This window comes from Colletotrichum navitas, assembly GCF_030913465.1.
Source record: "Colletotrichum navitas strain CBS 125086 chromosome Unknown LY79scaffold_65, whole genome shotgun sequence".
Taxonomy (NCBI): Eukaryota; Fungi; Ascomycota; class Sordariomycetes; order Glomerellales; family Glomerellaceae; genus Colletotrichum; species Colletotrichum navitas.
In genome coordinates, this window is record NW_026850611.1 from 85,460 (window position 1) to 221,014 (window position 135,555).

Consider the following 135,555-nt stretch of genomic DNA (forward strand, 5'->3'; position numbering starts at 1 on the left):
GCTGTGGTTTGGTTTCGAGGTCGAGCGTCAATGGTAAGTAGGTAGGTACATTAGGTAACTGAGGTAACGGTGAGAGCTGAAAGCGGGGAGAAGAGGGCGCACCCCTGTGGCCTAAGGCAACATCCAATCAGGAGACGTACCGTATCTACTTGGGGTAACCGTAATACCACCCACCTAGGTACCTAGGTACCCAAGATAGGCATGTACGTACATCCGTCCATGTTCCCTACCGCAGGAGGAACAAACGCCGGGGAATCGCCTTACCTTGAAGAAAATTCCATCGTCAGCGCTAGAACAACTCTCCGGGGGGGGGGGCTGCTTAGGTACGTTGGCCGCCACGAATGCACACCATTTATTTTCTATCATTCAGCGATGCTGTAGGTTTGAGGCACGCTGGTTTCCACACGCTCATGACACACTACACCGACTTGCGATGGATGTGGAGTGAGCGAGCCAACCTCCTCGGCCCCTTCCTTCACCTTGTTGCGGTACACATCCGTGTTTTGCTGAGCGGAGCAGCGCACTGGGAAAAGGTGCACACCTCTATCCATCGTCGGGGGCGCTCCTCGTCGACTCCATCGAACCAACCCATTCATCTATCCTTGATCATCATTACCCTGGCATCTCGAGCGTCTGCGGTCTGCTCAGCCCTTGTGCACATCCAGATCGACCGGTACAGCTTTGACGCTTCGCACTTTGTCCAGAATCAAACAACCCCCCCCCCCCCCCCCCCCTTCCCCTTCTCCCTCGCTCTACCAAGTGTTCAAGGAAACGGAAGGCCTGGCCTTACAAGGCCAGCAGCGCCATGGGGGAGAGGCACCAGGGGAGGGTAGGGAACTGTCAGTCTGTCACAGACCCCTGTAAGCGCATAACCGACCCCTTTCAAGCCCGGCCCAATTTCAACGGGCTCGCCCAATCCTTTTTTTCCTTCTTTTTTTCTTTATTTTCCATCGCAGGAGGAAACATGACGCTTAGCAAGGCAAAGCACGGGTGAAGAAGTCGGCCGATCGGTGACTTTGTAACTGGACCCCATGGTACTCATTTCCCCCCATGAAGTATGTGGAACACTGATCTCTAACCCACTGGCAGTTGCTCGGCACTTTCCGGCCCATCGCTCGGTCTCGTACTCTTCGGCGCAGTCAAGTCCGGCGATTTTGCACCATTGCAGAAACGTCGGATGCTAAAAGCCTCCGGCGCAGACAGTGCAGAGTGAGACATCCGGGCCGGGGACTTGTCCATAACCTGGCTGGTCCTGGTCCCTTGCAGTCCCAGCTGCTGGTCTGCAGAAGACCAGGCCCAAGTCGCCCAGCGGGGCAGCAAGACGTTGCGCTGGGACTCGATTGGATTGGTTGCCTGCTCCTCCGACCCTCAATCCACGCACCAAAAAACAACAACAGTTCAGGCTAAAAGTGCGCAGCACTGATCGGTAGCACTCTAGCCGAGACGGGCGGACCATAGTTGAAAGATAGATGCCTTCTCTTTCCGTGATCGATTGCAATGACCTAGGGTGCTTGACTAAGATGAGCCAAAGGCAGACGGCCTATTGAGGAGAAGCGTCCATCTGCGTAAACTTACTTTCTGTACCACCTTCTCTCGGCAGACAGATTCTACAGTAGACGGGGCCGGGGTTTATGACGGAAAGAATGCCAGTCTCCAGCAGTGCTCCAAAGGGGAAAGCTCACCTGAAGCTGTGCAACCTTTCGCTTCACCCATATTACACGTCACCCTGAGAGCAACCACAGTCACACTGTTACTACTAGGTTATCTTAAGTACGAAGTAGTATAGTGTACAGGTATGTATGTGCTTTGCAGTGGTCTCCGTTTTATCCACAGATCCGGACACAGAAACTCCCTTCCATGCCCATGTTCCTTATCCGTCACCGGCAACACCGCTGGGTCAACCCCCCCGAGTTTTGAGCGTTGCATTTCGCCCATCTCCTGCTGTGGGATGAAGTGGGCGACGCGCCAACCCTCTGGCAATATCCTCAACTCGCACCCCATCATGCCTCAGGGACCCCTGGATCATGTGGATGGACCGGTGAAGGGGTCCGGAAAACCCCAATAACCCAGCTGCCCGCAGGGGAGGGGAGGGGCTGTTACTACCTAGTGCGTAAACAAGACGCCAGAATGAAACCTTGGCCTTCTGGTAGGGAAACAGGCGAATGGTCCACCCGCGTTGGGCGTCCACTCTTCCCGAGCCCACGGGGCGTCCTGGTGCCGTTGAACTCTCTGATGCATCGGTGCGTCCCCGGCTCGGAGTACACATGGGCATGGCCAGGCCTAGTGACGTCGGGCCTGTCCTGGCCTTGTCGTGATCGCCTGCGGACACCGTTGTATCTTGCCCCCAGTTCACGGGCCGTCACTGACCACGACTGCCTGGCGGCTTGCGGCCGCTGAAGCAGCTTCCAGCCATACGTATTCTTAAAGCTTTGGTGATCTTATCCCAGCGCGAGAGAAGGGGGAGAGGGAAAGAGGGAAAGAGGGAAAGAGAGAGAGAGAGAGAGAGAGAGAGAGAGAAAGCAGCTCATTCATGCCTGAGGTTGCCATTATCGTCAGGCACAAAGCAGAGCACATACTTCCAGGTGACCTTAGCTCTCCCGAGCGGGAAAAGTCCGCAAGCCGGGGCCCACAAAGCAGGACAAGGTCCCTTTCACTTGAAGAAGACGAAACGGTACGTACTATACATCCCCCGGCAGGCCATCTCGCCATTTTGCCCGTCTCCGTGCCGCTGACAGTTCACAGCTGATTTAATCTATCCTTGGCGCGTCCGTGTACATCACTTACGTATTCGCAAAAGTGTGCCTTGGAACATGCCAAACTCCAACCGATTTTCGTCATGTTTTCGATCATCTGATGCATCCCGTACGGATATCGATGCAAAAGCTACAGGTACACCATTGTGTCTAAAGAGAGGGGTCGACCGACAATGTGAGTCTTTGAAGGATAGTTGGCGGCATACCGCCCAGCCAGCTTGCGAGACCATCCAAGACACCGGATCTCGACTGTGCCCCTCGAACGATAGATCGGCCAAGGCCTCGATGTCCCAACGATCTCTGGGGCAGAAGCTGGGGAGAGGTGGATCGCAGCCCCGAGCCCGTTCATTGCCAGACGCTTATCAGCCAGTCGATCACACTTCACTCGACCAAATTCGTCTCGCCTCTCCAGAGTCCGGGTCTCTGCTCTGCGGACACCAAAAGACCCAGATCCCCAGAGAGAGGCCGAGATGTCCAAAGGACTGGTAATTGGGCTCCTGCTCAGATGGATCCCGCCCACAGCCTGTCGCCATGCCCCTCCCTCCTCATTCTCCCGCTGTCTCCGCCTCCATCTCGTTTTGGAGGCATCTCGAGGCTTAACAATGGCTCGTGGCCCCAGAATACAGGCCCCAAGGGGTCGACGATGGAGCCTGCCTGAATGGAAGGGTATCTACGCCAGTCCAAGAATGGCGGTCAATTCGTCGTCGTTACCACCTTGGATTTGATTGATTGCTCAAAGGCTCCGCAGCATCGCAACCACCTGCTGGGACAGTCCACCTTTTGCAAGTTACAATACGGAAAACACTGGAGCACGCACGGGTGCAAGGCCTGACCAGGATGTGGTGCGAAGGAGGCTTAATTCGTCAAGAGCGGAGGTACCAATTTTTTCTTATACGTTTCCCACGTCGTACCCACACAGCATCACTGCATATCCCATGTCATTCCTCTCCTGAGCATTTGCGTCCAAAACACCCTTACCTCGCACCTCGCTCTTTTTTTTGTGTTCCAGTTCCCGCTATACAAGGGCGGAACCCGTCAAGGGGCAGAGCGAGGGGGGGGGGGGGGGTATGGGGCGTGAGTGGGATGACCCTGATTCGGATCGCCGTCAATGAGGCTGTCCTGGGTCAGTATCACGTTGCTGTGCGGGCGTATGCAGCATTCGGCAGCTGTTCGCGCGCGCGCGCTCTCTCTCTCTCTCTCTCTCTCTCTCTCTCTCTCTCTCTCTCTCTCTCTCTCTCTCTCTCTCTCTCTTTCTGTGTTCCCCGCAGTGATTACTCCGTACATGCAACAACAATAGCTGCTCCTCTTCATACCCCAGTCTCCATTTTCTTGTCCCATTTACACGGGAAGGGGAAGGGGGTTCAAGTGACATCGGCGGTGGCGGCAGGCGGTGGTGTGTGGATACTGCAGCCTACCATTCCCAGCTGCTCGACACAGCGCATCCGTTTGGGACTGTGTGACCATTAGCCCGTCTTGGGCCATTGCTGTTGTGTAGGCGAGCGGAAACATCCGAGTTCCTTGCACATTGTCCTCAGACGCCGAACATAGGGAGATTGCGGTAGGGAGGTTAGTAGGTTGAACATGAGGCAACCAGGCAAGCAAATTTGAGGAACTGTGAGCAGAGACGGGGAAAGACAGAGATACGGACAGGGTTGGTCGTTTTTACGCGGTATGTGCGTCTACAAGCGGCAAGGGCGCCTCCCCTTGCCTTGACCTCATGTCTCATGTCTCACGTCTCTCTCTTTCTCGCGCGCGCGCGCGCTCCGTCCCCAGCGACTGTCCCAGCCCCAGTCTGTCTCTTTGTTCTTATTTTTGGCATTTTTCTTTCTTCCTATTTTGCTTTGTCTAGTCAGAATGACTATGAGCCTGCGCCACATTCCCTGCCAAACTGCCCTTTACCTTGCTGTCCGTTGTGGTTTCTCATCTGTTGTGGTCATGCCTGTCTGTCCTAGACCCATGCTCTGCCGTCGTGTGTTCGGTCCGGTTCGGCTAAGTCAACTGAAGGTACTAGGGGAAACATATGTATGGATGTGCGAGTGTGCCTGTGCCTCTCTATCTGAGGTGGTTGTCCCATCTACTGGACGACACGCGGGCAGAAGACGGTTAGCACAGCTTCCGTGATTGGACCATCTCGTCTCTTCCCCCTGGTCGTGCCGGACCCAGAAAAGACACTTCCCGTCGTTTCCTCATCACACCTGTGTCATGGTTTATCTCTCTCTCTCTCTCTCTCTCTCTCTCTCTCTCTCTCTCTCTCTCTCTCTACCACTCCCCCCTTCGGGTTTTCCTTGTTCACTGCATCTCGATTCTTTTGCGTTTGAAAGTCTGGCCGGGAACTCGCCGCACACAGATAGATACTCATTGACCAGGTTCCACATACAACGTCATATCGAGTGGAAGAAACTCGAGGGGTGCAGCTGCGGCCTGCATACCTATCTCCCTGTATGATGGAGGGTGTTGGAGTGGGTGTTTGTCTGAGGTTTTTTGGAACCCCGTCAACGCCAACAACAGGGTGTAGAATACATAGAGTTTACAACAGTCCTGTCATGCCGCCTCTTCCAAAGTTGCCTTGGTAGGGCTTGGTAAGCGTGGTATGGGAACCTCGACTGTTGTATCTGTCTGTTTCCTGTTAAAAGTGAGAAGCATGACTCGACACAATTGATCGGCGGAGCCTATGCTGTCCAAAGACTGTCCTTCCCAAATTCTTTGGAGTCTCATATCAACCTCTCTCATACAACTCACCTCGAGTGGCACCTTGTTTGCGTAATATGCAAGAACCGAATCTCTGCATCGTGGTCCGCGAGCCAACTAAAAAGACTTGTTTTGAAATGTTCATCAAATTCTTGGTTTCTGCGTGCCTGGATAGGATTCTCCCTTCGTCGGCTGCGTAACTATGGTTAAACATGAAAAGTCCATATTTACATTCGTTTTAATTCCATCCCGAATGTGTTGTGTTGTGTATCATCCCCCATCCCCAAAAGAGTCTAAAACCGCCCAATGGTTTGTGTCCGGAACAAATAACAAAACGTAAGAAAAGAACAGGAAATAAGTTAAAAAATGCCATCCTAAATTCCCATATAGCGCCTCTCTTTCTCCAGGTTTTCCAGTAAACAGAACGTTAAAAAGATAATAAACAGCTATAGTTGGGTTGATAGTGCAAGAATTCACCAACCTGGTTCCCATGCACCACCCAGTATATGTTTGTTGAATCAGAGTCCAGAGAAGGGAAAAAGGGAAGGGAAAAAAAAAAGACGTGAAAAACAAGAATACAGAGGGCCTAAAAAGACGTGCTCCCCGCCCACCTGTGAAATGCCACGACGATGAACCAACCCCGTTTTGCGTTTAATCTACTACAAAGACCATCCAGGCAAAGTGTGAGTATGTTTGGATTTTTCTGAAGAGGGCCCATCCCATTCCAGCTAGAATGAAACTCCAGTTCCGAACACGGAGGGAATGTAAGGACGACAAGAGCCTAGAAACAAAACCCAGGGTCCGGGGCTTGAAGGATGTGAACAAGTGAGAGCATGACTGCCTCTCTCAAGATCCTTCGACAGCAACAAAGCCACGAAATTCAGGGTAACGTCGAACAAAGTTTTCATCGAGACGCCAGTTTTCGATGCGCATTGCGTGGGTGGTGAACGTGTCGCTCAGCCACATCTCTCCAGATTGCGGGTCGACTACCAAAGCGTCAATTGGTCGGCACGGCCAGTTGACAAGCCTTAGGCTGGCCGAGTAGACGGATATAAACTCTTCGTTGGCGTACACCTCCTGCCGCTCAATAAGTGCTTTGCGCAGAGGGGCCCAAAGTACAAGGTCGATCCACTGGGGGTGCGGGATGCTGGTTTGACAAGGCTTTGGCGTGAGTTCCGGTACAATGGCAGCATAAGCGTCGCGCGTTGGGTGTACCAACCAGGCAACGGCCCTTTGAGTGATGGCGAAAACTGCGAGACGCTCAATGACATTGGTAACGCCTGCCGTGTTGACAAAAGCTGTGATTAGCTCGGCAATAGGGTGGTTGACGCCTGGCCCCGTAACTGCTGTGGAGGCGGCTCGGTCAAGGTCGGCTAGCTGGCACCGTGGAGGTTCCGAGGTGGGCGAGGCCGGGTGATACTCAAGAAAGTTCTTCACGTTGACCCTGGTAGGCCGTAGAATGTTATCGAGGGGTTTCAGTTGAGCCAGTCGGCGGCAGTCCTGAATAAAGCCGACAATCAACTGGTCGATTCGGCATGTGGGTGGAACAATGAGCGTCGGAACCTCCCATAGGATGGTGCCAGGCCGGCGGATCAATGAGCCGACGGTTGTTGATAGTACACTGGAGTTGGGTACGAGTTCCACGACTGCTGGTGATGAAGATACGATTGATGATGATGAGACATGGGCACCTGTTGGTGATGGCCCATTGAGTGGTTGTGAGGATATCCAGCGTCTAGGAGCTGAGTGGTTAGCGTCTCAGAATTGCGTTGCAACCCAGCCACCGCATACAGGGGAGGTCACCCACCAGAGTCAACTTCGTCATAATCCAGCTTGGAGGGGATGCTTCGGGCGTCCATCATTGGCGCAGGAACACTCGTGGGGATGTAGCCAGCGCCGTACTCGTCTGTGTTGGCAGAAGATGACGGACTCGAGACGGTAGAGGGCACGGAAACGGGGATGCCTGGGCCCCATGACTCTGAAGCATCCGGCATGGGCACGTAGGAGGGGCCGAGTTCTTGCATCACGTTGTAGTCACCGTTGGAAGGATACGGTGAAGACCTTGGGCTTGGGACGGCCCCGCTGATGGAGCTGAGGTTGTCGTCGTACACTGGAGCCGAGTCAGCACGAACAAGAGGCAACCACGCAGAAGACGAGGCGACTGAGGAGGCAGCCATACCTGAGTTTGGGTAGGACTGCCCGTTGGGAACGCCCATGCTCTCGCGGAGCTTGAACAGTTCCTCTTCGAGGGCCTTGTTCTTGCGCAACAGCTCCTGGACGGTCTGACTCTGGTCGCGCCCACGTTCGCTCTTGAGCTCCTCAAGCTCGCGCTCGAGTCTCTCAATATGCTCCTTTGTCCTGGCTCTGATAGCCCGCTGAGCTTCTCTGTCGTTGGCACGCTTGCGCGCCAGCTGGGAGGGCGTCAAGGTTGAGACGCTTCTGGTGCCTGTTTAGGTGGCCAAGTCAACATAGTGTCCGTACACGAAGCAACGAAGGGGAAGGGAGGTGTTGAGGGGAGTGGAGAAGGGTCGAAGAAGGAACGGTCGAGGCGGCAACAACAGAGGTGTGGTGTGGTATACGACCTCGTCGTCGTCGTCTCCGTCCCTTGAGAAATCAAGTTGATTATGCGTACCCTTGCGCTTGGTGGGCTTCGTAGGCTCTGCGGAGGCTGATCGCGTCATGTTGTCGACGGGGTACTTGTCGTGTTGTGCAACAACGGTAGTGGTGACAGATCTTGTTCGAGTGTTGGCAACAGCAGTATGGGCCATGCTCTGAATAAGAAGACGGGGGGAGAGTGAAGATATATATTGAGCGGCAAGTTGTAGTTGCTGTTTGTTTGTGGTACGAAGCCAAAGATCGAATCCAGAGGGTCAACCGGCAGCGCATCTGGAGTTATAAGATCTATTAACGACAGAGCAGACGCAAGAGCAGGGCTCTCAATGCCGGCGGCAAAGTAGTTTCAGGGCAGCTGGGAGCGAAGGATGGGGGGAGGGGGGGTAGCAGTACGGCGGTACGTACATTCGAGGGGGAGCATGGGTCTAGGGGAATGAGTGTGTACTACTGTACTATGTATACGTACACTAGGTATACCAGGGTGAAGAGAAGGGCCAGTGACTTCTGCAAAGTCAGGATGAAGAGGCGGGAAGAGTGTGGTGGTGGGGGGAAGGAGAAGGAGGAAGGAGGGAGACGCAACGAGACCAAATGGGTACGTACCGGACGGCCAGACCCAAGGGACTGACTTGCACATAAGGTAGGCAAGTCTGGAGCAGGGGTTCGAGGGATGGCTGCATTCGGGCTAGCATGTGTAGCGAAGGCAGCCCAGTTATGAGGGTAAGGACGTGGACCACAGGAGCTGCGAATGGTAGGTGTGTAGTTTGGAGGTAGTGCAGGGTAGCAAGGATTCGAGGGTAGAGAGCAACAGAACAGGGCAGATAGATGTGTACAAGTACACTCTGTGCTCGAGTACTGTTGATTATTATTGATGTTTTTATTTTTTTCTTGTTTTTTATTCCTTGGAGAAGGGTCAAGTATCGGTGAAGAGGCAGAGAAAGCGAGCGAGGGTGTGTGTGTGTGAGTGTGAGAAATAGTGCGAGAGTGCGAGAGTGCGAGAGGGAAAGAGGGAAAGAGGGAGAGGGAGAGGGAGAGAGAGAGAGAGAGAGAGAGAGAGACACACACACAGAGAGAGAGGTAACTTGGCACATGACAGTTGATGTTAGGTGCAGACACGGCGTAAATTGCTAACCCACTTCAAGAACAACTTACAGATCTCTCAAGGATGGGGCTCGATGGGTGTGAGCAAGGGTCTGCGCAGAACAGAACAGGACAGACGGCGCAAGGAACATGGAAGAAGGCAGGTCGGACAGGGGGTATGGAAGACGAGGGTACGTACCGTGCGCTAGAGAGAGGCAGCGGACAAGTACGTACCGAGTCGGGGGTGGCAGGCAATGTACCTCACCAAGGCTAGATACAAGTACTACCCTCGCCCTGGACGGGGGTGAGGTGGGAGGTAAAGTGATGTGGGGGTGGTGTGCCATGATAGGAGGGGAGGGGCGTGTTTGACTGTTCACTCTGAGGTACCTACCTTGCGTTTAGAAGATGGAGACGATGTATGAGATGCCTTACCTTAGGTAATGGGATGGGCCACCACACGCACGTTTGCCCCAAGTTATGGTGCGTCACCATTTCTGCGCTACACCCTTCTACCGAATGGCAAGAAGCAGCAGCAGCAGCTGCTGCTGCAGTCGTGGAATATTTGTGGGATCAACTCGGACTAAGGAGAACCGCATGCGAGCCTGAGGCGTGCAGCCGCTGCTCCTCGGAAATCGTCTTGTGTCTTGTCTTGTAACCGTATCTCAGTTACGCCGCGTCGCGCACAAAGATGTCGGGGGAAATGGGTCACACGTCTCGTAGCTGGTAGCAGTTGAGGTGGGCGAGCAACATCCCTTGGTCTGGTGCGAGCCCGATTTGGACGAAGGGTTCCCGGCGGAGAGTTGCTTATCCGTAAAGAAAGGCGATTACATGGTTAGTCAAGTCGTAGGGCAGGCATATGGTTGGGAATATAGATGCGCTGATCAAAAGTGACCGAACGGAGGGCGACTGGGCTAATGGTAAGGCGAAGGAGAAACGCAAGACAGGGCAAAGCAAGCTATAGTCCCTGCAATGGAAAAGGTACCCAGATGCCTGCCTGCCTGCCTGCCTGCCTTGTCGAATCTGTTGCAGAATGGCACCGCCAAATTACAGCGCGACTCCTCATGCTGCACTGGATCGTGCGTGCCCTCGTCGATGGCCAAGCCTATCTATCTCTGCCCTCCCATGCCATACCCTGTCCGCGTCTTCCAAGAAAGTGTGCAACGTGGTGAAAATATACAGAGGCTTGTCTCACTGGAGCTCGCTCATCGCGCCGGCCTTTGGTTGCTTGGGAAAATGGAGGTGTGGGAGAGGCGACTTATACTTTCACTGCAAGTCGACAAGCAGCGGCGAACTGTAACGAGCGGTGGCAGCACCACCACCAACACCAGCAGTGGTAATAACGTCGGGCCCCGTTTTTGCTCGGAATAGCCATACCCATGCCATGGCCTGTGTGTCCCTTGAGACGCCCAAGCCTAACGGTAACGTAAGGAAGACAGGGTACCGGTAACCTCCACTGCCCATCTCTTCTCACAATCGTACAGATATTACGCTGATGGGGGGCGGCGGTTTTGGTCCGACACCAACAACACTTTGCTGCAAGTCCGCGCCATGCCTTCCCGTACTGAGCCTTGCCTAGCAGGGCAAAGACCCATGGGCATCAACTTTCTTCGAGGCTCAGCACTTCTTCCGTACCGGTTGCTGCATGCCCAGAAGGTTTCGGCCACACTCCGATGACCGGGGTGGGATATAACATGACGAAATGAAGCTGTGGCTATCAATCAATCCCTTGCGGGGTCTGAAGAAGACGAAGAAGGACGAGGATACCAGCGCCAAACGCCACGCCACAAACGGTCAGCATTTCGCAGGCGTGCGGCCGTGGTCGTGTAGTGCGCGCGCGTGGCCAGGGATGTTGGCCCATAGCAGATACCGTCTGGTGTGGGTGTGAGTGAGCGAGCGGTGGTGGTAAGAGTGAGGAGAATGGGAGAGAGAGATGCATTGGGACGTCCGAGTGGATATGGGCGCCTGCGCGATCTCCATATCCCTCTGTTTCTCTCTCTCTCCCTCTCTCTCCCTCTCTCTCTCTCTCTCCCACCCTCTCTCTCTCCCTCTCTCTCTTTTTCTTTTTGTTTATTTATTTCTCTCCCAATTTCTCACATGCGTGCACACACGTACACTCAATTGATAAGCAGAGACAGTTCGGCCTCTCTTACAGGGTGAGTATGAATGTGAAATAATGTGAGGCGATGAGGTCAGTCGGGGCCTTGGAGGAAACCGTGGGAAAATAACATAGGTGGAGAAAGACATAGCGGACATCCCCCCCCCCCCCCCTTGCGAGAAATAAACTTTGCGCTAAGTCACAAAATGGCCTAGTTTCGTGGGTGGCCATACGCGGCCCACCAGCAGCAGGAAGCAAAAGTGTACATCGTAGAGAGGGAAGGGAAGGAGGGGGTGGGTGAAAAGTGGGTATGTATCAACCAGCCGAGAAGGGAGAAAAGAAGCGGGTAAAAAAAAAAAAAAAAAAAGGGTCGAGGCAGGCAATGCCTCCCACTCTTCCTTCCGCCTGTTGTCTACCACCGGTACGTATCTAACTGCCGTGAACCATCGTCTTAGCACCATGCGAGATGCCCAGAAACCTGCTCCCACATCTATCTGTTCCTGCTCCTGCTCCGGCCCCGGCGGCCAGCCCGATTGCTACTATTTCTTCCTCCCCACCACCCCCTCCACCCACCCCCGGCCGTAACACGCTTATCCGTATCTAGAGGGACGAAGTTGAGCATGCGCATGGTTGGATGGCTGCAAAGCTGTGTGTGTATGTATGCGTCTGTGTGTGTGTGTGTATGTGCGTCAACAGTACGTAGTGGTTGGCGCACAACGGCTTCTTCCTTTGCACTTGACGTTGATGAGCCTAAGATCGGAAGTATACAAACGTAGGAACCACCTTGGGGAGAGGAGAGACGGCGACTTCAATCCATTGTCTGGCGTCATATAGCGTCGGCAACCAAGGTGGCGCCGCCCGTTGCCGCCGGCTCTTCTTCGCAAGACCGAGTAGAGTGGCAATGTTTCTTCTTCCTACTACCACCTCCGCTGAGATGGCCGACGAGGTTGGCTACAAGGTATATCAACTACTGGTGAGCTTTGTCGTCCCCTGTTCTAAGGCCTTCCAGCGCGACGAGGAGGATAGTGACTTGACGCCGGCGGTTTCATTGGCATGCTCGGCCTACCGTGAGCCAGCCCGCCCTTCTAGCCGGCCGGCCAGGAATAAGGCTAGCAGTAGCACTTGAGTTGCTAGTCGCCCTATGCCTCGAGTGCCAACTACGGAGCCAATGCTAAAACTCCTTGGCACATCCGCTCACTCGTCCGACTGCTCAAACTCCTAGTTGAAGTAGCAAGGCCGCAATGACAATTCATCAACGCTCGAAGACCCATCGTCTTTGCAATTAGAAATGCTGAAGTGCCGGTGCCAAGCCGCGCATGGCGTAAGCTTCCCGGCGGCTCGACCGCCTTGTCAGTTCGACCGCTCTGCCGGCGAATGCCTCGGTGTCTCGCTCCGTCGAAGGGTAGGGGAATTCTGGTTCAGTAGCAGATGGGACGGCGTCCTTGGGATTCCGTTGACTGTCGCTACACACCAATTATTTTCTCCGTTTTCCGCAATTGGCGACACCGCTTGCAATGGCCGGTATGGAAACGGCCGTGATGTGCGCTGCCTGGGCGACCAGATGGCGTGTCTGTCATTCCTAATGGTCCGGGCTTGAATCCGGTTGTCCAATCATGTAGAAAGTCGCTACTGAGCTACCATTGCAAATCTTTTCCCTTTGGTTTCTTTTTTCGCTAGATGGAATGCAGGCTGATGACGGGCGATGCATAGCGGACCCTGGTATGTCTCTCTCTTCCTGCCTCCTTTGGCCGTCAATAGGAAAATCAGCGGCATCGTTTTGTTCTCCCTGCTGTGGGATGGGACTCGGCATCATGGATCAATTCCAGCTTCACGACCCCGCCTGTCCGCCCTTCAGATTAGCAAGTTCCAGTTAAGCTCTAGTTTGGCGCAGCAAGCGGTCAGCGGTCAGCGGTCAGCGGTCAGCGGCTCGCATAAACATTCGCTCGAGATGCGGTTGGTAGATCCCCGCAACATAGGTGTATGCATGCTCGCGGCCAGATGAAGGCCTGCCTTATTAGCAATCGCGAGCTCGCTGCCATTAGATTTGTACGTGGGCTGCGTTGTCTGCGTCCCCGCTTACCATTTCGTTTAAGTTTTTTTTTCCGTCCGATTATTTCAATTGAATTCTTTTGATAGGGGTTTCTCCGAGAACCCGGCGTGGTGTGAGTTTCGCATATGGACTCGAGGGCGATGCGTCAGCATGTCTCCGTCAGCATGGAGGGCTTTTCGGAATACTTTGGCTCTTCTCCGGGTTCTGCAGCGCATCGTGTGGTCGGATTTATCCTGAGATCGTCTCATGTTACTTCACGTCGGAGAAAGGAGGAGTACTATCCATGAAGCATCCTTGCCAACGAGTAGGCAAGTTGCCACGGTAGAATACTGTCATGGCCTCGAGGAGGCGAGAAAGGGGGCGTGTCGCCGAGTTGGAAGTATGCTTCACCAAAGTTTCCAAACAGGCGGGATTGTGGTGTCCGGAGGCTCCCTCCTTCAATGTTTCTGTCTGTCGATGGTTGTCCTCGCCAAGCAAGGTCTCACTTGAATGTCAGTACGCGTAGACCCCCAACCCGTCAGCAGCGGTGCTCGCTCCAATGGTGGGGATATTTTCCGATCGGTGGCTCCTCCTTCCTCCCTCCTTCCTTTTCTCTTCTCCTTTTGCTAATGTCGTTTGCTTTGCATCCTTCCGCCGCCTGGTCATCGCGCATTCCAATCGGTTTAGTCGTGCAAGGCGTCGTGCCGATGAACCGTGGCTGCAGGCATGTAATCTCATGGAGTCGTTTTTTGGTTCGTGGTATGTCATTGGCATTCGGTTTTGGCTGGCGAGGGTTCGGACACGGCGAAAGGCGTCGAGGGTATCAACAAAGAGAGCTTCCGGAATCAGCGATTTTAAGTTATTTCGGGGTGGGCTTAGAACCATCGAGCCCGGGGTATATGAACCCCTGATCAATGCTGTCTCATCGGAGCAATACACAGTTCTGGATTTTAGTCAAAATTGGTCAGTTCTGACTCAGAGAGCTGATTATTGTATGTTTCGTTTCCTCCCGCACTTCCGCTCGTGGGGATACAACAAGACGGCGGTTGAGAGGCCCCATTCGAGTAGGACCTGCAGGGCTTGGCACTGCGCTGGCCTTCGCACCTGGCCTGTGACGGAAGAACCCATCCATCCTTGGCCTCAAGGCTGGCCAGCTGAGGAGAAGGTCTGGCAGTGCCGTGAGGTACTGTGGACCCTACGAGTACACGAGCAGAAGCTAGGTGCGCCTCGTCCCGCTCAGACAGCCACCTACCTATGTACCAGGACAGGCCACGCTAGCGGCCCAGCACCAACCACTTTTTCCATGAAGACTGGCCAATCATTAATCGTTCCGACCGGAGCGCATCTCGCTCTGGAAGAGGGAAAAGGTGTGTAGGTAGCTTGGCATATCCGCGTCTATGGTGTTGGCACCGGCAGTGGCTGATCCCTACAAGTACACTAGAACACATGGGACGTAGTGGGCGGGCTTTTCTTCTTCTTTTTTTCTCCGTCGTGCAAGGTCCCTCTCGTACTTGGATACAAATACAAGGTGGTCCGGTCCCTCTTAATGCCGCAGATACGCGACAATAGTGTAAACCTCACGTACATCTACTATGTATATGCGTTTGTGTAGTCCTGCATGTCTGTCGCAATCGGTATCCATGTCTTTTGAAAGAAAGGAGGGGGGGAACGGCCCTCCTATCCAATGCAGCGTGATCAAAATCTTGTTTATTGTTGCGAGTATGAAAATATCGCAAATACCGCCGGGGTATCACTTCGTCCCAAACCCAATAGGAGTTGAATTGGTGGGGTCAATCGGTCCGTCCGGGACCGTTGTTAGTCAAGGTACGTAGTTTATCGCTCCAGCCAATAGATAACCCTCAGGATATTTCTAGGTTCTCTTCTTTGACAGCCTCGACGAGCTCCTCCAGCCCACCGACCTCCGTTGGTCCGTTCATGCCATCCGGGGGGAGGGCCCATTCGGGCATCGGGCTAGTGTACCCCCATGCGCCTCCGGCGTCTTCGTATCGGAGGCTGTGAAGCCAAAGTGAAAGTTCATGTGCGCCGGGATCCGTGTAGAGTGGCGTGTCGCACACCTCGCAGTTTTCGCCTGACAGCTTCTCGGCCCGTCTCTTTGCATACAAATCCACCATTTCATCGTGATATGCTACCGCGTCAGCAATATCCTGCTTGCCCATCCGTTCCAGGCGTGACATGATATCTTCGTCCGTGTTCTCAACTGCATCAGAGTCGTTGCATCCCAAATTGATGCCCCAGACACGCTGGTTTGCATACAAAGGATCATTCTGAATCGGATGCCCAAGAAATTGCAGGTGCACGCGAATTTGATGCGTTCTCCCCGTCAAAGGCAAGCAGCGGACAATCGAGTACCCCTCCTTCTTGATCCAAGGCCGACGTTCCTCCTCTGCGAGTTGTTCCGGGGTTTTGGGCTGCTCCAGTGGCAGGGCATCCTGTTTGTCCGGCGGGTAGTATGCCAAACGCTTGAAGACCGTGCGGGCCGATTTTCCGTTGGCGCGCACTCTATTGAGTCCTAGCCGTGGGGATATTTGCAGGATGGGTTGGTCGCAAACAACTTCACCATCAGGAAATTTTCCAGCAACACGAGCCAGATACTCCTTGCGTACCGTGTGAGCTCTGATTTGCGCAGTGAGCTTTACGGCGGCCTGCGGCGTCTTGCCTATGAAAAGGATGCCGCTTGTGAGGCGGTCCAGGCGATGGCACGGGTACGGCAGAAAGTGCTCACCCCTCTCAGCTTTCATGATTTCGATGAGTGAGTTGTACTTGTATCTGCCAGCAGGATGCACAGGCACGCCAGACGGCTTGTCCACAACAATCATCTCATCGTCTTCGTGGATGATACGGATAGGTTCCCCGGTGACAGGAGGCTCATGGCGATGAATGGTGTGGTTTACCAGATCCCCGTTCTTGACAACATGGTCCGGGCCTACCGCCTTCCCGTTGACGACAATGGCTCCGGTTTCCATGGCATGGCGATAGTACTCTAGGGTGCGGTCCCGAAACTCGTCCTCGAAGATGTCGATTAGCTTCCGACCCCGCCATCGCTCCTTGGCCCAGGTGTGGTAGGTAAAGTGATAGGGAGCGACTCTACGCAGACCGTCCTCGAAATAGTATGGGCGTGGCCACATGTCGCCAGTGGGAGTCGTCAGCACGTCAGGCAGCTTCTCAGCGGCTTCAGGTGGCACGGTATCCGACAGCTTGGACGTAGCAACGCGGGAAGCAGCAGGCAGTGGGACCAGATCTGTCATCGACGCTGTTTTTTCGGAAGCCATGGTAGATGAAAGGGAATCCGGTCGAAGTGATAGTCTTGCCAGAAGCGTGACTGCGCGCCGAAGGGTAGCCAGGGTTGAGGGACAGGGTGAGGAGCAGAGACGGGTGGATAGCTGAGGTGAAGGAAATTTGTCTATCGGTAGGGCTGCCACGTCTTGGTAGGTCGCTTGCAGATCGTCCCCTCATACCTGAGATTTTCCAAGAGTTTACATAGATCCGCGAGGTTGGTGGTGATAGGTCCGAGAAGGAGGCACAAAAATTGATGGCGGTCAGACCTGGCAGAACTTTGCTGAGGTTGGGTTTTGGCAGGCACAAGCTCAGGCAGATTGGGTTGGCGATAGCGTGATTGGTTCGTGGACTCCCCAGACTTCCCCCATCTCGTAATTACATAAGCTGGGCAATACGACCATCCGTCTTATGTAAGGCATTGATCTGGCACGGGCCCAATCGGGTCTACCAACGCACTCGACCCATTCAGCGTCTCCCTGTGCCTCGGTTTGGGTAGGAGATTTGCGTTGCCCAGCCCTGTCCGCGGCCGATTTCTCCGCACGCTTTAGTGCAAAAGCTATGAGAGCTTCTTGTGTTTGGGGCGTCGCTCCGAAGGGTTTAAAGGAATGTGATGAACCGTAATTCAAAAGAGAAGTACCGGCGACCGCAACATACCTTGTTGCTGTTAAGAACATTATCTCTTACCTTCTACTCTACCGTACCGTTGCAGATCAATACATTGTCGACTGTGACAAGCTTCAGGGCATCGGACGCCTCTTTTTCGTTCGTCGATTACATCAAGACGCCATCATGACGAGTTATGCCGAGCTAAAGCAGCGTCGGAGGGAGGATTATCGCTACATGCTGGACTACCGGACGCGGTGGTAAGTAACCCTTTGGGGGGGAGGGGGAGTGTGCCAATGTATCCATCATCTTCACATTATCACACTTCAGTCTATCCGTGTTTTCATTCGCATTCCTCTCGGGGTTTGGTGCTTGAGCAGTCGATAACAAGGTTTTTTAGGGCCGATAATGATATGTACCAGCACATGAACAACAGCATCTACAATTTTCTGTATGCTTTCCCTCGAACCAGCTAATGTGCTTGCGCGGCGTCCGGCTAAGGGGTGTTCTGCAGATACGATTCGGTCGTCAACACATACTTGATTGAGCATTGTCGTCTATCGCCTGCAGGGTCTAAGCAGCACGGCGTTGTGGTGCACTCGCACAGCGACTACTTTGCATCCATCTCCTTCCCTGCAGTTGCCGAGTTGGCGCTCCGGGTGAACAAATTGGGCAAGTCCAGCGTGACATATGAGATTGCTCTGTTCGAAAAGGGAGTCGAGCAGGTGAGAGCAGTTGGGGAGTTTGTGCAAGTCTTTGTCGAGAGATCTACTGGCCGCCCAACCGCATCTGGCATGACGGACGAAATGCGGAGGGGGCTGGAGCGAATTCAGGTGGTGGAGGCCAGGGAAAACAAGCTCTGAAGTTTGAACTCTATTACCCACCCACAGGGCAGACTGGAGCTTATCTCTTAGCTATCAATGTCTCGTCCACTATTGTAACTGCAGCTTCTGGACCGCACCATCCTTTTCACCACTCTTGAAAATCTTCTCAAGGAGCTCGAGGTCGGCCAAGGCCTCCTCGGGAGACTGCAACGGGTTCGGCCTCCCGGCTACCAAACCTTCCGCCCATGCCTTGACCTCTTCCTTGACACCACTCGTCTGCTCGAACTGGATTGTCCGTGCTTCGCCATCGAAAGGCTTGACAGTGAGGTCATGGCCCGACAGGGTGACACTGCCTTTCTCTCCCGCCACCTGGAAATCGAAAGCGCTCAAGGATGAGCCGACGCTGACAGCAAAGGAGCCTGTGGCGCCCGATCTGGTCCTAATGACAGCATTGATGGTGTCGATGGGGGGCAAGTGCTCCTGGGTCAGGTCCGAGAAGGCGGCAACCGAGTCCGGCGCCGCCTCCTTGCCGAGTAGCAGCCGGAGCGCGGCTGCAAAGTGGACGCCACCGTCGAGGAGGAAGCCACCCTGGTAGTCTGGCTTTTTACGCCACGCTGTCTCGATGTATTTGCCACCCAGTTGCACGTAGAAGAAAACCCTTACGTTGAAGCCGGTGATTTTGCCCAGTGCCTGTACCTCATCCCGTGCCGCAGTGTAGCGGGGCTGAAAACGGTAGTTCTCGGCGACAGCGAAGGTGACGCCCTTTTCAGCAGAGACCTTGTTGTAGTAGTCGATCAGCTTCTGAGCCCGAGCGACGTCGGGGGCGATGGGCTTCTCGGCCAAGACGTGCTTGCCGGCAGCGAGTGCTTGCTCAATATATTCGGGCTGATTGACAATGGGCAGGGCTAGGATAAGGGCCTGGATATCGTCGCGGGCAAGGAGGTCCTTGAACGACTTGCCGTCGCCCGAGTCGTCGGAGTACAGGTCGGGCGACGCGGAATTGGTGGCGAGCTTCGCCGTATCCTCGGCGGACTTGCGGGACCGCGAATAAATGGCCTTGAGTGTGAGTTGGTCGCTCGCTTCCACGGCCGGCTATTCGGGTTGCCGTCAGTGTCACCTTGAAGGTTCCAGACACCGCTTTTTACTTGACCGGGACAAGGTCTGTGGGATGCTTTACCAGATGCTGTTCCTTGGCAAAGATGCCACCGCCAACAATAGCCACTCCGATAGGGGCCATGATGCTCGACTCTCCGTTATGCTGCCGGATTTGTGAAGTATGATGGTGGATTATTCTCTGCGTTGGATGAGAGACTCTCGCGAGGCGTTGGTTTCTTTGTAAGTGATTTGCAATATCCAGGTTGGTGCTGGATCGACCATGGTATCTCGAGCCAGGCGTGCACACAATATGCCATCATAGTGGGGTTTGCGGGCGGGGTTTAGCATTCAGTGACACAACTGCAACTGATCGGATGGTTTTGTGTCGCACTAACTCGACGTAGCCTCGAAAAGCAGAATGTTTGTTAGTGCCCCGTGATGTCAAATCTGCTCTGAGAGATCGGTAGGTACCTACCTAGACAAGGCGACTAGCTACTTGGGTAAGAGCTGTCAACAAACAGATGCCTACATTCCTTCCTCAGGGTGTGGTCGGCCGCTGCTCATGAGGAGTGATTAGTGGCCAAGGGGTATTTCCGGCGTGCATAGCCCCTCCGGAGGGGTATCCGAGCCCGGATGCTTACTGCAGCTAGAAAGTTAGATTTATGCAATGTATCTTTCTGAATCCATCGCGACTTACCACCAAAAGAGGGAAAGCGTTATAAAAAAATAGGCTTTTCTGCTATTAATCTTGGCATTGTGAATCGGTGGCCAGCGTGATTAGTGGCCAGCCTGCCTAGATGATTAAAGTGATGCTGAGTAAGACCAGGGTTAGGGTTACTGAAGACTAGTTGAGTAAGCGGTGAGCTGGTTATAGACTATACCCACTTTGGCGGTACAACGAGCATAAAGCTGGGGTAGCACAAGTAACAAAAAGTTCCCCCTGGCCACTAATCACTCCTCATGAGCAGCGGCCGACCGCACCCTCAGCACGCTGTCTATGTAGGTTGTTCGGGAACCACCATACGTATCTCGGCATCATGTCATCCTTCATAGCAGTCTTGACTGTGGTTTCTGATACGCCAACGTCATGTCTGTATACCTCCTCTACCCCTCTATGGCTTGTAAACCAAGAGACAAAAATCTAGCAGCTACCACCAACTAGTTACATAGGTAGCTCACCACATACCGAGATACAACGACTGACTGCCTTTGCAGCCGCGAGCTACCTTTCCTTTTTACTAGACCAAGCTACCGGCCGTCCTAACTGCCTCTTCACTTTCACCATCGCTGGTGGTGTCGTCCAGCCGATCCAGAGCCCGCTGGCACTCATTGTCCCATTTGCTGAACCCAACTATAACCCATTCCAGCGCTCCGACCAAGTACAGGGCGACGCATTGTCCAATCCACAACCCTGCGAGGCCCCATCCGTTGAAGGCGAGGTAGATTCCGGCCGGGAGAGCTCCGCCGTAATAGCTGATAAGATTCACAACAGCCCCAACCCACTGGCGGCCCATACCTCGAAGCGCCCCACCACACGATCCGTTTAATCCGTCTGCTATCTGGAACAAAGCAACGTACGGCATCACTTCGCCCACGAGCCGGATCACGCGCTCATCGTCGTTGAAGATCTTTCCAAACACATCCTTCGTTGCCATGAGAACCGTGAGAACGATGGTTCCAAGCAACACTGAGAGAATCGCCGCCGAATGGGCTGCTATCGCTGCGTCCCGCGGTCGTTGCGCACCCAGCAAGTTCCCTAGTCTTGCCGACGCTGCCACGCCGAGACCAAAGGGGATGGTGTTGATGATTTGATCCGCAGTCATGATGACTGACTGCGCTGCCAGTGGGATCGTACCAAGTCTTCCAGCCGCCAGCGCGACGATTTCGAAAGCCCACCATTCAGTGCCGACGTGGATGACGCCCATAACCGCCAATTTGGCGAAGGGCCCAATATTTCTTGCAGCTTTACGCAACTCCAATCCGCCCCAACACTCCTTACCTTGGACGAAGACGGCGTACGCCACGAGGAGCATGAAAGAAACCCAGTACGAGATGCCCGTGGCGATGGGAGCCCCGTACAAGCCGAGGCCGAAGGTGTGGATGAAAAGATAATTGAGCCCTGCATTCAATGGCGACGTAATGAGGAGCACGTAGGTGCCCGGACGATAGATGGCTGCCACAGCCCGACGTCAGCTTCGACTTCGTCTCTATCCCTTATTTTCGCGTTGTTAAATCTCCGGGGCCCTTGACTTACCCTGCGCCTGCAAGTACTTCTTCATTGCTTCAAACCACACATACCCCAACCCGCCCGGGATCAGCCATCGCAAGAATACCGAGCTCTGCACACAAATGAATTCCTCTTGACCCAATGCTCGGAACACCGGCTCAGAGAACCACCACAGCACTGCCACAACGGCGTAGAATGCCGATAAGACGATCATGCCTCTCTGCAACAGTATGCCCAGGTCGTGCTTGTTCGAAGATCCAGTAAAGCTACTTGATGCAAGTGTGTCGAGGGCCGTTGTTCCGCCAAGAGCTATGAGCCAGGCTGTTGCCATGGCGAACATGTAACTGAACGCGGCAGTCGCAAGGGCCTCAGGGCTCAGTCTACCAACAATGAGCACGCTGAGGGTTTGCAGGCTGTTCTGCAGCGTGTACGCGAGGATGACGGGAACAGCGGCTTTGCCGAGGAGCAGAATTTCGGCCAGCCATCGCCAGATAGGGTAGGATTCATCAGGGGCGGACGCCGGAGGCTTCGGTAGCAACGCCGTGGTCTCGGACTGAGGCTGCACGGCCAACGGGCCCAATGTATCGGATGACGACGATTCCGCCATTCTTGGTGGCTGCCGAGGGTTACAGGCGCTTCGTCTTGTTCCTCAGTTTTGACGCGGAACTAATATCTCTGCGAAACTTCCCGTTGTCGAATATTTCCCGGGGAAATGGTTGAGTCGGCCGAAAGCACGAGCCAAGGGAGCTTGCTTTTGCACGGAATGGATGAGACACTGAAGTCGTTTACCGTGTCCAAGCTCTAAATGTGTTGCTGACGAATCCCGGATGCCGTTCGGAAAATGTGTTGGTGGACAATGAAGGGTCAGACGGTCAATCACGGACGAAGAGCTGCGAGACGCGAAGCAGCAATGTCTAGGGCTTTCTTCGTCTTCTTCTACGAAACCGTCATTCTCCAGGACCCGGTTCTCCAGCCTTGAGATAGCTGACAAGAGTCGGTTGCCACATGCAAATTGTCAATTCAATGGCTAAGAACTGACTTTAGCCACGGCTTGCGAAGCTTGCCCGACACTTCCTGCGCGGGGAGATCCCCTCAATTGACGACACAACATTGGACAGCGATAAGCGTGCAGTTCGATCTACATGATTTTTATTTTTCACGCTTGCGAGGGCTAGACGTGTGAAAAAGACGTTGGAGAACAGAACGGGGTCTCTGAGTGGCTGCATTATGTGGTGCGCGGCAAGCGGCCCATCCAAACTGACGCAATACATGAGGTCGAACTTCTCGAACAAGCAAGCGCTTGACATCCTGCGCAGCCGCTGCTACTCTAACTGCTCTGGTATGATGTTGGAATCGCGGCGGCAGTTTTCAAGATAAGAAAAGTTGCGCTCAAGAGTCTCGGAAACACCATTCAGTGTTGGATATTGTAGGTAATATTTAGCGCTAAACCAAAGATAGGAGCCGATGGACAACCGTTGCAGATTTCTTATCTCGCATCCGTTTCCATGGGCAGCGGCGGACACTCCTTTGGTGACAGAGCGGTCAAAGGCCGACACCGGCTTCGGCTTTAGGTGGCCGGCGGAGTAGAGAGCCGGAGGGTTCAGACGTTAGGAGGGGGCGGCAGAGGGGGGGATATGAGGTCGCGTTTTCTCATCGGCCATTCGCTGGTTGTGAAGGTATGTAGGCCCTCCTCCGCCGGGGACTTGTAAGGGGGGTTCCAGCGCACAAGTATCGACCGACCCCGCCCGCTTTGAACTCATCCGAAGATGACGAGAAGGGTGACAGAGAGGCTAAACAGGATGTCAGGTTGCATTGAACTAGGTTACAAGAGAGGGAATGGAACATTTGGAACGAATGGAACAACATCAGAAGCCCCTCTGGAAGAACCTTGGTCGTCCTGATGAGGACAAACGCAAGCCCATCGCTGCAGCGTCAAAGCGCAATGACGGTACTCGCTTGCTACCCTCGACTCACCATTTCAGAAGGGAATATCTGAGCTAAAGACGACAGTGCAATAGTCACTGAAGCTTCTCGAAAATCACCAGAACTGTCCTAGTCGCTGGCGAGCATCCGAGGCGGCCAATTGGAAGGGAGGAGCACGACTAAGGCAAGGAAAATGCCATGCGTTCTCATGAGTCGGAACTCGGGTAGAGATGCTGGGAACAATGGCCTCATGCCATGCGGGACGAGGCGAGTTGGGTTGAGTTCAGCCCACTCACTGGATCTGGTAGAATCACAGCCGGGTACGCGAGTCGAGTTGAATAGAGGCCTGGCCATGGACTTGTGAAGATGTGGCAAGGAAGGCAAAGAGTATCGTTGGAGAAGATGCAAGGCAGCATCATTTGGATCTCATGTTTGCGGTGTAAAAGAAAAGTCTAAAGCTAACCACTTCTGCAGGACAAAAGCCAAAGTTTAGATTGACAACCCCTGCCGTGCCTGCGCCCGCCATGCATCAGTCCGCCAAGGGGCCAATCAGGAGAATACGATATACCAGTCTCATCACATCTCAAAGGTATCACAGGGACCATTCCTGGCCACAACGCAAGGTACAAGCCAAATTCAAGAGATAAACTATCTAGAGCCGGTCCTGACACAGTACGTGGCAAGTCACTACTTTCCTCGCGTACCCGTCTTTCACGGCCGTGGGGAAGAAAATCGTTCGAAACATGATGTGGAACGTGGCTTCAAACTCTAAATCTTCATCTGGGAACCCTCGCGTACCTACTTGGGACTGGACCTTGGCCAAGGGAACTACACTGCTAGTCTAATTCCAACACTTTGCCTGGTGTTACAGTAGTAGTACCGTGTATGGCGAACATCGGGCCCTGCAGGTACTATGTGTGTCTGCACAAGTGTTGCTTGCGTGTAGACACCCCCTACGATACATTCATTACCTTGCTTGTTCTCATCGACTTCCCCGCCCTCGAGCTCGACCCGCCATATGGTAGTATACACACAGAACGATGTCTGCAGGGTATTCTCTCTCTCTCTCTCTCTCTCTTTTTATTGCACTCACGTCCTCTCATGCATTCCCCATCCTGCCTCCTACTTTGTCTGCCATAGAGCGCGACCCATTCGGACCTCGTGTTGTGTATAGGCTTTCTTGGCAGAGGGATTTGGCAGACGTTCGGGATGAACACCGCTATAGGTCTCGACTACATGGCTGCATAAGCTATTGAGCAGACCGACATTACTGCGGCCTGCGGAAGGAAGTTGGTTAACCGGAGGCGGAAGCCCCACAATATGGTTACAGGTTAGCCCGTTGAAGGTTCGCAATATGTCCGCATCCGTACGGATACGGTGTGCCAAACGGCGAGGACGCTAGATGAATACACCTTTCCACCTCCCTCCCTACTGTCCGCTGTTGCAGCACATGGCCCACAGCTGCCCGTCACAACGTATGCGACGACTTGTGTGCTTCCGGGCGAGCGGATATGGAAACGGTGAAACGGTTTAGGGTTCTTTGGCATACCCACGTGGCCGTGGCTGCTGTAGGCAACGGACGACAACCGAACACACCCCTTCAGCAAGGTCGCCCGTTTCACAAGGCCCCGATCCTCCCCATCTCCGCAGCCATGGCGAGTATTTGTGTACATCAACATCTTGCCGTGAAAAACGTGGATAGCGTTGCATCGTCCTGAGATGTCACGGAAGGAAACCGTCTGCTGGGTACCCCCGCTCCTGGGACGCTGGGACACCTTGTTGACCCAGCCAGGGGTGGGGGAAGAGGCGTAGCCAAAGACACAAAATAGAGGGAGAGGGGAGAGGGGGGAGGAGAGAGCATTCCATCGTCTCCCACTCTTTAGAGTTCAGCATTGCAGCAGAGCCATGGGCCAGCCTTTCTGGGTTTCCCTTCGCATCCTAGCCGACCCCCACCCCCCCCCCTCCCTCATCCACACACCCTTATACATTGTTGAACTTGACCGTCGGAAGGTGCAAGCGCTTTCCCCAGGAGTAATTTCGGAGGTCGGATCGTAGAAATATATCCCAAGGGGGGGGGTGTGGAAATGACGACGTTATGGCAAGGGGCCATTTCTTGAACCACAACATCGCGATCCCCTCCCAAGATGAAGGGTGGGGGGACCATCTTCCTTGTCCCCTGCCTGCAGTATTTGTACATCGTACAATACCATAGCTCCCCTTCCCCAGCCCCTGCTCTGCCCTGCCCTTTATCCCTAGTCCTTGTTTGTGCTTTCCTTCCAATGCCACCTTTATGCAGGAGCTCTCAGTAGCAAGCCACCCCCTGTGGACGGAACCGTTACACTACCTGCGGCGTTGCCGCCGGCAGTGTCTCTTATTCAACGCCTCGTGGAAGAACGAACTGCTGCCATCCCGGAATGACCGACCTAGGTAGTGAAAAAATATTGTAGACAGAAAGGGTCGGGGAATCCGTATGCTCATGGACGTCATGCCAGTCCCATTTCCTTGGTTGAGGGGGGGCGGAGGCCATCGGTTTTGCCTCATTAGGGCGAGAGACTGTTGATGGTCGGTCATCGTCGGGTTTTGTAGCCTGCGGATACATACGCGGTTGTGTGGACTGATAGCCTTGACCTGGCCACATAACCCCCCATGACGCTGCAGAATGGAGACAACATCCGCACTGAGCGAGGGCGCGGGTTTCTCGTTAGGAAGTCGAATCCTTGGTCACACGCTCCGCTCACCGCTCTTCGAGGCCGGAGCATTGTCCTCCCGCCGCTGATCCTGCTGCTCCTCTTGCAATTATCGATGCAGAAGCGGCTGCCCCCGCCCCAGCCCCATCCCTCTCGTCCGCTCCTTTGGTGTCTTGCTGGCCTCCGAGCCAGTGCTGCAATCTCATGGCGGCCCTAGCAGCATTCATGGCCATGGCCCAATTCTCTACGCCAAGTGTCAGCATGCTGATGGTCGTCATGTTCTTGACGAAGCGCGCGTGCGGCGTGCGGTGGCACGCCGGCGCGATGGCCATCATGATCCAATGGAAGACGCCCACAGCGCCGTTCCACGTCGAAAGGGGCACCCGCCACGTCGTCGTCCAGATCTGTAGGAAATCCGATTCCGTGCATGCGCCACTCAAGGGTGTACCGGTCGCGATGGCCCGCGTGTAGACGATGGCCGTCATCCGGACGACCTGGTACATGAAGTCTGGGCTCTGTTGCAAATGCTGTCGGTGATGGCCGTATTGCGTCGATCCAGGTCTCGCTGGAGAATCGCTAACGTCTCGCCTCTGTAGCCATTCGGAATCGTACGCTGGTCCCGATGGCGACCGGCTCGCGCCAACGGAGCCGCGTCCCGCCGTGCCTGTGATGGAGACTTTTCCACTTCCCTCGGATGCCTCTTCGACAGCGGGGTGGTCGCTGCTATCCGGCGGTGGTCTCGCCCTGATATGTATCTCTTCCGGCGACGAAGTTTGTCTAGACCCTGGGATCGTCGAGTGGAGGCCGGAAATGTGCTCGTGCATGTACCTCCCCGTGAGTTGGGCCTTTCTGGAAGCCTGTATCGCCTTCGTCGTCGTTGCCGCCATGTTCGTGATCGTATTGGTTGTATTCGTTTCGTTCGCCGCAGTGTAAATCGCCTCCACGGCGCCAATAAGGTACCTCACATTGTCGAGGATAGAGGCCGTCGCCGAGTGCATGCCAAGGCTCGCAGCGCAGTCGGCGAAGGACGGGAGCACGCCAACGGACCAGGGCAGGTGGCTGACGAAAGGCGACATGTGTGCCATCCTAAGGGCCACGTCTTTTATAGGGTCATCGAAAGCATATCCCGTAGAACCCCATGGGTCTGCCGTCGTTGCCAGTGCGTCTGGGGGCGGCGGGGTCAGTAGCAGTGGAATATTTTCGTGAGCCAGAGATATGGAGACATCGTGACTACGTGTAAGCATATGAGTCAGTGATTTGTAAGGTCTATACGAGCGGACAAATGCCGAAGGGGCATATCGCGTGGACGCCCATAAAGCGAGACCCATTTACGAGTCAAGGCTGGGGGCCGAAAACCAACAAAAACAACGAACAGACGGTTGAGCGGACAAATGGAAACATGGAATGACTGGCATTATATACTCCGCGGCCAAGACAACATGGGGTAAAAGGGGTTCGACTGAGAGGCTGAAAGAATCGGGGGAAGGACAATGAGAGGAATCATATGAAGAATCGTGGATACGTTGAAGGTATTCCCATCCTCGATAGGAGCAAAAAAAAAGATGAGAATACTGAAAAATAAAGAATAGAAAAATTCGCTGGAAAAAGGGCGGAGCCTCCAGTTCAACATACTGATTCTGGGTCGATGAGACAAAAGAGCTGAGCCTACGTACACGATTGCATTCTTCGCCAATAGGCCGTTCATACCGAGCTGGTCGAAGCCGCCGCGTAACCGGATCATGCCTCGCAAGCCCTTGAGATGGTACCGTAGATCGTCCTCCGTCTCGCCCCAGTACCACTCGGTAATGGTGAGCTGGATGACGCCTGCGATGGCGGCGTCGCTAGGGTGTTTAGATCTCTCGCTGCTGCCGGTAGTCGTCGTCGTGGCGAGAGCGGTCTCAGCGGTCCCTCGATCCTTAGAATGTCGCCTACCGTCGGCACCATGAGACCTTAGGCTCTCGTTGAGCATGTGGATGGCACGACCCTTGAGGGTCCGCAGGGCCGTGGTCCGGATGTGGCCCGTCTCGTGGAGGAAGCAAGCCGAGGTGTAGAGGATGATTTGGACGACGAGAGGGTCTTGGAGGCAGAAGGGCGAATAGTGGCGCATGAAGGGATTGTTGGGGTCCGGGTCACCATTGAGGGAAGCCTTGAAGCGGGAGAGGACTGTGACGTCTAAGACCAGTACATCAGGTTCAGCACTTCCTTCTCCTCACGCCAAGCGGACAGATCAAGGGCAGCTGCTTACATATTCGAAGGAGTTTCTTGTTCAATACCGACTGGGCTACTGGGAGATGCACGATCTCATCGTCCACCGCGCTGATGGGCCTTTCTAGACGTTGAACTCCGGGCTTTTCTGCATGATGCCAGCCTCGGGGTATCGATTCACCAGCGACGAGTAGTTTGTTGTCGTAATTATTTTCGTCGTTGTCGTCATCACCAACGTGCTCGCCGACGCCGTTTTTGTCAGCGAGGTTAAGGACAAGGCCTGGCACCGCGAGACGGTATGCGAGCATCTGCCGTGACGCCTGGGATACATCCGAGTCCAGTCTGCAGCGTTGCGGGTCGGCTAGCGGAAACCATCGCGCTGGTGCCGTTACTGCCGCCGCTGCTCTCTTGCTTTCGTCAAGGGAATCCAACTGAGGCCACGGCGCGTCGCTGACAGCCGGATCTGTCGAACAATCTGTCTTGGAATCCGAGTTTGATGTCGTGTTCTCAGATGCAGCCCAGCCGGCGACGCTGATGGGCGAATGCCCGGCCGTCCTTAGAGACCGAGATGCTTGTACAAGGGCAGAGTCTTCCCCTAGGAGAGAGGGATGGATGGAAACCCGGCCTCCTGCTCGTGCTGGTGCCAAGAATGTTGATGTGCCTGGTATCCGGCTAGGAGGGCAGTCAGATCACGGGCCACATAAAAATAAGAGAGAACGCCAATCACATAAGTGGCAGGAGTAACTGTGTAACAGCTAACGAGACTTACTTTCCTGCCCGATATTCGCATATCGGTACGGGGAACCGACGGAGGCAGTTGCTGCAGGGCTGCTCCTGATCGCACTGCATCCGGGTTAGTCACCCGATGCGCTTGAAAACGTCTTGAAATGTGCCCGTATAGTCGATATATCGTTCTATGCCCTTCGGTATATCTGACATGTCCGAAAGTATTGAGAAACCGAACGATATGGGGATTGTGGGCGGTCATTAAGACACAAGGTGTGTACATGCCTTCTGCTTCCTCCTCCTACACTCTCCGCAAGACGTCGTCGTCCTTTCGGCGCGGGCCATGTTGCGCGCTGTCCGCTGCTGTTGCTGCGAACCTTCGGACATGATATCGAAGCGGAAGCGGCGATGTCGGCCCTCTTCGTCGTTGTCTCCGGAGCATTCGTTCCTGCGGTTCTTGTTGTCCTACGGTGGATTGAGCCACGGCATCAAGTATGACGTGTGGCGCGGGAGTCTGGTTTCGGGAGTTGTAGTTTTGGTAGGGCTGAACTTATAAGCAAACCAAGATAAACAGAAAGCAAAGGTCAAACTCGTATCAGGGGAGGAAATGATTGGGGGTGGGAAAGGTGGCATTGTAGTTTCTTTGAGCCTGCATGTCGTCGGTTTCGACATGTTTGGTTTAGCGTCGAGAATTTGCCTGGCCTGGCTAGGCCAAGGAGCGAGAAGCGAGACGGGGAGCCCCTCGAGAAAGCCACAAGGCAGCCTTCTTTTTTCGGGGTTTTGTGGTGATCTGCATTAGCTGCGTCGCTAGTGCCTAGGTCTGAACCTTTTGGTGAACAAGGTTTGGATGCCTGGATCGCCGTATTCGCCGTGAGAGGTAGTTATTTCGGCGGAAAGTTGCGTGAAAAACGTCGTCAACGCATGGACAAGGCTATTGTAACAGGAAATAGATCAAAGATGCTGGAGAGTCTCGGATAGTGGCTGGTGTACGAAACGTGGACGGTGTAGCCTTTCATCGCGTTTCTCAGAATCGACTATTCGCGGAGACGGGCCCCAAGTCCGACAGGGCCCGGTATGTAGCAGTATACAGGCAAATCACCACTTGGTAAAAGGGTTCTAGCCTCCAAGCCCTTTGCTGTACAGGGTAAAAGCATCATCGGCCTCAGGCCAATTGCGAAGCGCTGTAGCCCTTGTAGCGCAAGCCGCATCACTCAATTGTGTAGCTATAGTGAAACCTCCCTGCGGGAGAAGACCAAATAATTGTCGCGGTGCATTGCCCCGAGAACGGTTCTTTAACTGACCGTCCGTTTCAGTCTCATAACACAGTTAATGCTCCCGTGGTCGGTGTTGCGGGTATAGTCTGCGGGCTCAAGATAGTGGTCCCGGCTGACCTGATTAGACTGTCCGTCACGGCAGCTGAAGGCCAACGGGTTTCCTCGAACACAAATATGAAGAGTGAGAGCCAACGATGATTGGTCCATGTGCGAGCGACGACGAGCACCACGTTGGCGTCCTGGGATAAGAATGGAGCTTGAAGAAGATGCTGTCCCAGAATGCAAATGCCTTTCAAGTCGACAAGGCAGACTGAGAAGTGCACTAGCACATACAGCTGTCTAGATCCAGAGACTTTTAGGCGAATGTGCGATCCTTGGCCGCGACGCGATGTCGTATGCCTCAGTACTCAATGGACATCGGTTGGACAGAAAGACCAAGAAAGATAAGATGAGATCAAACCCTTCCACCAAGACAAGTTTCGTGTAGGTAATGTGTCTGCATACTGGACTGGCGCACCATCATCTCCTGTTGAATTGGTCAGCCATCTCTGGTGGCGCTCTGAGGGGGGGGGATTAGAAACCAGCAAAGACACCGGGACTGACCTCCGTAAAACGCCCCTGTATAAGCCCTCAAAGACCCAAGATGTTTGGGGGCCGCTGAAACACAGTGTGCATTCCGGGGGAGCCCAGCCCATTGGATAATTCTCTTGCTGAATGGGGATGCGCTGTTTGATTGCAACCACGAAAGGAGAAGCAAACAGATGCAAAGCGTTGAGACATTGCCATGCCCTCTTGAGCGCGGCTATGGTTTGCGGTGGTTATATGTGCTGCTGCGAAAGAGGCTATATATCAGTAGCTTCAAGGCCACGGTGGCCAGCTGGATGTCTCGATGCTGCTGTCCTTGGATAGACGCCGTGTCAACGGTTGAGGGGCTTTGTGGAATGTCATGAGTTAACTTGGGCGTCCTGGAAAGGGAACAATGCAAAAGACAAACGGAACTGTTGTTTATTCGGGGACAAACGAAGTAAATAGATCAGACAGCCTAGCCGGGAATATCATGGAGGTAGCAGACTTTGAGCAGTTCGGAGATTCCCGTGATTAAGCTCAAGCCCCGAGTCGCGATCAGCAGGGACGGGTCGCCGTGACGTAGTGCCCCACTAGCCGACCGAATTATCGGGTCCTTGCCACCGGCCGCAAAACGGGAGTGCCCCGAACGATGAAGTCACAGCTCACGGGAATTACCAGGAGATATAAGTAATCGTGTCATACCAAGACGAAGAAAAAAATGTCGTCATTTCATTAAGGCGGCAAGCTTCTGAGTCGCCACAGCACGTCTTCTACACTAAGTGAGGCACATGTGCTAAGAATGGTATCTTTGTGGAATCACCAAATCCGAAATCGCCTTCCGATAGAAACTCCTGTGGTCGTGTCGCTGTCCAATCATGATTCCAATTGGATCTTGATACCTCGCTCATCGTGGAGGCAAGTGGTCTTGTGGTGGTCCAGCTGCTTGCAAGGAAACGGGGTATCTCAATTTGCCCAAATTGTATCACCTTCCGCGGTAGTCTGGCTTTCTAGCCATGTTCACTGGTGGAGGCTCGTCGTCAACGGGGTAAGGAAGGGGCGATGAGCTGATAGGGCGACGGCCGCCTGCCACTTGATGTTCCGGTAATGGTGTCTTGGGAGGCAGCGGCGGTGGAATCCGCTGCGGCTGCTGCACAAAACCATTGTTGTATTGTTGGTTCTGCCATCGCGGGTGCTCGTCGGGGCTCGTGATGGCAATCTTGTCGGCGCCGGCCGCATACCGGTACTGAGAAGGTGTGGGCGCAGTAACAACCAGCCGGTCGGCTTCATCATCCTTTGGAAGAGGCGGGGGGCGTTGCTCAGCTCTTGGAGCCGGCGATGGTTGGAGTCGCTCGCCAGAGCTTCTGGGGGAAGGGCTCATTGGCGAAGGTATGTGTAGGTGTTCCGTTCCAGACTCGTATGACTGGCGACTTGGTGGTGTATTGTGCGGTGGCCAGGATGTGGGCACGTCGCCTGGCAACTCCACGGCAAACGATAGCGGCTCGGTGACCTGGGAGTTCGATTTGACTAGTTCGGGAACATCGGGCAGGCGTGAGAACCTAATGTTTGCTTTGTGGATCTTGGCCATCTTCGCGGAAGCCCCTTGTATCATCTTTTGCTCGACGTCACGCCTTAGATATTGCCTCGTGCTCGTGCTGATCTCGGCCAGGCGGTGCCATTCGTTCATACCAAACTCACCGACACCAACCTCCACATTAAAGCGATAGTAGTTCTCGATGTTGACGTTTCGCTTGAGAAGGTGCTCCTTCTTCATCTGCTCATGGATAACCTCACAGCCCTCAATCTTGGAGATGAGCTTGCGGCGGGCCTCTGCAAACTCTCCCAGAAAGCCTTCATACCAAATGTGCGAATTCGCATCGCTCCCTTTGGGCCGTCTGCCAGTGCCGACGCTGAGGAACACTCCAACATCACGGCCAGGCCACTCGTTCAACACCGCCTCGTCCAGAGCTTCGGGTGCAGGGTTGAATGTGCCGCCACCGTCATCGTGGAAGACAGACTGTCCAATTTGGATTGGCTTGAAAGCAAGGCCAATCGCACACGTGGCGCGGCCAGCTTGCCATATCTTGCAGTCGAACTCTGGCGGAGGTTCTCTCCTCGAGTCGTAGGATCGCAAGATGGCGGCAGGAGCGCCCTTACGGGAACCCTTGTACATTGCTAAAACCGCGCTTCATAATTGTCACTAAATGAACTTCTCGACAGGGGTCTTTGGAATAAACGGTGCTTACGTTTTGGTCCTGTTCTCCCGGGCATCATAGAGCCGTGCATTGGGGTCGCCGTATCGCGAGTTGAGAACGGGCCGTGCCATCTGGGCTTGAGGGCTGCGTGCGCTGAAGCTGACGGTGCTGGCGTTGCTTGCATGCCTCCTAGGGTTCGAGTTGTTGTATCCGCTGAGAGGGCTCATCATGTCGTTCTCGGCACCGTCATTGCCCTCCTTCTGGTAAACGGTGTGTTCACGGACAGCCTCCTTGATAGCCTCCTCAAGCTTGGAGGCTTTGAAGAGTGTTGATCGGTAAGGGATGCCAGCGATGGTCTTGTCGGTCTCGAAAACCATGCGCGTCAACCTTACGTAGAGTTCCTTGCATTGTTCCAGGTCTAGGCGCAATCTGCCGAGCATCAAGGCGATGAGGCCGCCGGTACCGGTGCCAACAATGAGATCGAAGTGGTCGCATGGCCTGGGGATTTCGTTTCGGCGAGGGGCTCTACCCTCGATCTCGACGAAGGTGCGGTGCATGAGTTCTTGGAGAATGATGAACATGGAGTAACCACGGACTCCTCCACCATCTGTCGCAAATCATGGTCAGTCAAGAGTGTCGCCGGTTGGAGCCTGCTTGGCTGTGTTCTGCGGTATGAAAGATTGAGCTCGCTGTATGTCGAGGTTTCACGTACCTAGCGATAGGATGCGAAGAGGAGGGCCCTTGGTAGTGTCCCTCCTCTTGACCCCATTAAGGTCCATGAGTGGCGTGCGTTCCCGAGGGTAAGCCAGCTTGGTGGTTGCGATCTACCCGGATTCTTGGTTTCCGTCTATGGTCTTTTATGTTGAGAAGGGAGGTTAGTTCGCGCGATCGCAGAACGTCGCTTCACAGGCAGGTGATATCAATCCGATTTTTTGATTCTGCGATCGCAAGAGGTGGGAAAATAAAAAGGTAGTGGGAAAAAAAAAAAGACAGACTAGTAGGTGTGCCAGTAGGGGATGTACGGGCAAGGCAAAAGTGCAGCTGGTCATAATCTAAGGCCTGATCACGAGTGACGCAAGAAAACAGCTTGCGTCCTGGGCCGCCCACTCAGATGGAGCCCGGTTCCCCCCACCTCGGCCCTGTCACTTGCGCCGATTTTGCGGAGGGGACTCACTTGTTAGCAAGGTACCTAGGCTCGATATCTTCGATGGGGCTCATCACCCAGCGAGAAGCGAGGTTCTAGTGCAGGTCCCCGGAGGATACTGGGGCAAGGTTGGCAATGAACATGCATGGGCTCAAGGCCGACAGGCTCGCTGTTCTCCGAACCGTCCTACTACCTACTATGTATGTAAACAGTTTCATAGGCCATGATTGGGCAGAGTTGCGAGGGGTTTGCGTGGAGTGGGAAACACTGTTGCGTCCCTGCGGACCAGTTTTCGGCCAAGTTGCTGCGAGATTGCCGTCTGGACGTGCAGCTTACCTACCTAAGGCAGGTGTTAACAGTAAGCGGGCTGTCTGTCTACTAGTATATGCCTTGCAGCATGCTTCGGGTTATCTCATCTGTAGTGCTGATTCCATGTGGATGAGAGAGGAGGCCTGCGAACAAGGTAGGTGCTCAATAACGATGCATGAAGCACACGCACGGGAGCAGTGTGCCTTGACATGACAATATGACGGGAAAGGGTCGTGCAGATAGGGAGGGTCCTGTCACGGTGCCTCGCTCTTGCTCTTGCCCGCCCATCCATCCATCCATCCATCCCATCGACGCTTTCTTGTCGTGCCTGCCTGAGCTACTGCTCGTATCTTGGACAAAATACCTAACTTCCTACCTAGGTAGATATCTAGGTAGGTACTTGCCTTGGAGATGTGGTAAGAAGGTCATTCGCTCCTCCCTGATTACATGGTTAAATATTGTATCCGTAAAACTACAGGCAACTTCAGGTGAGTGGGCACCCAAAGTAGGCAGATAGGTAGATCGGCGTCAGCTGCTAGGGCAAACCTCAATCTCTTGCCTGTCCAGTCAGTCACAGTCAACCACTCGGTCGCTCGCCCAGGCACGCGGTACACCCTCAAGTTTATCCAGCATCTTCCCTTGCCTTCTCCTCCTCCCCCCCCCCCCCCCCCCCCCCCTCCTCCCGGCCCCTTGATTAAGAAACTCCCAGCGACGCCGTCAGCAACAGGGCGCCAACCCTCTTTTCGCCATCACCCGCCTAGATACAACACACCCTCCGCCGGACTTCTGCCCCTCGACGTCTTCGCCGCCCGAGAGAAGATCTTGCCCCGGTTCAGATACCTTTCCCGCCTGGCACTCGCTCCAAAGACACCAAAGAGGGAGCCAAGACATTGGGTCTGGTAGAAAAGGCCGCCTGCCATTCGTGCTCATTCGCAAGTCGCTTAACAACCCCAGGCTATTCGGCCGCCATTGCTTGATTGGCTACTGTGGCGTCACTGCCAGTTCCTCCGTTTCTGTCGGTGCACACTCTTTGTCCCCGTCGCCGACACTGGCAGTCTGATATACAAGGTGGCAGGGGCAACTTCGTACGAGCCCGAATCCACTTTTGCGGCTTGGTTGAATTCAAAAGACTTGCATTCTCGTGTTCCGACGCGGAGGCATCCGCTCGCACCATTTGCTAATCTCTGTTCATCCACAGAGGGGAACGCTTACGGGATACCCCGCCAGATTCTTGTGACATAGCCCCCGCAGCACGGCCATGGCCTGTGTCTGGTTTCTGACCTTGGCAAGCCCAAAGCCAGAGCGCCTGCATTGTGTTTTGCCGCACCGGGAAATCACAAAACCCCGCGCCTTATGTCTGGAGTTCCATCCCATAGCCTATATTTTCATTCAATGCGTCAGTGAGCTTTGTGTTGCCCGTTGGGGCTGACTACATGTACTTTCTGCGGCCTCCCAAGATGCAGCAGCCTTCCACCTGCGGGTAGGATATTAGCCAGGGTGCCCTTTCTGGTGATCACATCCGCATGTCAGCAGTGCCTTCATCCTTCAGCTCGACTTGCTTGTCCCCCGCCTTGGACGTGAGAAAAGCCGCTGAACCGGGTCCTTGATTGGCTGCGATGGCTTCTTCGGACTGATCCAGAAGGCTCAAAAACTCTTGTTCCGCGTGGCTGTGCAAGGCTTGGGCGGCTCAATGGCGCTCACTCCCCATCCCTCTTCGCTCGGTTCTCGAAGCTTTACTACTATCGATCGATCGTACTGTCGCCACTAACAAGCGCTCGCGTGACAGCGACGCGGTCCCCTGTGCTCTCGGGTGAAGCTTCGCGTCGTCCTTCATAACCCTTCTTGGCAAAAGACGTGTAACACCGTCAAGTTGGCATGTTATACAGGTACTATCCCAATCACTGGGCCAAAAAGACTGAGTCGGCCAGTGGCCCCATTTGTGTCTCGCGAATTGTCGAGCCTGGCTGGGACGCCCCCGCACGTCGGACTTCGCGAAGCCATTCCTCCCCCTCTTTTCTTTGGGCCTTCGCGCCACAACACTAGGCACTCACTCATTCGGCCCGTATCCTTCATCAAGGAATATCCCAGACAGTTCAACGCTGTCTTGGATTAGCAGCTTTGACAAGATGTTTCTCTGCATTCTGGAATTTAGGAATTGACCGAACAAGTGGCTTAGCGCTATGAGACGCGTGGGACGAACAGAGCTGCCTTGGAATCAATGAGGGGCTGTTGCGACCTGACATACATACATGTATTGAGGACTGCGACCCAGGACATCGCCGTGCCGTCGTTTGCTGGGATACAAGCTCAAGGTGGCGCACGGGAATCCATCATGTCGAGTGCTCTACATTCCGGCACGTTGGCCACCGGATCGGTGCCCAAGACCCAGCGTAGGGTGGGAAACAGTTGGAAAGCTCGGAGGCGAATGATCAACGGGTGCCGGCTGCCTCCCTGCCCGGCGACCCACCCTCCCGACTGGCGGCATGCCACTATCGGGAGTTCCCAGAACTCCTGATCCCGGATCTATTTTTGCCCCGACCAAAGGTTGAATGGACGGAACGGAGGCGACCTGCATGCAGCCCTGGATTTACAATGCACAGTGATCGCCGGTTCGCACATCGTCGAGCCACCGAGCAATAGTGGCCTTTTTGCAAGCGATACGGAGTACTCTTGGTCAATCAGAGCGCCGGAAGGTGGTGTTGCCCTCTCGAGGCAGTCGGAATTCTGAAATTCTGAATATTTTTCAAGATAGCTCGCTCGCCTTTTTTTTTTTCCTTTCCTTTTTCCTCTCTCGCTCTCTCTCTCTCTCTCTCTCTTATTTTTTTTTTTTTTTTATAGATAGAGAGAGAGAGGGGGGGGGGAGCGGGGGGGAGCGGGGGGCACATCACAACATCGTCAATCTGACTTATTTGGGCGACCACGCACCTATTACTAAGGGACCCCTACTTTGTTCCGCAGCTAAAGAGCATTGTGCTTCTGACAACGCAGGATGGCTGGAATCGGCTGTGCGCACCAACAGCACTCAGGGCGCCCAAGCTCCTAGAGCTGTGTCTGCTACTGGGAAGAACCCTTCATCCGAGGCAAACGTACATACACTACAGGTATACCGTATCCTCTCAGCAGATTCGTACACCGCACAGGGCACCCACTAGGCCAATCTCGAAAGGCGGTCAGCCAGCCTAGCCACCCACCTAGCCATCTAACCCTAACCCTTGCCACCAAACTTGCTGCTGACGTTGACTAACCCTTGCATTTGCCACTTCTAGATCCCTGTTTCTGCCAGCCTGCTAGCCCCTATCCAGCAGCCCGTGGTCAGTGCGGTGTACGAATCTACTGAGAGGATACGGTAGAGTGAGACGAGGCCGGCTTTTTTTTTTTTTTTAAGGGTAGTGGTTTCCCAGCGCGGGCACCAATTCTCAAACATTGCTGAAGCTGTCAATGACTTGTCGGATGTCTAGCTTCTTGGACTCACGCCGCAACGAGCCAGCCTCCCCTCCCTCCCCTGAGATGACAACGATTGGTAGCATATCGCCAATAGGGGGCGTAGACAATAACGTAGCTAGCGCAACACGCCGCTTTAGAGGCTGCGATTGATGCAGCAAAATCCGACAGGAAGGCGGACGTAGTGCACTGCACTGGAAGCTGATGAGACCGGATCGTGTAGCCTTGATTGGCCAGAAGCGGCAGAAAAGATGGAGTGTGAAAGATGTCGGTCGTGGAGTTGGATGGTGTGTGAGACCACACATCTGCAGCCGTGCCTTGCCCGACGTGGGCAGGAAGTCAGCCAAGCAGGAGGTCGTCTTCTCACCAGTGTTATGCCTCCTCCAATCGGTTAACAAGAGATGATTATCTCACCTCGCAGTGCCGTTACCGGTCCAGCGTCAGACTGCAAGCCCCTTGCGCTTCCCGGCTGCGCCGCCACGTCTCGTGTGTCCCGGATGAGGCGGATGGGTTGAGACTGCACAGCACTAGGCTGCACTACCCTCATTGTACACTGCCTTGGAGCAAAAGGCGCTCATCTCCCGATGGATGGCCTGTGGTTAATGAGTGATGATTCACAGATGACAGGCGCCGTCCAGTGTTACAAACACGTCAAACTCGAGTCGGAGAGCTTACCCGTATCGATACTTCTGCCATCTAGGGCGAGGGGCGGGCGAGTACGCATTCCCTGGTGCATCACTGTAGGACTGACGGAACACTGGCATGGACTTATGATGTCCGAAGTATGCCCAATGGAGCTAAGAGATGCTGCCTTGCAGCAAGACTTGGACAAAGGTCGTACATGTGGCACCAGTGGGAGCTAGAGAAAAAGGCAGCTGGCTGCATGACGGCCGGCCAGTCGTCAGGCTCCAGACGCCCCATGCCAGACGGCAAGGTCTGGGACTCGGCGGTCGAGGCAAAGGCGGAGGAGGGGCAAGGTCTCGAGCTGCATGAGAAGGGCGAGGGGTGCCCGCCCAAAGGATGAGCGGGAAAGGGAAGAGAAGAGAGAGAGAGTAACTGCTCCGAGATTGGCAGTGGAAGTTGACACTTGTTGTATGGGCCTGGCAGAGCCTTCAAAAAGAAGAGAGAGAAAGAAAGACTGGTGAAGGGCATGGGCAAAAAGATACACTTCAGAGTAAGATACCTTGAGTAAGATAACCTTGACTAATACCTAATGTACCTACAGACAGGTACGGATAGAGATGGGGAGAAAGCAAGGACCAACCCTTTCCCACCTTGAGAGGCGAATGCTCTCCCGCCTTCCCCATTTCTCAGGCTTGGACCCACAAAACCACTATCACCAGGGCCCCCATCGTCCAATGAAAGCTTAACCCAGGTGAGTAGAGTCCAAATCCCCCCAAAGGGCAACCACAGCCTCGCAGCCTCACTGTGCTCCCGCCATTCCTCCTGTGCTGTGCTGCTCCTCGGTTCCTCACCATCCTTCATCTCATCGCCCTCGTCCCCAATTCCTCGTACGATTGTCTTCTCCCCCTGTAAATTGGTGCTTCCATGACCGCAACGCAACCCGATCTCAACCTGCGATATCACACGTTGTCTTCTCATTGACCCAAACCGCAGATGGAAGAGTCTCAACCAGCGAAACGGCGAAAGCTTCTCCCGCGCCAACCCTCAACCAGCACCACACAATCGGCCCCATTCCCACATGAATTGGTGAGCATGACGGATCAATGCAGCTGTGCCGATGTCTGAACTGACAGTTGGGGTCTCCAGCCTCAGCAACACCCGGTCCAAGAGACCCCTCCGGCCGAACGGCATGACTTCGAGTCCTTCGCGAGGCATCTGCAAGATGCCGCCATGTTGATACAACGCCAGACGGAGCGCACCCCGTACGACAACGTCTCTGTTCTCCTTCTGCGTTGGGAAGAGGATACCTCTGTCGAAGCTGATCTCACAGCCATGGAGAATATACTCCGATCAACCTACAATTTCCGGACCGACCGATGGGCCATTCCGACAGTGCCCAATCCCAGCATCAAGCTTGGTGTGCAGATGGCTTCCTTCCTCGAGAAAGCCAGAGCTAACCACTTGCTGATCATCTACTACGCCGGCTACGGTTTCGTTGGATCCGACAACCAACTTTACTGGGCTTGGTGAGTTGAGGATCTGCCTCGAAAAGAACCCCCGCACCGTTCTGACCGCTCTTCCATAGCAATACCCGAGATGACGCCGCAAAGCTCAAGTGGGATGGCGTGCGCTGCTTATTCGAAGATGCTCAGTCCGATATTCTCTTGCTTCTCGACTCCTGCTCGGTTCGAGATGTTCCTGTCTCTGGGAGCCACGGCGTCAAACAAGTCATCGCGGCGTGCGGCCCTGAGCAGAACCCCCGTGATGCCACGGGCAAATCCTTCACCTACCACTTGATCGAAGCGCTACACAAACTTAGCACAGCGGGTAGGCCTTTCAGCGTGCCAAGACTGCACGAGGAGGTTGTTCAGTTGAGGCAACAAGAAAGCGCCCAAGCGGTCAAGCTCACAAATGGTGCCAGCAAAACTCCGCCACCATCAGCCCAGCTTCCCATATGCTTCACTCTCACGCCCGGTAAGGGAAAGATTCTGAGCTTGGGCCCATTATCTGCTTGGTCACTTCCACAGCAGTCACCACGCAACGGCGCTGATGGGGACGCCCAAGCGAGGACATCGCGAGAGGATCAGCTTATCGATCCCGAATCTGTTACTGACCTTCGGTTTGATGAAGCGAGAGTCCTCGTTTGCACAACATTCGTTGGGGATGCCAGTCCAGACATGTCGTTCTTTAATAGCTGGCTCCACAACACACCGCCCTTGGCTGCTAAGATTGAAGTCGAGGGCATGTTTCTCGGCCCTCCAACCATGCTCCTCATATCGATGCCTCACTCGATCTGGAATGTTGTACAGCATGATAAGGTCTGTTGTTTCCTGGGATACATCACGTCGCATAACATGATTCAATTGTATCAGAAGCTCAAGGGCTCCACGGGTATCCCCAAAGTCACGGCAAAGGAGGTTGAGGACGGGCGAATCTTGTTGGAGGCGCGGGAGCTAGCAGCAAGCACGCCGGCTTTGCATCGACGCTCAATAGACAGCAAAGACGCCTCGTACCTTGAGGCGGCCAGCCGTGTAGATACCAATCCTTCCGGCGTATCATTCGCCGCCGCCGCTGCAGCGGTGGATGGCAAAGATGATGTTGAAGATTCGGCCGAGATGCAGGAAGCGGCGGAACAGCTAAAGGCACTAAGCCATGTGCGCCATCTGAGCGACGAGGCCCCACCAGCCGTAGAACGACAACGCACAATCCTCCCAGATGGTGCAATGCCCGTCAATAACGAAGACACAGGTTCGTCTCATGAAGCGAATGAATCAGGTGCAGACGACACCATGCATTCCGCCGACCTGAGTACCCCCAACGTCAAAACCAAACAGCGACGGTCCCTACAAAAGGCGACTCCCAAGCAAGAGACTAGATGTACGTTATGTAGTCATGCTCCCTTCAAGGACTCTTCATCGTTGCGCAAACATATCGCAGCTGCACACACCAGGCCATTCCCTTGCGCCTTTTCGTTCGCGGGGTGCACCAGCACATTTGGTTCAAAGAACGAGTGGAAGCGGCACATTGCCTCTCAACACCTCTGCCTACAGTATTACCGATGCTCGTCTTGCCCGCAGAGTACTGTAGAAGGCAAGGGGAACGAGTTCAACCGGAAAGATCTCTTCACCCAGCACCTGCGGCGCATGCACGCACCATTCGCCATCAAGAAGGCCATTGCTAAGGGTGACAGCAAATTGCAAGTGGAATGGGAGGGCCACGTCAAGGAGATGCAGACAACATGTCTTGTCACGCGCCGGTCACCGCCTCAAAAATCGGCTTGCCCAAAGCCGGATTGCCAGAGCGTGTTTGAGGGTCCCGGCTCCTGGGACGAGTGGACGGAGCACGTTGGAAGGCATATGGAGAAAGGTGAGGGCCAGCGACTTGGGGTCGATCGACTGTTGGCCAAGTGGGCTCTTGACGAAGGTATCATCGAGCGAAAGGAAGATGGCGAATATCGTCTCTGTGCCGGCAATGGCCCTGGCACTGGCCTTACCGGCGGCGGTTCGGTCGGCGGAGAAGCAAAAGAATCAATATCCGTGCTTTACCCAGAGCCAAAGCAGGAAATCGAGGCGGAAATCGAGGCAGAGGTTGAGACAGAAATCGAAGCAAGCAACACCAACGACAAGATGGAAGTAGACGGTTAGTCTGTCGGCATCATTTTCGTTACTTTCTTTGTCGAGAGAAGAGAGGACGACAAAGGGCAAGGGCAAGAGAGGAGCCAAGGGCGAAGGGGAAAGGGCGAAATCAAAAACGAGATCCCAGGGCGGCTCACTCTTTGCGGAGGTTGGCGCGGCGCTGCGGATTTCCTGTCAACCTATATACTACGACGGCACCATTGATCGGGAGGAACCATTTGGGTACGATTGACATGATGTACATGAACGACTATCACTCTCTTTGGCAAAATTCGCTTCTTGCTGGCGAGCTCGAAAACCCCGAGCAGCTAGCTACCTACCTGTCTGGTTCAAGTCGTTGAGCGCGAGGCCCAAGACTACGCAATAGGGAGTGGAAAGGAAAAAGAAAGAAGAAAAAAGGGAAGATGAACTGGAAAGCCCAAAAAGCACACAGTAGTCAAGACCAAATCAGAGACCACCTTCAAGTCCTCGCATGACGCAGATTTCGCCTGCGTGGATACCAAGCTTTTGACGATGCCGGACCGGGTTCGGCAGTCAACCCCCGGAATCGATTTATTCAGCTGCCGCCCCCTGCAGATCGCCAGGTGCGCCCCACAAAACCAGGGTGGTTAAACTTGATATCGGCCCTCCCCCTAGCCCCTTAGGGACGTTGTATAGGTTGCAGGGAAGATGAAATTGGTCAGCCGCCGTTGTGCTTCCAACTTCCTAAGTGGCCGTCTCAGTTTCATTTCAGCATGGCTTTATGGTGGTTGTGGTCGGTTGCAACCTCGGCTTGAGACCTAAAAGGGTCGTTGATGGTTGGCCACGTGAGCGCATGACGCGAATACATCCATACAGCATCCCACCTCCTCTCCGGGCGGGGTCGACGAGCCATTGAGGATGTTTGGACGGTGACGAAACGCTAACAGTCGATTGAAGGGACTAATTACTTGACCCCTCCCTCCTCCCTGGACGACTAGACCGGTCGTTCCCCGTGCACTAAGCCGTAGTAGGCTGGAGGAAAGCTCAACGTGCGGATCACGAGATGAGCTTTACGGAGAAATAGGGACCTGGGGATCCCGGGGCCGAAAGGAAGAGGGGCCGTCGCAATATGGATAATTGGTGATGGAACATAGGAGCTGGCGGTCGTTTTGATGGCCGTGCTTTCTGGGAGAACATTATATAACGGCCTATGCCTTCACAATGTTGTGTTTACAAGAACACTTGACCGGGCAGGGCGTGTCTCAGTTCGCTGCCTCGGTGCGATTGCCTAATCAAATCTCCCTTTGTGGTTGCGATACAACGTTGACTTACACGACAATCCGCCAGCCAGCATGCGCCTATTCAACGGCCTGGCTTCCCTCCTGGCGGGAGCGCGCCTCGCGCAGGCCACCCTCCAAATCATACCCGGCGGAACATGGACGGCGGTAAGCGGCTACTTCTCCCTCCTTCGCGTTCCTTCTTCCCCCCTCTCTCCCCCATCCACTCTAGCCGTTGCCTCGCGGCTCAGAACAACGCTTTGCGAAAGCAAGAAATCTGACATGGCCCGCAGACCAACACGGGCCGGCACATCCAAGCCCACGGCGCCGGCGTCACCAAGGTCGGCTCGACGTACTACCTCATCGGCGAGGACAAGACCCAGGGCAGCGCCTTCCAGAACGTCAACTGCTACGCCTCGACCGACCTCGTCGAATGGAGATACGTCGGCGCCCTGCTCTCGCGGACTTCGGCGGCGGGCGACCTCGGCCCGAACAGGGTTGTCGAGCGGCCCAAGGTTGTCTACAACAGCGGCACCGGCAAGTACGTCATGTACATGCACATTGACGACAGCAACTACGCCGAGGCCAAGGTCGGCGTGGCGACGTCCGACACTGTGTGCGGCAACTACACGTATCTGGGCAGCTGGAGGCCGTTGGGGTTCCAGAGCCGGGACATGGGGCTGTTCCAGGACGACGATGGCTCTGTGTATCTTCTGACCGAGGATGTGAGTTTTCGTCTTCTTCTTCTTCTTCTCCTCCCCTCCCTACCCTTCTCCTCCTTCCTTCCGCTTTCTCTTTGCATCGTCGCTCAAAGAAACACGGCGGCGATACGTTGCTGACGGGGAGGGTTGACGAACAGCGGGCCAATGGCTTGCGTATCGATGCGCTATCACCAGACTACCTCAACGTCACGCAAAGCGTCTACCTCTGGGATGAGAGCATCGAGGCGCCCGCCATCCTGAAGAAGAACGGGTACTACTTCATGTTCGGAAGCAGGCTGACCGGCTGGAACCCGAACGACAACGTACGTTCTCTCTCCCCTTCCTTTGCACCCTTTACTTCTCTGACGCCCGCCAGGTCTACTCTTACGCGACCTCCCTCTCCGGTCCCTGGTCCGCCTGGCAAACCTTCGCCCCCGTCGGCTCCAATACCTTCACCTCCCAGACGACCTACATCCTCCCCCTGGGCGACACGGCAATCTACATGGGCGACCGTTGGGTCAGCACGAATCTCATGCGGAGCACCTACATCTGGCTGCCCCTCACGATATCCGGCACCACCATCACCCTCACGGACCGCGTCAACTGGGTCCCCAACGTCGGCACGGGCACCTGGGCCGTGGCTCCGACCGAGACGTCTTACGAGGGCGAGGCGGCCGCGCTCTCGGGCGGCGCGAGGGTGATATCGTGTACGGGCTGCAGCGGGTCGGCGGCGGCCGGGTACATCGGCGGGTCGGCAGGCGGCAGGGCGCAGTTCTCGAACGTTAGCGTCCAGGCCTCCGGGCGGACGACGGTGAGGGTGAAGCACCTGAACGGGGACACGAGCCAGCGGTGGGGGACGGTGACGTGCAACGGCGTCTCGCAGACGGTCGGGTTCCTGCCCACCGCAGACGGGAACACGCCCGGGAGCAGCTCCGTCTTCTGTAACCTGGAAGCCGGGTCGGGGAACACAATCTCCTTCGTGAGCACCGATTCCTCGTGGGTTGCTGATATTGACAGGATTTTTGTTCCTGTCAATTAGGGATGGGGAAGCGGGGGCATCATTCACGAAGATCGTGCAGTGCACGAGCAGGGAAGGGGGGGCACAATGACGAAAGAGGCTTTTTTGTGTTGTTCATTGTATATATATACATTAAAAATAAACATAAGGGGGAAAGGAAAGCCCGGGCGAGGCGTATAAACTTAATTGATCTCGATGACGAAGGGTCCAGTCAGGGGCTCATCGACTTCGACCGTCTTGACAGCCTCCTGCCTCTTTCCACTCTGCCCTCCGCTCAGAAGCGTGACTTTGGAAACCTTGAGCGGTGTCTTGTAGCCGAACTCGCCATCCACGGAAACCTTACCGTCCTTGTAGTCAAATGTGACGAGCGTGACGCCGGCCTGTTCCAGGCTGACGCCGTCGTCCAGGTACAGCGTGCCCTTGGCAGTGCCATCCCGTCCCACGGCGATCAAAAGCTCAAAGTTCTCCTCGCGGAGCTTCTTCGTCGTCATGGCGCTGTTGGCGCGCAGAGGCAGCACGGAGCCGCCACGGATGAAGAGCGGAATTGTGGTGTAGTCCTGTTCTGTCAGGGTGATGGTTGCGCCGGCGCCCTGAATCGTCTCGTGGGTATACCAGTCGTAGAAGACGTCGTCAGGAAGGTAGACATTGACCGAGGTCGAGTTCTCCTCAGTGACGGGGGCGACGAGAATGGCGTCACCGTAAAAGTACTGCAGGTCGAGACCAAAAGTCTTCTCGTCCTCAGGGTACAGGTAGAAGACTGGATTGATGAGCGGGGTGCCATCGACAGTCTGCCGATGTAACGCCGTATAGATGTAGTCGAGGAGGCGGTAGCGGATAGCAATTGCCTTGCGGGCGCTGTCCGCAACGGTGTCCCAGAGATAGAATTCCTGCGATATACTATCAAGGGAGTTGTGGTTGCGGTAGAACGACGAGAAGGCGGCGAGGGCGGCCCAGCGCGCGCATAGCTGCTCGGTAGTGTTGTCGCCGAAGCCGCAGGCATCGGAGCCGACCATGGGCACCTGGTACAGGGAGGCGAACTGCAACAACTGGGAGATGGAGACACGGTACTGCTGCCAGTTGGAAAGGTTGTCACCGAGCCAGTGGCCGACGGACGTCCCGGCGCCAGCGAAGGTCGAGCGCGTGATGATGAGAGGTCGGAGGCTGGGGCGGCGGGCCAGCATCGCGATCCTGGAGGCCGTCGACATCATCGACCCGTAGAGGTTATGGGTGTCGTACATGGCGAGCCCATTCTGGTGGATGACGTCCGTGTTGACCGTCTTGTTGGAGATACCACCGCCGGCAGCGTTCGAGGCCGTGTCCCATGCGGCCTTGTTGTGGATGGCGTACTTGGGGAAAAGGAGATCGCGGTCTGGAAGGCCCTTTTGGTCGCCGGATACTTGCCTGTCGGCAATGATCAGACTATCAAATTTCTGACCGGCGGGGATCGTCCTGGGAGAGATGTCCTTGCGAACGAAGACGTCAGACCTCTTGGTTTGGTTGTTGCCACAGTCGGTTCCAGGAGGTTGGAAGTCGCAAGGCCAGCCAGGGAGGAGGCGGGGGTTCTCCCGGACCGGGGGCGGCTCGGGGGGGAAACCAACAGCGGAGCCGTAGGGATCGTCGCAGGGGAAGTTGCAGGGAAAGTTGGAGGGCTCATTCATGTCAATCCACAAGGCGTCAATGTCGACACCGTCGTCGGCCGAGAAGAACCCGGCGAACTCGTTGTTCCAGTACTTTGTAATGTTCTCGGCGAACCAGTCGGGGAAGACGGTCACACCGGGCCAGACGACACCGACCCAGACGGAGCCGTTGCTGCGAAGAAGCCAAATGTTGTCGTCGATGCCGCGTTGCAAAGAGGGGGACTCGACATAGGCCACCGCAGGGTCTACCATGACGATGTAGTGCTGGTCGTCTTCATGGAGCTTGTCAACGAGCTGGCGCATCTTTGCGAGGGGGTAGCGCTCCGGGTCGAGAGAGAAGACTCTGTATAGTATTAGTGTGTGCACACAATTATGGAATTTTCGGGATGGGTGTGGCAAACCTTCGTCTGTCCATGTAGTCAATGTCTGTCCACATGGTCTCGAGGGGGATCTCGGCGATGCTGTAGTTGTAAACAACCTCGGCAACATCGAAGACGTCACGGTATCCGTAGCGGCACTGATGGAAGCCCAGGCCCCAGTACGGCATCATCGCAGGCAGCCCGGTAATCTGAGCATATTGCTGAGCCACCTCGATGGGAGAGGGGCCAGCCACAAAATAGAAGTCCAAAACTCCGCCGAGCGTGTTGTACTGGAGGTACTGGCCAGACTCCTCCGTCTTGTTGATGAAGACGTCCATACCGTTGGAGTTGAGGAAGAAGACTCCGTGAGTGCTGTTCTTGCGGTGCTCGTAGTAGACAGGGTGGTTGCCGTACAGATTTGCACCGGAGGGAATGCCATATGAATCCTGGGACCACAGCGTGCGGATGTAATCTGTGGTGTTGAGACGGAAAGAGTCGGAGTGCTCTCCCAGGCCGTAGAGGTTGGGGTCTTCGGGCAGCTTGGTGCGGAGGCGCAGGTACTGGCTCTCGAAGACGATGTTGGCGCCCGAGGTGTCGAAGAGGACCTCACCCGTGTCGGGCCGAGTCACGGTGAAGGAGAAAGGGCTCTCGGTGTAGTTGAATTGGAGCTTGGATTTCTCCGAGCTCACGCCGCCGGCATCGGGGCGGGGGAACACCGACTCGGGGACCTGGTAGACCTGGTTCCCGGCATCCTGGATTTTGACATGGAGGCGAGTGTCTGTTGTGTCTCAGTATTTTCCCATACCGAAGCGTCCCAAGGGACGAGGGAGGTATTAGATTGCTCACCGGTCTGGTACTCAACAGTCAAAGTCAGGTCAGTCAAGTCAGTGCCGTACGCGTCACAAGCCTTGCCGGCTAGGGATAGGTCTGCGGTAAGGCCTGAAGAGGAGGTCTGGACGTTTGAAGCCCGGTAGCCCGGGCATTTGGCGAGAACGTCGTCACTGGGATAGTCTCTAGGGATGACGGCAGCCGAAGCCACAGCCGTGAGCAGTCCGAGAACAGAAAGGGTTCTCGCCATGGCTGACGACAAGACCTTTCGTTTCTGACCTGTGTTGGCGAGGATAGCTAAGTTGGTGAAAAGACGAGAGAGGTCCGACTACTGGGATAGACATCGAGCATGACTCCATGGCAGGCTTTATACTTGACTGCGGGTTGTTTCTTTTGTTTTGCAGATTCGGGGGAGCACGGTTACATCGGCCGGAAGGCGCCAAGGTCAATTCGAACCCCGCTGGCACTGGGGGAGGGAGGGGAAGGGATGGGTAACGATCGCCCTCCAACCGTTCACCCGGGACGTCAAGAAATTTAATTGGCATGGGGTTGTTTGTTTTACGTACGGCTGGCGCTTGCTGTGCAGGAGACGATGGTAGCGAATGGGCTCGCTGTCCATCGGGTTGCAGGGCCTCGGCGCCAAACGTCATTCGGTGCTGTCGTAGTGTATTCCCCTGGCGCCTGACTCGCCAAGGACTTAGTGTTTAATTAGGGTGGAATGCTTCTGACGTCTACTACTATTTGATTGAGCGGCTCGAGCGAGCAATGGAGCGAGGTAGGTAGTGTAAAGAAGGCCGTTCGAGGTTTCCGTCTTCTAAAAAAACAATGTCTCGGCGTACCTAGGTACGGTACCGGTAGTGTGTTCGAGGAGAGGGGTAGCCGTCTTTCTTCTTTCTCATTTTTTTTTTTTTTTTTTTGGCTTCCCCGCACCCGCCCTTTCGAAGCCAAGGTTAATGCAGTAGCGCGACGATGATGATGATGATGCGCAGCTGTGCGGCGGGGGGAAGACAGAGATGGGATGGGGAAGAGCCCGCATAATGCTGCTAAAGATGCAGCTACAGTACCTTAGGGGCAGGTCAGCTGTATTGCAAGTGGGATATCATTGGTTGGCGAATGCTCTGTCGAGGAGGCGGAAAGAAGCATGGGAACTGTGCTTTAATTACCTGTCAGCCAACGGCCCGACTGGTGGCTTGACCGGATGGCGGGGAAGTTTCTCAAAGTCAAAGAGGCACCCCCCGCATACCCCATCACCCAACGGCGGAGTCTCCGCAAGCGCACTACTACTAGGTAATACTCACTCACTGTAACTTTTTTTGTCAATGCTTCGAATGCTTAATGCCTGTCACTTCCTACTTTGTACCACCCTGTCGTGTACCACATGCAGCCTGCACCCCAGCCGCTCCGCGGTACCATCGAGGCTGTATTCCGCGAGGAATCAGACAAGCTGATATTGTCCCCCCCCTGTCAACCCAAGAGTACTGTGCACACTAGTCTATGCAGAGTCCAGCAGACAGTGGATTCAGGTGATAACACAACTATCTTAGAGGCAAAAGGGATAGTCTTGGCCCATCCCGACCCGGAGCGCAGCGTAGGAAGCAGGGTGGGTTAGACTATTCTAACCCTCCCTGGCGGAGCCGTTTTGGAATTAAAAAAATCTAAGAAAACTGGACTTGAACTGGATTTAAACCTGCAGCCTTTAGGATATGAGGTTTATTGCTGTTATCGCTGGTATCGTGCACGGTACTCTCGGGTTGACAGGGGGGGGGGACAATATCAGCTTGTCTGTAAACTCGTATTCCGCCGAGGCATGGATGGTCTCGGCCAAACCATCGGGACGGTTTCCTGCATTCAACTAAAGTGTTTCTCCCAGAGGGTTAGGGTGGAGAAGATGGAGCGCCAGGAAAGCTGTCACTTTGGCCTGCCCGGACCATCGTCACTCCATCCCAACATGTGAAGAACAATGTTTTGGACGCCTGTCTGTCTGTTCATGGCCAGAGTGGGCTTTAATACGGCCAACCCATCGAAGCACACAGTTGAGCTTCTCTTTTGTACAGGAATTGCATCCGTTCTAGACGACCGACTCCGAGGTCAAGGAGGAGGCTTCAGAACCAAGACGTTGAGAGAACTAAGCATTAGGGGCTGGATCAGGTAGACTGACGAGACTTGCTACACCCTGAGAATCATTACCACCAAGGGTCATTCCTCTCATTTCTGTATCCAGGGGACCTCGCTGACTCGGAGATATGCAAATCCATCAACGCAATGGAAACATGCTTTCCATCATAGCTTTTTACATATCCAAGCCGCTTACATCCGCTGTCAAGCCATTGAACCTTGGGGAACGAGGCACCCAAAACCTCAAATACGTGACTCTCAACACGCACAATGAGCTTGGGCTGTCGAGCACCCGGAATCCCTCGGGAGTCTCATGGGCCCTCGATGAGGACAGCAGCTTCACGCTCAAATGAGAAAACACAACCCTTTGTATTTCTTGCCTTGACCCCCTCTTTCTTCTTCTATCCATCTCAGTTCAAGGAGATCAGAGACTGGCAAAGCTCGATGCCCGACAAACCTCGCTTTCAATCACTGAAAGAAGCCCCTTTCTTGCTCACTTGAGCTTCCCTAATCACTGACAGTCTTTCTTCTGGATTCTCTCGACTCTTGGAGGAAAACAAGTCACTCTCGATTCGAGCTTTTGGTTGCCAGACTTTGTTCATCCTTGGCTTTTTCTGGCCACTCACCTCCACCAGCCCCGGCTTCCGCTGCTTTAAGGCAGACAACCAGATACTCACTTGAGCTGTCCTTTCTGCCAAAACGATTTTTCCTCCCTGCCTCTATCATACTACGCAGAGGGCGTCTACCAAGAGGTAAGCTTCGCGCTCCACGGCTCCCTTGGTCTCGTTAACCCTTGACCTAGGCAGAAGCAGAAAAGCAAGCATAACACTTTTCCGTCAACTTCTCGGATGAACCAGAAAAATGGCTTCCGACGACATCAACAAGGGCCAGGAGAGTATCCAACGAACCCTTTGGCCTGAGTTCCAGCCTATGACGCAGAGTAACGAGAAGCACAGCAGGCAGAAGAATCTCGCCGGCGACATCCACCAGAAGCAGCATCAGACCAATACTTCTTCCCCCATTAAAGACGAGCGCGAAGATGTTTTCTCCCCTAGCATCATGCAGACCATCGATGAGATGAAGCCCGTCGACGGCCTTCGGAACCAGGACTACGTTGATTGGGGCCGTACTGACGAGGAGCGCCGCGAGGCCTTCCTCGCTGATCTCTACGAAGGGCCCTATGTCAACATTGGCCGACCCATTCTTGTGCCTGTCTCCCGTTTGAGTCGTACCAAGCTTCGCGGCACCAGCGCTCGCACTCTTGATGACTCGCCTGTCGATCTACCTTTTCCTCGTGGCTTTCGCAGAGAATCGCTTGACGCCTTCCTTGGCCCTGCAGCTCCCAACAACGCCACTGCTCCGTCGGCCCCTATTCACCTCGGCTCCTCGCCTGTTGGCGAAGCCCGCAGATCCAGGAAGGCTATTCGCCTCGAAAAGAACGAGAACACTGGCACGAACAGTGACCTCAATAAGCCCAGTCCCGGTGCTGGCAACCACCTCATCTTCGACCCGAGCCCTAAGAACCTCTTAGCTCTCGGTATGAAAGGCAAGACCATCAACGGTGCCCAGAGCCGCTCAACCATGGATATCAACAAGATCCAAGGCGAGACTGCTCCCTCTACCCCGCCCCATCCCCCTCCTGGCTTCCAACAGGAGGATGGTCCATACGGTGCTACACCTGACCGCCCTCGTACTGTCAAAACGACCCCGGCCACAATGTGCCCCTGCAACGATACGAAGCCAGAAGAGTCGCCTACCCTCCGCCTTCAGATGGGGCGTCTCCGCATCACCTCAGCTGATGGTTTGAACTCGGGCGCGGCCGTTGGCTCTGGTTCTTTCGACCGTTACAGCGGCCGTGCTCATAGTCCTCACCCGTACTACTTCGGCTACCCAGTTCCACGTACGCCAACAAAGACCAAGAGAGCTCGCGGCGAGTTTGAAAAGACTACTACCCTCTCGGGCAGAGACGTCGCGCGCGAGCGCGAGATTCTGGCTCGCTTCGCCGCTGCCGCCAAAGACGAGGACGGGGACGGGGACGAGGAAGAGGAGGGTGAGGAGGGTGAGGAGGACGAGGAGGATGAGGAGCTCACGCCGAAGGCTTCGGTCCTCAACCGCCATATGGATATTGACGAGGAGTAAGCGACCGCACGGCCAAGGACTAGAATACCAATCTTTGACAGGACCTCTGTGTGCTGTCCGTTTCTGCTTTCCCTTGGGTCGTCCCGTGCCCTCTGTCGACATTCAGGTCACTGCAGAAGAGCGCTTGCCACTTCAAAAATCAAAACATCGTTAGAGGTGGTTTGAATCTCAGCGAGAGATATGGAGGGTTTTGGGCTGGTCGAAAGGTAGTTGGTTCAAGGGTGGTTGGTCGTCGCTTTCTTAGCGCTTTATGCAATTATCATATGCACGAACGATTGACACTAGCGCCCCGGTCATGTATGCTGGATACAGTGATATCACATCCACAAAGTGTGTCTTATAGCAATCACACCCCCTTCTGCCCCTTCCACTCTTCCACCACCCACTCCAAGCCCGAAACGGTAGTGCCAGAGTAATCAAAGTACCTTCGACGAGGCCTTTCACACACCCAGATAAGCTCCACACCAGTCCCTCCCCAGTTGCTAGTCGCTCGCTCAGTCGCTTCTCTTTTCCGGCGGCACCCATCTTGTCTTGCCCCCCCGGTTCACCTCGGGAAAAAAGACACATCCGTCTTTCACAGCTGCCAGCCAGTTGCTGCAACCCGTCCACCCAAGAGCGGGTAGAACTTCAAGGGCCATGAACGTTCCCACTTCATCCACCAACGACTTCGCCTTCAACTCCAACCCCAGCTCCAGCTCCAACTTCCAGCCGCAGCAACAGTACCAACAGCAGCAAAGCCACCACCCCCAACAGCAGGCCCATTTCTCCTCTCGCCAGGTGCAGCTGCAACAGCAACAGCAACAACACCATCAACAGCAGCAGTACTCACTGCCGCCACCGCCGTCTCCCCCACCCGCGTCGTCTGCCACCGCGCAATCCCTCTCCGCCGCCCAGCAAGCCTTCGCACACGCTCAGTACCAACAGTTTGTCCTCATGAACGGAATGAACGGTGGCAACGTGCCCAACGGCATGGGCGGCGTGCCAACCCCCGCTGGCCAACAGGCCGAGCTCAACTACATCTATAGCATGGTCGAGGAGCTCAGCCGACAGCTTGCCGAGAACCGTCGTGTGACCGAAGACATTGTGTCCGGTCTTGGGAGAGTGCGCAGCCGCGCGAGGACGCAGGGGATGAGCAATGATGACCTCATCCACAACGCTGCCGATGATATTCACGGTATGGAGCATCACCTTATCCAATTGCTTCGCATCGATATGCTGACCCAGTCTTAGCACAAGAACAGAACCTCGACACCCTCATCTCCATCCTCTCAGAGTCCCTCGAGAAGGCAAAATACAGCCGCGACGCCAATGCGACCCTCCTGACCCAATACGCGACAGTCCTCGCTGCGATGCTGAAGCAATTCCACGAGTACAAGGCGAAGCACGTCACGGATGTCGCTGCGTGGCATCGCTCCTACCGCTCTCAGCTTGCCGAAGCGCGCGCCGAGAATAGCAGGCTCCGGGATCAGATCTGGGAGATGCAGGAGCGCGCGGGAAAAGCCAACGAGGCTTTGCGGAAGTTCCGCCGCAAGTACGACGAGAACGAGACGAGATGGGACCGGCGCGTCGAAGAGGTTGCCGCGCGTCAGGAGCTGCGTTTCTGGAAGCGAATGGCCATGCCCGAAGTCAGCGACGACGATCCCTGCTGGAGCGACGACGATGACCTCATCGACCCTGCGGAGAAGGAGCGGCAGAAGGAGCTGGAAAAGAGGGCCGCTCAGGAGCAACTTGCTGGGAGCCAGCAGATGGGCGATGAATACTCGCGTTCACAGTCGCCGGAATCTAGCATGATGGGCGGCGTTCCCATGCAGCGAGATCTGGGCATTCCTATGGGTATGCCTGTACCTCCACCACGGCCCTCAAGCGCGACATCCAGTACCGGCTCTTCTGGTCAATGATATCGAAAAATAGCGTTTGGAATTTCAGAAGCATGCTATCGGGAATCACGGGCGCAACGGGTATTTCGGCTAAAAGAAATGTGTGGCGTTGGGTATAGGGTCTGGGACGGGAGGAACGCTTGAAGTCGAGCGATTGCATTATACCTCATGTTACACTTGCCAAGCAGCTTGCCTGTGGCCACCGTTGTCACGAATACCCCAATGGTTTGTTGGAACGGACGACTTGATGATATCCTGTTTCAAATATATACCGCGGTTGCCGCGCTCGGGGAACACTATAACACGAACTGACACTTTCTCACCGGAACGCCTTATGTTATCAGGCGCATAAAACCCCCCCACCCCCCCTCCGACCTCGTACCTTTGGTCCTTCTCCGCCCTTTCACCCCCGCCGTGCATACGACGACAGTAACGAGGGAAATCACTATGTCTTGACAGCTACAACAACAGGTGCCTCTAGGCTGTCCGAGCTGGCGCTGTCCATATGGAGGCGGATGCCCGTCCGCACGTCGACCTGATCCAGGGGAATCAGGACGGGCTGCTTGAGCTTCTTAATCATGAATTGCCAGAGCCGGTAGCCAGAGTAGAGAAGGATTGGTATCGCGGTGCCTATGTTGTCACGAACGATGGCCTGAGCATCATGGTTCTTAACGGGCCAAATCGCCGTCAGGACGTTGGCGAACAGTCCTACGACACAAATTGCGACTCCAAGCCAGGCACCCCAAACCCCAAAGGGGCTGTTCCAAAGGAGCGTTTTATGGTCATGTCCTTGGGCAGCCCACGCCTTGCGGAAGCGAATGTGACTCACGCAGATGGAGGCCCACGTGTAGTAGTTGCTGGCCCCCGAGAGGCTCAATAACCAGTCAAAGATTGCACCACCGCCGGGCGCCAGGTTGACAAACGCAAGCAGGCCAAAGACGAAGGTGACGAAGAAGGCATACACCGGGACACCCCATTTGACCGTGGCGCCCCAGCGGGGACCCATGCCCCTCTCGCAGAGAGCTTGGAATGCACGGCTGGCGGCGAAGATGCTGGTGTTGGCCATGGAGACAATGGCGATGACGATTAGGGCGTTGAAGAAGCTTGGCAGGTGCTGAATGTTGGCTAGCTCGGCTGCCAGCGTGAAGGGGCTGTACTTTGCGCCGTGGCCGGTCGAAGCCAGGCCCGGGTGGTTCGAGGGCACGACGAAGCCAAGAAGAAGGAGCGATACGATGTAGAAGAAGAAGATACGGGCGAAAACGACCTTGGTGGCGAGGGGGAGGGCTTTTTGCGGGTTTTTGCACTCGGCTGCCGTCATCCCCAGGAGCTCCGTGCCCCCGTACGACATGCCGGCGACGCGAAATACCATGAGAAAGCCCGAAAAGCCGTTGCTCACCGCGCCGGGGTCGTGCCAGAACTTGGCTCCCGTTCCGTGTCTGCGAGAAGTTAGCCATGTTTGACCGAATGGCCGCGGGAGGGAAGGTAAGAGACGTACCGAGGGTCCGATGGCACGGCGCCAGTGATGATGAAGATGGCCACAAAGATGAAGACTGTGACAGCAAGGGCCTTGCAGATGCCGAAGGCGTGCTCGAACTCGCCGAACCACTTGGATCCGAGAAACGAGGTGCCCGTCAAAGTGATAAGGATGGGCGTTATAATGTAGGCCGGCTGCAGGTCCGGGACCCAGTACCTCATCTGCGCGGCTATGACGGTGAGCTCGAATGGGAAGACGATGAGCCAGTTAAAGACAAAGTTCCAACCCATGGCGAAACCCCAGGGCTCGGATATCATGCGTCTAGAATATTCGTAAAAGGCGCCGGCCACTGGGAATGCAGCTACACACACATTGTGAGCAATGTAATCCGCCATTGGTGTCTGTCAAGGTAGGTCTGAGAGAATGTGCATGGGAATTCGTGAGGTATGCCGCAAACGGTGACAGAGTAAAGAAGCGACTCACCTGCTAGCTCTCCCAGACATCCCATCGTGCAAGTAACACCGAGACCGACAATCGCGAAGTTGGCGACCAGAGACAGCGGTCCGCCGGCGCTAAGGGCTGCGCCGGATCCAACAAACAAGCCAGCGCCGATGGAGCCTCCTAAAGCCATGAATATCATCTGTCGAATGCTGATGTTTCGCTTCAACTTGTCGCCCTCGGTGGTAGGGGCAATTTCAACAGTGGCAGACCCGCTGGGCATCCTTGACCCCATGGCCATGGACTCGATTGCTGTTGTCGTCACCTCCTCTGACTTATCCCCATTGGTTTTTGGGAGCGACATATCGATAGGACGAAGATGGACAATATAGAGAAAGAGAGTACGGCTATCGGGGCAGAAACAGAAGCCAAAGTACTGATGATGGAAGACGGATGGATTGAAGGGAGTAGGAGAGCTTTTGCTGGATGAGGAAAGGATGGCTTCTATATATTTTTATGGGTGGAAGTGCATGCAATGGCTCTGGAGAAGAATGGAGGAGGCGCAATGAGAACAAGACCGCAGTAGAACCCTTTTTGGCTGCGACAGAAGAGATAGCAATAGGGGACGTGGGACTGGAGTACCTGGTCAAGAAGTGGAAGGCGTCTCCGAGCATGTAAGGTTCCGAAGGCGTGTGTTCTTGGCCGTTGCCGTTATCATGTTCAAGCGGCAACCATAGGGTTGCTGCTTCTTGTTTTGAGATCTCTCTACGGTAGGTTACGCCCCCCGCTCCCTACCCGATTGGCCTGATTTTGTCCCCCGTAATGATGATTTCGGAGAGAGGTATCCTGACTTCCAGGTCCTCAGCCTAGCCTAGCTACGGATATCGCTCTGTCGGCGCTGATAAAGGTAAAGATGAGTCGGGACCTCCTCACCTGATCATGACGAAAAGGGAGGCGGAGACGGTGTCCCTCGGATGTTCTGACAAGTACACACCGACTTTCCGGCTACGATTTGGAAAGCATTCCCTTAGGAAAATATAGATTCTGGATTGATGGCAAAGCTGAAGACAATTATTCCTCCTTACGGCGTATTTATGTTCGCAGATTCACTGAACTGCAGAGCGGTCCCGGTGAGGCCATTCGAACTTGCAATCACGTCAGCAAAGTGTACCCAGGGTGCTAAACTCAGATCACCATCGCGATCCTATCAAGGTTGATGCGCTCTGAATAGTTTGGTACGAACTGCCCCCCCGTGAACTCAAAGAAACCCTTGCAACAGGTTCGGTTCCTCTTCAGCTGTGGAATTGGCGCCACCCTGGGACGCTTCCACGGCACCTGGACGGCTCTGACTGGAACAAGATTGCGAGGTAGACTAGAACCAGGATGTCTAGCCGTGGATGGCGCAGTTATGGATGGAGGGTATGGGTGCTTCAATGTGGATTTGCCTGCTCAGACGTCCAAACTTTTGTGCACAAATTCGAGTTGAGTTGGTCTTGGGCCTGGATCTCCACGTCATAGTGGACTTCAATGTCTTGAGACCAAAGAATCATCAATTTGTAGGGGCGTCGAACCCCAACCTTACTATCCCAACCTGACCAGCCGTAATATTGTACAGGCGCGTAAATCAATAGAGCATGCCCCAGGTTCTTGAGAAACAGGACTCCGTCCAGGTCTAGTATCCACTCTGCTCCCGGCGTTGGTCATCCTCATCATCCTTCGGACCATTGGCTGCCTCTCCAGCGTCCTTGATGGCCTGCTCGTCGCCTCTGAGCTTGGCAAAGTAAGACTTAATATCCTCTGCGCCGATCGCTTGGCCGCTCTCTGCAAATTGTTGGAAGAATGGCTTCAGCTGCTCCTTGAGGTGGTTGTACGCCATGACACCCTCGATTGCACGAACACGGTCAACGTTTCGTAGAGCACTCTCACCACGCTCAAGAAGACTGCCGCTGCCATTGGTCGACCCACCGTGCTCTGAGTTTGCGCCATCTGAAAGTGGTGGCTCGTACGTCTCCTCCTCCTCCAGCAGTTGCGGGTGGGGATCCAGGTTGCGGTAGCACGACGAGCAACGGCAGAAATTGTTACGGAAATCCTCTTTCATGAAGAGCGAGAACTCTCCCCGTGGCGGAGGTGGAAGTGCTGCCCACTTGCAAGTCGACACGGCTTCATTGGGCTCTTCCTTAGCCTTTGTAGCTCTGCTGTCAGGTCCGTCCTCCGATGGCTCGGAATCGCCCTTCAATCGCTTTACCTCCGGTTCAGCACCGTCGTCATCCGCCTTACGCTTCCTGGTGGTTTCTTCTGAGATTGAAACGCCTTCCTGCTTCTGACTTGAGAAGACTGCGGGCAAGAACCCCTTGGCACCGGCGTATTTCTTGATCCATGGATTGGCGTTGACACATTTGTAGCAGAGGAACGCCTCAAAGTCGTCTTCGCCTGGGAAGCCGGGTGGCATTGGCGGATCATCGTCGTCGTCTTCCTCCTCTTCCTTGGACCCAACAGCTGGCGCCGCCCCTACCGCCTCCGCCGGGCGCGCCTCTGAATCCTTCGAGATTGTCGGCAAATCTGCATCGTCTGTAATCTCACCCTTGGATTTGGGTTCCTTCTCCCTCTTCATGCCCTCGAACCAGTTGGGGCCTAGCCCAACCAAGCAGCCGGGGTGATACCAATCTTCGCCACAGCCACCAGTCTCAACCGTCCCCAAACCTAAGCACTGAAACATGGTGCCCTTTTGCTGGAATGGGTCGTAATCACACTCGCATGCACAGAACCGATTCCTAAAGTTCTGATTGTACTTGTTGTTCGCATCCGGTTCCTCCGAATGAACGCCGCCCTTGGTGTTGTTGACAGGGTTGATTCGCAGGCTACAGGGGCTTGTAGATGGATATCGCTTGGTGCCGCAATCGCATGTGAAGTTTCTCTTGGTGAAGATCTCAACGAGGGTATGTTCGCCGTGACACTGGACCGAGCATGCATAACAAACGCCTGCACTATCGTAGGCATCCTTCGGATTCGTAGGTGGCGGGTTGCAAGTCAAACAGGCGAAGACGCTCTGGCGAAGAGATCCGAGAATCTTGGTGCAGTTCTCGATGCTCTATATACAGTCAGATTGGACATTGGCTTAGTAGATGAAGTGTGCGTGCGGAGAGGACGAACGTAGGGAAGAGCTTCGCGCGCGTCGGCTTCCAGTTGCATCTGATCGCGGATGAATCTAGAGAAGCTAGAGTTAGCTTGAGAAAAAAACATTTGATGGTGTTGAAATTTCGGCGCACTCAGCAGCAGTTTGAGAGTCGTTGGATTTGTGCGACGAGAAGCTCTCGCTTCGCGCAGCCTTGGGCGCGCCAGTAGGAACAGCAACATCAACGTCGCCAGCCGCAGCGGGTGGCGGAGGGGGCTCCATTGACATTTTGGCAATGAATCAATCTGCGATGGGCTCGAAGGGTGAAAATGCGATTGCAAGATGTATTCCTGCTCGTTGGAGAAAACGGGCAGGGCAGGGAGATAAGAGGCCGTTGGACAAGACAGCAATCATCCCAGGTCTCTATAAGCATTGAGACGCCGCGTTGAGGAACGATACGTCAGATACGTACCGCAGCTTCAACCTTGTCCTGCAGCAGCTGCCCACAATTGCCCATTTACGCGTCGTCCATATTAGGAAAGGTGTCACTTTACGCGCTTACCCCTGACGCGGTTCCCCCTGGCGACGCGGATGGGTCCTCGTTCTAATTTCGCACTCCTGCCCCCTCCCATTTCAGCACCCCCTCTCCTTCACCATTTTTCGACGATTACGTCGCAAATATTAACATTCAACAAGAGGGCCGGTCTACCGCTGTACAGTGCCTCTTTGTCAAATCGCAATCATGAGGTAAAATTTCTGAAACCACTCCTCTGACCTTGAATCTGGTCGCTCCACACTGGAGTGTGTGAGGAGGAAAAAACAGGTGAATGCTGACTGTCAACTCCAGTTCTCCTCTTAGAAGCAACCCGAGTTCCGCCAACAGAGGGACACCCAATAGATCTAGTCGCAAGCGCGGTCGCACGAATGGCGACGATGGGTCGCCGGCTGTTCCGGGATCGAGTCCCATGCCATCGTCTCCCCCGGCACCTCTCATGGCGCATGGCGGTGACGATGATGAGGACATAGAGGACGAGGTCGAGATCCAGGACGATGATTTGGACGAAATGGATGAGATGGCCGAAGACGAGGTCGACCTTTTCAGAGAGGGTTTCGAGCAGGATTACAGAGCCAAGGAAGACGATGGATACGAAGGCATTGATATCGATGACGAGGGCGATTACGGCGACATGGATCTCGCTGAGAGGCGGAGGCTCGAGGCCCAGCTCAACCGCAGAGACAGAGAAGTTGCCCGTCGTCAAAGAATCCCCGCCGCTTTTCTTCCGGGCGAAGACGATGAAGGCGACATTGATCTTTCGGCTCAACCCCGACGCCGCCGCCACCATTACGATGAAGACCCCGACGAAGACATGGATGCCGATATTATGGACGAGGAGCTTTCTCTCGAGGCCCTGCAAGATGTCAAGGCCGCCAGTCTGACCGAATGGGTATCTCAGCCATTTGTTCAGCGAACCATCAAGAGAGAGTTCAAAGCTTTCTTGACAGAGTACACTGACGAGCATGGCTCTTCGGTCTATGGCAACCGTATCCGGACGCTTGGTGAGGTCAATTCCGAGTCTCTCGAGGTTTCTTACGAGCATCTCTCCACATCCAAGGCCATTCTGGCTTACTTCTTGGCCAACGCCCCGGCCGAGATGCTGAAGCTCTTCGACGAGGTGGCCATGGATGTTGTGCTCCTTCACTACCCCGACTACGAGCGCATCCATGCTGAGATCCACGTCCGCATTTTCGACCTTCCTGTCCACTACACCTTGAGACAGCTTCGTCAATCGCACCTGAACTGTTTGGTGCGTGTCAGTGGTGTCGTGACGAAGAGAACAGGCGTCTTCCCTCAGCTCAAGTATGTCAAGTTTGACTGCACCAAGTGCGGTATTACTCTCGGCCCTTTCCAACAGGAGTCCAACGTTGAAGTAAAGATTTCGTACTGCCAAGCCTGCCAGTCTCGGGGTCCCTTTACGCTCAACTCGGAGAAGACCGTATACCGCAACTACCAGAAGCTCACCCTTCAAGAGTCTCCTGGCACGGTCCCGGCCGGTCGCCTGCCTCGTCACAGGGATGTCATCCTTCTTTGGGACCTCATTGACAAGGCTAAGCCTGGTGAAGAAATCGAGGTAACTGGTGTTTACCGAAACAACTACGACGCTCAGTTGAACAACAGAAACGGCTTTCCCGTTTTCGCTACAATCCTCGAAGCAAACAACGTCATCAAGTCTCATGACCAGCTGGCAGGCTTCCGCATGACAGAAGAGGATGAGAACGAAATTCGCAAGCTTTCGAGAGAGCCCGGCATCATCGACAAGATCATCAACTCCATCGCTCCAAGTATTTACGGCCACACGGATATCAAGACGGCCGTTGCGCTGTCTTTGTTCGGCGGAGTTGCCAAGGTGGGACGCGGTTCTCATCAAGTCCGCGGTGACATCAACGTTCTGCTTCTGGGTGACCCTGGTACCGCCAAATCTCAAGTTCTCAAATATGTTGAAAAGACGGCTCATAGGGCCGTCTTTGCAACGGGCCAAGGTGCTAGTGCGGTTGGTTTGACAGCCAGTGTCCGACGAGACCCGCTGACCAGCGAATGGACTCTGGAAGGTGGTGCCTTGGTGCTGGCGGACAAGGGTACGTGCCTGATTGATGAGTTTGACAAGATGAACGACCAGGACCGAACATCTATCCACGAAGCCATGGAACAACAGACCATCTCCATCTCCAAGGCCGGTATTGTGACGACTCTCCAGGCTCGTTGCGGTATCATCGCGGCTGCCAACCCAATCGGTGGGCGGTACAACTCTACCATACCCTTTTCCGCCAACGTCGAACTCACCGAACCTATCCTTTCCCGTTTCGACATTCTATGCGTAGTCCGAGATACCGTTGAGCCCGAAGAGGATGAGCGCCTTGCTCGTTTTATTGTTGGCTCACACAGCCGCAGCCACCCTTCGCCATCACAGGCTGCGGAGGACTCGATGGAGGTCGAGCACGAGTCAGAGAACCGGGAAACACAAGCCGAGACTCAGAGAAAGGAGGGCGAAATTCCCCAAGAACTTCTCCGCAAGTACATTTTGTATGCGCGCGACCGTGTCAGTCCGAAGTTGTACAACATGGACGAGGACAAGGTTGCCCGTCTGTTTGCTGATATGAGAAGAGAGTCTCTGGCCACCGGAGCATACCCCATTACTGTAAGCCCCCCTTGTTTGAAACCCTAATGAGTTCAAAGGCACTAATTCAGCTTCAGGTGCGTCATCTTGAGGCCATCATCCGCATTAGTGAGGGCTTTGCGAAGATGAGACTCTCGGAGTACTGCAAAGCGGAGGATATTGACAGAGCCATTGCTGTGACAGTCGAGAGTTTTGTCGGCAGCCAAAAGGTTAGCTGCAAGAAGGCGTTGGCACGAGCTTTCGCAAAGTACACGTTAAACAAGCCGAAGGGAAACTGGCAAAGGAGGACCGGGGGCAGTCAGGCATCGAGACAAGCAGGCGTCATGCGAGCTTGATTTGATCAACCCATTTTGAGGATTGTGTTTTGCATTTTCACGATGGGGGTGGAACTTTGATGTACAGGCACAATAGGCCGACGGCGATCGGCGCAGAGGCGAAGCGCACATGTCCAGGATGGATAATTGATGGATGATATCAGGGTAATCCGAATAACGGCTACGTTTTTGTCATTGCAGTGGTTTTGTGAAGTATTTCGACGCTGGCGCGCATGGGTCAGTCGCTGGTCGTGCCATTGGCCATCTGTTGAGTGACATGCAATTTCTTTGATGCTACTTCATGATCAATCACCACCTGCCTTCACCACGACTGACGGGCACTGTACGATCTCGTGAAACCAACAGGTGGCGGTCAGTGGAATCAAGCGTCGAGGACCTGAGGCATCTTGATTCCACGTCTTTGAGCTAATCAGGGGCGAAAAAAAGGAGATGGCGAGTGATGGGGACTCGGATTGAGTAATCCATATGGACGTTCACTGCAGTAAGCAGTAATCTAGAAGAAGTATGACTTCTATTTCACAACAGCATCTATAGTTTCTCGTTTTCCCCTCCACACCCCTTCATTGTCACACTTGTATTGATACTTTGCAATCTGTTGGTGGGCGTTTGTATCCGGATCGCTGCAGTATTACAGGAGTTGCCTCGGAATTTGTGTCTCGGTCAAATTCCCAAGGAAAGTCTGAGATGGTAGTAATGATGCCTGGTTCTCGCTGCTAGGCAGATGAGTGTCTGTGGTCACGGAATCAATGATGACGGCGAACGGAATTTAACTACACAGAGCCTGGCAATGAACTCGTTATTGTTTGCATGGCACATGTTGTCTGGCAGAGTTCAACCAACCACGCAAAACAATCAATCGTCAATACATCCGCACCTGGGTTTAGGCCTCCATAGACTCATCAGCTTGCATGTTGTGGCAATTGTTCCCGCCGTTTCTTCTTGTTTAACTATTGCCCCCCCTCTCACATGCATCCATAAACAGATCTGGCCCAGGACTGAGAAGAGAAGAAGCTTCTTCTTCCCGTACCTTTCGGAGTTCCCGACGTTCACACCAGCAGGAGTTTGTTCTCGGCCTAGACAGTTCTCACCCGAAAAGGATTGACCACCAAGCAGACGCATAGTATTCTTTCTTGCTGTTTATCTTACCTACAACCTGAATCTCACAAACATCATATAGACTCATTTACCTCATGCAATTCCTCTTTTCTTGTGCCAAGTTTAGGCCTCCCTGTGCAACTGTTTGTCTGTCCGGATTCGGAAAGGCGCCCCTTTGATCTACATTTTACCTGCCGAAGGAAACGTAACCACGACCCAGTTACAAACGTCTTCAGATCTCGGCTCACAGGCTTGATCCTGCACTCCGTTTCCAATCTCATGTAAACAGTGCTGTCCCATTTGTTTGTTCTTGTCTACGTTTGTGTTACACACCCCCAAAGATATCCCGTCATGCTCGGCGCCATTGCGGATTCAACGACCGCTAGCGTGCACTTGCGTGCCTTCAAGAGGATATTCTTCATCCCTTAGCCTGCAGAGCATTCCTCAACTGACAACTGGTCCTGCTGACTACCCTTGCTTCCGGGATTGATCTGCAGATGGGTACACGGGCAAGTCACCCCTTAAGCAAGCTTCATTTTCCAAATGTCTGACGATGCTGCCATCCTTTGAGGCCCCGCACCCTCAAACAATGTCTCGTCGGATGATCAGTCTGCCATGTTTGCCCAATAGTCATTACACACCCTCCTTGATATCCCTGATACCCACTTCATTGATAGAAAGCCGTCGTGGCCGCGTCCCTTCTCCCCCTTACCCCGGTCGCTGAAGGGGGTAAAAGAACCTCACCTGTTCAACACAAACAACGCATGGCAAGTTCTTGCCCTCCGAAAAGTTCGTTTTCGTCGTCCTCTGACTCCCTACGACATGGTCATGAGCTGATGCTACCCGGCACCGGTGTCGACCTTGGAAAATCAAGTAGCGCCGCGCAAAACTAAACTACGCACGCAACAGAGACCTCGAACATTTGTCTAACAGGCCCTCTCTGAATCTCATTTAGGAGCATCATGAGCCGAATGCCCTTGGCACACGTCCCTGTCGGTGCTAAAAGCAGCTCTCCCACGACGCCTGGTTCCAATCGTGACCTCTTGATTACCCACGAGTCCGATTATACATCTCCACGAAGAGAAGAGGCGTGTGCCTGGCCGCTGAACTCGGATCACGACCTCGTATCACCGCTAGAGTCGACTCCACCATCGCCCAGTGTGTTGGGATCTGCAACACCAAAGTCCAAACACTCGATGGCCTGGGACGATCCACCAAGGTCTTCCGCTCCATGGCACGACGCCGAGGCCGAAGAGATGGGGGACCTGCGGCGCGCGGCGCCTAGCAAAGACGAAAGCCAACGCCACAGCATACCAATAGCAACGGGGAGTATGCCAAATCCACCGAGACCGGAAGGCGACTTTGTCGATGAGCCTGGTCGGATGGACGGCGATGAGATGCTGTACAAGAGATTCAGTGAGTTCTCCTACGTCGTTGTAACTTCACCGCAGTCAACACCTTCTAAAAGAAAACGCAGGCCGGCCGCCAACTTACTGTGACTCGCGAAACGATGTCCACAGAAAGAAGCACAATTGGCTCTCTCTGTCGATCCTGGCTCTGTCAATATACTCCACAGGCCTCAGCTGCCTCTGGTTCGTCGTGGCTATCGTTCAGCCGCGATGGGGACCGCAGATATCCTCAAGCGGCGGGATCCTCCCGTCGACGGCGTCCCTATTGTGTGCCATGTTTGCCAAGACGATTGAAATCTCATTCGTGACCGTCTTCGTGACCTTCATCGGCCAGGTCCTGACGCGCCGCGCTTTCGTAAAGAAGTCCAAAGGCATGACGTTAGCCGAAATGACGATGAGGAACTGGGTCATTGTGAGTTCAAGTATGCCTCTTTCTGGTATGGGGATGACCTGACTCGACAAAGCAACCAGGGTTCCTCATTACACACTCGGAGACGCTGCCTTACGCCGGGATGACGCTGCTCGGGGTGGTTTCTCTTGTCGCGACGATTGCGTCGACGTTCTACACGACCGCGTCCGATGCTTTGGTAGCCCCCAAGCTGAAATTCGGTGGCTGGGAGAGTAAAACGCTGAGCGGCTACGTTTTGGCCTCCTACGCAAATCCCCCCTTTGCTCGCGAGAGCTGCCAGACGCCACTGCGAGATAACGATCCCGCGGGCGTTGACACTGCTGGACGTGCTTGTCTCGAAGTGCAGTACGCAGGACAGTGTAAGCGGGTTTGCGGAGCGAGTGTGTCGTGTAAAGATAAGGCACTGATCGTCTCTCTCCAGCTTACCGGAATTTGATGTCCTTCATGGGCGACTGGGACGCCATCAACAGAAACGGCACGAGCGCCACCGTCGACATCTCGCACCGTCCCGTGGGAACGGCTCTTCTGTATGACAACACGACACTGACATCGGCATGGATAGAGGTCGAGTTTAGCAACACGGCCAAGAGCTTCGAGGATCACGGCAGGATAGTTAACAATGTCACTCTCGCGATGCCTCACCCAAGCGTGTACGACGCGGCCACGAACCCGGTGAACAAGATCCTCCAGCCGAACGACTTGTCTGGCGTGGGAGAGTACGCCATCAAGGCGAGCGTCGTATCCCCCGCGCTCAACGTCATGTGTGTCAACATGTCGCCGGATGAACTCGCGCCCTTGGTCTATACGGAATGGCCCATGGGCAAGATCAACTCCAATGACACGTTGGTCCCGGGCCAGAGGATTGGCCCGTTGGACTGGGAGCAATATGTGCCGGGGCTTTCGGAGACAGAGTGGCTCAACCGGACGTTAGCGGATAACATCTTTCGCTGGGGGGAGCAGTACAACCGACGACCTCCCGTGTTCCAGCTCGTGAGTGGCTCAAGCAAGAAATGCGGACAATGCGGGTGCTGACAGTTTACCTCCCAGTACCCCGCAGACTTCAACATGGTGACCAACACCACCGCTGCGAACGATGCTATCTATGTCCTGGCGAAATCGGCGTCCATCACAAACTATACCCTCTGGGAGATGCGTTCGTGGGTATCGCCGCTCTGCTCAACGCACTTCAACATCTCGGGCACCGCGGGGGCGCACATGCAAGCCCACTGCGATGATCCCGAGGACAAGGACAGCTACAACCACGTCCACCCAGAGGTCACGTTCTCAGTGCCCGTGGTTGATTGGAAGGTGAGGATCCATGCGTGACGGCATACACCTATACATGCGGACGCTCGCTGACCTTGGCCCCAGAACATTGCAGAGCAGTGGCGCCTGTCTATGGACATCAACGGCGGCGTCCAAAACAACAACGCCTCCAACGCCCGCATTCTCACGCAGTTTGTCCTTGGGGAACCGCATCTCAACCCCCTCCTCCCCTCCATGGCGGAAGCTCTGGCCGTCTACGCCTCCTCCACACTCATCATCGGCGGCCACGGCACGCCGTTTGAGCACTACTGGCGGCACGAGAAGACGCAGCTCGGCGCCCCCGGCGCTCTGGATCCATTCCGGGCCTCGATTCGCACGCAGGAGTACACCTCGGGCCACGTGGCGGAATGGCAAAAAGTGTTCTACCTGGTCCTCTTCCTCGTCGTGGTCATCAACACCGTCTGCCTCGCCTACTTCCTCGCGCGATCCGGGCTGGTCACCGACTTCACCGAGCCGCAGAACCTCTTCGCCCTGGCCGTCAACTCGCCGCCCAGCGAGCAGCTCAAGGGCAGCTGCGGCGGCGGACCGGTGAAGCGCGACCTCGTGGTGCCGTGGCGCGTGGCCTACGCGAGCGGCGCAAACCACTACTTCTTTGAAGAGGCGAGCGACCGGCCGTGGCGGGGCAAGTATGCCGGGCAGGACCTGTTGTCGGTAGATACGGCATACCGCGGGCGGCAGAGGAGCAGTTACGGCAGGCTGAGCACGAGTGGTTCGTGGATGCCACAAGCATGGCAAGCCAAACTGTCTAAGTTGCGTTAGTTGTGCGCCTTAGTCGCAGACTTCAACCAACCCGGTTCTTCAGCCAAGCATGAGCCGGGCGCTCAGGCCCTCCGAAGCCTCGATGTAAATAGTGATCAGTCTTCTCCATGTAGATATAGACGCCACCAGGGAGAGGAAAGCAAGCACAGCCGTTATGTCCCGGAGCAAACCTGCCCGCTGGCTGCCTGGATCGTACCGGGAGAAAATGGATACATTGGATGAGGGCAGAGAGCTGGAAGGTGTCGGTGTCAGTACCATCACATAAATGCTGGCCTCTTTTGATCGTAGAACGAGCGCAGCTCGTCCCCTCCGCATGCTCCAAAATACATCATGTGCCATACTTTATTTAGTTGGGCCATCGTGGGATACACCAGAACTGTTTGACCAGAACAGAACCATGTGCTTCACGTTGGCACTGTACCTTGAGATGATGATATCTGTGTAACGCCTGTCCAATACTGACCGTCTTTCCTGAAGCGAGCATAGCCTCCATCGTGTGGGACAACGTCTGGTGGTCAGCAAAAGGGGCCGGCTGTAAGGTTGGTCTAGATGGTGGGAGGTGGGCTCCGGTATTGGTTTTCTTTAGCTTGGGCCTCCACGATGGCCGGATTCAATTGGCAACGACACGCAGGTCGGGAAGGGATCTCGTGGCGTTTTGACCCGGAAACACGTGTGAATGTGCCCGGACGGCCATTTTCCTTTTTGGAGTTTCAATCGACACCGGCCGGTGGACTCAGGTGGCTGCACCCCGACGCAAATAAACTCACACACAGACACAGACCCTGTCAGGGACTGCATCGTCGGACGAAAGCATTGGGGACAGCGAGATAGCGTTGCGTGGTTCAAGTCGCGCAACCATCGTCGCAGCATTCATCAGTCAGTCAGTCAGTCGGTCTACTTCCATTGCCCGCCCATGCCCTGCAGTGTTAGTTAGGTATCGTGACTCGAGGCCGGCATCTTCCGGGCCTGTGCTCGCCCCCTCGCCGTCTTTTCGCAGGTCCTTGCACGAACCGAGGTCAAATCACTGCGGGAAGAAGAGTGTAAAAAAGATGAGAAGAGCTTGCGTTGTTGTCCACTAACAGAGGAGAGAAATGGGAAAAAAACGGCGGCATTAATGACACGCTCTCGGCCGGCATGGACAAGGTGGTTCCCGGCAACCAACGTGTTGGAGAAAAGGAGGCTGTGCAAGCGGTCCGGCAAACTTTGTTGCTTCATACGATGGATAGTTTAGATGGTTTGTACCTGTACCTAGTATACCTAGTAGGTATAGGTATCGCTTGCTATCTGCGCCCGAGGCGGACGTCCTCTTTGCCTCCTTACCTACCGATGTACCGGTAGTGGTCTGCCCGGCCTGGGGGACGGGTCATGTGGCCAAACTGGCACGATCCATCCCATCGTCTAAACATTGATCTGCTGCTGATGTCTTGACGTGTCTGGAATCGGAACGCCTTGCCGTCCACCCTTTCTCACTCCCTCATTTTGCTCCTCGGCGCCCGCACCGTCGACCTTCACACCAACTGCGCCGCTCATATTAGTATCCACTGTCTGTGTCACGCACGCAGAAGACGGACGGTCAGCTGTGGCTTGAAGCCTCTCCCGGTGCCCAGGGTCATTCAACCAACTCAAACACTGGTATCCCAATCCCTGAAGCCCTGAAGAGTTCCCCCTTCTCGAGCTCAAACTCAAATGGCTCATGCTCCGCACAGCAACCGCACGACCGCGACAACAATCGTAGAAGACACCATCTCGGCCAAGTCTCCCTGACGCTTGCGGCAGTATCTGCGCGGATCGTTCCAGCTGCTGGCCCCGTGTATTGGTGTACATTACATTGCTCTCTGGTTTGGGATTTTCCGGCCTCAACTGAGTTTTTCTCTTTTTTTTCTTCCTTTCTTCCTTTCTTCCTTTCTCTCTGTCACTCACTCACCAATCTTCCGCTCTTCTTCCTGTCCATCCTGTCGCCTCCTCTAATCGACCTCGGTTTCCATAACCTTGCAACCTCATCACATCTGTTCCTGGCTGTGGAACATCGTTTCTCTAATCTGATCCGCTTTGTCGGGCGTTGCATTCTGCATACTGCACGCGCAACGACATCAGGACCGCCGCCAAATCCCTCGCTTCGCCCCGGTCGACCCCAACACCTTCAACGGTGGTCTTGGCATTCTCGGCTCAAAACATTGGCATCCCATCTCGTTCCAGCCAGCCCGTTCGCCTCCAATCACGAGGGTGTGGGCGGTACTTACTCCCAGGCCCTTCCATTCCGCTTCGGATCAATCCGACACTCGATAGGATACAACAGCAAAAACAAAACAAAAAAAAAAAAGGAAAAGAAAAGGGGAAAAAAAAGAGAAGGAAGACAAGAGAAAAAGAAGAAAAAGAAAGGTCCAAACCTTGCTCACTTCATCAACCGTTCCCGGCCTGTCGCAGCCTGCGACGCAACACTTTTCCGCAAGCCGTCGTCCCGATAAAACAGAAGAAGAGAGAGAGAGTGGCGCAGAGACAGACATAACAACCCAGAAGACGCCGAGAACCGATCTAATCTCACATGCCACCTTCTTCCCGTCTCCCTAGCAGCCCTCTTTTTTCGTCTCCCTCGTTGTCGAGGAATGCAAACCCTCAGACTCTGGATTCGACATTCACGTCCTGACCCTCGCGATTGAAACCTCCCCGAAACTGACCGGGTGACGATATCAGCAACTGTGCAAAGGCCACGACGGAAACCCCGAAACCCAAGGACGAGGACGTTTTGAAGCGCGGGGAAGACGCCAAGGGTGTCGAGAGTGAAAGATCACCAAGACAGTGATAATGCGTATGTCCCCGAGCCGCATCCCCAGTATCGCATCCGAAGACCACATGCGTCTCGAGTTTCCATCAAAATCCCCTCTGGTCGGCAACCGCACAGGAATCATATGCTCACACCGCAGGACAGCCTATTACGCCAGAACCAAGGGCCGAACGCAGGAGATCCCTCCCGACGGCTCCCGATCACCGCTGCCGCCCCGGCCACCGCTCCGTGAGTGCCCGGCACCGACCTCTACCCACTTTCCTCCACCTTCCTAATCCTCTCATCCCCATCCCCGTCCGCCTTCACCCACTCGACTCTCCCCACGTACCCACCACACCATCCGACCCATTCTCTCTCTCTCTCTCCCCCCCCAGACCCTTAGCAGAACACCACTAACCAGGCCATCAAGTCTCGTCGCGCTCCCTGCCCGACCTGAGCGCCGACGTCCGCGCCGCCCTCGGGGCCCCCAAGCACGACGATGTCGCCTACCGTCACAGCGTCTGGACCCGCTGCCGGTGCTGCCGGCCCGGGCGCGGTCCTCTGGCGCTGCTGCGCCGCTTCGCCCTCGTCCCGCTCATCGACGCCCTGCAGTTCCTCGAGGAGGCGTCCGAATCCGTCTCGCCCATCATGCCCGCCCTGGTGGCCTCCATGTTCCTGCTGATCGCGCTGCCGCTGCTGATCGCCTGGGACTACCTGTGAGCCGACGCCGGGTGGTTCGCCGAGGCGGATGGAAGACCGTAATATCATCATTGTCATCATCATCACCATTATTATTATTATTATTGTTATTCGGGAGGGTGTTCCGGCATTGGTGTTTCGTCAGTGTGCACCGGAGGGCTCTATGAAAGGAAAAAACAAAAGGACCGAGGGGCGTTCCCGAATAGATTCAGATGGGTGCCATACCGACTGCCGCGATACCCTGTAGGCGACGGGGGTTTTCCCTTTTTTCTGCCTTTTTTCCATCATTTTTTATTTTCCCTACCACCACAGCGCAACAAACGAGCGAACATATCGCTCAATCAACACTAACAGCCCCCACTGGGCCCCCCCATACTGCTTTTGCATAGACGTGCTCGGCGGGGATAAATCAAAAAGTCGTGTTCGAAACTTCTTCTACCTCGTCCCCCCCTTCTCCCCAGCTCGGGACCCGTTGACACCATCTTGGATCCACGTCATGACCTCCATGGAACGGATCCTGCCGATTTCGCCACGAGCCGGTATAAGTGGACTGACCGACCTTCCCAACACGCCCATCCACGGCGCCACGCGAACCTATCCTTGACGTCGCACTCGTTCTTCCCTTTCTCCGTGTCCCTTTGCAGGACGACGAGACTCGGATACGGCGACAAAGAGAGAAAGAGAGAGAGAGAGAGAGAGAGAGAGAGAGAGCTTCTGGACTTTCTTGGGCCGCATGTCTCTTACATTATGGCCCGCAAAGCAAAGGATATACGCCGCCGACGGCCGGGGGAAAAAACCCACTTAGGCCCCTCCTCGGCCCCCGCCGCCTTCGCCACTCAACCGACCACTCGGCCGCGCCCAAATCGGCATCATTCACACGGCATCGCTCCAGCCATTTGACTTCTACGACGCAACCTCACATCTAATCCAACCACGCCTCTCCGGCTAGGGACTAGAAACGGACCACGGAGAAGCCATCCCGGCGTCCGCCCTTTCGTGAATTGGACAACCAGGTTCGGGCCCGTGTGCGTGCACGGTGCGGCGGGTGGGCGGGATCGCCGGGTCGCGCGCCGCTGGGAGGAAAAGGAGGGGGGGGCCCAGGGCTGATCCATGAAGCACGCCAACCTAAATTCACCGACCTCCCTTTGGCTTTTCCATTGACGGACTGAGGAAGAAAGTGTGGGAAACGCAGTCCTCGTCGGCGTTATGGATTTGGAGGAGGAGGAGGTTTCTTGGGGGGGCAAGTGACGTCTAGAAGAGTGGCGCGGCGGCTGCGTGATCCGGGTGTTTTACGTCTCACATCGGTTTACACGAGGCAACCATAATGCTCAGGAACAAGGGTGTAGAGCTTCGTCATCAATCACCCGGGCACATTGTATTCTAGTAGTCGACTGCATCACACAGGATAGACCCGGCCGGGTTGCTTTTGCTGGGTGAACTCGGGCTTGATAAGCCGCTCCGCACCATGTTTTTGTTCGTGTTTTGTTTTGTATTTCCAGACCATAAGACCATAAGGAAGCATGCGGCTGGAAGCGACACGACGTTATCTGCCAGAAACCTGGCGGCGCTCTTGGCCAGCAAAGTGACGACGCTTCGACGGAAGAGAGCCGGGGCCATGCAAGTCTGGCGTGGAAGAGGGGGGGGGGGGTCAAGTTCTGTTGCGCAACACCCGCGTGGGTGACAGCCAAGCTGCGACAGTGCCAAGCCTCCCTCGTAAAAGTCTCTTGAGGTTGATGCCGACTAGGCCGTAGGAAGGGTAGCTAGCTGGCAGCCATACCGTCTGGTGTCCTAGTTTAATTGCAGCTAGGGTGAAAAACAAAACAAACAACAGGACCACTGTTTCTTTGTTTTCTTTTTCTGTGTTATGCGACACATGTCCAGGAATGCCCGCGTTGCCAGGGGGGGCGGGGAAGTCGGGCAAATGAGGCGAACATCACGATACGGAATTGCGAGCGGGAACAACAACAATGGCAATGGTAAAGAGAGGTACGCTTTGTGCAACGTGAAATAGGTATCATTAAAGATTGGTGTAAAATGTGTTTGCGGCGTCGCGGTTGATATGTGACCGCTCCCACGTATTATCCGACTGGTCATCGTGCTTGTATGTATAGCCCGGGCGTTTCCTTCGTAACCGCGTCTCTCGTGAGACTCCAATCCTGCAGACGGTGACTTGGTTCGAGAATCGAAGGTCGGTGGTGATCCGTGATGGTGTAAATATGAACGATATCGACACATCAAGAGGCTGGCTCATTGGCATGCACCGGCCTGAGCCCTCCTCGTGCGTGAGTGGGTTGAGAGAGTGGTCCATCCCGACTTCAGAGCAGCGTCCAGTCTGAAGTCTTTCATTACTTTCGTCTGTTCTTTCTCATGCTCCCTGCTCCCGGGCGGGAAAGATGGTGGCGTTTAGACATGGGACTGGGTAGCTAGGCGCTTGGCCTTGCGGCGTGAGAGGCAGCGGGAAACACAAAGACCGGTGACGCCGCAGGCTACGATGAAGACGATGGCAAAGACGACAATGACACCGGCCTCTCGGGAGGCCCAGTTCTTGCGCTTCGCAAGCTGGTGAACAGCGTCGCGGGCGATGATGGAGTTGATGGCAGGCATTTTGAACGATATGAGTGCGAAGTCGGCTGGGGAAGAAGACTTGTCAGCGGGTAAGTTAAGAGGAGGAAAAGAAAATAGAAAGCATGACAGGCGAGTGAGTTAAGTATGAGAGAGAGCGAGTGGCCATGGCGACTGTCCACTACGGGCGGGCGTGGCGTCCCAAAGAGACCAGGCCAAGCAGGGTCAAGGGAAAACATGCCCATCAAGCGGGCGTGTGAGCTTGTCCATTTGAGGCATTTTATGGAGACGCCGGTCCGTCACCTTTAGGAAACCGAGCCTGGGGAGCTCGGTATCCATTATCATTACCGGGATATCCGGCGTTCGCATACAAATAGGAAGAAGCGAAGCTCGGCTGCTTTCCCTCACGGTTGCACCTCGCCGGTTTGGGCACTTTCTCGGCTGCGCCGAGTTTGGGAAGCACGACGGCGAAGACTCAGTCGAGAGGCCGGGGCAGTTGTCGCAGTGGTGGCTCGCACTTTCGGGGGATTGAGACATTGAGAGGGAACAAAATTACCTTTCCGATTAGGCCGCGAGTTCGGCGTCGAACGACAGAGTGAGGTGGGGAAGAGAAACCTGGTAAGTCGATCGCAGGGCGCTTAATGTCAGCGAGATTGAAACAAAAACCGGGGGTGGCTTGGCATCCGAAGCTCACGTTGACGTTGGGTTGAGGAACAAGAGAGGATGAGATTGACGGTCGTGGTTGATGAGTCGTCGAGCGTGTTGAAGGATGAGGAGAAGGAGAGGGAAAACACTGGAAGGAGTCGGTCGAGTGGAGTGACGAGAGGGCGGAGGTAGTGGTAAATAGCTGGTCAAATAGTCGGGCGATCACCAGGTGCGAGTGTGTCACTTGCTTTTGCCTGCTCTCCAACCCAAGTTGCTTCCTTTGCTCCATTGCGACCACACCTATACTTGTACATAGGTACCTACCTACCTGCTGGATGTAGCATCCGAAATACCAGGTGAGTAAGTACATACCTTCCGAGTGCCAATGCTACGTGCCACGTCCTGCGTGCCTACCTATACTGAATTACCTACACAACAGTATATACACTAGGTACACAACCGTCCACCGCAATTGCCCAGGACAGGAAGCCCTGGCGTGTACCCATACAGAGACCGCTACCTCGGCATGCATGAGGCCGTCTTAGCAAGCCATTGACAAGTCATGATCCGTAATGGCGAGGTGGGATCGGAGAGTGTGTTATGTCAGAGCAACGGCGCCAAGCGAGCAGGATAATAAAAAAGCTTGTCTCCATGGATGCCGGGAACACGGCAGGGTCAGAGGGCCTACCGCTGTGGAGAATCGGGTATGCGGGCCAGCCCACCTCCAAGAGACCTACTGTATCCGTACCTTAGTACGATGTACGTGTATACCACCCACCTACCTTAGCTTACCTACCCAGTAGCTAGTAGGTAAATGGACGTGTTTGTGCAAGCACACAGTTGAATCTTGGTCTCCCGGAAGGTCTCTTTTCCTTGCGCGAATTTCGGTCCCAGTTCGCGACACAACTCGTCCTCGACAATCAATCTACTGCCAACGCCCAATGCATACAAAGAAAGGATGGCACCATTGGATGACATGGGTGGATCTGACGAGGCCCAGAGCCGGGACGTGCACCGGGCCCCCCGGCACCCATTCTGCTGGTGGGGCTTGCAGGGCCACTGGTTCGTTTCCTTCGTCCAGGTCCGCTCTACCTCGTGGCAGTAAGGGGTATCGCTGGCCTTCTCATGTACCGATGACAATGACAACAACAACAAGAGACTTTCTGTTTTTTTTGCTAAGGCCTGATTTGTAGTAGCCTACATACCACACTAGGTAGGTACGCCCCTTCTGTCTACACATACGGATAGTCTGACGGGGAACGAATGATGGGGTTTTTGCGTAGTAATTCCATCGGCACCTACCTCACCGACCGGGCAACGGGGCTTATCTGTGCTGGCCTCGATCCTCGATTGGGCCTGCTGCTCTTGTTTCCCTGGATCCGTCGTCGGCCGGCGTCGCCTTCACCGATAGGTGTGTTGTCGGGAGATTTCTCGGTAACATCATGAGGAAAGCCGCTTTGCTCTAGGTAGGCAGGATGTCGCCTCCAACAGCACAAGCCTTGGCAGGCCATCTGCAGCATTGGCTTCGTTTCCACGATGGCAAGGCTCGACGCCCTGCCCCCGAGCTGCGCCCGGCCGAGCTGCTGCGGAGCGGTTGGCAACGAATTGGCGACCGACCTCTCTCTCCAACAAGAGAATAGACCAAAACCATGCTTGAACCAGTCATCTGACTGAGCCTCGGCCAAGCAAGAATGAAAATCACGGTGCGCAGCGATGCGGAGTTGGTCAATCCCAGCCAGGTAACTCTTGCTGCCCATCTAATGATGAATAAATGAACAAACCACCCTCCTATAATAGATGATTACAAGGCTTGCAGTCAGATAGAAGTCAATGGCGCCGCTCTCTTCTGTAACGCTCGCCATCGTTTCGGATCTCGCGCCCACCATCCTGATCAGTCATCCCCCGCCAGATTCCGCCCTGCCCTTGGCTCAAAACGGCGCCCCGTTCGCTGGCAACGTCACACCGGCAGCTTCTCTCGTGTCCATGGCCGACGCTCTGATTTGGTAGCGTAAAACCCTCATAGAAGAGCTCTCTAGCCTGGGGCGCTGTTGATTGTCGCTGTAAGCAACCTCAAAGCTCCACACGCGGCTCGCGAGTGAGACCATGGTGTGGGCCCATTGGGTGTCCATCCGTACAGTCCGAATCCCGTCGCCCGCCCGTTCCACCCCAGTTCGATTCTTTTTTCTTTTTTCTTTCCCCCCCCTTTTTCCTTTTCCTCTTCTTTCCTTCTTTCTCATTTGCTCCGAGCTTGTTCTAATGGGGGTTCCATCTAGTCAGGCGCTTGTTTCTCTGCTGAAATAATCGGCCCTGCAAATTAGCGTTTATGCCCACTGGCCCTCGCCCGCTTCGCTTCGAGAGCTCGCGGTTTGGTTGCCAGCCATCTCGGGTCATCATCTGGGCTCCATCCACGCTTCACTTTCCCGCCGACTTCGCCTTGCCTTATGCACATAATACGGATCCTACTGCCAAAGGGGTCGTTGGGGATGTTGAGAGGATGATCAGGTTCGCCCACGGTGGTTGTTCGCATTACGACCCGCCGTTGCTTATTCTATGACATGTTTTCTTAAGCCCCAACGCTCCATCTGCTTAGGTACCTTGGGTATTAACAACGGACCACCAAACGGCGGGGGCGCCTGCCGCCATCGGAGGTCGAGTGACCAATCACCATCGGCCTCGCCCCGGTCGAGGAGTTCCTTCCTCCGGTATCCAGTAGAATCGCCTCGGAACGCGGCTGCCTGACTGAAGGACAAGGTAGCGACAGTCTAGCCAGCCGCCAATGCCATCACGAGAGCGTTGTCACCCGCCAAAACACGGCCAATCCTGTGAGCTTTCCAGCCTTGATCACCGTTGATTAATTCCGGCCCTTCTTCACCTCTGCAGGCGGATCATTTCATGTCCCTTTTCTCCTTTTGTTCCTTGACGTCGAAGGACTCCTTTTCCCCGTGCCAGCGACTTCCCCGCACCATGACGGTTCTAAGTCATCTGAAACGAGTCCAAAGCCACAATGTCGTGACCCTTCGCCGGTCTCCCCTCGCCGAGATCTCTGGCGCTCTGGGCGACCTCGGCACTCTCTTGCCCTTGATGATTGCACTGGCGTTACAAGGCTCCATTTACCTGGACAGTACACTAGTGTTTTCCGGCATCTTCAATATCGTGACCGGCGTCGTATTCGGCATCCCGCTCCCTGTGCAGCCGATGAAGGTAAGCACCCATGTGGAACGCTGCTCTCTCTGGAAGTGAACATGCCAACCCAATAACCCTAGGCCATCGCCGCTGCCGCCATCTCACGCCCCGAGTACGGTGAGATTCAAACCGTCATGGCCGCCGGCCAGTGGGTCAGTCTGGCCGTCCTTGTCATGAGCCTTACCGGCCTGCTCCGCTGGGTCACTAGGAACGTTCCCGTCCCCGTCGTCAAGGGCATTCAGCTCGGCGCCGGCCTCTCCCTCGTCATGGCCGCCGGCTCCGGGCTGTTACGCGATCTGGAATGGACGTATCCCGTCGTCGACAACAGACTCTGGGCTCTGGCCGCCTTCATCGTGCTCATCTTCACCCAGAGGCTCCCGCGTTTCCCCTATGCGCTGTTCGTCTTCGTCCTGTCCCTCGTCTTCGCCTCCGTCGCCGCCGTGACGGGACAACATGACAACATCCACATCCTCCGCGTGCACGACCCCTGGGAGCCTCACGGGCTCCACTGGAACCTCAACTGGTTCACGTACAAGCCGCTGTCCATGGCCATCGGTCAGCTCCCGCTCACCACCCTCAACTCCGTCATCGCTGTCAGCGCCCTCGCCGCCGACCTGCTGCCAGATATGCCCACACCATCGGTGACCGCCGTGGGTACGAGCGTCGGCCTCATGAACCTCGTCGGCACGTGGTGGGGTGCCATGCCCGTGTGCCACGGCTCCGGTGGGCTCGCGGCGCAGTACCGTTTTGGGGCGCGCAGCGGCGCGAGCATCATCATGTTAGGCCTGCTCAAGCTCATCCTGGGCGTCGTCTTCGGCAACTCCCTCATCGACCTGCTAAAGCACTACCCCAAGAGCCTTCTGGGCGTTATGGTCATCGCCGCGGGCCTGGAGCTGGCCAAGGTCGGCCACAGTCTGAACCACGGCGCCTCGGACCTCTGGGAGAGCTCCGCAGGTAACGGGGGCGGCGGCGGAGGAGGCATCACGAGGAAGCATCGCACGCTGTCGGACGACGAGAGGACCGAGAGGTGGACGGTCATGCTGATGACTACGGCGGGCATTCTCGCGTTCCGGAATGACGCCATTGGCTTCGTCGCGGGCATGTTGTGTTTCTGGGCGTACCGGCTCTCGGACAGGACGCAGAAGTGGTGGGAGGGCAGGAGATCTCTTACTGGCGGCGAGACTGCGCCGCTCCTGAGATGAATGCGCCACGCCTCTGTTCTGGGAAGGTTCTCGACGAGTCGAGTGTCTGCCCTGATACCTGCGGGATTTGCGCAAAGAGTCGTCCATGAAATATATACAATGCATTCGGAACGTCTTTACCTGCTTCGCACCAGATATGTCGATTCATAGATCTTGGTCAAGAAGAGTACCCGATCGGGTCCTTGATTCTGCAAGATACTCTCTCTCTCTCTCTCTCTCTCTCTCTCTCTCTCTCTCTCTCTCTCTCTCTCTCTCTCTCTCTCTCTCTCTCTCTCTCTCTCTCTCTCTCTCTCTCCAGAGCGCTTCCTCAAGGGCACCTAAGAATTCATTACACGAGGGGAACCTCATGTAGGAAGGCATTCTCTATCAAGCCCCTCCTCAAGAGTAGCTGCTGTGACATGAAATATAGTTGTGCTCCGTTTGCTGCCGTTAACCTTTACACACGCTTGTTTGATAGGTTGTTTTATATGGCGGTAGTCTGGCCGGCTTTTCATATGCATCGGCTTGATGTTGGCGCATTCGACCGACACATACAATGAACAGAACAAGGGAGACTCAAAGTACCTTGGTAGCAATCTTACAGCCTCATATGAACGAACACTCTCGTACGTCAGATTTTGCACTGTCAGTGGCTGGCATCCCGCGGTAGAGCACGCGCAAGTGGGATGGCGGTATGGACATCGTTCTCCTTCACCGATAGGCCGTTCGCCATTGGGCCCTGACCGAGAGAAGTGGGAACCAAGGCAAGAAAGTTTGGGCGATCTACGCAGGGTGGCGTGCGCGACATTTATCCCATCCCTCTCCCGAGTCGACTAGAGGTGTTTCGGACCTTGACCGAGATGCATCGTGAACAGCCTCCCGCTCACCGCAAGACAACTGATCGAACCAGAGCGCCGGGTCCAGGTCTGAACCCATTGACAAGGACTGCGGAGGCGCATGAAGGGGCTCCATCACAGATGAGTCATCAATTTTCCATCAGGGTCGGGGGGTGGTGTTGTGGGAAGCTGCATGTGGCCAGTCGTTGCTTCCCCAATTGAATCGAATTGAATGGGTGTAGTAGTACCTAGGCAGGCGGCAGGTAGGCAGGCAAGGTCCCGGACGGAGAAAAAAGGGAGGCAGGGACGCAGAGAAGGGGGGAGGGAACGGGCAGAGAGAGGGTCAAGGGACAGGCTGGGTCGGTGTCGGTGTCTGGCTGGGCTGGGCCGGGCTGGCCGCTCGCTCCTCCTCCCAAAGGGAAAGAGAGACAGAAAAAGGTACCTGGGTACTTGCGCAGCGCGGGGAAAGGCTGGTCCATGATCCAGGTGAAGCCCACCGAGCGGCCAATCAGCGTCGCGACTTCCTCCGTCGACCTTGCAATCGCGGCAAGAATGACTTGTAATTTTTCTGGCATCTCTCGCATTGTTCGCAGCCTCATCAGGTCCAAACTTGTCGCGACTGACCAAAACGCCTCTCTTGGCTTGCCGACGGCGAAGGAGCTGGTCTGTCCGACTACAGAGCAGCGATGACTTCGTCCAACGCCGGCCAAAATGGCCTGGCGAACGTGCCGACCACGCCGCCGCCCAAGAGCAAGACGACGCCAACAACACCCGGCCGACCTGACTCCGACGACCACAACACGACAGAAACCGCGACCGCGACCGCGACCGCCGCCGCTGCCGATCAGCAACAGCCGCCGTCGCGTGCCGAAGCATTCGATACCGCTCAGCAATCTAACGACGACATGTCGAGCAAACGCCAGTCGACGCCGGGGCCAGCCGACACCGTTATGGCCGAAGCCGACGCAGACAGCGCTCCGCCTGCGACAATGTCGCACCCGGCCTCAGCAGCTCACATGGACGCCGGCCCCTTCGCCTCCTCCTCGTCCTTCCCACACACCCCAATTCCGAACATGGACCACGCCTACATGATGATGGCGCTCGCGCACATGGCCGGCAATCAAATGTCCAACCAGATGTCACCGCCCCCGACCGTCACGCCAGCTCAGGTTACCCTCCCCAGCACAATTGGCAACGGCAACGATCCTCTCGTCGCAAGCACACACAACCTCGCTGCCGCGACACAAGGCCTGGAATCCTTCGCCCGTATAGAATTCGCCGACAGTGTTTTCCAGATGACCACGTATGCCGTTATCATAGGCCGTGATCAAAAGGCTCTCATGCAAGCGAAGAGAGACGAAAAGTATCGCAAAAAGGCAGAAGAATACGAACGCGACGGACTGCCACCTCCAGAACCCTTCAATCAAAGGAAATTCAGCAAGTCGTACGTCAGCGAGGAAGGAGGCATGCTGGGTCCCGAATCCGATAGCGAAGGTGACGGTCGACCGGCCAAGCGTCGCAAGACGACCAGCACCGGGTCTTCGCAGAAGCAGCCGGAAGAAGACGAGGCAGACGAGAATTTCATCTCAAATCGCCAGTACGTCTCGCACACACCCGGCGCAGCAGCCGTCGATCTGGCTTCCTTACGGCCCTCTCCCCATCACGTTCCGTTTATCGGCATCCATTCGCCAGGACCTGACATAGCGAAAAAGACGAAGGCCATATCAAGGGAGCATTTGAAGATCCAGTTCAACAAGGAACAAGGGGTCTTCGAGGCCATCCCGCTCCATAAGAACGGTTTCTTCATTGACGATGTGCACCACAAGGAGGGTGTCGCCGTGCTGCGCAGTGGCGACCAACTACAAATCAAAGACGTCGATTTTCGCTTCGTCATCAACGGCGTGCCGGAAGGACGGACGGGCGCTGAAGAATATTTGGAGGAGGACAAACTTAAGAAGAAGCCTCCGACAGGCGGAAAGGAGATGAGCTTCGAGTTTGAGGCGTCACACGGCAACGGTCTGGATGACACAAGCGACTCGTCGCTCAGCTCGCCCGCACCTTCTGACGCAGGCCTGTCTGACATCGACATGGAAGGTGATGAAGCCGAAGGAGACGCTGAAGCCGAGGCAGAAGGTGAGGCCGAACGCGCAGAAGCAGAAGAAGCAGACGAGGCAGAGGCGGCCGAAGCTGAAGCGGTCGAGGCTGCAGCTGAGGCGGCCGAGGCAGCTGAAGCAGCAGAGGCTGATGCCGATGCCGATGCTGATGACGCTGATGCTGAGGGAGAAGCGCACCATGAGTATGGCGAGGGAGCAGAGAATATCCAACCAACCACTGAAGTCAAATCAGAGGAGCAAGAAATGGCGCATCTTTTGATGGGAGCAGGAGTACCGTTGGGCTACCCCAACAAGAAGCGAGGGCCTGGCAGGCCACCGAAGAACGGCTTCATGTCCAAGCGCGAGCAACGGCTGCTCAAAAAGGCACAGCAGGAGATGGCGAAGAAGACATTGCCACAGCCGCCTCCAGGAGAGCCTCCCATTAAGAGAAAGGTCGGGCGCCCACGGAAACATCCCTTACCGGAAGAAGGGGGCGATCGGCCAGAGAAGCGCAAGTATAAACCTCGGAAGCCCAAGGGCGAAGATGGCGCAGAAGGATCAGACGCCGAAAGGCGGGCCAAGGAGAAGAAGGACAAGAAGGTCCGGCCCAAGTCGCCGCCCCTGGAACTCAAGATCGAGGATTACACCGAGGAACAGCTGCAGAAGCCAAACAAGAACTATGGAGTACTCATCGACGAGACGCTCACTGCAGCAGGGCCCGATGGCCTCACGCTCAAACAGATTTACAAACGGATTACTCAAAGATACCCCTGGTTCTACTTCCATACAGAGACCAAGGGCTGGGAATCCAGTGTACGGCACAACCTCATTGGGAACGAGGCCTTCAAGAAGGACGACACGACAGGCTTGTGGTCGAGAGTGCCCGGCGTCGAGCTCGATGCCGGCAAGAAACGCAAGGCCTCCTCGCCAGATCGATCCGTGAGTGCGGGCTACGGTCACTACAACCACCCGATGTACACTCAGTACGCCCAGCAGCAGCAAGGCCATATGCCTCCTGGCTACCAACACCTGCCGCACAATTACCACGCGCAAGCCTACGCCGGGCAACAAGCGCAAGCAGTAGCGAGAACGCCCCAGTACTCGCCACCAGGCGCGACGCCGACCCCTGGTCAGCCTGCGCCACCAGTGGCCTCCCAACCAGTTGCGCCAGCAACGCTCCCTGGCTACGGGGTTGCTGCCGCCATTGCTCGGCCTCAAGGCGTCGCAGGACAGCCGTCTACCTACAGTTCACCATATGCGCCAAGACCGCCTCCTACTCACCCGGCCGTCAAGACCGAAGACGGCGCCGCCGCCTCGGCATCAGCACCGCCGCCAACATCACAACCTGCTCCGGCCGCCACCCCTGGAGCACGAACACCACAGATACCCGCTGCTGCACCACAGCAAGCCCGACCTACCCCCACACCGCCAGCGCAAGCCGAACCCCGCCATGTCATTCAGCCCAGGCTGTTATCCGCTGTCAATGGCCTGAAGAACGGCCTCATTGAAAACCTAAAGAAGGCCAAGAACCCCAAGGCCGAAGCCATCGTCATGTCCGCCCTCAACCGCTGTCTGGGGCTCAAGAGCACGGCCACAGAAAACCAGACGATGGAGGATATCTGCATGAAGGGCATACAGAAGCTCTTGGACGGCTTCTCTACGCGAAGCAATACACCCGGCTCGGGAGGCACGCCAACTCCGACTGGGCCCAGTAACATTTTTGACCCCAAGGTCTTCAACGCGCTGGTCGGCTTCAAGAATGTCTCGTCGAACGCCCTCAAGGTCAGGATTGGCGAGGGCAAAGCCGAAGCAGTCACTCTGTCTGCCATTGACCGGGTACTGGGCCTGGCAGACGCGAGCATCGTGCCGCCACCCGCGGAGGCCAGCTCATCGGGATCGCCAGCGGCGGGCTTTGACGGGATCGAGTCGCATTTGATGAACTCGGTGAAGCAACTCTTGCTGGGTCTCAACCAGAAGTTACACGGAACATAGATTACCGCACATGGCATTATTATGCATGGGCAAAAAAGGCGAAGAGGAACAAAAAATGATACATCTTAGCCAGCGTTCGCTCTGATGGCGCTTAGCGCTCTAATGAGGAAGGTACTGGTTGATTTCGGGAAGGATATGATGATGAACCAGCGAAAAAAGCAGTGTGTCTACTACCCGTTCTCGTTTGGCACCTAAGAATACAAAAACTCATTTTCAGACACGTTTGAGTGATGAGGAATGTGGTCTAGATTGGTATTCAATGTGTCTCACTTCACTAGGACATGGCTATTACACGCGAGCGCCTCGGCGGCCGTCAAAGAGGACGAAAAGGAGGACGTAGACGTATGCTGAAGCTGTCTTCGATTTACCAAGCCTCCCCATCAGAAATAGATGTGAGCCGGAGCTTTGCTGCTTTTTGAACCGAGCCGGCCACCCTTCATCCGTCCTTCCGAGATAAACGTATAGGCGCCCGCGAGTGTCAGCTGCGGAAGCTACAGCCAATCTGGGGTTAACACTTGTTACAATCGAGACGTAGCTGCGGGTGCTAGAAATGCTCGGGAGATGAGCATGAAATCGTCTCGGTGATCATTGACCCTACTTGCCCCGCAAGATTACAGAGATATCTTCAAGAAAGGCGATACTTGCGGCAGTAGACCTTATACCTCACCACGCTGGCTTTTCTGTCTTCCCAATTCCCAACAAGACATCACTACTAACTACCACCCTAATGTCTAGGCTGAGGGCTAAATGCACGTATCGCCACTGACCGCGCCAAGGACAGAGTTTTTTTTGCCGCTGGCGATGCAGTAGCTGAGGCAAAAGAGGACCTCGCCCGAGCTAAAGAGACTGTCTAGCGGGCGATTTACTGCCATGACGTCGAAGATGTTGCACTCATGGTGTCAAGACGCAACCAGGGTGGATTTGGTGCTCAATAACTTGTGAACAACCCGTTTTCTCTGGGCCCATCTCTTTATTGACTTCGTCCCAGACTCAACCCAGCCAGGCTCATTGTAACAGGCAGATAAGATGCCAGGTGTCGTCGAATATGACGAACGACAGGTAATTCAGACGGCCGGCGCTACGTCAGATGAAAGAGGATGGGCGGATCAGGCTTCGCAAGACATCAGTCAAGAGACCGGGGAAATCATCAACTGAGAGACCTTTTGGCTTGGATACTTGAAAAGATGTGAATTTGCAGAAACCTGGTTGTCAGCCAGGAATTCCGCTCTTCAAGACAAGCCTTCCCTCACTGCTTCCCCTTATACTTGAGAAGCCAACACTGTCTGTAGGACACAGCTGACGGAACAGAATCTAAAAGTCAACAGGAAAGAAGATAGTTCAGACAAGTCTGCTTGAAGAAAAGGGAGCAGAGTGAGAGCTACAATTAATAAAAAGTGTGAAAAATGATTGTACATACAACACCAGGTATTGATTGGTCGTTACTGACCCAACTACTAATCTGGCTCTTACTTGTATCATCTAGATGAAGCAAAGAGGGCCTCTTTTGGAATGGCTCCAACAACCTAAACTGGAGAGCGCCCCTCCTTAAAACGGACGGAGCGGAGCATGATGAGGCCGATTAGGATCTAACCTAGGCGGTAGAGTTGCCGTTAGGTAGTTCAGTTTTTAACGTTTCAGAGCTTATCTAGACACTGTAGTGCTAGTAAAAGAGTAAGGCGTGTTCCTAGATCCCTCTTTTATATTTCTTTCATATTACCTAACTCAAGTATATACCAGTAATAGTAGGCAGTTGCTGAGAAGAGTAGGCAGACGCCGGTGGCCGCTGCCAAGCGTAGACAAATAAAAGTTACTAGTCTCTCGGCCTAACATTAGATCATCTGTAGAACACCGTATTAGTTTATGTGCCGCAGGACAAGCTGGACATGCGTTGATGCATTGCAGGATTTCCCAGCATTTTCCGGTCAGTCTGTTCATCAACACCGCCTGCCCCTCCCCGCATGTCGCAGCCTTCTCTCTTGCGTGATCACGACACAGTCTCACCCAAAGCAGATGCTACTTGACCGTCTCGGATCACAACACACGTCTTGTTTGCGTATCTAAAGTGCAGGTGCTACTAAATTCCGGACCAGGCCCAAAACACGTTACACAGATCAAAGCCTCTTCATCTCCTGCGCTGTCAACGAGGCTTCGGTTGCTCCATGACCTCGACACGTGGATTGGGATCGCTGGGCACTTTCCGCGCAAACCAAGACCCGGTCAGAAACTATCCTCAACGAGACAAAGAGACGTGAGGAGATCCACTCGGCCAAGACGATGCTCGCTGAGCTTGAGAAGCGTCTAAGGGATGCTACCAACTCCGGAAACCACACCAAGGCTGCCGACCTTTGGACGCTTTGTAGGCAGTTTCCATGCATTACACAATCTCGAGAGACGACACAACTAGCGATGATTCTCGACAGCAGGGTTTTCTCGTAGGACGGGCGGAAAAAACCAGAGTCAACAGAAAGACTGCAGCACTTTTTGAGAGGACCACCAACCAGTCATTGGGGATTTCGTTGTGGGAGTTCGCCGCCAGACATGCATGCATGCTAATTCGCATAATCGGACGATGATATTCAGCACCTGGCGCTCTAAAACAACACATTCAACACCTAGAAAGTTGGCTCAAGGAGACGGCAGAGCAGTGTCAGTGCTGGCAAGCAGGCATAGCCTGACCGAAATGGTCCTGTAACCAACGGAACTCGCTTCGCCGCCGCGATGGACGTATCTCCCCCTCCTCCAGTACACGTCACAAACTGCTACTGGTAGCCTTATTGTCCGCAGTGAGTCGCCTTATTCTGCCTACCTAGGTACACCAGGTAAGGCAACCCAAAACCCCTGTCGGACCTGGTGCTTGGGGGTAGAGCGTCGCCAACTGAGAAGCTTGTTATATTCCAGAATCCAGCGCGTCAAATCACCCGGCCTGTTCTATGACACGGCTCATTCCAGCGCTAACCTGAAATCCACCAGTCAATTGCCGCAAACATGCCCGAAGATTCACCAGAGACCATGGAAAGCGAGGAGATCCTGTCGAACCTGGCAAGATCACAAGCAATGTTCACCGAAACTTTGGCCCGCGGTACAGTGCCTGTTGATAAGGAAATAGAAATGAGAGCCGACCTTGCCAAGTTCTGCATTCAAGTTGGCACGGCATTCTCAGACCAACAAGCCATAGACGACGCGATACAACACGTGGAAACCATTCTCCGCCGAATGTCAGACGACTCCTGTGATCGACAAAAGTTCCTTCGTGAGCTCTCCAAGGCCAAGTTCAAGTTGTACCGTCAGAGAGATTCCCAACACTCGTTGAATCTTGCTGTATTCTATAGGCGCTAAGCGAAGGAGCTAGCTGTGGCGTACAGCCTCTGTGAGCATTGTTAGAGGTGTTATAGTACTAAGTAGAGGAGTCTATAAATAGCGTAGTTAAAGGTTAATTATAACTATTTTCTGATCTACCTTCTCCTAATTCTCCTGTTCCTATAAACTCTGCTTTTATATAACCCTTAGATAATAGTTTTCTTAGTTATAGCCTTATAGCTAGTAGTCCCCTAGTGCCCTCTACCTTTAGCACCTAACATAATCCCCTCCCCTTAAGGTCTTGTCCTTAGGACCTTAAGTAGTACTTTAGTAGGCCTCTAGGGCTTTACTATTAGCTAGTATTTTAGAGGTATCTAGGAATACTTCTAGGCTTAGTAAGTTACTAGGTAAATAGTTATCTTTTTAGCTAGCTAATTATTTTTAATTTTACTTTTATAGCTATTATAGTTTAACTAGGCTAAGACTATTATTTTTTTAAGGTTATAGTTATTTTTAGCTAAGTTATAAGCCTTTATTATTTAACTAGCTTTACTAAAGGTTACTTACTTTATAATAAAAATACTTTATTTACTTATAATACTTTTATTACTTTTTTATTTTTTTAACTATAATACTTTTTTAAGTACTATATACTTTTAGTAGGCCTTTATTATATAGTTATTTTTTTTATTACTTTTATTTTTTTATAGCCTAAGCCTTAAGTTATACTACTTTTATAATAAAAAAAAGCCTTTATTTTACCTTTTAGTAGGCTATACTAGTAACCTCTTAGGTCTTATTTTTTTTTTTTTTTTTACTATTTTTTTTTTACTTTATAAGCTTAAGATACTATTATAACTTACTTTATTATTTTTACTTAGCCTAATTAAGTAACTTTTTTAGCTTTACTTTTTTTTTAATTTTTTTACTTTTAATTTTTTTTTTTTTTAATAGCTTTACTTTATTATTATTTTTTATTTTTTTTATTTTACTACTATTACTACTATTACTACTACTACTTAGTAGTAATAGTAATAATAATAGTACTAGTATTAGCACTAGCTTTTTTACTACTACTATATCTTTTTTTACTTTTACTAATACTTTTATTAATAATACTACTACTACTACTATTAGCTTTACTACTACTAGTTTTACTAACTAAAGTAGTTTTATTAGCCTTTTAGTACTTTTTTTTACTTTATTTACCTTTTATTACCCTTATACCTATATTAAAAAAAATAAGCTTATTTATAATATACCTTATAACTACTATATTTACTAAATAACTAACTAGTGTCCTAGTATATTAAATATTTATACTATTACTTTTTTTTACTATATAAAGACTACCTATATACTTCTCCTTATACCTAGTACTTCTTTAGTATTCTCTTTTTAGTACTTTAGCTAATATATTTTAGCTACTAGTAATAAGTATACTTATTATATTACTATATATAGTAAGCCTTATATCTTAGTATATTTACTTTTACTTTTATTATTTTTATAACTTCTAGTAGCTATTAACCTTTTAAATAAGCTATTTATACTACTACTATAGCTAGTATTAAGCTATACTACCTCTTTAAAGCTATAAACTATTTTACTAAGTCTACTTATATTTACTATAGTATTACTATATATTTACTTCCTTTAGTGTCTCCTTAGTAACCTCTTATACTAATATTAGCCTAGGATAAGATTAATAAGGCCTAAGTTATAACTAAGAAAGTACTTTAGTACTAAGTTAACTTAACTAAGGCCTTTAATACTAAGTATAAGGCTAAGGCTAAAGAGAAGAAGTAGCTTTTTTACTAGCGTTATATTATAGCCTTTAAGACTACTACTAACTTCTTTTACTACTAAGTTAAGCTAGCTAAGTTTATACTTTATACTACTAAGGTTACTACTATAGCCTTTAAGGCCTAGACTATTACCCTCTAGGAGTAGACTACTACTATTATAGCTTAGACTACTCTCTTTTTAAAGTAGTCCTAGACCTACTTCTAGGTTATAAGTGTTCTTCTTAATACTCCTCTAGTACTCCCTTAGTACTTTTTATACTAGTTACTAACTTCTCTTTAGTATACTAATAAGCTTAACTTTAAGGCTAGTAAAAATAAAAGTAGTACTTTTATATTCTTTATATTTTTTACTTATAATAATAATAATAATAATAATAAAAATATTAGTAATAGTAATTTAAAGGATAATAAGTAAAGTAGTAAGTAGGCTTTACTACTATTACCTTTAGTGCCCCTTTAGCCTTTTTTTTAGTCTATTTTTTTTTACTTATTATACTTTTTAAATACTTAGCCTTTAGGCTACTTATATTCTTTAGCTTTAGTACTATAATAATTAAATCTTTAATTTAGTTATCCTTAGGCTAATTTTTACTTTACTTAGTTATACTTTTATTTTCTCTTAGTAACCTTTTACTTATAGTTATATTATAATTCTTTTATAATATTCTTCTAAGGTTTTTAAGAGTTTTTTTTTTTACTATACCTTTTTTACTTAATAAAGTACTACTAATTTTACTATAGCCTTTTATAGGCTATAATTTAATTTACCTTATATATATTTTCTTTTTCTTCTTTAATTAGTATTAGTTAAGGCTTTACTAGTAATCCTTAGAACTTCTTTAGCTAAGATAAAAAGAAGATATTATAGATTCTATATCTAGTACTTATATTTATTTTATAGGCCTTACCCCTATTAACTACCTACTTTACTATAAAGAGGCTAAGGTACTTATTTAATAGCTTCTTAGATAGTCTTTTTTACTTAATAAACTTAGTTAATAAAAAGACCTTTTTTTTAACCTTAAAATCTATATTAGACCTCTTAGTGTTATACTACTTTTTATAGGCCTAATTAACTACTTTTAATATTTTACTAATTATAGTTCTCTAGCTCTATAGTTACTTTACTCTCTTATAGGCCCTAGGGACCTTTATTAGTCTTACTTTTACTAAGTATATATTATATATACTCTATAGTATATAGCCTATTAGTGCTTTTACTAGTGTAACCTTAGTTATACTATACTATAAACTATTATAAATAAATTTAGCTATAGGTAACTATTTTACTTAGTTATTTTACTTAATATTATAAAAGGCTTAAAGGTAGTATTTAATATTTTAGTTTTACCTCTTTATTTATTTATTAGTTTAAAGGTAATAGGCTATACTAAGCTTCTATTTAATAGCTAGCTAGTAATATACTATTACCTAAAAGTAACTTATAAATAAAGAACTATAATCTAATATTATTAAAGTTAAGAGTCTAAAATAAAAGAATACTTTATTTACTAAGAGGGTTACTAGCTAATCTACTATTAAGGTTTTTTTAGTAGGTAAGTAAATAGTATACTTTATAAGCTTATTAACTATAACTAAGATACTATTATATACTTTACTATTAAATCTTTTTAACTTTAGTAGCTTAGTAATAAAGTTTATAGTAACTTACTTTTATAGTTAGTTAAGTAGTAAAAAAAAAGCTAGTTTTTTATAAGGTAAATAGTGCCTTAGTTTTATATATTAGTAAGTAGTATATATATTAATATACTTTTTAATATCTTTTTTTATTAATTTCTAAAAGAATATTTATCTTATATATTTTATTATTTAGGTTACCTCTAGGTGCCCCCCTAATAGTTTATTATAAAATACTATAAGTAACCTTATTCTTATTATATATCCCTCTAGTACTATAAGCTTACCTTAGTATTAAAGTAACTTATTTTTCTCTTTAGCTTAGTAACTCCTTAGTTATTACTACTTTTTAGACTAAATCTACTTGTCCTTTAGTTATACTATAGTAACTTCCTTTTTTAGGGCAGTAGTAAGTTCCTCTAAGGCTACTATATCTTAACCTAGTAGTCTACTATACTTAATTACTACTACCTTCTTTTTAAACCTACTAAGAAAGTTCTCTAAGAATATACTTTATACTTTTTTTTCTTTTTTTTTACTAAGCTAGTAGTCTAGCCTTTATAAAAGTCTATTTACTATATTATTTTTACTTAAGTAATATTTAATTTTAAAATTAAATAATAAAAGGTCTTATAGTAACCTAGCTTAGTAGCTATTAAGTTATAGCTTAGCTACTAAGTAATAGTACCTTAGGTAGTCTATTAGGAATATAATATAGTACTAGGTGTATAAGAGATAGTGCCTCTAATATATAGCTACTTCTTAAATTATAAGTAACTTAGCCTCTAGTACTCTATAGTATAACTTTACTCTCTAGAGTTTTTATAATATATAAGCTATAAGGTACTAGGCTCTCTTATAAAGCTAACTTAGTACTACTTTTATTATAAAGTTAAATATATTTATTTTAACTTAAATAAGTAATATAAGATTAAAATACTATAAAATAAAAGTATAGGTAAATATAGTATAGATCTTATAAAAGACTTTTTTAGCTTCTTTTATAATTACCTATTCTTTTACTACTTTAGTAAATAGTTAGTTAATAAAAAGAAAATATACCTTAGAATAGTTCTTAATAAACTACTTATAAAAATTTATAAACCTTAAGAAGGTCTATATCTCTTGTACACTAGTAGATAGTAGCTACTAGGTAATTACCTTTATTTTCTCTTATTCTATTAAAATACCTTTATTAAATACTATAAAACCTAGGAAGCTAATAGACTTAGTATAAAAGAAGTACTTCTTAGGGTTAGTGTATAGCCTTATAGTATTTAACTAGCTTAGTACTATCTTTACTACCTCTATATAGCTTTTCTTGTCCTCTATAAAGATTAAGATATTATCTAGATAAATAATATAGATAATATCTACTAGACTTACTAAAGTATTATTAATATAGGATTAGAATATTATAAGTATATTAACTAGCCTAAAAGGTATAACTTAATACTTATAGTATTTATAGTAAGTATAAAAGGCTATCTTTTATTTATCTTTACTATAGATCTTTACCTAGTAGTATATATCCTTAAGGTCTAGCTTTATAAATTATATTACTTTTACTAAATAGTCTAGGATTTTTTTTATTAAAAGTAGTAGTACTTAGTTCTTAATAGTAATCTTATTAAGCCTATAGTAGTTAATATAGAAGTAAAGCTTACCTTTTTTCTTAAGTATAAATAAGATTAGTACTTTTACTAGTAACTTTAAAGGCTATATTTAGCCTTTAGCTAAGGATTTATTAATATACTTCCTTAGCTTCTCTAGCTTCTTTTTTACTAGTAAGTAAATAAAGCTAAACAGTAGTACTATACCTAGTTCTAATTCTATTATATATATCTATATATTATCCTTTACTAGCTTTATTACTAGGTCTATATTAAATATATAGGCCTATTTTCTATATTCCTTTAGTATTATAGCCTTTATATTACTAGCCTTACTAGCCCCTTTGTCTTTCTTTAGTATATAAGTAAGTATCTTTAGTGCCCCCTCTAGTGTCCTATACCCTAGGTGTTAGATTATAAAGAGGTCTATAAGGACTACCTTAGTATCTTTTAGGGCTTTTCTAACTACTCTTTAGCCTTATATAAGTTAAATATAGTCTTTATCTAGTAGATAAGTCTAGCTAATTATTTTTTACTTAAGGTTAAGCCTTACTACTTACTCTTAAGGGATCCCTAGAATAATATTATATTTCTTTATATTACTTACTTATAAAGTATAGCTTTATATCCTTAATATTCTAATATTATTCTTTACTTTTAATACTATTTTCTTTAAACTATAGTCTAAGGCTTTACCTTCCTATATACTCTATAGTAGTAGTCTTTTCCTATAGACTACTAGTAGCCTTTTTATATATAATATTCTTTAGTATATAAGGTTTTTATTTACCCTTAGGTTAATTAATACTTTTTTTTTTCTTTATATATTATTTATCTTAGTATAAAAGTCTACTTTAAATTAGTAGTATAGCCTTTTTTCTTAAGGTAATTAAATAGTATTAACTTTTATTACTTTTATTATATACTATTTACCTAAGTATTTAGGCTAACTATACTTATAGTACTTCTCTTTAGTATAACTAGTTAATAAATACCTTAGCTTACTATAGTTAAAGTAAGTTAAAAAGTACTATAGCCTAGTTAAAAGTAAATAGTTATCTTTTTTCTTTTTTACCTTTAGGGCCTTTAGCATTAGTATTAATATACCCTAGGTTATTATAAGTATAAATATAGAGTATATAGACTAAGGCTTTATTATAAGGACCCTTATATTAAGACTTAGTAGTATAGCTAGGGCCTACTAGTCCTTTTACTCTTAATTTTACCTCTACTAGTCTACTAGTTTATTTTTAGTATAGGCTTTAGCTAGTGTTTTAGCCTATTATATAGTATTATTAAAGGCTTATTATATCTCTAGTATCCCTTAGGCTAATATATAGCTCTTTAGATTAAGTAATAACTAATTAAGTATATAGACTACCTATTACCTTTTAGCTTATAAGTTAAAGTACTTTACTTTAATAATTTTATACTTATTAATAAATTACTAGTATAACTAGTTAACTTTTTACTTTATATTATTAAGCTTTACTACTATACTAAAGGCCTATATATTAGTGTTAGTAATATTATTCTTTAACTAGGTCTCTATTACTTTCTAAGTTACTTCTTTTATTTAGCTATTATAGTAGGCTTTAATATACTTTTACTACTTATACACTAGGTTACTCTCTAGTATAAAGCTAGTGTACTATACTTTACTTTAGTTATTCTTAAATTCTTTTTTTATAACTTTAAATTATTCCCTTAGCTTAAATAAAAAGTCCTAGAGGTTATTTTATATACTTCTTTTATATTAGATTAAAGGTAACTACTTTAATAGTATATTAATATAGTAGTACTTATACTTTAGCTAAAGAGTAGTAGCTAAGCCTAGTGTATTATATACCTCTTTAATAAAGGCCTTATTTATTAAAGCTAAAATTTAGTTAACTATTTTTTTTTTTTTAGCTTTTTTTACTTACTTCTTTAAAAAGTACTTAAGCTTCTTTTTTATTATTTTTTTAAAGTTACTTTAGAGCTATTATTATACTAGTAGGCCTTTATTTTCTATCTATGCCTAGGTGTTACTACTGTCTAAAGTTAGTTACCTAAAGGTAATACTTATACTTTACTAAGTAGTAGCTTAAGTATTAAAAGGTAATATTATAGCTTTAATAGTTAGTATACCTAAGGATAAGTAAAGATTAAAATATATTAAAAGTATTATAGTACTAAGTAAAAAAGTCTATAAATAGTATAGTTAGGGGTTAATTATAACTATTTTCTAATTTACCTTCTCTTAATTCTTTTGTTCCTATAAACTCTGCTTTTGTGTAACCCTTAGATAATAGTTTTCCTGGTTGTGGCCCTACAGCTGGTGGTCCCCTGGTGCCCCCTACCTCTGGCACCTGACAAGCATCACCTGGGGGCGTACCTCTAAGTTCTGACAAATCTGGGGTATGTTCTCGTTTTCCGGTTCAGGCTGAGGGGCATGCCGCGAGATATTGAAGAGCCCATTGCGTGCGATCGCGAGATCCTTGGGGAGACCACGAAAGGATCCGAGCCATATTTTCTAGCGCTCAATAGCCTTGCTTCCTCACTCCACATTCGATACATGAAACGAGGGGGGCAAGAAGACGAGGAAGAAACACAACAACTACTGCAAGAGTTGCTATCTTCAATAGATCCTGGGTCAAAGATTCGCAATGTCGCCATCGGTCAGCTTGGTGCGGTTGCCATTGCAAGGTTCGATAAGACATGCTCAGTGGAAGATCTAGACGAGGCCCTGATCCATTTCAAGATGGGCTTCGAAAGCTGCGCCTAGGAAGACGGCGCTTGGAGGGAATTCCTCCGGCAACTTATCGACCTTTATACGACAAGTCACGAGTACATGCAAAGCCTTCAAGACATGGATAGCGTGGTCCAATACTCTTGTTATTTGAGTCGACTCCAGTCATCCACAGCTCGCGGGGTCAAGATCTCCTGAAACACCTTCGACGGATTCAACAATGCGCGTTTGCCAAGCAATCGATCGAGGCGGTCGACAGTGCCATCGAGATGTCCCGGGCTGCATTTCCACGAATGCCGGAAGGATACCAGGATAAGGAGCGATCACAGCTTGTCTTCACGCACCTTCTATCTCAGCGTTACGTCTTATCTAACCCGGTGGAAGATCTCATCTCTTTGTCCGAATATACCGCGTCAATAATTGCCGGCTACAATGCGAAAATAAGGTCGAGCTTCGGAAAACAAGAAGTGCATGAGAACGAAATGTGGAGGTTCACCAGCTGCTTGAAGAAGCTGGCTGGCGCACCAGTCAACAGCCCTATGCATCAACTGACTGAGGAAGAGTTGATGGGGGCGTTCCTGTCCTGTTTTGATTTGAACAGTAAGCAATACGGTCCCTCGGCACTGGAAACGATCTATTTGCAGAACGGAAAACGATTAGGAGTCCTAGCCGCTGCCGCAGAGGCTGATATCATACTTTCTGACGGCGATATCGAATCCGAAACGATGAGAGTCAAAAGCGAAAGGACAATCGGGGACGTAGAATTCCTGGAGAGTCTGCTCAGACGCCCATCCGAATATAAGGCTGAATTCGGTCTGCGCAAGTTGGCAACAGATCCTGAGATCAATCACATTCCCTTTGACTTTTGGGATCTAGTTCGACACGTGCTGGGGTACGAAGACGGGTCAGTATCTCCCGCCGAATTCTTCGCCAGAGAGGAGCGAATGGAGAGGTAATCCCTGGAAAAGGGTCGATCAGAGGGAAGGCATCCAAACCCGAGGCTGTGTCATTGGTGCCGCCAACTAACGAAGCCGCTACAACCAATGGGCCAAGGATTTGAACTCAATGCAGGCAGATACATGGTACCAATTCTCGGCGATTTGAAAATGATTTTGTATTGCAGAGGGGGGAGTGCGCCATTTGCAGCTTGGCGGCTTCAATCATCACGACAGACAAGGGGGAGCTTCACTCGGGCTTCGAGCAATCGGATGAAGAGGCAAGGGGGGTTACCATGGGTTCAGGAAAGCCCTCAACTGGAGAAAGCGTTCTGAGAATCAAATGTGGCGTCTATCATACCGGAGAGTTGAGACTGCTCACGGGTGACAGTTTTCGCCAGGCGCTTCGACAAGGACGGGAAGCAGACACCGCAGTCTCGCTCCAAACCTTGCTGGGCGACAGACATGGACCTGTTTATAACACAGGGGGGTAGCAAGTCAACCTCGGTTTGATCAGCGCATGGCTGAGAGATTGTGATCACAACCACAGTTCTATTTGCAATCATTCTCGACCTGGAAAGCAAATAAAGACCAAGATCCCCCTAACATTTATCGATGTCGTTCAGCAATGCCTTGTAATCATAGGATATGGTAGGGTCCAGTATTATGCAAGCTAGTCCACTTCAAGGACAAGGCAAGGGACAAGTGTATTCCGGAAGTCTCAGTCGATCAGAGAAACTGATTGCTCGTCACTAGAAATATGTTGTCAATCGGCCTAGAGACAAGGAATTGGAAGCAACGGGGTGGATCACTTAAAAGTCACATGACCCTATTGTTCTCTACAACAATGGTTGTTGGTCAATTTATATAAAACGCTAAGATACTACTTGGCAAGCAAAGGGAAATAACAAGAAATATAGAGCTCAGGCTTCAAGCCCAATACCAATTTCCACGCCACAAGAAGAAGAGCTCAACGTCAAACCCGCGCAGGCAATCTTCAGCCCAGTTATAATAAACATAGACCACACCCCCAAGGTCGCGTAATCCTTTTTATACTAAGCAAGCTTCTCCCCCTCCAGGCAGTCAGCAACATAGGTCTAGTTCACCTACACCACGTAGGTATCAAGCCTCTTATAAGCCTCGTAGTTAAAGACAGAGGACCAGAGAATAAAGCTAACATCAGCTTTAGCAGTAACAAGTACTCCCGCAGCAGCAAGCACAGGGGCCCCTCCGCCCAGGACGCCGCCATATTCAGAAGCCTACGTATCCCCCCACCAAAACAAGATAGAGGCTGTAGAGAACACAGGCATACTCCACAGGAAAGGCTCAATTTCACCGCAGTTAATAGGGAAGTCAAGCCAGCGCAGATCTAGGACAAAGTGGCCTAGATCCAGCAAGCCAGTCTCAATCCCCATGCCCATCGCTTCTAGTCTCAGCAGCAGGCAGTCAGTTTAGCAGAGCTTAAACCAGACCTTGTCCATAGCGAAATCAATGTCAAAATAGATAAAAAGTACTAGCTAAAAGTTCCAGAAGGTAGCTAGAGGGGACGTTATTTTTAGAGAAATCTGACGGTTCCGCAATATAAGCTCATAAAATGAGGCCTCCGGCTGGCCAGAGACGGGAACAGCCTGGTTGGGGGGGAGAGAGATGCGACAAGTACATATGCGGTCACTTGGAGCAGTGTTGTCTCTACTCTCACGGCGGGGCAGTGGCTGCAGTTGTCTAATCGATGGCGTCGGTTCACAGCTGCGTGATCCTTGCATCCCTAAAGGTTCAGGATATTCCACAATTTCAGCCATTGCCACTGTATCCTTCTGGTGAGCATCAAAATACATTGATATTCTCGCGGAGATGGAAGCCCAAGTCTACGAAGGCAAACCAGGCGCACCGATGCAAGACGGTATGTTGAAAACATAAAAAACATACAACACCAGGTATTCGCTGGTCGTCACCGACCCAACTACTAATCCGGCCCTCACTGGCTTATCTATGGGAGAGCGGACGGGATCCCGAGTTCTCCAGTGGGTATGGTCGTATGTGATGATTTTGCATTGCAATGTAGACTATACAGTAATGTCGTATGACTGCGGGACAGTTCAAGTATTGCCCTTACTGACATCATCTAGATGGAGCAAAGGCGGCATCTTATTGTTTCATGCTTCCCTCAAATACCAACATCCAACTGGACTTCAATTTATCTTACAAGCTTACGCACTTGCACTTCAACATATCACTCTCCACAATCTCTTTTTTCCATAGTGATCAGTTTTAACATATCCCACATGCAGCTAAGCCATCTTCCACCACACCACTCCCTCTTCTTACTGGTAAGATAGGGGATGGAAGCGGCGGCTAGCTCTCGGGTATCAGTCATCGGGACGCATCTGAAATTGAGAATCGTCATATTTTAAATGAAAGACGACACAAGGTCCGTACGAATGCGTTGTTGGACTTGCTTACCATCCCAGAATGGACGTAATCGAGCGCATCCAGCCGCTCAGCAATTGCCAGCGAATACGCCGTGGAGCTAACCGCTGACTCCACTTGGCCAGCGGGGCGTTTATAGCTTATATAGAGGAGACTCATGAAATCATGAACGATCACAGCTGTCCCAATATCATCCGGTGAAAGGCGGTGAGTGCGCGCAAGCCGGGTTGCTGCCGGTCAAAGCGCCGGGACCGTTGCCGCAAATCCGGGCCGGTCCGAGAATAGCTCCATTAAGTCCCGAGTTTCCTCCGAAACATGCATACCGAGTGCCGTTCGCCGGCTCCAGTTGCATTTTGATCTCAAGTAAATTATCGAGATTCATCTGTTCAACACTCTAGCCTGATGAGGCAGCCATACAATATATTCATATGCAAATTAGACAAATACCCCACCAATCGCACGAATCCCCAGACTGGATGACACGAGATTCCTGACCGGGGTTGCAATCCTCCGAACCTATTTAGGGCCGGTGTTCGCCCAAAAGAACGCGTCCATGGACATCACGGCTACGTCTGCGCCACGAAGAATTCTCCGACTTTGTGGTGCATTGGTGATTCATGAGAACAAATCTCATATCAGCTGTACTTGAATAACACCAGCAACATGGCGTCATCTTGGTTTGCCAAGGCCGTCTCACGCCTTTTATGTTCGGTGTATGCAGCTTCATTCTACCGACGGCCTTCAACTGCCAGTTTTCCGCCCCTTCTAGACGCAACTCTAGATGATCTACAGCAAGGGCTCGATAGCGGTCTCTTCACTAGCGTTGACTTGGTGAATGCCTACATTGCTCGCATTGACGAGTTGAACGATGACCTGCACGCCATCGCCGAGATCAACCCTGACGCAGTCTCCATTGCTGCTTCTCTAGACCAAGCGCGAAAGCAAGGTGAGCCTCTTCTTGGGCATCTACACGGCATCCCAGTGCTCCTGAAGGACAACATTGCGACCGGCGACAAGATGAATAACACTGCTGGCTCTTTCGCGCTCGTTGGAGCGAAAGTTGGCGAAGACAGTAACGTGGCGGACAAGCTCCGCAGAGCCGGTGCCGTTATCCTTGGTAAGACCACCATGGACCAATGGGCGACTTTTCGGGGTACCAACTCCAGCGCTGGATGGTCTGCCCGAGGGAACCAGCCGATCGGGGCGTTTTATCCAAACCAAGACCCGTCGGGGTCCTCCTCAGGAAGTGGAATCGCATCTTCAATCGGTCTCGCGTGGGCTTCACTTGGCACGGAGACACTGGGATCTATCACTATGCCTTGCGATGTCTCCAATCTCGTGGGGATCAAACCTACTCTCGGTCTCGTCTCACGGCACCTCGTCATACCGATTACTGAGCATCAGGATGTAGTCGGTCCGATGGCTCGTACGGTGAAAGATGCCGCGCATTTACTAGCAGCTATCGCAGGCCCGGATCCCCGAGATAACTACACTTCAGCGATACCGTTCACGGAGACGCCAAACTACGCCGCAGCTTGTGTTGACTCAGGTCTCCAGGGGAAACGAATTGGTATCCCGAGGCATCTGTTCAAAGACGCACCTTGGCCGAATACCAACTACTCCATCTCCCTCTTCGACTCTGCGGTAGAAACTCTGAGATCTGCCGGAGCTGAAATTATTGACAACATACGGCTTCCCCTGGGTGACCATGTTACACAGCTACTCAGCCTATCTGGCCAGGTCATGGGTGCAGACTTCCTCGTAAACCTCGAGGAATACTTTGCGAAGCTCACCTACAACCCTTACAACATCACCACGGTCGCCGAACTTCGAAATTGGACGCAAGGCGACCCACGCGAAGGCTATCCGGAACATAATACTGCAGTGTGGGATGGAGAACTTGTCAGAGGCATTCGCAACACCGATCCCCTCTTCTGGGAGCTTTACACCGAGAGACAGTATTTTGCGGGTCCTCTGGGGTACGAGGGAGCTTTGAAGAACCATTCGCTCGACGCTCTGGTGCTTCCAACGAGATATGTACTGGGTCCCGCGGCGCTTCTAGGCACGCCGGTCATAACTGTTCCTTTCGGAAGGCATCCGGACGACACACCGATTGTGAAGGATGACCTCGGCAATCTCGATGTTTTGGCACCGAACTTGCCTTTTGGTATTGGTTTTGCTGGTGCAGCGTTCAGCGAGGAGAATTTGATAAGCATGGCATATGCTTTTGAGCAGAGGACCAAAGCTCGGACCGCGATCAAGCCATACATCCAGCCAAAAACCGAGCTAGGGGATATTGTACAGTCAAAAGAATGGCGAACGAATCGTCTGGATCTGTTGTAGATCAAAGACTATGGCTGTGGTCATCTAACTGACGTTCATCATGTTGTTACAAAATGGTAACATTTGGGCCACACTACGCCTCATCGGTGGAATAGGAAATTTCTTCCAACCTGACGCTATCACACCACGGTAGAATGAATTAATTTTAGACCATTCCGTTTCCTCCATTTCCAAGACTTTGTCAGCAGAACACAGTCTCCCATAGATAAGGCTGCCCTCACTGGATTCATCTAGACGGAGTAAAGGCTGCTTATGTTGTGATGGCTTTCACAACCTAAAGTGGTGGGCACCGCTCCTCGAGACGGACGGCAAGTAACATATTGTAGCCGATTGATCTCCGTCTTGGACGTTGAGGTTCCTGTCAGCCGATCTTCAGCTGGCAAACTAGCTCTACCCCACGGCGTGAACCAAGCAAATGTATCGGTGGCAGACGAAGATAGCTCAGGAATCTACATTATTGCTGCCTTAGCGCTTGTGTCTGAAGCATACGGAACCCCGTTTACCGCTGAGACGACAGGCTCTCGACTCTTTGCTCTACCCGAGCTTCGACCTGCGAAACTAGCCAATATTCTGTCTCTCTGCCTATAATTGATGAATTCAAATACACGGTACATGTTAGTACAAAAGGCGATTCTTCCTCCTATACTGCTCGCCGCATGCTGCAAATGCCTTACACGAGATCGGTCAGGAGGAATCAGTCAAAGAAAGATCCAAGACTCTGTGATATTAGACTAGTTACTTGTGATACGCAAGTGATATTACTGTCAAAGTGTGGCAACTGGCCGGAAGAAGTTGAACGTTGTTTCCAGTCTGGAATCGACTCCACCCATCAGATACTGTCTGGTTGTTTCCATAGGTACCTCGAAGGAATTGCCAAAAGGTGAAACAATCGAGACAAGCAATAATATATACAACAGAAACCAGCACATAAATGTACCCAGCCCCAATCGACTTTTTTCAGCGTTTGATTTAATTATCCTTGGCTCGAAATGAACATGGCATTTTGCGAGAGATAATACCAAAGAGGCATAGTAGGTCTCAACAACAATGGTCCAATCAGTTTATAGGTAGTTACGGAAGTTGAGCTCGTGGAAAGCAGTGCAACTTTCGCAGAAGGAAAGCAACTCGTCCTGTAACCAAAACTTCTAGCCAATGCACCTTTGTTGAACTCTTAAGCCGCAACCCCGATACAATACCAGTACGTGGCCCAGAAGGAACCACCGCAATTTTCGCCACCAGCCCCGAGAACCGTATTCCACGCGTAAAAGTTGGAGTAAGCCAGGCCGTAACGGTCCGCAAAAGCCGAGCACCAGTCGCCGGACTGCGCCTGGCCGTACTTGTTGCAGGAAGCGATGGCGTTGCCGGCCTGGTTGGGCTCCGGAGCCGCAACCGGTCCGTTGGTGGGTTCGGCCGGGGCTGCGGAGGTCATGGTGGCAGGTGGGGCCGTGGTGATGGCGCCGCCCCCGCCGCTGACGCCGACGCAGTATGCGTACGCGCCCCAGAAGCCCGTGAGGCAGTCTTCCGAGACGGCGGGGTTCCACTCGAGGAATTGGGAGTGAGTGAGGCTGTATTCGGACTCGATGACGCCGCAGTTGTCACCGGCTGTGACGATGCTTGTTAGCATAATAGTTCGGAGATCGGAAGAGAAAGACAAGACTAATTCGAGAGTGCAGACATACCCGCAACGACGTGCCACTTATTGCAGTTCGAAGGTTGGCCGTCTAGAGTCGGAGCAGGAGGCGTCGGGCCTGCTGTTGCTGTTGCGCTGGCAGTTGTTGATCCTGAGGGCACCGCGGTGGTGGCATCTCCGCCTGAGCCTTGGTGCTCCGGAGTTTGGATGCAGTAGAAGTAACCTGAAGCACGCGCGGATTAGCTCTTAGACATTTCTGATGAGAAACTCCAGTATGCTAGGACCTGGTTGTTCAAGACTAATACTAGACGAAATAGAAACCCAACCATCGTGCATCTTGAATAACTCCTGTTAAATAGAACGAAAAAAAAAAACATACCTGCCCACATGCCGGAGCAATCTTCTCCAACGCTGGGGTTCATGTCGTAGAACTGGGTGATGATGAGTCCGTATGTTGCAAGGATATCCTGGCACGTAGGTGTTCCGCCGTCACCGACGGTGACCCAGCCAGTGCAGTCCTCGTCCTCGCCCTCCTATCAGCTGGTTAGCAATAGTTTGTGTGAAACGAGGGATTCGACAGCTTCGGATTTGGGCTTTTCATCCCATGTAGACTTACCCTGCTCGGGAAAAGAGGCTCGGTCAGCCCTCCTGGCTGTTCGTACTTTCCATCGACATAGGATCGACCGCAGTACCGAACACCACTATTGAATGTGCAACCGGCGGCTGATACGTCACCAAGACCTGCTGAAGTGTAAGTTTGTTGTTGCAAAACACCTTTGTCAATGTCTTTGAGTGACGCCTTACTTGGGTTCCAGATGCCAAGATCTTCCAGCGCGACTCCCCAGATCTCGGCGACGAGTTGGCAGCGTGAGATGTAATCTGTGTCAGTGACGTCAAGCTGCCAGTCGTCTCCGAGGAAGTAGCTGGCGCAGTCTCTCAGGGTACCACTCGCCAGCGGAGCGGGAGTTCTTGTGGGCGTGGGAGCGGTCCATGTTGCGTCGGGCATTGTGGTCACCGAGTCCTCCATGCCTGAGGTGGCACTGAGCACGTAAGACGTCGCTCCAGGTCTGCCGGGGTAGGTGTTTACTGTGTGGTGAAAGGCAAATGTCAGAATCTAGCGACTAGAGATGTATCCTGCTATCAAGACGATACTTACTGTCACCTACAGCTTGAACACGGTACGACTCTTCAGCGTATAGGTTGGTGCAGTTCTCGTTGATGGCCGGGTTCAGGAACCTGAAGTCGTTCAAGGAAATGGAGAACTTGACGGTGAGAAGGTTGCAGTAGTCTCCCAGCTTCACCTCGTAGAACTTCCCGCAGTGGTCATTCGTGTCGACAGCAACGTTGGTCGGAAGGGGTGCAGCGGTGGTCGGGATCGAGGGCGCAAGTGTCGTCGGCTCTGGCTCGACGTAAGGTGTTCCGGGCTTGCTGACGCACAGCTGAGCGCCAATCATCTTGTCGAGGTTGTAGCAACTGGCGTTGATAGACTTGATACAACCTTGTTATTAGCCTACAATGGCCAATGCCATGATGCGACTCGAGTTGCGCTTACCGGGTTCCAAGCTCTGAGCTGCGCATCATTAATGCCAAACTGCTTCGTGATGGTCTTGCAAGTGTCGGACTCGAGAACCGTGTAAACGTCGCACGTGTTTACGAGACAAAGGTTGCCCTCGGCGGGAAACTCGTGGCAGAAGGCGAAAATGTTGTTGTCTTGAAGGAGCCACTCTGTTCCGATGCTCTGAGAGACGGAGACGGAGAAGCAGCCGTCGTTGGGCTGGATAGCATATGTCTTGCCTGCGCATGTAGTGGTGGTTGGGGGTGTCTCAGTCACAGATCTGTTCGTAATATGGCTTCGTGTTAGTGCTGTCCTTTGTGTGCATCGTCGTAGCATAGGAGCTTACGGAATTATTGAGTTCGCAGTTGTTGTCAATGGCGCGTTTGTGATTCCGCAGCTGGCCGTCTTAGACTCGTAGAGGGACTGAGACTGCAGCTCAGGACCATCGTAAAAGGGTAACCCAGCCTTGAAAGTCAGGTTCTTGATAAGACACGAATCGCAGAGGTCAGAGGTGTCATGGTCACCAAAGTCGCCACCAGCGGGTAGTTTACTCGGGTCACCGGCGGCGTCTGTATCAGCAGCAGCAGCAAAGGCTGCCGCAACGTTGTTACAGAAACGACCGCCGTCAGAGAGACAAGTGAAGTTGTAATGGTAGCGAATCATCTCACTGATAAAGGCCACGGGCTGTATCTCGTCTTCGAGACCCTCCCATGTGTCGGAGGCACAATTAGATAGAATGGCACTGTGGTATGTGGCCAGCGACGAAGCGCAGTCATCGGTACAGAGACTCTGAAGTCGTGATTCTGACTGATAGTCTCCGGCTTGCAGCGTGCGGATGGACTGCGGGCAAGCCGTGTCGGCCGTCAGAGCACTCGCGCAGGCGGAACTGATGCCATCAGGGAGGTAGCTCGTCTTCAGCAACGGGTCGGCGAGTACTGGCAAAGCCAAAAGAGTGACAGCCGAGAGAGATTTCAAGATGCCTCGAAGGAGAATTGGGGCGATGGCCATGTTGAAAACGAGTGAATATAGAAGGAGCGACGTGCGCAGACAGACAGAAAGAACGAAAGGCGGTGAAGGGAGTGACACGCTGGTCGTCTGTAAGGCCAAAGACAGGACAGCTCGAGGCTACTCGTCGCTGGCTGGCGACAGCAAAAGTGGACGGACGTTGACAGGACTAACTATCATAGACAACCACATGTAAGTCGCGGCATCGAGGAACAATTTCCCCGCCTGCCGCAACCGTCTTTTCGGACGTTGGGCGAGACTCGAAGGATCCGACCCCATGTGTGTGCCGCGTTAGGCATACCGAAAAGAAGCCTGACTTGCATGTTCCTGGGCTTACAACAGGCACCCAGAGACCAAGGATCGGACCCTTGTTGTCCCCTGCATTTGATGCTCGTGCTAAGCTGAGATTCGCGACAGCCGATTGCATGTGGATATCGATGGGTTGCCAAGCCAATAGTCGAGATGAACAACTGCTGAAGAGAATCAAGAGACTTGAGGGTCGAACGGCCCGCATCGCGATACCCAATTCCAGCCTTCAGAGCCAGGCCGTTCAATTTGGCCCATTGTCCTGTTTGAGCGACCAACAGCTGGACCTTGAGGATTACCCTCAATCAATAACCTCCGATGCCTTGTGGCGACTACCCCATCGATTGCTGATGGACTACAGTACATATTGCCCCATTATAACCTATTATTTCTCCAACCATAAAATCCAGTAGCAGTTAACAGGCAGACACTTTGTGGGTCAAATCTTAGCATTTCAGACTATCTCAAAGTACTGACCCACCTCCTCTTAAGTCACTTCTGTTGTCCCTACGGAGTACACCAACTTCAAATCCTCAACTCCAAATCCTCAGCTCCTAAGTCAACAAGAAGAGAAAAAGAACTTCTCTAATAGTATATACTATAGCCTAGTTATCTTTAATTAAGGTAGTGTCTTTAGGGGTAAATTTCTCTAAAAAGTTAATTTATGCTACTATATTCTAGATGTGCTTTAAGCTAATAGAGATGTTGGTAACACCAAGGGATAGATTGATACGGTTAACCGTACGTATCGGTGGCAATTGACGAATAATGGGGGGTAACTGTGGTTCTCTATTATGCGTGAAGAAAAGAAGGATAATTATCGTGGGTTGGTTGGTTGAATAACCAACTTATTGCCCACGAATCCTCGGAGAATCTATGGCCGAATATCCGAGGATTCGCCGGCGATGAGTCATCGGGGTTAACCCGATAACTCCGATATTTATCCGCGATGGTCAACATTGCAACAAGAGATATCTCTGTTTTCTTCTTTTTTTTTTCTTAGCAAAAGGGTAAGCTGTGGTCTATGCGTAGGTCTATGCGTAAGTCTGTGTGGAATAAGCGAGAGACTTCAAGAGGTACTTTGATGACCCAAATGCTGCCCCGCAAAGTGTCTGCCGCTATTAGACAGAAAAAGGCTAGGCATTTGCCTGATTAGTTAGAACTCCACACCTTAAGTAGCAGTCGATGCACGGGATACTAAACTAGAGTTGGACCCTGGACGAGTTTCCTTCAACGTTGCAGCTTCTAATATGGAGCCTATTTACCAAAGTCCCTTATTCTTACTACTGGAGAAGATTGAGGAAGTGTTGCCCAAGGACACGACCAACGATGCCAAAGTCCCCGGCCGTTTGGCACTGCGCGAGAAGATTGTTGAGCTCAGAAAGGCCGTGGATGATCTGCCGACCTGGACGAGTCCGTGGTAAACTCACATTTCTTCCTGCAACAGGCTCGTGGCTTAAAGTCTGGCACGCTAGTTTGGATAGATCCGCCATAAATTTACTAGAAAGGGCTTCTTTAAAGTAATCTAATCATGCATAAATTATGTACATCAAGAATCCTACCCTGAATGTCTCTGTTTTAAGGCATTATGTGTCAGGTGCCAGAGGTAGGGGGCACCAGGGGACCACTAGCTATAGGGCTATAACCAGGAAAACTATTATCTAAGGGTTATATAAAAGCAGAGTTTATAAGAACAGGAGAATTAAGAGAAAGTAAATTAAAAAATAGTTATAATTAACCTTTAACTACACTATTTATAAACTCCTTTACTTAGTACTATAATACCTCTAATATATTTTAATTTTTACTTATTTTTAGGTATACTAACTATTAAAGCTATAATATTACCTTTTAATACTTAAGCTACTACTTAGTAAGGTATAAGTGTTACCTTTAGGTAACTAACCCTAGACAGTAGTAATACCTAGGCATAGGTAGAAAACAAGGGCCTACTAGTATAATAATAGCTCTAGAGTAACCTTAAAGAAATAATAAAAGAAAAGCTTAAGTACTTTCTAAAAGAGTAAGTAAAAAAAGCTAAGAAAAAAAAAATAGTTAACTAGATTTTAGCTTTAATAAATAAAGCCTCTATTAAAGAAGTATATAATACACTAGGCCTAGCTATTACTCTTTAGCTAAAGTATAAGTACTACTATATTAATATACTATTAAAGTAGTTACCTTTAATCTAATATAAAGAAGGTATATAAAATAACCTTTAGGACTTCTTATTTAAGCTAAAGAGATAGTTTAAAGTTATAAAGAAAGAATTTAAAGATAACTAAAGTAAAGTGTAGTATACTAGCTTTACACTAGAGGGTAACCTAGTATATAAGTAGTAAAAGTATATTAAAGCCTACTATAATAGCTAGATAAAGGGGGTAACCTAGGAGGTAATAAAGACCTAGTTAAAAAATAATATTACTAATACTAATATATAGGCCTTTAGTATAGTAATAAAGCTTAATAATATAAAGTAAAAAGTTAACTAGTTATACTAGTAATTTATTAATAAGTATAAGACTATTAAAGTAAAGTACTTTAACCTATAAGCTAAAAGGTAATAAGTAGTCTATATACTTAACTAGTTACTACTTAATCTAAAGAGCTATATATTAGCCTAGGGGATACTAAAGATATAATAAGCCTTTAATAATACTATATAATAGGCTAAGACACTAGCTAAAGCCTACGCTAAGGATAAACTAGTAGACTAGTAGAGGTAGAATTAAGAGTAAAAGGACTAGTAGGCCTTAGCTATACTACTAAGTCCTAATATAAAGGTCTCTATAATAAAGCCCTAGTCTATATACTCTATATTTACGCCTATAATAACCTAGGGTATATTAATACTAACGCTAAAGGCCCTAAGAGTAAAAAAGAAAAAAGGTAACTACTTACCTTTAACTAGGCTATAGTACTTCTTAACTTACTTTAACTATAGTAAGCTAAGGTATTTATTAGTTAGCTATACTAAGGAAAAGTACTATAAGTATAGTTAACCTAGACACTTAAGTAGACAGTGTATAATAGAAGTAATAGAGGTTAATACTATCTAATTACCTTAGGAAAAAAAGCTATACTACTAATTTAAGGTAGACTTTTACACTAAAATAGGCAGTATATAAAGGAAAAAAAGAGTATTAATTAACCTAGAGGTAAATAAAAACCTTATATACTAGAGAATATTATATATAAAGAGGCTACTAGTAGTCTATAGAAAAGGACTACTACTATAAGGTATATAAGGAAGCAAGGCCCTAGACTATAGTTTAGAAAAGATAGTGTTAAAGGTAAAAAATAATATTAAAATATTAAGAATATAAAGCTATACCTTATAAGTAAGTAATATAAGAGAATATAATATTATCCTAGGGATCCCCTAGGGGTAAGTAGTAAAGCTTAACCTTAAGTAAAAAATAATTAGCTAGACTTATTTACTAAGTAAAGACTATATTTAACTTATATAAGGCTAAAGGGTAGTTAAGAGGGCCCTAAAGAATACTAAGGTAGTCCTTATAGACCCCCCTATAATTTAATACCTAGGGTATAAGACACTAGAGGGAGTACTAGAGATACCTACTTATATACTAAAGAAAGATAAAAGGGCTAGTAAGGCTAGTAGTATAAAGGCTATAATACTAGGGGAATATAAAGAATAAGCCTATATATTTAACGTAGACCTAGTAATAAAACTAGCAAAAGATAATATATAGATATATATAATAGAATTAGAACTAGGTATAGTACTACTGTTTAGCCTTATCTACCTACTAGTAAAGAAAGAACTAGGAGAGCTAAGGAAGTATATTAATAAATCCTTAGCTAAAGGCTAAATATAGCCCTTAAAGTTACTAGTAGAAGCACTAATCTTATTTATACCTAAGAAAAGGGGTAAGCTTTACCTCTATATTAACTACTATAGGCTTAACAAGATTACTATTAAAAACTAAGTACTACTACCCTTAATAAGAGAAATCCTAGACTATCTAGTAAAAGTAATATAATTTATAAAGCTAGACCTTAAAGATATATACTACTAGGTAAAGATCTATAGTAAAGATAAATAAAAGACAGTCTTTTACACCTACTATAGACACTATAAGTATTAGGTTATACCTTTTAGGCTAGTTAATACACCTATAATATTCTAATCCTATATTAATAATACTTTAGTAGGTCTAGTAGATATTATCTATATTATCTATTTAAATAATATCTTAATCTTTATAGAGGATAAAAAGAGCTATATAGAGGCAGTAAAGATAGTACTAAGCTAGTTAAACACTATAGGGCTATATACTAACCCTAAGAAGTACTCCTTTTACACTAAGTCTATTAGCTTTCTAGGTTTTATAGTATCTAATAAAAGTATTTTAATAAAACAAAAGAAAGTAAAAGTAATTACCTAGTAGCTACTACTTACTAGTGTACAAAAGATATAGACCTTCTTAGGGTTTATAAATTTTTATAGGTAGTTTATTAAGAACTATTCTAAGGTATATTCCTTTTTTACTAACTAACTATTTACTAAGGTAGTAAAAAAGTAAGTAATTATAAAGAAAGCTAAAGAAGCCTTCTATAAGATTTACACTATATTTACTTATACCTTTATCTTATAGTATTTTAACCTTATATTACCTATTTAAGTTAAAATAAATATATCTAACTTTATAATAAAAGTAGTACTAAGCTAGCTTTATAAAGAAGCCTAGCGCCTTATAGCTTATATATTATAGAAACTCTAGGGGGTAAAGCTATACTATAGAGCACTAGAGGCTAAGTTACTTATAATTTAAGAAGTAGCTATATATTAAAGGCACTATTTTCTATATACCTAGTACTATATTATATTCCTAATAGACTACCTAGGGCACTACTACTTAGTAGCTAAGCTATAACTTAATAGCTACTAAGCTAGGTTACTATAAGACCTCTTATTATTTAATTTTAAGATTAAATATTACCTAAGTAAAGATAATATAGTAGATAGGCTCTTATAGAGGCTAAACTACTAGCCTAGTAAAAAAAAAAAAAAGAAGCATAAGGTATATTCTTAAAGAACTTCTTTAGTAGGTTTAAAAGAAGGGTAGTAGTAATTAGGCGTAGTAGACTACTAGGTTAAGATATAGTAGCCCTAGAGGAACTTACTACTACTTTAGAAAAGGAAGTTACTATAGTATAACTAGAGGATAAGTAAATTTAGTCTAGAGAGTAGTAATAACTAAGGAGTTACTAAGCTAAAAAGAAAAATAAGTTACTCTAATACTAGGGTAGGCTTATAGTACTAGAGGGATATATAATAAAAATAAGGCTACTTATAGTGTTTTATAATAAACTATTAGAAAGGCACCTAAAGGTAACCTAAATAATAAAATATATAAGATAGATATTCTTCTAGAAATTAATAAAAAAGGATATTAAGGAGTATATTAATATATATACTACTTACTAATATATAAAGCTAAGGCACTATTTACCTTATAAAAAACTAGCTTTTCTTTTACTACTTAACTAACTATAGGAGTAGGTTACTATAGACTTTATTACTAAGCTACTAAAGTTAAAGAGATTTAATAGTAAAGTATATAATAGTATCTTAGTTATAGTTAATAAGCTTATAAAGTATACTATCTATTTACTTACTAAGGAAACTTTAACAGTAGATTAGCTAGTAACCCTCCTAGTAGATAAAGTATTCTTTTATTTTAGACTTTTAACCTTAATAGTGTTAGATTATAGGTCCCTGTTTATAAGTTACTTTTAGGTAGTAGTATATTACTAGCTAGCTATTAAACAGAAGCTTAGTATAGCCTATTACCTTTAAACTAATAAATAAACAGAGAGGTAAAACTAGAATATTAAATACTACCTCTAAACCTTTTATAATATTAAGTAAGATAACTAAGTAAAATAGCTACCTATAGCTAAATTTATTTATAATAGCTTATAGTATAGTATAACTAAGGTTACACTAGTAGAGGCACTAATAAGCTATATACTATAAAGTATATATAATATACGCCTAGTAAAGGCAAGACTAATAGAGGTCCCTAAGCCCTACAAGAGGGTAAAGTAACTATAGAGCTAGAGAACTATAATTAGTAAGATATTAAAAGTAGTTAATTAGGCCTACAAAAAGTAGTATAACACTAAAAGGTCTAACGTAGACTTTAAGGTTAAAGAGAAAGTCTTTTTATTAGCTAAGTTTATTAAATAGAAGAGACTATCTAAAAAGCTATTAGATAAGTACCTTAGCCTCTTTATAGTAAAGTAGGTAGTTAATAAGGGCAAGGCCTATAAGATAGACATAGGTACTAAATATAGGATTTATAATATCTTTTCCTTATTATAGCTAGAGAAGTTCTAAGGATTACTAGTAAAGCCTTAACTAATACTAATTAAAGAAAAAAAAGAAAATATATATAAGGTAGATTAAATTATAGCCTATAAAAGGCTATAGTAAAATTAGTAGTACTTTATTAAGTAAAAGGGGTATAGTAAAAAGGAAAACTCTTAAGAACCCTAGAGGAATATTATAAAAGGATTATAATATAACTATAAGTAAAAGGTTACTAGGAGAAAATAAAAGTATAGCTAAGTAAAGTAAAAATTAGCCTAAGGATAACTAGATTAAAGATTTAATTATTATAGCACTAAAGCTAAAGAATATAGGTAGCCTAAGGGCTAAGTATTTAAAAAGTATAATAAGTAAAAGAAAATAAACTAAAAAGGGAAGCTAAGGGAGCACTAAGGGCAGTAGTAGTAAAGCCTACTTATTACTTACTTATTATTCTCTAAATTACTATTACTAATATTCTTATTATTATTATTATTATTATTATAAGTAAAGGATATAGAAGATATAAGAGTACTACCTTTATTTTTATTAGCCTTAGATTTAAGCTTACTAGTATACTAGAGAGAAGTTAGTAACTAGTATAAGAGGTACTAGAGAGGCACTAGATAAGTATTAGAGGAAAAATACTTATAACCTAGGAGTAAGTCTAGGACTACTTTAAAAAGAGAGTAGTCTAGGCTATAATAGTAGTAGTCTACTCCTAGAGGGTAATAGTCTAGGCCTTAAAGGCTATAGTAGTAACCTTAGTAGTATAAAGTATAGACTTAGCTAGCTTAACCTAGTAGTAAAAAAGTTAGTAGTAGTCTTAAGGGCTATAATATAGCACTAGTAAAGAAGCTACTTTTTCTTCTTAGCCTTAGCCTTATGCTTAGTATTAGGGGCCTTAGCTAGGTTAACTTAGCACTAAAGTGCCTTTTTAGCTATAACCTAGGCCTTATTAATCTTATCTTAGGCTAACGTTAGTATAAAAGGTTACTAGAGGGACACTAGAAGAAGTAAATATATAGTAATACTATAGTAGATATAAGTAGGCTTAGTAAAATAGTTTATAGCCTTAAAGAGGTAGTATAGCTTAATACTAGCTATAGTAGTAGTATAAGTAGCCTATTTAAGGGGTTAGTAGCTACTAAGAGTTATAAGGATAGTAAAAGTAAAAGTAAATATACTAAGATATAAGGCTTACTATATATAGTAGTATAATAAGTATACTTATTACTAGTAGCTAAGATATATTAGCTAAAGTACTAAGAGGAAAACACTAGAGGGGCACTAGGTGTAAAAAGAGGTATATAAGTAGTCTTTATATAGTAAAGAAAAGTAGTAGTATAAGCGCTTAATATACTAGGACACTAGTTAGTTATTTAGTAAATATAGTAGTTATAAAGTATATTATAGATAAGCTTATTTTCTTTAATATAAGTATAAGAGTAGTAAAAAGTAAGTAAAGTAAAAAAAAGTACTAGAGGGCTAGTAGAACTACCTTAGTTAGTAAGACTAGTAGTAGTAAAGCTAATACTAGTAATAGTAGTATTATTAGTAAAAGTATTAGTAAAAGTAAAAAAAGATATAGTAGTAGTAAAAGAGCTAGTACTAATACTAGTACTATTATTATTACTATTACTACTAAGTAGTAGTAGTAATAGTAGTAGTAGTAGTAAAATAAAAAAAATAAAAAATAATAATAAAGTAAGGCTATTAAAAAAAAAAAAAGAAAAAAATTAAAAATAAAAAAATTAAAAGAAAAATAAGGCTAAAAAAGTTATCTAATTAGGCTAAGTAAAAATAATAAAGTAAGTTATAATAGTATCTTAAGCCTATAAAGTAAAAAAAAAATAATAAAAAAAAAAAAAATAAGACTTAAAAGGTTACTAGTATAGCCTACTAAAAAGTAAAATAAAGGCTCTTTTTTATTATAAAAGTAGTATAACTTAAGGCTTAGGCTATAAAAAAATAAAAGTAATAAAAAAAGTAACTATATAATAAAGGCTTACTAAAAGTATATAGTACTTAAAAAGGTATTATAGTTAAAAAAATAAAAAAGTAATAAAAATATTATAAGTAAATAAAGTATTTTTATTATAAAGTAAATAACCTTTAGTAAAGCTAGTTAAGTAATAAAAGCTTATAACCTAGCTAAAAATAACTATAACCTTAAGAAAATAATAGTCTTAGCTTAGTTAAACTATAATAGCTATAAAGGTAAAGTTAAAAGTAATTAGCTAGCTAAAAAGATAGCTAGTTACTTAGTAACCTACTAAGCCTAAAAGTATTCCTAGACACCTCTAAGATACTAGCTAGTAGTAAAGCCCTAGGGGCCTACTAGAGTACTACTTAAGGTCCTAAGGACAGGACCTTAAGGGGGAAGGATTATATTAAGTGCTAAAGGTAAGAGGCACTAGGGGACTACTAGCTATAGGGCTACAACTAGGAAAACTATTATCTAAGGGTTATATAAAAGCAGAGTTTATAAGAACAGGAGAATTAGGAGAAGGTAGATTAGAAAATAGTTATAATTAACCCTTAACTATACTATTTATAGACTCCTTTACTTAGTACTGTAACACCTCTGACATTATGCTGTATGCTTATGTTGAACATCTACTGCAAGGCGACATCGTACGTCAAAGGAACACCGAATCTAGGAACCACCGAGCCGTACCAGGCGGTACTAACGAATAGCTTTAGAAGAGAATTCACCTGATTTTGTCATTGCAAACTACGAGGATACATAGCATGGAAGATGGTTCCATCACGTGACGGACATGCTGTCTGTCACTGGGTATAGATAACAGCTCACCCACCCCACTTGGTTCGGTTCCCAGATATTTCAGCACCACCCAACTCTCATCAACCCATAAGAATGCGCGAAGTTGAGATTTTCCCTCAAACTTATGAGATCATTAACCATGACTCATTGTTCTCCATCAAGGTGACCAGCGAGGGTCTCGGTTCTCTGAGAGACGATCTAACGAAAAGCCAACGCGCGTCTGTGCAAAAAATCGACTTTCAGATCATCCTCCCAGAAGTCGTCCCTAAACGCTTCAAGAAGATCCAGAGCAAGAGCGAGATTATCAAGAACAATGAAGCCTTTACGAAGGCCACTCAAGACTTCTTCAACATCCTGGCTACATGGCCATCTGGCGATGGAGCTGGCATCAAACTCACCATCAGTGCCGCGTCGCCCTCGGACGTGACGATACAAGACATGATGGAAAGTGGCGAGCTCCGGAGCGACCGGCAGTTTCCCGTGTATGAGACGCGCTGGAGAACTCACGCACTCAGCATCGATCGCAAACTGCTGGCGGGCGGGAAACTGCCTGACGTCGCGTGCGTTTCCGAGTTCTCATTTGAGGCGATCCATGGCCGGCCGTTCAGCCCCGACGCTATGTCAGTCGTCACCAGCGCTCTAGTATCAGTGAGGACGATGCTCTGGGAGTTTCTACCACCTCAGGTCCGCGTGACGTACGACCGTCGCTTGGCGTGGCAGTCGGATCTGAAGGCATTCAGGAACGCTTTGGGCGCTGCGCTGACCGACACTCCATTCCCCAAATTGGTCGAGTTTGAAATCGTCACAGATAGCGGCGATCCTTCCAACGAGCTGTTCCAACCTCCGGACATGACGGGTGATGGAGAAGATGCCCTCAGTGTCGGCGTGAGGCGTCTACTTCGGCTGGAAACACTTGAGAAGCTGCACCTGGGATCAAGATGGATCCTAACTTCGGCGGCCTTCGATGCCCCGCTCAACTGTCCGCGTCTCAAAGATCTTCACATTGACTTGTGCGTCACAACTGTCGATGGGAAATGGCTATACACAGGCGACTTTGACAACCTCCCCATCGACGAAGAATACTACGGTTCGGAGGAGGACACTGAACCAGAATTCGACTCGGAAGACTCGGACGCGTCGGACTTTTACCCTGTTGTACGCACAAGAGAGGCCGAGGGCGACATACCGGAGCTGGCGTTCCGCGTGACACCTGACAACCCGGTGTTCGTTCCCTTGATTTCCACCATTGTCAAGGCGGTCCCGGAGATGCCGGGACTGCGAAGAATGCGTGTCATGCTCGGGGGATCAGTGAGGGGAACGATTGCGCCGTTGGATATCAGGTATCTCGCGCCTGGGGAGCTGGAGACGGACGAGTCGATTGAAAACTTCAGCAAGGAAAACCTGGGGCGGCCGCGCTGGTGTCTGATGGGATACCGCGACTTTGATAAATCTTGGAGAGTTCCACAAGAGTTGGAAAAGGCGTTTGCGGGAGAGTCTGGGGAGGGACGTTTTCTTCTGTGGACAAACCCATGATAGAAAACTTGTTAATCAACTTGTTTGAAAAAGATACGAGGCCATACGTGACTGGGCTTATCGGAGAAGGGCTGGATGATTTTAAACTAGAATTTAATTATAACTTGTTCTAGGTCTTGTCTAATATCCTCTGTTGTAAATCTGCCACACATAGAACGTTAGCACTGCTCTTTGTTCTCGTAGAGTTAGGCTTTATTCACCCGTTTTAAAATTGCTTACTTAACCTAAGCCTGCCACGCTTTATCTTAGGTAGACCATGCTTTCTTGCTTAACTCCCTACGATCTGGAAGTAGGCTTTGTAGATAGGCCGCTTGTATCTCCCGAAAGGCCTATCGTCTCGATTCTAAATCCTCTAGGAAGAGCTTAACTTCTTTGTGGGGTATAGAGAACTCCTTGCAAAACATTTTGTATAAGTCATCTTAATCGCTTTTAGGTTCTAGATTATAGATAAAGGCGTTATGAAAATTAGATGGTAATAGCAAGAACAATGCAGGAGCAAGAAGGCTGCCTACAAATGAGTGGTTTTAGGTAGGAAGAAGGGCAAGGCAGAAGAGAGCTCGAGCAAGGGGCAATCAAGCGCAATTAGAAGAGCGATAGAAGACGCAGAAGAGCAGAGGACGGACAGAGTTGGGGAGAGGGAAGAGAAGGCACACAGAGGCCCGGCAGTTGTAATTGCTGTCTATATGGTCTTGGTGGACAACGATGGTCTGATCATCGAAGGATAGGCGAGGTTCGCAACTTTGACATTAATGGCTGTAATACGATTTACACCATCACTTTGCGAATCCTCCCAATCGGAGGCCTGTCAATTCATGCAATGGGCAGTCACGTGGCTAGTGCCAATGCTGTTGCGTTTGCTGCCGGCATGTCACCATCCCCGCAAGAATTGCTCAAGAAACATGTACTAATTCGATTGAGCTCTCGGCCAGGCCGTTCAGCTTCAGCATGCCTTCCGATCCGCAGACACAGTCCACCTTTATCAGCCGTCTACCGCGCGAGGTCCGCGATGCTGTTTACCTCCACTTGTGGCGCTCATGTGGCCTTCGCCAGCATATCCTGTGGCATGGCGCCGCAACAAACAAGCACTTCTGTCGTTGGTCGTGCACAACAGAGTACCGGGTTGAGGACGGACTGCAGAGGGATATCGAGAGGATGAGAGCCCAGCTTGGAGTCCCACTGGGCCAAAAGATCATGAGAGACCGGCATAGCAGCGCACCACTTTACTGCAGACGTCTACAGTCTCCGTGGATAAACCATTGGCTCTGCGGCGAGCGCGCGTTCGAAGAGCATGGCCTTGCAGCCATTTGTGGAACCAGCACCTCGACCAACGTGTGCTGGAAAGAAGGCCGGAAGAATGCGCCCCATGGGCCATGGACAAGCGCGTACATCCCCATGCTTCTGTCGTGCAAGCTCATGTAGGCGGCGATGAACCATCATCCAACTCTCTGGGCATTCCTTAATGCTTACGACTTCAGCTATGCGGAGTGCCTTCAATCCATGTACGAGTCGACGACTTTCATATTCACTGATATGCGGACAATCGAGATGTTCTTTGGCCACTGCGCCCTCCACTCGGCCATGAAGACGGTAGAAACAGGAGGAACCCCCCCGGCTTTCTTCAAGTATGCCCGGCGCTTGGAGCTGTCGCTCAGTCCGGACTTCCCGGCGCTTCTGATGTGCGCCAACTACGATCTCCCTGGGATCCCGCGCCGCCACGACGTCTACGACTTCCACTGGTTGCGGCTCGACCAGTTTCGAAACTTGCACAGCCTTCACATCTGGATCGCGGCGCGATCGCTCACTTGCGGCATAGAAGCGGACGGCAGCCTCCGCGGCATCAAGGAGTTTGACGCTGACGCGTTGAAGGACGTGCTGGCTTCGTTTGGAACTGTCGGGTCCGTCACGCTGAGTACACCGCTGAGCCAAAGCATAAGTCCTCGAGAGGGCTATGCGAGCGTTGGAGCCGTGCCGGGTGTGCGGCTTTACAAACGGGGCGAGGGGGACAGGTTTCACCCATTCCTGACCCTGATCGAGCTCGGATGCGTTTTCGACGGGCTGATTTATACCAGCACCGCGGAGTAAGTCTAGTTGCTTCGTTCCACATCTTCATATACTCACAGTGTTCACTGTAGGGAGGTTCGGCTTGCATAGTACGATGGCCATCATAGGATAATGAAGGATGTATAACTATGGCTTCTCTCCGGGTATCGCACGGGCGAACGACAACTTGGTTGAAAAGATACACGTAAGAGACATCACCGATGGGGAAGGATGATCACGAATCTTGGGTTCGTTGGCGCAGCTCTTTGGAAAACTGACAACACCCACAGGCAGAGCTATCTGATCCTCGAAAGCGTTTCCAAGTCGGAGTAAGATATCGCGTGTACAAGGGAGTCTTCCATGGTAGCGCTAAGCTGGGCCTTCGCCTTGAAAATCTCAGAATACGACGTCGATGCCCATGTGCAGCAGCTGGAATTCGTGGTTAGGCAAGGTATATATGCATGGGTTTGAGATTCCTCAAGATGAGATACCACGTTTAACTTATGAAGCCCCAAGATGATACGTATGACGGTTCTTGTGGTATCACGATAACGCTGTTCTGTGAATAGTCTGCTTTGAGATAACCAAAAGTTGAGTTCGTATGAATGAAGGGTCCGAAGGGCGTCTAGTTCGCAAAAGTTCACATGCCCAAAATTACTGTTCGGTGACATAGAAGTCGTATCTGAGACAGCCCGCGTCGATGGAGCCACCAGCCCCTCCGTTGTTACCTGCAAAGGCGAGACAGGTCAGTACGAATCACGAAGGTGATCTCACGGTCATATGATTGCAGTGTAAGACTTACAGCTCACGCAGTTGGCCCCCATGATGCTCTCGCAGGTAACGCTATCGTCTGCCTCGATCGGGGAATTGACGTTCTGCTCGTCCACACCATGGGTGGGCAAACAACGTTAAGAATAAGAATCGCGAAAACCCAGATTTGTACGCGATTATCGGTGCAGTCATCGAGTTGATGTACAGAGACGGCCAGAGGTACTCGGTGTCGGCCGGAGGCGAGGTAATGCCCATCTCTTCGTAAACGACGTGGGAACACCTTGCAGGCCTGGACAAGTTGTGGGGCTTGCTAAAATTTGATGAACTCCATTCTACAAAAATTCAATGCAAGATCTTTCTTTGTAGAATGTATAATAGCAAAGAGCTGCAATCTAGTAAAAGACTCTGCCTGCTGAAAAAGAAAAATGTATCTGTCACAAGGTGATATAAGGCGTTAGTTGTGCTGCCTACAATTAACAGCGTTGTTTTTAGCGTAACAGTTATAAGCCTAGTTTACGCTGTGTATCCGTACCTTAATAGTATAGCCCTTAAGCTAGTGTCTGAGCTTTATAGACCCTATAGGTTTAAATCCTGTTAAGGCTAGGGACAGGTCGCAAATACTCCACCTAGATAAGTTAGATAGCAACTACCTAATAGACTTTAGCAAGATGTACCTAATTAGAAGGTTAACAAGAGTTATTATGAGGTAATGCACCTTGGGGTGTGTATAGTGGGTTGTATGATCAATAATATTCTCTATCTATGGCCTGTGATGTGGGTTGACCTATGTACCTAATACTTGTATGCCTGAGGTATACCTTATAGTTGGTGGCCCCCTTTTCTGAAAGAAACGTCCTTGTTTTAGAAAATACTATTTATTAATATTAGTCCTCCTTGTTTTTCTCTTTTTATCCCTTATTTAACTATATTATAATAAATATTAAGGAATCTTTTTTTTTAGTATTTATTATTAAATTATACTTGCCTTAATATTTTTAGTAGCTATATTAATACCTAGTGTAAAGGACTTACTTTATTATTAAATAGTTTAATAGCTAGTTTAACTAAGGTTATAAGCCTTAGGAGCCTATATAATAATATTTTATAATATAGTAAATTATATAGTATATTAGTAATATAGTAGAATATATTTTACTACTTTATAAGTTATATATTTATCTATAATATAATAATATAATACTAAATAAAGTATTATATATTTATTTATAATATAATAATATAATACTAAATAAAGTATTATATATTTATTTATAATATAATAATATTATAATAAATAAAATACTTAAAAAAATATATATATTAAATAAAAATAAAAAGATATAATATAGAGTAATATAGTTACTTCTAAGGTTAAGTAAGACTAATATACTTATTAATAGTAATAAGTAGTAAACTAAATACTTTTATAAAGATAAAGTTAAGTAGTCTTAACTTATAATTATTATTAAGGTATACTTATACTATCTTTAAAAGAATATTATTTATAGTATATCTAGTATACTTAAGTCTACTTATTATAGTAGTAATTAGTGTTAGTCTATATATAAAGAATAATAGTAGCACTAAAATATTCTATATTAAAGTATTACTTAATAGTATAATAGTAAAAGCACTAGTTATTAAGATATTACTTATAAGTATATAAGTAAATATAGTAGTAGTAAGGTCTTATTATAGTACTAGTAAAATTATTTATATTATATTCTTTTATTTAACCTATATACTATTATTACTAATATCCTATAGTGTTATATATTATAATTAAGGCTTCTATAGTATTATATATTATAATTAAGACTTTTATAAAGTTTAGGGAAGTACTACCTATATATCTTACTTTAGTGCCTATAGTTACTACAGTAGTATAGGGCAATAAGCTTAAACCTATGTTATATTAGGTAATAGGCCTAGATATAGAGAAGGACTATTAAGAGTAAAGAGAGGAGAATATAGTAGTTTAAAATCCTTAAATATCTATATAGTATAAAGTGTTACTAAATATATACTTACTAGCTAATTATCTTTAGTAATATTATATATAATTACTACTATTATATATAGTATATCTTTATTATAATTATCCTTAAAAAATTAACGCTAATTATTATAAATCTAAAATATAACTACTTATATATTAGTATAATTAATCTTCTAGTGTAGTAATAACGCTTTCTTAATCTTTTAATAGTTACTATAATTAGTAAAGTTAAGTATAGTTACTAATACTTATTTTTTTAGCTTAATAATAATATTATTTTAGAAGTTTTAGAATTATAAACCCTATATATTAGGTTTCTCTATAGTGTATAATGTAAATTTAATCTAGGTGTTTTAGATCTTTAGGTAATAGCCATTAGTGCCTTTCTTAGTAAAGTATACTACTTAATTAGTTCTTTTTTCTAGTACTATTATATAATATCTCTAGTTATATACTTACTAATCTTAAAAAGAAAGGAGGTTAAAGTTAGATATATAAATACTTATATATAAGTAATATATTATAAGTAAAAAGAAAAAAAAAAGAAAGAAAAGTAAAAAGGATAATTAAGTAAGTAAAGATATATTAGTATAAAAGAAAAAGAAAAGAGAATTAAAAAAATAGAGAAGTAAAGGTATTTAAATAGTAGTTTATTAATACCTTATAATAGTAAAAGCTTTATTATCTTTTTCTCTTTTATTATAATACCTTATTTATAGTAGGCATAAGGGTCTCTTTTATTACTTAATTTTTTAGCTTTTTTTTTAACTACTAGTGTTATTACTAATTATTAATAAAGGATTATAATACTTTATCAACTAGTAACTATATATTATAATATAGTCCTATATATTAGTTAAAAACAAGATATTAGTAGCCTTATATACTATTTTAATCTACCTTAATTTAGTCTAGTATTATTACTAATTCTTTAATATACTTAGGGTTATATATTTCTCTCCTAAATAGGTCCTATATACTAGTAGGTTTAAGATAATTAATAAATATAATAAGGTAAATTTTCTATATCTTTAGAATATTAAGTTAGTATATAGATTAGCTAATATAGTTAATAATTTAAAATAGTCCTATGTACTTTATACTATACTTACGCCTAATAACTACTACCTATAGTATTATATATCCTTAATAAAGTTATATATTAGTTTTCACTAGTTAATTAACAGGGATCCTATATCTTATAATATTACAAAGGGTAGGAAAATATAGTTAATTTATAGTTATTAATAGTTAACTAGTTAATAAAGTAAAGTATAAGCATAAGTGTAGTAGTACCCTTGTGTATAGGCAAAGGTAAAGGATTCTACTAGTAGGCAGTATATTATATAACCTACTACCTCTAGCTATATTACCTATATACTAACACTAGTAACTTTCTTATATAGTAAAAGTTACTAGTGCTCTTATTCCTCCTAAAAAGCCTAAAAATATAATAAAACAAGAAAAGTAAAAGTATTATACTTTTTATAGTTATATACTACTATAAATTTATTTATCTATTTACTTAGTAAAGGTAGGCTTATATTATCTTGTTTAGGTATATTTCTCTTTAGCTATAGCTATTAGAAATATATACCTATATTAAATAGATTTAACTACTATTAATCTATATAGTTTATATAACCTATTTCTTTCTCTAAGTGCCTATTATCCTATATCCTATTATTCTTATTATTTCTTATTATGTTTATATAACTTATCCCTTTATTTATATCTTTGCCTTATTATAAGAGATAAGACTCTTAAGTACTTAGTTTAAGGAGGACTTTATAAACCTATTAGTAAAGTTATTATTACTATAGATTTATTATACCTTAAAAAGCTTATATTACTTATATAATTATTATAGTACTATAATATTAATTATTAAGTACTTCTTATAAATAGTACCTAACTTTACTAGGTACTTATATAGTAAGTATAAGTTAGTATAGGTAATAGTAGAGATTAATAAGTTACTAAGCTTATTTACTACTATTATAATAGTTATAAAAAGAGTATACACTATATTAACGCTTATAACTATACTATAGACTTCTAATATAAAAATACTTTATATTACTTATTTAGATTTAGTTAATAAAAAATAAAAGATATTACTATAAAAAGTAAACTTATTTTACTTATTATTAACCTCTTTATTAGTAAAAAAAATAATAAATCCTAACTATAAAGTTAAGTTATAATTATTAGTAAAAGATCTATTAATAAATATAAATAGCTTTATAGTAAGTAAGTTAAAAGAAATAAAAGTAAAGCTATAGTTAAGTAACTTTATTTACTACTAGATTCTTTAGTTAAGTTACTAAATAGCCTTACTATTAAGTTCTTTATACTAGGCTATAGTAGATAGGTTAAAGTATACTTTAGGCTAGTAAATAAAAGTAATATATATACCTTAAGTATACTACTAAATATAGTCTTACTAGGCTATAGGTAATTTCTTATTAATAAGTCTTAGCTTTACGCCTTAGCCTTTTTAGTAAAGTGTAATAAAGTTATCTTTAGCTAAAGTTAATAAGATAATTCCTTTATTAAATACTAGAGGTTTATTCTCTATAAGTAAAATTTTCTTTTTTATAAGAAGCTTTACCTTAGTAAGCTTATTATCCTTATAGTTAAAGAAATTAATACTAGTTAGGCTAATTATATTATCTATTTATATTTTAATTATTATAAAGTTAAGGTTTTTTATAGATAAAAAGAGTAGGTATAGGTTATATAAAGTAGTAACTATATTAAGCTTTTTATAGTAGTAGTAGTTATAAGTTACTTACTAATAGGTACCTACTTTAGTAAAGCTATATAATAGCTTTACTACCTTTATAATAGTACCTTAGGGGCAGTAATTATAGATCTAAAGGGGAAGTTATATATAAATAGTATAGTTAAGTTATAAAGTTAACTATATATAGGCCTATATTATATTTTATAGCTATATTACCTTACTATTAGCTATAAGGGAAAAGGTAAGTATAAGAATTATATACTAGCTAGCTCTTTAAATTATAGGTAACTAAACTAGTAAGGTTTCTTTACTATTATTACTATAACCTTGTACTATAAGTTATAATTTCTTATATAGCTTATTATTTTTACTTTTAACTTTATTAATAAGGTAAAATTTAAAGATATAGCCCTAGTAAATAGAAAGGTTATATATAATAATCTTAAATACACTATAGTTAATAAGGCCTTAGATTTTACTTTTTTCTAACTACTTAAAAGGCTTACTAGGCGTAGTAATAATACCTTAGTTATATAGTTATTATATAAAGGCTAGGTTAGCTTCTTCTTTAGTAAAGAGAAAGGTAGCAAGAGGAGGTTTATTTATTTTCTATAGTAGTATATTAACTAGAGTCTTATATAGTTACCTATAGGTATACTATAGAGAAGAAAAGGCTATAGTTTAGATAGGTTTTCTTATCCTTATAGTAATAATAATAGTATCTTTTATATATTTACTAGTGTAGTTAGCATCTATAGGTTAGTTAGGTTAAAGATTTATATTAGTAGGCTTATTTACTTTCTTCTTAGTATAGTAAAGTTTAACTAAGGTAAAATAAAAGTTATATAGACTATTAATATTAATAGTATAATCTTTACTATTAATAAATAGTAGGTAGTATAGGCTAAACTATTTACTTTTCTTATACTATACTTATACTTTACTACCTAATAGTAGGTCCTTAACAGCAGAGGTATCTAGGCTATTATATACCTTAAGTGCCTTATAAACTTAGTATATTATATAGCTTTTATAAAGGTTATTAGTAGCCTTTTAGATAGTAGCTACCCTTTAAATAATATTAAGTAAAAGGGTAAAGTTAGTAGTTATATAAGGGTAAGCGCTAAATACTAAGAGGGTTAGTATAAGGCTATTAGGGCCTATAGTATTATTAACTATCTTAACTATGCTTTAAAGAATTAATTCTTAGTTAGTAGTTAAGTACTCTTTATATATAATTTTATAGGCTTATTAAAGTACTATATAATATTATTTAGCCTTTCTAATGCTATAGTGTGCCTTAATAAGGATAATCTTAACTTTAACGCCTATTATATAGGCTTTATATAAAAATTTAGTTATAGTAAAGTTTTTACTTACGTTAGTAATAATCTAGTCTAGAGGTCCTTAGTAGACATTAATTTAGTAGTAATAAAGTACCTTCTATATAGTCTTTATAAAAGTATTATAAAGAAAGTATACTATATTAAAGGTAGTTATAGTATTAATAATATAAAGAACTAGTTAGTTACCTTTAAGGTATATAATATTAATAATAACCTTATAGTTAAAAGAGTAGTTATTATATAAAGTAAATTTAAATTATAAAGGTGTCTTCCTATAGAGCTAGTAGTAATAGTAGTATTTAGTTAAGTACTTAATAGCCTTAACTTTAACCTTATAACTAGCCTTATAAAGAACCTTATAAAGGCAGTAGACTAATAGGTGCCTAAATTATTAGTAAAGTTATTATAACTCTATATTAGTTAAGTAGTAACTAGTAAAGCTATATTTAGGTAGACTAAGGAGTATCTATAGATACCTTTATTTTTATATAACTAGTACTATAATATTACCTTATTAAAGGGTATTTATAAGGTTATTAAAGTAAATAAATAGTTAATCTATATCTACTAGGTAAAGTAAAAAAGGTATATTTATAGGTATTATATAAAAAGTAATAGGCCTAAATAGTATATTAACTATAATAGTGCTCTTTAAGTAAATAGTATTACTACTACTAAACTAGATCTTTACTTAGCTAGTAGTAGTAGTATTAATAGTTACTAATAGTTAGATCTATTATAATATAGTTACTTATAGATAACTAGTAGTAGAGAAGGTTACTATACTATATTAGGTAAAATACCTTAAAAGGTACCTAATAAGTAATAATCTAATATAAAAGAGGTAGCTAGATCTAATAATACTATACTAAGGTTATCTTTTATTAACTAGTAATAAATAGCTTAGTTAGCTAGGCTAAAGTAAGCTTATTACTACTAAAGGTAGTACTACTAAAGAATATAGTAGAGGTATAAAAGGTATTACCTCTAGTTTATCTTTATTACTTTTAAGAGTATAGTTACCTTAAAGGTAGTAACTAAGGTCTTTATTATTATCTTTATTACCTTTTTCTTCTTATAGGTAACTACCTTTATAGCTAGTAAAAAGGTTTAATATATAGTTAGTAAAAAGTCTTTTACCTAGTAGTTATTTTTAAATTATTAATATATTATATTACTTATTAGTAGTATATTTTATTAACTAATAACCTAGCTTATAGTAGATATAGTACTTTTAGTATTATAGTTACTATTATTATTACTATAATAGTTACTACTACTATAGTTATTACTAAATACTAGTTATATCCTTAGCTATAGTAAGTATAGTTAACCTAGTATTAATTATTAAGGTCTACCTAGTACTAACTAACCTTATTATTATATTTTATTATAGTACTTACTAATAACTATAGTTAGTTATAGACTTCTTTTAATATAGACACTAGATTAAATAGGTATAATTTATACTTATAACTCTAGAGTAAGTATTTAATAGCTAGGATTAAAGGACTTTATTATTATAGTAGCTATTAGGTAGCGCTTATTAAATAAGAGTAAGTTTATTAATAAGCTTCTTAAGTACTTTAAGCTTACTCTTCTTAGGTTATTATATATAATATAGTAAAAGGTAGTATTTTACTACTTAGTAAAGTATATCTAAATAGCTTTAGGGCTCTTAAATAAGCTTTTATTTAAGTAACTATAGTAGTAAGGTCTTAGATATTCTTATACTAATTTAGGTAAAATAAAAGTAAAAGCTTTACCTTTAAGTATTAATAAGAAGGCTAATACTATTAGTGTCTCTTAATACTAATTTTACTATAGTTATTATAAAATAAGTTTAACTTAACGTTAAATATATTATATATTTTACTAGTATACTTAGATTTATTAGTAATAATCTTAGTTAAGGTGCCTAATTACTAGGAGAAAGATAGTTACTAGTAGTATTATTCTTAATTAGTAGTAGCTACCTTATACCTTAGAGTTCTATAGGATTAGTATATAAGTAAGTAAAAGGTTCTTACTATAATTAATAATAAGTAAAGAAAATAATAGACTATTACCTTATTAAGATAGTCTTATATTATATTATATAAGGGAAGTAGTAAATCTTATATAAATTAAGTTACTATAGTAATACTAAGGTTTACTACTTTTATTACTATAACTTCTATACTTATTTATTAAGTTAGGCCTATATTATTACTAGTTATTACTTAAGGTTTATAAATATTACTAGGCTTTATTTAGTTATATAGGTAATAGGTTACTATTACTATTTTTACTTATACTACTCTAGGCTAATATAACTATATTAGATATTATTTAAGAAGCTATTATATATTTTAATAAGCCTATTAAATATTACTAACTTATACTATACTTTTTAACTTCTTTATCTATCTATATATAAAACTTATTATTATTAATAATAGTAATAAAGTATAAAGTAATCTATTAATAGTCTTTAAGTATAAAGACACCTTAGTTAAAAGGAAGTTATAAAAAATTAACAGTAGTACTCTACTAGTAGCACTAAAGAGGGCTTTATCCTATTTATTAAAGTACTATTAAAAGTCCCTCTAAAGCTTATAACTTATAAGGGTATATTTAGCCTATTTAGCTATATAATAGGTAAAGTAAAAGTAAATAGTAAAAGGGTCTTACTTATTAAGAAGGATTTCTTAGCTATACTTCTTATAGTTAATATATTTTACTATAAAGGTAAGCACCTTAAGTGTAAAGTACTACTAGATTAACTTATTATAAGGTTAATTATTAAGTTAATTAGTAGTAATTACTATATAACTTTTATAGTAGTTTAAGTAGTAAGTTTCTTTTTAATATAACTTACACTTATAAGTCTAGATAGTGCTAGGTTAGTTTTATATATATAAGGTAAATAGGATAGTTTTTAAAGGGGTAAATATAAAGATAAAAGGGAAAGTAAATAAGGTAGTAATTATTACTACTTAAGTGTTTCTTCTTAATAGCGCTATAGTTAGTATAGAAGAGGTTCTTGCTTATTAAAGGGGTTCTAATAGTGTAATAGACGCTATAGTGTTTCTTATAGAAGTAAAGTAGCCTTAATAATACTTAACTTAGTTAGTAGTCTACTAGGTTATAGTAGGCTAAGTAAACTTTATAATAGTAAGCCTTATTAATTACTAGTTATTAGTAATAATTAACTATTAATTAATATTAGTTTTTACTAGTTAATTAATAAGGATCCTATATCTTATAATATTATAAAGGGTAAAAAAATATAGTTAATTTATAGTTATTAATAGTTAACTAGTTAACAAGGTAAAGTATAAGCATAAGTGTAGTAGTACCCTTGTGTATAGGCAAGGGTAAGGGATTCTACTAGTAGGCAGTGTATTATATAACCTACTGCCTCTAGCTATATTACCTATATACTAATATTATAATATAATATAGTTACTAATATTAAAGAACCTAGTTATATATTATTAGTTATAGTAGTATTTTATTATTATTAATATAATTATAAGTATATTATAGATAATAATATAACTTTTTAGTAGTCCTCTTAATGTCTAATCCTAGTGTATTATTATAGTAATATTATTTAGTATAAATCCCTTTATAACCTTGTTTAAGGCTTATCTAGTAAATACTACTTTAGTGTTATTAATTTAAAACTATATATATAGTATTAATGTTAGCTATTTAGCTAGTAATTTTAATAAATTAATATAATAATATAAAGTAAAGCTAATTATCTATATTATATATTTAGTTTACCTATTAGTTTATAAGTAGTATACTATTATATATAGTAGTATAGTACCTATAGATTACTATATTTTAGCCTATATAGCTAATAAAAACTTTAGATTATAGTTACTAATAATTATCTTTAGGTATCCCTAGTTTACTATTAGTAACTAGTACTAGAGGTATTATCCTTATATATCTACTATATCTATAGATTACCCTAGGATAATTTAGACTTCTTTTAATAGTTTATTAATAGTAAAAAGCGTAGAATCTAAGTAATTATTTTTAGATACTAGGATTATAAGTATAAAATTAATTATAATTATATAATATAGGTATAGTAGTAGTAAAATTAGTTATAAGTTACTATATACCTTATATTAATGTATTTAGAAAACTTTATACTAAGGATAATATATAGTATACTAACGTAGAAGCTTCTTTATATTATAAATATAGTATTAGTTAAGGAACTCTATTATATAAGTATACCTAATGTAATTTCTATTATATATAGACTTAAATATATCTTTAATATATAATCTAGGGATATATAACCTTTATAATATATTATTATAATCTAATTTCTATATAAGTCTATTATAGATATAAAATAGTAATTTAGCTATATTATCTAGGTTTATTTTATATAGTTACTTATTATCCTATATAATTATCTAGATATAATACTAAATTAAATCTTTATTATATTTATTATATAAACGTTATCTAAAGTCTACTAATATATAGTATATTATAGTAATTAGCGTTAGCGTTAGTTAAAGTTATATACTAGTAATTATTACTAGTTAGCTTAGTAAATAAAGTATTATTATATCCTATTATCCTATATATATATATTCTGCCTTATTATCTAGTATTATGTCTAATCCTCCTGTGTTATTATTATTACTTAGTTTATTATAATCTACCTTAAGTCTACTAAGGGCGTTAAGTATTAAATAGTTTTTACTAGGCTTATGTTATATCTTAATATTAAATTAGCTTAAGTATTTAAGTATATACAAGAGCTTTTTATTTACTATTGTCCTTATAGTAGAATTAGTAATATTAAGTATATATTATAATATTAAATTAATAATAGCCTTATAGTCTATATATATAATAACTAGTAAAACATTAGATAATTAAATCTAATGTTATATTTTTATAACTATCTAAATATATTTATATACCTTAAGTTTTATTAACTAGTATTACTTCTTAGCCTTATTAAGTAACTATAATAAATAGGTAATTAGGTATATTACTATATATAGTATAGATATAATTCTAGTTATATTACTTTTTATCTTCTTTATTAGTTACTATAATACCTTTTATTTAATATAATAAACTATAACACTAATACTATTAAGTAATAAGTTAAAGTTAATAAAAAGTTAGTACTTAGCTAACAAGAAAGCAAGAGATTTTTAGGCTACTAACGCTTATTTAATTATATTAAAAGCGTTAATCTCCTTAGCTATAGGCAGTAGTAAATTAATTACTATTAACTAAGACTTCTATACTGCCTTTAGTATTACCTTAGTTTTAGTTATACTGTCTAGGTTTTATCTTTAATATTATTATAATAGTATTATTTTATAAGCTTATAAAGGCTTAATAATTATAGTATAACCTAGGATATAGTAGTGTATTATTCTAGCTAAGCTAATAAATAATTTAAGAGTAAGCAAGGTCTTTAGGAATTAAATTTTAGAGATTACTTAGGTCTTTACCTCTATTATTAATATACTAAAAGAATTAACCTTCTTACTAAAAATAATTACTAATAGAAAACTAATATATAATTTTAAGGGTCTTAATAAGATATTCTTTATATATAATTATAGAAAAACTTCCTATAGGTCTATAATATATTAGTTAATTCTCTTTAACACTATAATAATGTTATTATAGTATTTATTTACTACTGTGCCCCTTAATATTTAATTTATTTACTATTAAACATAGGAGTTTAAGTTTTTATAGCCTATAATTAGTACTTAAAATATATACTGTCCCTCTATTATAATAATTATAAACGCCTATTATAATACTAGGTACACCCTCTATTAGTAAAAGAAAGCTATAGTGTTAAAAGTTAAAATATATATAGCGTTAACTACCTTTACTATAATATTATCTATTATTTTTATAAGATAAAAATTAGTTAGTGTTATATTATTAATAAAGTAGCTATTAATAACTATATATTTATTATTTTTACTTAACTTATTATTCTTTATAATAATAAACACTAGTAAAGCTATAAGCACTAAATACTATATCTTATATATTTTATTAGTGTCTATAAGTTTATTTACTATTTTACTAATAATTATATATCTAGTAGGTCTAATAAAATAAATTTTATATTTCTTTAGTAAGTTAAGATACTAATTAGGTTTAAACTACACTCTTAGTTACTTATCTTTAGGGACCTTTGTAAATCTATTATCTTAGAAGATGTCTTAAAACTTAATAAGAAGGTCTATAATTTTCTATATATCTAGATCCCTCTTGTAAACAGTAATACTAAGTAGGTGTTTAATAGCGTTAGATTTAGATAATAATATAGGTTATATTAAATATTATTCTATTATTAGTAATAGATTTAGTAACTTAGCTACTAACTTTACTATATTAGCTAATATATTAGGATATACTATTTACGCTTATACTATTAGATTAATAGATATAAGGTGTCTTATTAGTTATTTATAGGTAATACGTTAGTATTTAAGTATATTATTATATATAAAGACTTACTTTATTAAATAGTTAGTAATTAGTGCCTATATAGTAATATATAGATAGTTAGCTAGATTAAATAAGAGATCCTATATATTATCTATTATATTATAATATATACTTACTATTATTATTTATCCTAGGGGAATTATTATATCTTATATTACTATTACCTTTATATAATAATAATATTTATTATACTATACTAATATAGGGATTTTTATCTTATAGGTTTAAATAATTATAAATCCTTAGCTATTAAGGATATTAAACTTCTTAGGCCTTATATAATCTATACTAACAAGTATATTAGCTATAAGGTTATTAATAATTAATACCTTTTATATAATCTTAGTAAACTACTACTATCCTATATTAATTTTAGATCCCCTTATATATATTATTATAATAGTGTACTTTATTATAGTATATCTATTATTACTAATCCCTCTAATAATAATTAGTAATACTTACGTCTATATATTAGTGTTTAGGAAGTGTCTAAGGAAGTTCTAGTTAATAAGTGTTATAAAGTATCCTATATTACTATAAATATTAAATTATTTTTACTATTAATTAATATTAAAGGTAATCTAGAAACATAGGTATAACTATAATTAGAATCTAAATCTAGTACTTAACTTAGTGTTTAGATTAAAGTTTAATTTAATAATAGGTAGTTATTAAGGTACTAATAGCTAAAGTAACTATTATTATATAGGTATATTAGACGTTAGTAGTTATATATTAGTAGATAAAATATCCTCTACTACTATAGTATTATATATATATTATTTAAATTTACTATAATTCTACTAAATATAAGCGTATAACTTATTATTACCTAAGAAAACTTTACTATATATATAATATTAGTAGCTAGAAGATATTACTTTAAGATATATAGCTATAAATTAGGCAGTATATTCTATATTAAAGGTAAAGGGGTAATTACTGTTGTCTAGGTAGACCTATTCTAGTTATATATTTATATATATCTTATAATTATACTTAGTAATATCTATATCCTCTTTGTTAACTACTAAAAGGCTATAGTATATATTATAGCTTAATATATCTTAATTCTCCTAGTTATTAGGCTTATCTATATAATTTACTATAACTAGCAGTAGATCCTTTAGTACTAGTAATTAATATACCTCTAGTATTAACTTCTAAGGTTATTAATTATATAGCTAATAATTCCCCTATAGTTTACCTAAAGTAGTACTATAATATAAGTTATTCTACTACTAGTTCTTATTATATAAAAAACCTTACTGCTGTTAATTATTATTATATAGTGTCTTCTAGTTATAACCTAAGGTAAATCTATATATAGTTAGGTAATTAGTGTTAAAGATTAGTTAAGGCTATAGCTAACTAGGCTAATATAAGTAGCCTAGTTATAGTAGATCTCTAGTTATCTAATTCTCTGTTAATGTCTAATTTAGTAGCTTAATAACTATATTACCTCTACGCTGTTAGTTATATTAAAAACCTTAGTTTAGTAGGTAATTATTATAGTTATATAGGGGTTAATTATTAATATACTAACGTAAAGTACTATATATATTATTAGTATACTAACAAGGGTTAGTATATATATTATTAAATATAGAAGGATAATATAGTATTATTATACTATACTATAACTATATACACTTAGTAGTAATAGTTTATATTATTAATTTATAATATTAAATAAATTATAAGAAGCTTTCTAATATAGTAGTATTATTAGGCAAAGGGATTAGAGCTTAAATAGTACTATTGAATAATTTATAGACTACCTAAAGTTATACCTATACCTCTATAATACTATATACCTTAGTATCCTAGAGTATAGTTTAGATATAGATTATTAGGTCCTTAGAGAAGTATATATCCTAGATTATAAATATAGCTTACTTTTATTACTTTATAGTATTACTATAATATAGTTTAAATTATTCTAATAGCTTAACTATAATAGTAGTAATAGTTACTATATAATATAAATTATAGTCTATAGCTATAAGGATCTAAGAATACTATATAAGTATAGATTCTTATAAGTATTAAGTCTATACTTTATATACTACTATATTACCTTATAATACTACTAGATTAGTTAATCTATCTATAAATATATATACGTTAGTGTAGACTATAAGTTTACTATTACTAACTATCCTAAGTTAATTTAGGTCTTTAGCTTCTAGGTTAAATAATCCTATGTCTATTAACTAGAGAAAGGCTACTTATATCTCTATAGGTGTATTTTTATAAGATAGTTATTAGTTATTACTAGTTTAAGTATTATTAATCTAAAATACCTTATATATTATAGCTATAAAATTAGCTCTTATATTATTATATTAGGCTACTATAGCTATTAAGATTATAGCTACTACTACCTCTAATGTTATTAGTATAGATATATTACTTAGCTAATATAGATCCTATTAGTAGTATAATAATCTAGTTAATAGTAAACACTATACTTATTTAGTGTCTAGTAATATAACTAATTTAGTTAAAGTGTTCTTTATACTATATACTCTATAGTATAATAAAAAGAGAGAAGTATATTAGGTTAATAAAGGTTATTTATTAATAGGTGTAGGCTTATTAAAGTTTAAAAGGCCTATAAATAAGTTACTATTAAGTGTTATTAACTATAGTACTAGTAATTATTATAGGTCTAATGTAGATAACCTAGATGTTATACTCTTAAGGTCTAATAGTGTAGCCTTAGGTTTAACTAGTGTATTTAGTAGCTATAAAGTAGTATTATAGATAGTTATTTAGTAATACTATTTATAAATAAAGTTTTTAATTAATCTAGTCTAATTCTATTTTACTAGAAATAGTATATTAAAGTATATTAGGTTATCTTCTTATAGTATATTATTTAATAACTTAGTTATAAAGGTAATATTATTAGTAGTAATATATAGTAATTAGCTTACTTTAGTAAAGTATAATAGTTACTTTACTTATATCTATAGGTTAGTTAGTAATATATAGATTACTAATAATAAGTCTAATTAGTGTATAGTTAGCTATTAGATATATATTACTTATTTAAATATATATAGTTAAATATTAAGAATTAATAGGTTAATATTAAATTTTAGTAAAGTAATTTAGATTTTAGTAAAGTTAAAGTAAAGTAAAGCTTTATATATAATTAGTTAGCTAATAATATTACTAATTATAGAACTAGTAGACTAAAACTTTTATCTTTTAGTAGCTAATGTAGCCTATTTTAAAAGTTTTCTGTCTAGGTGTCCCTTAATTTAGAACTAGTTATACTACTAACTATAAGGTAATACACCTTAGGGTATATATAGTAGGTTATATAATTAATAATATTCTCTATCTATGGCCTATAATGTAGGTTAACCTATGTACCTAATACTTGTATGCCTAAGGTATACCTTATAGTTATAGTAGTATTTACCCTAGGGGAGTATATACCTTTAGGGGGCTATAGAGGCTTCCTTTCTAGAGTAAATCTATATAAGCAGGGCTACTTGTGATCTAGGGGGTTATGTCACAAGGTAATATAAGGCGTTAGTTATACAGAGGTGTATATTAAAAGTTTATGCCTAATATGCTAAGACTACCCTATATTAATTAACAAAGGTAATTATAGGGGTAGCCACCTAAATAAATTTACTACTAATATTTTAATAATGCCTATCTAGAACTTCTAATTAATATCTACTAGCATAATACCTCTCCTTATATTTATTACTACTATTAAGAGTAATAATAGCCTTAATATAGGCTAGTAGCCTCTTTATTTAGGCCTAGATTTACTCTTAAGGTAATACCTACTAGCACTATTACTATACTTTTTTAGCTACTACCTAGTTAACTAAGGCACCTTTTTTTATTATAAATTACTTTATCTAGGGCTAGTAGGGCTTAATAAGGTTAAACTTAAGGCTATTACTACACTAGTAAAGCTTTTTAATGTTATAAGTTAAATATATCTAGTAAATAAAGTACTAATTATAAGAAAGTACTTTATCTTTTTAAATAAAAGTACTAGATAAGCACTTATTATAAATAAATAAAAAAAGCTTTAGTAAAAAAATCTTCTTCTAGTAATAATACTAGTTAATTCTTTTTTTACTCTTATAAACTAACTTACTAGTATAAGTATTCTAGTAAAAAGTTAGTTTATAGCTAAGGAGCTACTAAAGCTAAAGCTAGCTAATCCTCTTTTTTAACTTTTATTTAAGACACTTAACTAGCTTTAGCTTAGTATTTAACTTTATAATTTCTTTATTAGTAGCCTTTTATATTATTACTAACTTAAGTAACTAGTAATAAAAAAAGCCTTTTTTATTATATATAAAGTAGCCTTAAAATATAAACTTAAAGTATCTCTTTTATTAAGTATAAATATATAACTATTAGAATATTAATATTAATAATTATATAACACCTAGTTAGTTAACTATAAATAGTTTATAATTTAAGGTTAAAGGGTATAGACTAGTTATTTAGCCCTTAGTTAAGTTAAGAGGGGATTATACCTTTTAGTTAGCTAGAATAACTTAAGTTATACTTAAGTAGTATATAACTACTTTATATAATAATAGTAAAGTAGACCTATTTAGTTACTTAATAAAAAGTTAATTTACCTTTATATTTTACTAAGTATATATATATATAAAGCCTATTTAATACTAATTAGTAGTTATATAGTAATTATAGATTAGTAAAAGTAAAAAGTTAAGCTATATTATATAAAGAGTTAGTTTATATAGTAT

At 47.0% G+C, this 135,555-nt stretch overlaps 34 protein-coding genes across 34 annotated transcripts; 20 read left to right on the forward strand and 14 right to left on the reverse strand.

Moving 5' to 3' along the window:
- The first annotated feature begins 734 nt into the window (after nt 1-734).
- Nucleotides 735-1,758, forward strand: LY79DRAFT_563982 (uncharacterized protein). The gene is made up of 3 exons (XM_060558610.1): nt 735-1,033; nt 1,089-1,510; nt 1,576-1,758. Coding segments are annotated over exons 1-2 (321 nt in total). The 5' UTR covers nt 735-1,031; the 3' UTR covers nt 1,408-1,510; nt 1,576-1,758.
- A 1,052-nt stretch (nt 1,759-2,810) lies between these two features.
- Nucleotides 2,811-3,411, forward strand: LY79DRAFT_582461 (uncharacterized protein; the record flags this gene model as incomplete). The annotated part of the gene is made up of 2 exons (XM_060560260.1): nt 2,811-2,889; nt 3,023-3,411. 2 exons carry the CDS (start codon nt 2,811-2,813, stop codon nt 3,409-3,411), a joined length of 468 nt encoding a protein of 155 aa, XP_060410652.1.
- A 2,876-nt stretch (nt 3,412-6,287) lies between these two features.
- LY79DRAFT_592810 (uncharacterized protein) lies at nt 6,288-8,209 on the reverse strand (the record flags this gene model as incomplete). Its single annotated transcript, XM_060561473.1, has 3 exons — nt 6,288-7,087; nt 7,249-7,887; nt 8,074-8,209. The coding sequence occupies 3 exons, from the start codon at nt 8,207-8,209 to the stop codon at nt 6,288-6,290; spliced, it is 1,575 nt and encodes a 524-aa protein (XP_060410653.1).
- A 5,460-nt stretch (nt 8,210-13,669) lies between these two features.
- LY79DRAFT_340820 (uncharacterized protein) lies at nt 13,670-14,969 on the forward strand. Its single transcript, XM_060552563.1, has 2 exons — nt 13,670-14,626; nt 14,689-14,969. Exons 1-2 carry the CDS (start codon nt 13,815-13,817, stop codon nt 14,822-14,824), a joined length of 948 nt encoding a protein of 315 aa, XP_060410654.1. The 5' UTR covers nt 13,670-13,814; the 3' UTR covers nt 14,825-14,969.
- A 145-nt stretch (nt 14,970-15,114) lies between these two features.
- On the reverse strand, nt 15,115-16,545 carry LY79DRAFT_522450 (RluA family pseudouridine synthase; the record flags this gene model as incomplete). The annotated part of the gene is made up of 1 exon (XM_060555444.1): nt 15,115-16,545. One exon carries the CDS (start codon nt 16,543-16,545, stop codon nt 15,115-15,117), a length of 1,431 nt encoding a protein of 476 aa, XP_060410655.1.
- Nucleotides 16,546-17,341: 796 nt separating this feature from the next.
- Nucleotides 17,342-18,018, forward strand: LY79DRAFT_672441 (thioesterase superfamily protein; the record flags this gene model as incomplete). Its single annotated transcript, XM_060564059.1, has 3 exons — nt 17,342-17,415; nt 17,556-17,606; nt 17,670-18,018. The coding sequence occupies 3 exons, from the start codon at nt 17,342-17,344 to the stop codon at nt 18,016-18,018; spliced, it is 474 nt and encodes a 157-aa protein (XP_060410656.1).
- A 69-nt stretch (nt 18,019-18,087) lies between these two features.
- LY79DRAFT_522488 (oxidoreductase family protein) lies at nt 18,088-19,216 on the reverse strand (the record flags this gene model as incomplete). The annotated part of the gene is made up of 2 exons (XM_060555449.1): nt 18,088-19,071; nt 19,157-19,216. The coding sequence occupies 2 exons, from the start codon at nt 19,214-19,216 to the stop codon at nt 18,088-18,090; spliced, it is 1,044 nt and encodes a 347-aa protein (XP_060410657.1).
- A 1,049-nt stretch (nt 19,217-20,265) lies between these two features.
- LY79DRAFT_340940 (MATE efflux family protein) lies at nt 20,266-22,124 on the reverse strand. Its single transcript, XM_060552565.1, has 2 exons — nt 21,329-22,124; nt 20,266-21,247 (listed from the first exon to the last, which is right to left on the reverse strand). The coding sequence occupies exons 1-2, from the start codon at nt 21,906-21,908 to the stop codon at nt 20,313-20,315; spliced, it is 1,515 nt and encodes a 504-aa protein (XP_060410658.1). The 5' UTR covers nt 21,909-22,124; the 3' UTR covers nt 20,266-20,312.
- Nucleotides 22,125-25,689: 3,565 nt separating this feature from the next.
- On the reverse strand, nt 25,690-29,552 carry LY79DRAFT_340916 (uncharacterized protein). The gene is made up of 5 exons (XM_060552564.1): nt 29,128-29,552; nt 28,886-28,959; nt 28,157-28,788; nt 27,585-28,083; nt 25,690-27,141 (listed from the first exon to the last, which is right to left on the reverse strand). Exons 1-5 carry the CDS (start codon nt 29,227-29,229, stop codon nt 25,959-25,961), a joined length of 2,490 nt encoding a protein of 829 aa, XP_060410659.1. The 5' UTR covers nt 29,230-29,552; the 3' UTR covers nt 25,690-25,958.
- Nucleotides 29,553-31,215: 1,663 nt separating this feature from the next.
- On the reverse strand, nt 31,216-33,583 carry LY79DRAFT_340985 (patatin-like phospholipase). The gene is made up of 2 exons (XM_060552566.1): nt 32,927-33,583; nt 31,216-32,866 (listed from the first exon to the last, which is right to left on the reverse strand). Exons 1-2 carry the CDS (start codon nt 33,454-33,456, stop codon nt 31,666-31,668), a joined length of 1,731 nt encoding a protein of 576 aa, XP_060410660.1. The 5' UTR covers nt 33,457-33,583; the 3' UTR covers nt 31,216-31,665.
- A 4,723-nt stretch (nt 33,584-38,306) lies between these two features.
- Nucleotides 38,307-39,033, reverse strand: LY79DRAFT_341163 (uncharacterized protein). Its single transcript, XM_060552567.1, has one exon. The coding sequence runs from the start codon at nt 38,919-38,921 to the stop codon at nt 38,538-38,540; it is 384 nt and encodes a 127-aa protein (XP_060410661.1). The 5' UTR covers nt 38,922-39,033; the 3' UTR covers nt 38,307-38,537.
- A 353-nt stretch (nt 39,034-39,386) lies between these two features.
- On the forward strand, nt 39,387-42,037 carry LY79DRAFT_522489 (uncharacterized protein; the record flags this gene model as incomplete). Its single annotated transcript, XM_060555450.1, has 3 exons — nt 39,387-39,479; nt 39,540-39,919; nt 39,979-42,037. The coding sequence occupies 3 exons, from the start codon at nt 39,387-39,389 to the stop codon at nt 42,035-42,037; spliced, it is 2,532 nt and encodes an 843-aa protein (XP_060410662.1).
- Nucleotides 42,038-43,341: 1,304 nt separating this feature from the next.
- LY79DRAFT_522514 (galactan 1,3-beta-galactosidase) lies at nt 43,342-45,006 on the forward strand (the record flags this gene model as incomplete). The annotated part of the gene is made up of 4 exons (XM_060555454.1): nt 43,342-43,434; nt 43,560-43,991; nt 44,126-44,290; nt 44,344-45,006. 4 exons carry the CDS (start codon nt 43,342-43,344, stop codon nt 45,004-45,006), a joined length of 1,353 nt encoding a protein of 450 aa, XP_060410663.1.
- Nucleotides 45,007-45,167: 161 nt separating this feature from the next.
- On the reverse strand, nt 45,168-48,059 carry LY79DRAFT_672446 (family 31 glycosyl hydrolase; the record flags this gene model as incomplete). Its single annotated transcript, XM_060564060.1, has 3 exons — nt 45,168-46,965; nt 47,024-47,759; nt 47,828-48,059. The coding sequence occupies 3 exons, from the start codon at nt 48,057-48,059 to the stop codon at nt 45,168-45,170; spliced, it is 2,766 nt and encodes a 921-aa protein (XP_060410664.1).
- Nucleotides 48,060-50,785: 2,726 nt separating this feature from the next.
- Nucleotides 50,786-52,063, forward strand: LY79DRAFT_672447 (uncharacterized protein; the record flags this gene model as incomplete). Its single annotated transcript, XM_060564061.1, has 1 exon — nt 50,786-52,063. The coding sequence occupies one exon, from the start codon at nt 50,786-50,788 to the stop codon at nt 52,061-52,063; it is 1,278 nt and encodes a 425-aa protein (XP_060410665.1).
- A 636-nt stretch (nt 52,064-52,699) lies between these two features.
- On the forward strand, nt 52,700-53,961 carry LY79DRAFT_672448 (uncharacterized protein; the record flags this gene model as incomplete). Its single annotated transcript, XM_060564062.1, has 2 exons — nt 52,700-53,237; nt 53,294-53,961. 2 exons carry the CDS (start codon nt 52,700-52,702, stop codon nt 53,959-53,961), a joined length of 1,206 nt encoding a protein of 401 aa, XP_060410666.1.
- A 424-nt stretch (nt 53,962-54,385) lies between these two features.
- On the reverse strand, nt 54,386-56,216 carry LY79DRAFT_592820 (amino acid permease; the record flags this gene model as incomplete). Its single annotated transcript, XM_060561474.1, has 3 exons — nt 54,386-55,376; nt 55,436-55,775; nt 55,898-56,216. 3 exons carry the CDS (start codon nt 56,214-56,216, stop codon nt 54,386-54,388), a joined length of 1,650 nt encoding a protein of 549 aa, XP_060410667.1.
- Nucleotides 56,217-57,383: 1,167 nt separating this feature from the next.
- On the reverse strand, nt 57,384-59,409 carry LY79DRAFT_564050 (putative zinc finger in N-recognin-domain-containing protein). Its single transcript, XM_060558611.1, has 3 exons — nt 59,119-59,409; nt 59,003-59,057; nt 57,384-58,940 (listed from the first exon to the last, which is right to left on the reverse strand). The coding sequence occupies exons 1-3, from the start codon at nt 59,250-59,252 to the stop codon at nt 57,525-57,527; spliced, it is 1,605 nt and encodes a 534-aa protein (XP_060410668.1). The 5' UTR covers nt 59,253-59,409; the 3' UTR covers nt 57,384-57,524.
- Nucleotides 59,410-59,593: 184 nt separating this feature from the next.
- On the forward strand, nt 59,594-62,728 carry LY79DRAFT_613616 (MCM2/3/5 family protein). The gene is made up of 3 exons (XM_060561966.1): nt 59,594-59,711; nt 59,812-62,158; nt 62,215-62,728. Exons 1-3 carry the CDS (start codon nt 59,707-59,709, stop codon nt 62,470-62,472), a joined length of 2,610 nt encoding a protein of 869 aa, XP_060410669.1. The 5' UTR covers nt 59,594-59,706; the 3' UTR covers nt 62,473-62,728.
- Nucleotides 62,729-64,529: 1,801 nt separating this feature from the next.
- Nucleotides 64,530-67,470, forward strand: LY79DRAFT_592823 (uncharacterized protein; the record flags this gene model as incomplete). The annotated part of the gene is made up of 6 exons (XM_060561475.1): nt 64,530-64,983; nt 65,045-65,388; nt 65,441-65,744; nt 65,807-66,375; nt 66,433-66,693; nt 66,757-67,470. The coding sequence occupies 6 exons, from the start codon at nt 64,530-64,532 to the stop codon at nt 67,468-67,470; spliced, it is 2,646 nt and encodes an 881-aa protein (XP_060410670.1).
- A 2,850-nt stretch (nt 67,471-70,320) lies between these two features.
- Nucleotides 70,321-70,951, forward strand: LY79DRAFT_582475 (uncharacterized protein; the record flags this gene model as incomplete). Its single annotated transcript, XM_060560261.1, has 2 exons — nt 70,321-70,480; nt 70,662-70,951. 2 exons carry the CDS (start codon nt 70,321-70,323, stop codon nt 70,949-70,951), a joined length of 450 nt encoding a protein of 149 aa, XP_060410671.1.
- Nucleotides 70,952-73,249: 2,298 nt separating this feature from the next.
- On the reverse strand, nt 73,250-73,868 carry LY79DRAFT_341397 (uncharacterized protein). Its single transcript, XM_060552568.1, has 2 exons — nt 73,796-73,868; nt 73,250-73,560 (listed from the first exon to the last, which is right to left on the reverse strand). Exon 2 carries the CDS (start codon nt 73,532-73,534, stop codon nt 73,334-73,336), a length of 201 nt encoding a protein of 66 aa, XP_060410672.1. The 5' UTR covers nt 73,535-73,560; nt 73,796-73,868; the 3' UTR covers nt 73,250-73,333.
- Nucleotides 73,869-77,101: 3,233 nt separating this feature from the next.
- Nucleotides 77,102-78,522, forward strand: LY79DRAFT_522485 (sulfate transporter; the record flags this gene model as incomplete). Its single annotated transcript, XM_060555448.1, has 2 exons — nt 77,102-77,338; nt 77,401-78,522. The coding sequence occupies 2 exons, from the start codon at nt 77,102-77,104 to the stop codon at nt 78,520-78,522; spliced, it is 1,359 nt and encodes a 452-aa protein (XP_060410673.1).
- Nucleotides 78,523-79,883: 1,361 nt separating this feature from the next.
- On the forward strand, nt 79,884-83,823 carry LY79DRAFT_564085 (fork head domain-containing protein). The gene has a single exon (XM_060558612.1). It carries the CDS (start codon nt 80,024-80,026, stop codon nt 83,420-83,422), a length of 3,399 nt encoding a protein of 1,132 aa, XP_060410674.1. The 5' UTR covers nt 79,884-80,023; the 3' UTR covers nt 83,423-83,823.
- Nucleotides 83,824-86,407: 2,584 nt separating this feature from the next.
- Nucleotides 86,408-86,758, forward strand: LY79DRAFT_582479 (uncharacterized protein; the record flags this gene model as incomplete). The annotated part of the gene is made up of 1 exon (XM_060560262.1): nt 86,408-86,758. One exon carries the CDS (start codon nt 86,408-86,410, stop codon nt 86,756-86,758), a length of 351 nt encoding a protein of 116 aa, XP_060410675.1.
- Nucleotides 86,759-94,211: 7,453 nt separating this feature from the next.
- On the forward strand, nt 94,212-94,946 carry LY79DRAFT_564088 (uncharacterized protein; the record flags this gene model as incomplete). The annotated part of the gene is made up of 1 exon (XM_060558613.1): nt 94,212-94,946. A coding segment is annotated over one exon (334 nt), but the record flags the coding sequence as incomplete, so codon positions are not given.
- Nucleotides 94,779-95,465, forward strand: LY79DRAFT_672456 (uncharacterized protein; the record flags this gene model as incomplete). The annotated part of the gene is made up of 1 exon (XM_060564063.1): nt 94,779-95,465. The coding sequence occupies one exon, from the start codon at nt 94,779-94,781 to the stop codon at nt 95,463-95,465; it is 687 nt and encodes a 228-aa protein (XP_060410677.1).
- Nucleotides 95,466-96,690: 1,225 nt separating this feature from the next.
- On the reverse strand, nt 96,691-96,954 carry LY79DRAFT_564090 (uncharacterized protein). Its single transcript, XM_060558614.1, has one exon. The coding sequence runs from the start codon at nt 96,863-96,865 to the stop codon at nt 96,704-96,706; it is 162 nt and encodes a 53-aa protein (XP_060410678.1). The 5' UTR covers nt 96,866-96,954; the 3' UTR covers nt 96,691-96,703.
- Nucleotides 96,955-97,361: 407 nt separating this feature from the next.
- On the forward strand, nt 97,362-97,703 carry LY79DRAFT_522518 (uncharacterized protein; the record flags this gene model as incomplete). The annotated part of the gene is made up of 1 exon (XM_060555455.1): nt 97,362-97,703. A coding segment is annotated over one exon (342 nt), but the record flags the coding sequence as incomplete, so codon positions are not given.
- Nucleotides 97,704-98,268: 565 nt separating this feature from the next.
- LY79DRAFT_564093 (amidase) lies at nt 98,269-100,426 on the forward strand. Its single transcript, XM_060558615.1, has one exon. It carries the CDS (start codon nt 98,535-98,537, stop codon nt 100,212-100,214), a length of 1,680 nt encoding a protein of 559 aa, XP_060410680.1. The 5' UTR covers nt 98,269-98,534; the 3' UTR covers nt 100,215-100,426.
- Nucleotides 100,427-101,239: 813 nt separating this feature from the next.
- LY79DRAFT_638540 (LysM domain-containing protein) lies at nt 101,240-104,407 on the reverse strand (the record flags this gene model as incomplete). Its single annotated transcript, XM_060562297.1, has 8 exons — nt 101,240-101,816; nt 101,894-102,067; nt 102,224-102,377; nt 102,461-102,585; nt 102,649-102,930; nt 103,001-103,331; nt 103,397-103,679; nt 103,746-104,407. The coding sequence occupies 8 exons, from the start codon at nt 104,405-104,407 to the stop codon at nt 101,386-101,388; spliced, it is 2,442 nt and encodes an 813-aa protein (XP_060410681.1). The 3' UTR covers nt 101,240-101,385.
- Nucleotides 104,408-104,879: 472 nt separating this feature from the next.
- On the reverse strand, nt 104,880-105,147 carry LY79DRAFT_564095 (uncharacterized protein). The gene has a single exon (XM_060558616.1). The coding sequence runs from the start codon at nt 105,074-105,076 to the stop codon at nt 104,888-104,890; it is 189 nt and encodes a 62-aa protein (XP_060410682.1). The 5' UTR covers nt 105,077-105,147; the 3' UTR covers nt 104,880-104,887.
- Nucleotides 105,148-113,645: 8,498 nt separating this feature from the next.
- Nucleotides 113,646-115,371, forward strand: LY79DRAFT_582484 (uncharacterized protein; the record flags this gene model as incomplete). The annotated part of the gene is made up of 2 exons (XM_060560263.1): nt 113,646-113,687; nt 113,857-115,371. The coding sequence occupies 2 exons, from the start codon at nt 113,646-113,648 to the stop codon at nt 115,369-115,371; spliced, it is 1,557 nt and encodes a 518-aa protein (XP_060410683.1).
- An 894-nt stretch (nt 115,372-116,265) lies between these two features.
- Nucleotides 116,266-117,982, forward strand: LY79DRAFT_564100 (uncharacterized protein). Its single transcript, XM_060558617.1, has 4 exons — nt 116,266-116,786; nt 116,847-117,449; nt 117,504-117,616; nt 117,702-117,982. The coding sequence occupies exons 1-3, from the start codon at nt 116,317-116,319 to the stop codon at nt 117,520-117,522; spliced, it is 1,092 nt and encodes a 363-aa protein (XP_060410684.1). The 5' UTR covers nt 116,266-116,316; the 3' UTR covers nt 117,523-117,616; nt 117,702-117,982.
- Nucleotides 117,983-135,555: the final 17,573 nt, after the last annotated feature.

What these genes read in the sequence shown, in the direction of transcription:
- LY79DRAFT_340820 (XM_060552563.1), top strand. Translation starts at nt 13,815, where the DNA reads ATGGTGGGGATATTTTCCGATCGGTGGCTCCTCCTTCCTCCCTCCTTC. An exon ending in CTGGAAGAGGGAAAAGGTGT is followed by an intron (nt 14,627 to 14,688) that starts GTAGGTAGCTTG and finishes GATCCCTACAAG; the next exon opens with TACACTAGAACACATGGGAC.
- LY79DRAFT_340940 (XM_060552565.1), bottom strand. Translation starts at nt 21,908, where the DNA reads ATGGCGGAATCGTCGTCATCCGATACATTGGGCCCGTTGGCCGTGCAG. An exon ending in GAAGTACTTGCAGGCGCAGG is followed by an intron (nt 21,248 to 21,328) that starts GTAAGTCAAGGG and finishes GGGCTGTGGCAG; the next exon opens with CCATCTATCGTCCGGGCACC.
- LY79DRAFT_340916 (XM_060552564.1), bottom strand. Translation starts at nt 29,229, where the DNA reads ATGTCCGAAGGTTCGCAGCAACAGCAGCGGACAGCGCGCAACATGGCC. An exon ending in GTAGGAGGAGGAAGCAGAAG is followed by an intron (nt 28,960 to 29,127) that starts GCATGTACACAC and finishes ACCCGGATGCAG; the next exon opens with TGCGATCAGGAGCAGCCCTG. An exon ending in CAAGAAACTCCTTCGAATAT is followed by an intron (nt 28,084 to 28,156) that starts GTAAGCAGCTGC and finishes TACTGGTCTTAG; the next exon opens with ACGTCACAGTCCTCTCCCGC.
- LY79DRAFT_340985 (XM_060552566.1), bottom strand. Translation starts at nt 33,456, where the DNA reads ATGTTCATCATTCTCCAAGAACTCATGCACCGCACCTTCGTCGAGATC. An exon ending in CGGGAGAACAGGACCAAAAC is followed by an intron (nt 32,867 to 32,926) that starts GTAAGCACCGTT and finishes ACAATTATGAAG; the next exon opens with CGCGGTTTTAGCAATGTACA.
- LY79DRAFT_341163 (XM_060552567.1), bottom strand. Translation starts at nt 38,921, where the DNA reads ATGCCCTTCACCAGTCTTTCTTTCTCTCTCTTCTTTTTGAAGGCTCTG.
- LY79DRAFT_564050 (XM_060558611.1), bottom strand. Translation starts at nt 59,252, where the DNA reads ATGTCAATGGAGCCCCCTCCGCCACCCGCTGCGGCTGGCGACGTTGAT. An exon ending in GACTCTCAAACTGCTGCTGA is followed by an intron (nt 59,058 to 59,118) that starts GTGCGCCGAAAT and finishes TAGCTTCTCTAG; the next exon opens with ATTCATCCGCGATCAGATGC. An exon ending in CGCGCGAAGCTCTTCCCTAC is followed by an intron (nt 58,941 to 59,002) that starts GTTCGTCCTCTC and finishes GACTGTATATAG; the next exon opens with AGCATCGAGAACTGCACCAA.
- LY79DRAFT_613616 (XM_060561966.1), top strand. An exon ending in CCGGAGCATACCCCATTACT is followed by an intron (nt 62,159 to 62,214) that starts GTAAGCCCCCCT and finishes ATTCAGCTTCAG; the next exon opens with GTGCGTCATCTTGAGGCCAT.
- LY79DRAFT_341397 (XM_060552568.1), bottom strand. Translation starts at nt 73,534, where the DNA reads ATGCCTGCCATCAACTCCATCATCGCCCGCGACGCTGTTCACCAGCTT.
- LY79DRAFT_564085 (XM_060558612.1), top strand. Translation starts at nt 80,024, where the DNA reads ATGACTTCGTCCAACGCCGGCCAAAATGGCCTGGCGAACGTGCCGACC.
- LY79DRAFT_564090 (XM_060558614.1), bottom strand. Translation starts at nt 96,865, where the DNA reads ATGGGCATGGGGATTGAGACTGGCTTGCTGGATCTAGGCCACTTTGTC.
- LY79DRAFT_564093 (XM_060558615.1), top strand. Translation starts at nt 98,535, where the DNA reads ATGGCGTCATCTTGGTTTGCCAAGGCCGTCTCACGCCTTTTATGTTCG.
- LY79DRAFT_564095 (XM_060558616.1), bottom strand. Translation starts at nt 105,076, where the DNA reads ATGTACTGTAGTCCATCAGCAATCGATGGGGTAGTCGCCACAAGGCAT.
- LY79DRAFT_564100 (XM_060558617.1), top strand. Translation starts at nt 116,317, where the DNA reads ATGCCTTCCGATCCGCAGACACAGTCCACCTTTATCAGCCGTCTACCG. An exon ending in CTTCTGTCGTGCAAGCTCAT is followed by an intron (nt 116,787 to 116,846) that starts GTAGGCGGCGAT and finishes TTACGACTTCAG; the next exon opens with CTATGCGGAGTGCCTTCAAT.